The sequence below is a fragment of the Salvelinus alpinus genome, chromosome 3, assembly GCF_045679555.1.
Source record: "Salvelinus alpinus chromosome 3, SLU_Salpinus.1, whole genome shotgun sequence".
Taxonomy (NCBI): domain Eukaryota; kingdom Metazoa; phylum Chordata; class Actinopteri; order Salmoniformes; family Salmonidae; genus Salvelinus; species Salvelinus alpinus.
The window spans coordinates 66,196,332-66,335,472 of NC_092088.1; the positions used below are offsets into that span (position 1 = coordinate 66,196,332).

At 42.7% G+C, this 139,141-nt stretch overlaps 6 protein-coding genes and 1 pseudogene across 8 annotated transcripts; 6 read left to right on the forward strand and 1 right to left on the reverse strand.

Annotated features, from left to right (window-relative positions):
- The first annotated feature begins 206 nt into the window (after positions 1-206).
- On the forward strand, positions 207-21,676 carry LOC139571143 (nucleolar RNA helicase 2-like). The gene is made up of 14 exons (XM_071393740.1): positions 207-590; positions 1,557-1,793; positions 2,143-2,286; positions 2,405-2,493; positions 4,551-4,728; positions 12,692-12,809; positions 13,751-13,936; positions 14,093-14,238; positions 14,827-14,976; positions 19,805-19,966; positions 20,082-20,435; positions 20,571-20,704; positions 20,849-20,894; positions 21,216-21,676. Exons 1-14 carry the CDS (start codon positions 399-401, stop codon positions 21,444-21,446), a joined length of 2,367 nt encoding a protein of 788 aa, XP_071249841.1. The 5' UTR covers positions 207-398; the 3' UTR covers positions 21,447-21,676.
- Positions 21,677-21,871: 195 nt separating this feature from the next.
- Positions 21,872-26,299, reverse strand: irf1a (interferon regulatory factor 1a). Its single transcript, XM_071393741.1, has 8 exons — positions 26,185-26,299; positions 25,704-25,803; positions 23,232-23,411; positions 23,028-23,120; positions 22,724-22,876; positions 22,549-22,601; positions 22,319-22,412; positions 21,872-22,186 (listed from the first exon to the last, which is right to left on the reverse strand). The coding sequence occupies exons 1-8, from the start codon at positions 26,269-26,271 to the stop codon at positions 22,107-22,109; spliced, it is 840 nt and encodes a 279-aa protein (XP_071249842.1). The 5' UTR covers positions 26,272-26,299; the 3' UTR covers positions 21,872-22,106.
- Positions 26,300-40,295: 13,996 nt separating this feature from the next.
- LOC139571178 (KIF-binding protein-like) lies at positions 40,296-48,270 on the forward strand (annotated as a pseudogene).
- Positions 48,271-64,348: 16,078 nt separating this feature from the next.
- On the forward strand, positions 64,349-72,152 carry srgn (serglycin). Its single transcript, XM_071393749.1, has 3 exons — positions 64,349-64,651; positions 69,356-69,494; positions 71,302-72,152. Exons 1-3 carry the CDS (start codon positions 64,579-64,581, stop codon positions 71,510-71,512), a joined length of 423 nt encoding a protein of 140 aa, XP_071249850.1. The 5' UTR covers positions 64,349-64,578; the 3' UTR covers positions 71,513-72,152.
- Positions 72,153-76,444: 4,292 nt separating this feature from the next.
- Positions 76,445-92,450, forward strand: vps26a (VPS26, retromer complex component A). 3 transcript variants are annotated; one of them, XM_071393746.1, is made up of 9 exons: positions 76,445-76,709; positions 80,677-80,826; positions 87,629-87,704; positions 88,227-88,383; positions 88,601-88,765; positions 88,918-89,024; positions 89,225-89,293; positions 89,485-89,627; positions 89,743-90,304. In XM_071393746.1, exons 1-9 carry the CDS (start codon positions 76,707-76,709, stop codon positions 89,860-89,862), a joined length of 990 nt encoding a protein of 329 aa, XP_071249847.1. In that variant the 5' UTR covers positions 76,445-76,706; the 3' UTR covers positions 89,863-90,304. The 3 variants fall into 3 exon arrangements, with proteins under 3 accessions (XP_071249847.1, XP_071249849.1, XP_071249848.1); XM_071393748.1 differs by having other exon boundaries at positions 76,447-76,709; positions 89,748-90,304; XM_071393747.1 differs by lacking the exon at positions 89,743-90,304 and adding an exon at positions 90,311-92,450 and having other exon boundaries at positions 76,494-76,709.
- A 2,187-nt stretch (positions 92,451-94,637) lies between these two features.
- On the forward strand, positions 94,638-108,219 carry supv3l1 (SUV3-like helicase). The gene is made up of 15 exons (XM_071393744.1): positions 94,638-95,104; positions 95,519-95,596; positions 95,726-95,833; positions 95,957-96,071; positions 97,656-97,824; positions 98,389-98,500; positions 104,372-104,449; positions 104,665-104,756; positions 104,952-105,132; positions 105,330-105,423; positions 105,656-105,875; positions 105,993-106,073; positions 106,202-106,378; positions 107,007-107,155; positions 107,333-108,219. Exons 1-15 carry the CDS (start codon positions 94,819-94,821, stop codon positions 107,739-107,741), a joined length of 2,349 nt encoding a protein of 782 aa, XP_071249845.1. The 5' UTR covers positions 94,638-94,818; the 3' UTR covers positions 107,742-108,219.
- Positions 108,220-108,352: 133 nt separating this feature from the next.
- Positions 108,353-132,378, forward strand: hkdc1 (hexokinase domain containing 1). Its single transcript, XM_071393743.1, has 18 exons — positions 108,353-109,644; positions 111,964-112,126; positions 114,854-115,002; positions 121,931-122,050; positions 126,041-126,136; positions 126,270-126,369; positions 126,473-126,656; positions 126,836-126,991; positions 127,128-127,361; positions 127,482-127,786; positions 128,009-128,157; positions 128,248-128,367; positions 128,512-128,607; positions 129,363-129,462; positions 129,553-129,736; positions 130,245-130,400; positions 131,081-131,314; positions 131,578-132,378. Exons 1-18 carry the CDS (start codon positions 109,582-109,584, stop codon positions 131,705-131,707), a joined length of 2,739 nt encoding a protein of 912 aa, XP_071249844.1. The 5' UTR covers positions 108,353-109,581; the 3' UTR covers positions 131,708-132,378.
- The last annotated feature ends 6,763 nt before the right edge of the window (positions 132,379-139,141 follow it).

The window sequence follows — 139,141 nt, forward strand, 5'->3', positions numbered from 1 at the left end:
GCGCTGCATTGCGGCGGACATTGTAGTCTAATCTCGGTCGCAGTTGTAAATGAAAACTTGTTCTCAACTAGCCTACCTGGTTAAATAAAGGTGAAATAAAAAAATAATCTAAAGAGGTGTTGGGATAAAGCTCTGACAAAAAAAAATCCATCAACATAGCAATACCAATGTGTTATAACTCTGGCTTTCCGTCATATGTTGTACATCATTTTTCATAAAACCATCATGTCTGCGCAGTTGAGAAAATAACATGTATGGAGTCCAAGGCGCATAAAGCACCTTCAAAGAATACACTAATCTTTGTAAACTAAAGAACAAATTTAAAGTTCCACATCACGGCGTGCAAGTTGCATTGTACTGGCTTCCAATGGGAGGTCCATTCTATATACTTAATTTCTATGCTTGTAAAAGGTCTACCTCAACACCGCACAGTCGTGTCGTTCCTTTCTGTACGCGTGCCCGTAGGGTTAGCTAGTGTCCACTTGAAGGAAAAACAACCTGGGAAGATGCCATCAAAGATTATTTTTGAAACCGAAGACATCGGGATGGAATGTGAACTGGACATTAGTGCGGGCAGTACGACGCCCAAAGTAAGTAAAATAGAACACAAATAGCTGGTTGTTTACGTTTGCTAAAACTGCGTTAGCACCGCCTGCTAGCAGCTACCGTAGCTTGCTAGTTACATTCTACAGCCGCATGGTAGCTAATTTAACGTAATGTCATATTGCTAATATTATTGCCATTACGCTAGCTAGAGGTAAGGAAAATACAAGTAGTTCGAGATTGAAATAACTGTCAATCGCTGTAGAAAGTAGCTAGCGCCGCACATGACATGTTCATTGCTACCAGTGTACGCAGCCTCGTGCCCATGACACGTGTTTAGCTGATCTTCATAACAGAAAGATCAACATGCCTCGGCGTGCTCTGGTACAGTCACATCCTATCAGTTTGTGCCACGTACGGCACTTGATGACGTTGCTGGACATGTTGCCATTCTAATGCCACGTTCACGACAACTGGGAGCTCCGTAATCTCCAAATTCAGTGCGTTCAAACAACTGGGAACTTGGACAAAAACGGTCTCCCACTGGGAAATATCGATTTGAACGGTCATCCAACTCGGTATTCCAACCTGGGAACTCGGCCCTCTTTTTAAACCTCCGATCTGAAGATCACTGACGTCGTGGTTTGACTTCGTATTTTGAGTACTCAATTGTTTTGAACGTGGCATAATTCCGCGTTCACATGCTAGTCAGAACTAGGAAACTCAGAAATGTCCGACGTTCTAAATGGTTGTAGTTAGACACGTGTCGCGTTCATTCAGGTAGCAAGAGTCCCAGTCCAACTTTTATTTGAACGCAGCATACCTAGCTAGTCAGCATTGAACTTGCAACTATGTATCCAATACAGTACGTCAATAATGATCCATCTGTCATTCTACTAGGTTCAAGTTCACTAGCGCTATTATGTGGTAAGAAATGTAGCTATACATTGATATAGCTTTCTACTATTCTTTCCCCTTAAACTAATGCATGGCGCACTATGTTTGGTTTGTAGAAAGTAAAGGAGAAGAAGACCAAGGAGGGGAAGAAAATCAAGAAACATAAAACAGTTGTTGAAGAGGAACCTGACTGGGAACCTCCTGTTCCCAAGAAGAAGAAGAAAGAAAAAGTGGACAAAGCAAATGGGGATGTGAACAAATCCATTGATGTTAATGGGAATATTGAATCACATTTGAAGAACAACACATCTTATTCCAATGAGGAGTCTGCAGACAATGACAAAGCAACTGAGGTAACTTATAGTATGTAGTGTTTTGTTAAAACATTCCTACACTTAGTATTGCATTACAACGGATGGGTATTGATTTATTTTGATATTTACATTTTAGTCATTTAGCAGACACTCTTATCCAGAGCGACTTACATATTTTCATACTGTCCTCCATGGTAATCGAAACCCACAACCCTGTTATGCAAGCGTCATGCTCTACCAACTGAGCTACACGGGATATCTCTTATCAAATACATAATTTTTGTTTGTCTTAAGATAGGAATGAATATAATCATTTTATAATCAAATGTTAATTAGTAATCACCATGGCAAGGCATCTTTTTACCATGTCCCATTTTGTCATTACCAGCAGAAAAAGAAGACGTCAGAAGAAGAAGTTGTCAGAGTGTTGCATAAGACTCCCAAGCTGATCGCACAAACTAATGGACATTCCACGACGACAACTCCAACACAATCAAGCGAAGACTCCAGCAGTGACAGTGAAAAAGAAATTGTGAGTCTTTCCCAGTGACGTTCTCATTCATCGGTGAAGATGTAGCATGGTGGTTTGTGGAAAAACAATTTAAATGAGTTTAAGAACATTGTGTTTCTTTTCTTTTTCATTCCTTTAGGAGACACCAGAACAAAAAGAGGGAGCCTTTTCAAACTTCAAAATCTCCCCCAACACCATCAAACTACTTCAAGGTATTTTTCCTTGTTTGTCAATTTTCATGCAACTAAAATGCTGTTTGAGTTGTTACCTATTTTTTTTAAAGGTATAATCTATTATTTAATCAAATTTTATTGGTCCCAAACATATGGTTAGCAGATGTTAATGCGAGTGTAGCGAAATGCCTGTGGTTCTAGTTCCAACATGGCAGTAATTTCCAACAACTACCTAATGCACACACATCTAAAGGGGTGAATGGGAATATGTACATATACAGTTGAAGTCAGAAGTTTACATGCACATTAGCCAAATGCATTTAAACACAGTTTTTCACAATAACTGACATTCAATCAGAGTAAAAATTACCTGTCTTAGGTCAGTTAGGATCACCACTTTATTTTAAGAATGTGAAATGTCAGAATAATAGTAAAGATAATTCTTTATTTCAGCTTTTCTTTCTTTCATCACATTCCCAGTGGGTCAGAAGTTTACATACACTCAATTAGTATTTGGTAGCATTCCCTTTAAATTGTTTAACTTTGGGTTAAATGTTTCGTGTAGCCTTCCACAAGCTTCCCACAATAAGTTGGGTGAATTTTGGCCCATTCCTCCTGACAGAGCTGGGGTAACTGAGTCAGGTTTGTAGGCCTCCTTGCTCGCACAAGCTTTTTCACTTCTGCCCACAAATTTTCTATAGGATTGAGGCCAGGGCTTTGTGATGGCCACTCCAATACCTTGACTTTGTTGTCCTTAAGCCATTTTGCCACAACTTTGGAAGTATGCTTGGGGTCATTGTCCATTTGGAAGATCCATTTGCACCCAAGCTTTAACTTCCTGACCGATGTCTTGAGATGTTGCTTCAATATATTCACATAATGTACCTTCCTCATGATGCCACCTATTTTGTGAAGTGCACCTGTCCCTCCTGCAGCAAAGCACCCCCACAACATGATGCTGCCACCCCATCCTTCACGGTTCGGTTGGTGTTCTTTGGCTTGCAAGCCTCCCCCTTTTTCCTCCAAACATAACAATGGTCACTATGGCCAAACCATTCTATTTTTGTTTCATCAGACCAGAGGACTTTTCTCCAAAAAGTACGATCTTTGTCCCCATGTGCAGTTCCAAACCGTAGTCTGGCTTTTTTATGGCGGTTTTGGAGCAGTGGCTTCTTCCTTGCTGAGCGGCCTTTCAGGTTATGTTGATATAGGACTCGTTTTACTGTGGATATAGTTACTTCTGTACCTGTTTCCTCCAGCATCTTCACAAGGTCCTTTGCTGCTGTTCTGGGATTGATTTGCACTTTTCGCACCAGAGTACGTTCATCTCTAGGAGACAGAATGCATATGTCAATTAGCGTATCAGAAGCTTCTAAAGCCATGACATGATTTTCAGGAATTTTCCACACTGTTTAAAGGCACAGTCAAGTTAGTTAATGTATGTAAACTTCTGACCCACTGGAATTGTGATACAGTGAAATAATCTGTCTGTAAACAATTGTTTACGTCCGACTTCAACTGTAAGTATATGGATGAGCGATGGCCGAGCAGCATAGGCAAGGTGCATTAGTTGGTATAAAATACAGTTTAGACATGTGATATGAGTAATGTAAGATATGTAAACATTGTTTAAAGTGACTTGACCCATTTATTAAAGTGTCCAGTGATTGGGTCTCAATACAGTATATGCATGTGATATAAGTAATGTAAGTTATGTACGGTAGGCATTATTTAGAGTGGCATTGTTTAAGGTGACTAGTTATCAATTTACTTAAAGGGATATTTCTGGATTTTTCTAGTGAAGCCCTTTATCTACTTCCACAGAGTCAGAAACTCATGGATACATTTTTTTTTTCTTCATTCAGTACGAAGGAAGTTAAGAGGTAGTTTAGCACAATGACTGGAAGTATATTCTATCTTTAGCGCATTTGTGCTAATGCTAGTTAGCAACTTCCTTCAAACTGCACGCAGAGACATAAAAATCCATACATTCATCTGACTCTGGGGATGTAGATAAAGGGATTAATTGCCAAAATCCTGAAGTATCCCTTTAATTTCTGGTAAAACAACTTTAATCCACTAACCTACACTTTAACTTTATTTTCCCACTAGACGAGGCATATCTTTCCTCTTTGACATCCAAACCCAAACCTTCAATTCAGTGTATGAGGGAAAGGATGTAATTGGTCAGGCAAGAACAGGCACTGGCAAAACATTAGCTTTTGCCATTCCGCTGATCGAGAAAATCCAAAATGACCCGGATGACAAGAGGCGGGGCAGAGCCCCAAAGGTAGGTCTGCTGCAGATTCTGCCATAAAATATTCAGCATTTTCTGTAAGTGCGAAGATGTTGTCAATTGCATGTTATCACTGAGTCGTTTGGGTCCTGGATGCTGATTGGCTGAAACAGCAGCAGTGTGTACAGTGCCTTAAAAGTATTCACTCCCCTTGACTTTTTCCACATTTTGTTGTGTTACAGCCTGAATTTAAAAATTATTAAAATGTGATTTTTTTTCTCACTGGCCTACACATAATACCCCATAATGTCAAAGTGGAATAATGTTTTTTGAATTTTTTACAAAATAATTAAATGAAAGGCCGAAATGTCTTGAGTCAATAAGTATTAAACTGTTTGGTATGGCAAACCCAAAGTTCAGGAGTAAAAATGTGCTCAACAAGTTACATAAATTGTATGGACTCACTCTGTGTGCAATAATGGTGTTTAACATGATTTCATTTCTGTAACCCACACATACAATTATCTGTAAGGTCCCCTAGGCGATCAGTGAATTTCAAACACAGATTCAACCACAATGACCAGGGAGATTTTCCAATGCCTCCTACAAAAAGGCACCAGTTGAAAGATATCTCAGCAAAAAAAAGAAACATCCATCTATCAGGACCCTGTCTTTCAAAGATAATTCGTAAAAATCCAGAACTTGAGATCTTCATTGTAAAGGGTTGAAACACTGTTTCCCATGCTTGTTCAGTGAACCATAAACAATGAATAAACATGCACCTGTGCAATGGTCTATAAGACACTAACAGCTTATAGACGGTAGGCAATTAAGGTCACAGTTATAAAAACTTAGGACACTAAAGAGGCCTTTCTACTGACTCTGAAAAACACCAAAAGAAAGATGCCCAGGGTCCCTGCTCATCTGCGTGAACGTGCCTTAGGAGGCATGAGGACTGCAGATGTGGCCAGGGCAATAAATTGCAATATGCGTACTGTGAGACGCCTAAGACGGCGCTACAGGGAGACAGGACGGACAGCTGATCGTCCTCGCAGTGGCAGACCACGTCTAACAACACCTGCACAGGATCGGTGCATCTGAACATCACACCTGCGGGACAGGTGCAGGATGGCAGCAACAACTGCTCGAGTTACACCAGGAATGCACAATCCCGCCATCAGTGCTCAGAGTGTCCGCAATAGGCTGAGAGGTAGGGCTTGTAGGCCTGTTGTAAGCCAGGTGCCTATGTGTCTATGGGCACAAACCCACCGTCGCTGGACCAGACAGGACTGGCAAAAAGTGCTCTTCACTGACGAGTCGTGGTTTCGTCTCACCAGGGTTGATGGTCGGATTTGTGTTTATTGTCGAAGGAATGAGCGTTATGCCGAGGCCTGTACTCTGGAGCGGGATCGATGTGGAGGTAAGAGGTTACAGGTAAGACATCCTCCTCCCTCGTGGAGCCTTTCTGCAGGCTCATCCTGACATGACCCTCCAGCATGACAATGCCACCAGCCATACTGCTCATTCTGTGAGTGATTTCCTGCAAGACAGGAATGTCAGTGTTCTGCCATGGCCAGCGAAGAGCCCAGATCTCAATCCCATTGTGCACATCTGGGACCTGTTGGATCGGAGGGTGAGGGCTAGGGCCATTTCCCCCCAGAAATGTCCGGGAACTTGCAGGTGCCTTGGTGGAAGAGTGGAGTAACATGTCACAGCAAGAACAGGCAAATCTGATGCAGTCCATGAGGAGGAGATGCACTGCAGTACTTATTGCAACTGGTGCCCACACTAGATACTGACTGTTATTTTTGATTTTGATCCCCCCTTGTTCATGGACACATTATTCAATTTCTGTTAGTCACATGTCTGTGGAACTTGTTCAGTTTATGTCTCAGTTGTTGAATCTTGTTATGTTCATGCAAATATTTACACATGTTAAGTTTGCTGAAAATAAACGCAGTTGATAGTGAGAGGATGTTTCTTTTTTTGCTGAGTTTAAAAAATATATATATACAGTGGGGAGAACAAGTATTTGATACAATGCCGATTTTGCAGGTTTTCCTACTTACAAAGCATGTAGAGGTCTGTAATTTTTTATCATTAGGTACACTTCAACTGTGAGATGGAATCTAAAACAAAAATCCAGAAAATCACATTGTATGATTTTTAAGTAATTCATTTGCATTTTGTTACATGACATAAGTATTTGATCACCTACCAACCAGTAAGACCTGTTCGTTTTTCGGCTCTCACAGACCTGTTCGTTTTTCTTTAAGAAGCCCTTCTGTTCTCCACTCATTACCTGTATTAACTGCACCTGTTTGAACTCGTTACCTGTATAAAAGACACCTGTCCACACACTCAAACAGACTCCAACCTCTCCACAATGGCCAAGACCAGAGGGCTGTTTAAGGACATCAGGGATAAAATTGTAGACCTACACAAGGCTGGGATGGGCTACAGGACAATAGGCAAGCAGCTTGGTGAGAAGGCAACAACTGTTGGCGCAATTATTAGAAAATGGAAGAAGTTCAAGATGAAGGTCAATCACCCTCGGTCTGGGGCTCCATGCAAGATCTCACCTCGTGGGGCATCAATGATCTTGAGGAAGGTGAGGGATCAGCCCAGAACTACACGGCAGGACCTGGTCAATGACCTGAAGAGAGCTGGGACCACAGTCTCAAAGAAAACCATTAGTAACACACTACGCCGTCATGGATTAAAATCCTGCAGCGCACGCAAGGTCCCCCTGCTCAAGCCAGCGCATGTCCAGGCCCGTCTGAAGTTTGCCAATGACCATCTGGATGATCCAGAGGAGGAATGGGAGAAGGTCATGTGGTCTGATGAGACAAAAATAGAGCTTTTTGGTCTAAACTCCACTCGCCGTGTTTGGAGGAAGAAGAAGGATGAGTACAACCCCAAGAACACCATCCCAACCGTTAAGCATGGAGGTGGAAACATCATTCTTTGGGGATGCTTTTCTGCAAAGGGGACAGGACGACTGCACCGTATTGAGGGGAGGATGGATGGGGCCATGTATCGCGAGATCTTGGCCAACAACCTCCTTCCCTCAGTAACAGCATTGAAGATGGGTCGTGGCTGGGTCTTCCAGCATGACAACGACCCGAAACACACAGCCAGGGCAACTAAGGAGTGGCTCCGTAAGAAGCATCCCAAGGTCCTGGAGTGGCCTAGCCAGTCTCCAGACCTGAACCCAATAGAAAATCTTTGGAGGGAGCTGAAAGTCCGTATTGCCCAGCGACAGCCCCGAAACCTGAAGGATCTGGAGAAGGTCTGTATGGAGGAGTGGGCCAAAATCCCTGCTGCAGTGTGTGCAAACCTGGTCAAGAACTACAGGAAACGTATGATCTCTGTAATTGCAAACAAAGGTTTCTGTACCAAATATTAAGTTCTGCTTTTCTGATGTATCAAATACTTATGTCATGCAATAAAATGCAAATTAATTACTTAAAAATCATACAATGTGATTTTCTGTATTTTTGTTTTAGATTCCGTCTCTCACAGTTGAAGTGTACCTATGATAAAAAATTACAGACCTCTACATGCTTTGTAAGTAGGAAACACTGCCGATTTTGCAGGTTATCAAATACTTGTTCTCCCCACTGTATATATATATATATATATATATATACACAGTATATCACAAAAGTGAGTACACCCCTCACATTTTTGTAAATATTTGAGTATATCCTTTCATGTGACAACACTGAAGAAATGACACTTTGCTACAATGTAAAGTAGTGAGTGTACAGCTTGTATAAAAGTGTAAATTTGCTGTCCCCTCAAAATAACTCAACACACAGCCAATAATGTCTAAACCGCTGGCAACAAAAGTGATTGGGCCCAAAGTGTCAATATTTTGTGTGGCCACCATCATTTTCCAGCACTGCCTTAACCCTCTTGGGCATGGAGTTCACCAGAGCGTCACAGGTTGCCACTGGAGTCCTCTTCCACTCCTCCATGACGACATCATGGAGCTGGTGGATGTTAGAGACCTTGCACTCCTCCACCTTCCGCTTGAGGATGCCCCACAGATGCTCAATAGGGTTTAGGTCTGGAGACATGCTTGGCCAGTCCATCACCTTTATCCTCAGCTTCTTTAGCAAGGCAGTGGTCGTCTTGGAGGTGTGTTTGGGGTCGTTATCATGTTGGAATACTGCCCTGCGGCCCAGTCTCCGAAGGGAGGGGATCATGCCTTGCTTCAGTATGTCATAGTACATGTTGGCATTCATGGTTCCCTTAATGAACTGTAGCTCCCCAGTGCCGGCAGCACTCATGCAGCCCCAGACCATGACACTCCCACCACCATGCTTGACTGTAGGCAAGACACTTGTCTTTGTACTCCTCACCTGGTTGCTGCCACACACGCTTGACACCATCTGAACCAAATACGTTTATCTTGGTCTCTTCAGACCACAGGACATGGTTCCAGTAATCCATGTCCTTAGTCTGCTTGTCTTCAGCAAACTGTTTGCGGGCTTTCTTGTGCATCATCTTTAGCTTCCTTCTGGGACGACAGCCATGCAGACCAATTTGATGCAGTGTACGGCGTATGTTCTGAGCACTGACAGGCTGACCCCCCCACCCCTTCGACCTCTGCAGCAATGCTGGCAGCACTCATACGTCTATTTCCCAAAGACATCCTCTGGATATGACGCCGAGCACGTGCACTCAACTTCTTTGGTCGACCATGGCGAGGCCTGTTCTGAGTGGAACCTGTCCAGTTAAACCGCTGTATGGTCTTGGCCACCGTGCTGCAGCTCAGTTTCAGGGTCTTGCCAATCTTCTTATAGCCCAGGCCATCTTTATGTAGAGCAACAATTATTTTTTTCAGATCCTCAGAGAGTTCTTTGCCATGAGGTGCCATGTTGAACTTCCAGTGACCAGTCAGTATGAGGGAGTGTGAGAGCGATGACACCAAATTTAACACACCTGCTCCCCATTCACACCTGAGACCTTGTAACACTAACGAGTCACATGACACCGTGGAGGGAAAATGGCTAATTGGGCCCAATTTGGACATTTTCACTTAGGGGTGTACTCACTTTTGTTGCCAGCGGTTTAGACATTAATGGCTGTGTGTTGAGTTATTTTGAGGGGACAGCAAATTTACACTGTTATACAAGCTGTACACTCACTACTTTACATTGTAGCAAAGTGTCATTTCTTCAGTGTTGTCACATGAAAAGATATACTCAAATATTTACAAAAATGTGAGGGGTGTACTCACTTTTGTGATATACTGTATATATAAATGTGTGTTTTAAAGCAGACATAGAATATCCCTTTGAGCATGGTGAAGTTATTGATTACACTTTTGATGGTGTATCAATACACCCAGTCCCTACAAAGATGCAGGTGTCCTTCCTAATTCAGTTACCAGAGAGGAAGGAAACCGCTCAGGGATTTCACCATGAGGCCAATGGTGACTTTAAAACAGTTAGAGTATAAAGGCCTGTGATCGGAGAAAACTGAGGATGGGTCAATGACATTGTAGTTACTGCACAATATTAACCTAATTGATGGAGTGAAAAGGAAGCCTGTAGAAAATAAAAATATTCAAAACATGCATCCTGTTTGAACAAGACATTAAGGTAATACTGGAAAAAATGTGGCAAAGTAAGCAAAAATGTTTTGTACTAAATATGAAGTGTTATGTTTGGGGCATATCCAATACAACACATTACCGAGTACCACTCCATATTTTCAAGCTTAGTAGTGGCTGCATCATGTTATGGGTATGCTTTTCGTTGATAAGGACTGGGGAGTTTTGCGGGATAAATATAAACGGTATAGAGCTAAGCACAGGAAAAATCCTAGAGAAGAACCTGGTTCCGTCTGCTTTCCACCAGACAATGGGAGAAGAATTCACCTTTCAGCAGGACAATGACCTGAAACACAAGGCCAAATCTACACTGGAGTTGCTTACCAAGACGACATTGAATGTTGCAGAGTTATGCTTTTGACTTAAATCTGCTTGAAAATCTATTGCAAGACTAGCAATGATAAACAACCAATTTGACAGAGCTTGAAGAATTTTGTAAAGAATAATGGGCAAATATTGTACAATCCAGGTATGCAAAGCTCTTATACTTACTCAGAAAGACTCAGCTGTAATTTTTCCAACAATTGTTTACAGACAGATTATTTCACTTATAATTCACTGTATCACAATTCCAGGGGTCAGAAGTTTACATACACTAATTTGACTGCCTTTAAACAGCTTGGAAAATTCCAGAAAATGATGTCATGGCTATAGAAGCTTCTGATAGGCTAATTGACATCATTTGAGTCAATTGGAGGTGTACCTGTTGATGTTTTTCAAGGCCTAACTTCAAACTCGGTGCCTCTTTGCTTGACATCATGGGAAAATCAAAAGAAATCAGCCAAGACCTCAGAAATTATTTTGTAGACCTCCACAAGTCTGGTTCATCCTTTGGAGCAATTTCCAAAAGCCTGAAGGTACCACGTTCATCTGTACAAACAATAGTACTCCAGTATAAATACCGTGGGACCACGCAGCCATCATACCGCTCAGGAAGGAGACGTGTTCTGTCTCCTAGAGATTAACGTACTTTGGTGCGAAAAGTGCAAATCAATCCCAGAACAACAGCAAAGGACCTTGTGAAGATGCTGGAGGAAATGGGTACAAAAGTATCTATATCCACAGTAAAACGAGTCCTATATCGACATAAAAGGCCGCTCAGCAAGGAAGAAGCCACTGCTCCAAAACCGCATAATAAAGCCAAACTACGGTTTGCAACTGCACATGGGGACAAAGATTGTACTTTTTGGAGAAATGTCCCCTGGTCTGATGAATCAAAAATAGAACTGTTTGGCCATAGTGACCATCGTTATGTTTGGAGGAAAAGGGGGGAGGCTTGCAAGCCGAAGAACACCATCCCAAACGTGAAGCACGGGGCTGGCAGCATCATGTTGTGGGGGTGCTTTGCTGCAGGAGGGAGTGGTGGACTTTACAGTATAGATGGCATCATGAGGAAGGTACATTATGTGGATATGTTGAAGCAACATCTCAAGACATCAGTCAGGAAGTTAAAGCTTGGTTGCAAATGGGTCTTCCAAATGGACAATGACCCCAAGCATACTTCCAAAGTTGTGGCAAAATGGCTTAAGGACAACAAAGTCAAGGTATTGGAGTGGCCATCACAAAGCCCTGACCTCAATCCTATAGAATATTTGTGGGCAGAACTGACAAAGCGTGTGCGAGCAAGGAGGCCTACATTCCTGACTCAGTTACACCAGCTCTGACAGGAGGAATGGGCCAAACTTCACCCAACTTATTGTGGGAAGCTTGTGGAAGGCTACACGAAACATTTAACCCAAAGTTAAACAATTTAAAGGGAATGCTACCAAATACTAATTGAGTGTATGTAAACTTCTGACCCACTGGGAATGTGATGAAAGAAAGAAAAGCTGAAATAAATCATTCTCTCTACTATTATTCTGACATTTCACATTCTTAAAATAAAGTGGTGATCCTGTCTGACCTAAGACAGGGAATTTTTACTAGGATTAAATGTCAGTAATTGTGAAAAACTGAGTTTAAATGTATTTGGCTAAGGTCTATGTAAACTTCCGACTTCAACTGTATGTAAATTGTATTTATTTTTCAATAAAGTGAAAAAAATCTATTTAATCTGTTTTGAATTCAGGCTGTAACACAACAAATTGTGGAATAAGTCAAGGAGTATGAATACTTTCTGAAGGCACTGTGTATCAGACAATATCCCACAGGTATGAAGCAAATCTACTTGTTTGCTGTTATATTCATGTTGGTATCCGATTTATAATTGCAGTAAGGCCGGTATCTGTTTAATTTTTTGGGGGGTATATGGCCAATATACCTCACCTCCCCGTGCCTTATTTCTTAAGAATAGTTTTGTGGAGCATCCATAATCTTTTGACCAGAAGGCTTCTGGAACGCTTTATGTTTATCATTAACCGTTTCTCTTTTAATCAATTTAATTTTTTTAAGGTTCTGTGCCTTGCTCCAACGAGAGAATTGGCTATTCAAGTAGCCAAGGATTTCAAGGACATGACAAAGAAACTGTCTGTTACCTGTTTCTATGGTGGGAGCTCCTACAACCCTCAACGTGAGTAGTATTCCTACAATTGATCTAGTACAAAAATTTGGCTTCATTGCAAAGTGCCTATTATTTACGAGTGGCTGCGGATCCGACCTTTCAGAACCTTTCTTCCCAACAGTTAAATGTTCCGAAGTCCGCGCATGTGCCGGACCCTCACTCCACACACACTCGTAGAGATAACGCTACTCTGGCAGATGTTGCTTGTTTTTTAAAGTTAGATCAAAGCTTAATAAAGATCACATAAGTATTCTACATAATAGCACAGGATATAATATCAAATGAGTTTTTGTTTTACTACAATGTAAAAACAATTTAAACTGAGCCATTTTGGTTTAAAAAGCTGACTCTTCCAAATGAAAATGGATCACTTTTTCACTTTAATGTCAGTGTAAGATTTTTTTTTAAACACCACCCATTTCTTGTGAAATTTTAAGATGATTGTGTGAATGGTCGCATTTTTCTCATGTGGCCACAACAGCGAGCGAGGCAAAATATGTGCTTTGGTTGAAACTTAACATTGGTAGGCTATGCTACAGTTTGTTAACACCGTCTGCTCTAGAATTCACTCGCTGCACATAATTCAAAACAACATTGTAGGCTACTTCGAATTTGTAGCTTATAGCTAAAGTAGATCTAAGTGCATATCCCCATGAAACTGATTGAGATCAAATTATTGATATACAGATGTGGCGTGGATGTTTTACCGGTGAAATTTGAAGAATTATCATCCGCGATTGACAGTGAGACACGTGAAGTGAGGTTCTCTACGGGTAGAGCAAAAGTAGAGAATCCCACACATGCGCATAAGCCACACGACCCCAGCCGCCGGGAAGCGGGGTCCAGAAAAGTCAGATCCTCAGCCTTATTTTTGGGGTGGAACGTAATACTGTAAATTGCATATGGTTAAGTTGATCATATTTGTGGGGGGGAAATGTTTTTCCCCACAGTTGATGCAATCCGCAGTGGCATCGATTTCCTAGTGGGAACTCCAGGTCGTATCAAGGACCATCTACAGAATAACAAACTGGACCTGTCTCAATTGAAGCACGTTGTATTAGATGAAGTGGACCAAATGCTTGATATGGGCTTTGCAGAACAGGTGGAGGAGATACTTTCTGCATCTTACCAAAAAGGTAACGAGACGTTTTCATATGGGATTGTTTGATTTAGGCCATATACTGTAGGTTTACCTTAGGTTGGATGGGAGGCCTTGATAGTATACCTCATCAGTAGTACTGAGTCAGACGATAGTAAATGCACACATCTGATCCAATGTTTTCTGTGTGCAGACTCTGAGAGCAATCCCCAGACCCTGCTCTTCTCTGCCACATGCCCACCATGGGTGTATGTTGTGGCAAAGAAGTACATGAGGCCAACCTATGTGCATGTGGACCTCATTGGCAAAAAGACCCAGAAAGCTGCCACCACAGTAGAGGTAACAAAGAAAAAATATGTTATGCTTTCAACAAGTGATCTTTTATTTTGATTGACAATGGTTTCCACTTTGGTTTAAATATTGGTCAGACTTCAGATTAATTCAGATGAAAATGTTGATCTTTGAAATGTACATTTTAGAAAACAAATGTATAATTTATGCCTTTTTCTATTGAGTAACGTGAAGCCACCAGGCTGCTATTAATACTTTTGTTTTTAATTTTGTTAATAGTTGCATGATTCTTAAGAAATGTACAACAAGTTTCTTAAATATCCTACTTGCTGAACCAGTTTCCTCTGGCTAAAGCTATGCGAGCCTTAAAGCTATGTGAGCCACATTTTTGCCACTTCTGACACTCACACGCAAACCAGTTTCCATATAGCAGAGATATTTAACCTGCCTACACGCCATCTACCTTATTCTGTGGTTCATGTCAAACTGGTAAAATACCACACATTACTGACTTGGCAGTCATATAAAAATGTTTTTCATTTGTTTTGTTTGGTTCACTCGGGCCTACTGAACATTGTCATTTTCACACTTATCAGCACTTTATTAAAAGTTCTCGGTCTCTTGCTCCCCACCCAGCACCTTGCCATTGCGTGTCACTGGTCTCAGAGGGCTGCAGTCATTGGGGATGTGGTCCAGGTGTACAGTGGCAGCCACGGCCGTACCATCGTCTTCTGTGAGACCAAGAAGGATGCCAACGAGCTGTCAATGAACACCTCCATAAAACAGGTACCAGAAACCTGCCATAGCGTTTTTTATTTATTTTGTTACACAGTGCATACAGAACATTTGTGAGGTATGACATTGATACCAGGATCAGAGCCAGTCCTGACCTCCCAGGGGCCCTAAGCAAAATTCTGCTAAGGGTCCCTCCTGCCTGACCCGTGAGCCATGTAAACCATTTGCCATTGTCACACCTGACACCCCAGTGCTCCCACTACAATCCTCCCTCCTTTAAAACAGTTTGCTCCATCTGTCGGTCTAAGAATATGTAGACCTATACAGAATGAGGGATAAACAAACAATATTTATTGAATATAATATTTCCTATAGAATCTTAAGATAAGTGAATATTAACATTAACATAAATAAGAAATTGTAGAAAATATAAAATGGAGAAAATAATCAAATATAACACTGAGCTTTGGCTCTGCTGCCTCGTAATTAGTCCAGTCCTCACAATATTATACAATTAGCTTTGTCTATACAATGTAAACATAAGCCTATAGGCCATGGCTGCAGCTATAAGTATCAAAATAGTAAAATAAAACCTATACAGCTGTGTGATTAACTTTGGTTCCCTCTACAGCCTGGGCATTTTCAGCATGGGCACCTGTCTATCTGGACTGTCTGGAAGAAATTAAGAAAGTATGTCACATAGTTAGTTAAGCAGTCGTTTACACAAATGCACTTCTGCCATACAATCTTAAATGTTACTAAGTGTGTAAACATTTGAATGTTTGAATTAAAATCTTACCATAAAAATAATACTCTTTTGCACTTTCTTGAGGCAAAATCATCAATGATGTCATCATCATGATGGCCAGATGACTCAAACGTTCCTGTGACATGGAAGACCTCGGGTAGCTTTTTGATGAGCTTTAATTTTGAAAAGCTCCTCTCTGCCAATGTTACTGGTAGGGTGACTGCAATTCTTTGGGCTATCCAAAGGTTAGGATAGAGTTCCTCCAGGTTTTTCTCACAGAGAAAGGAAAGCAGCTCAAAGGCAGTCATCTTATCTGATGGCAGATCAGGTAAATTCTGAATCTCGTGTGCAAGATCCATTCCACTGATGTCACGATCATCTCTGAAGGTTAGAGTATTTTCAACTTCCATGCAGTGAGCCTTTAAAGATCCACGGGACATCTGAGAGGCAGTGCTGAAGTTCAGCAGCACTCTGTATTTGGTTTTCACCTGGTTGAGTGTTTCAAATCTCTCATCCATAGATGTCACAGCAGAGTCGACCACAATGTTGAAGTAGTAGTAAACTTCAATGTTTTTCAGTGCATCAGTCACTGGTTCATCAGAAGCCTCATAGCTGAAATGCCTCTTGCTGTTTCTCAGTCTACTCTCTTTCAGAATAGCCTCCACATTAATTTCTTCATAAATGCTTTTGGCTGTTGTCTGGGCCTCAGCGAATCCAGTTTCCCGGTATGTAGTGAGGGAGGCCTTTGCTTTTGAGATTAAATTCACTGCGATATCCAACTGCATTGAGGCGGATTGGAGGAGCTTGTTCACCTTGTTTGTCATTCTCATTATCCCACCATACGACACAGTAAATCAAGAAGCGGTAGGACCCAACTTACTCTGCGAGTGCTTCTGCCTCCACTTTGGCCACAGGATTGTTGATCATCTGCCTGGCTTTCAGTAATGCCTCCCGAACCTCAGAAGCCTGATACCTGAATGCATGAAGACTTTGGAGCCTACTCTCTCATCATGTCACTCCGTGACTTCACGGTTATGTTCACATGTTTCTTCAAAACACTCCCATCTTTGTGTGCCAGCTGAAAAGAACATGAAGAGCTTTTGCACATGCCCAAAAAACCCAACTGCATCTTTTGAAGATTTGGCAGCATCTGCAATGACAAGGTTTAGAGTATGTGCTCCACATGGTACGAACACAGCTCTGGGATATTTTTTGAGCAGTCTGGCTTGTACTCCTTGGTGCTTGCCCTTCATGTTGGCCCCATTATGATAAGCTTGCCCTCTGTAATCTTCAAATGGAATCTTCAGCTCGTTCAGCTTATCTAAGATGACAGTGGACAGATTCATGCCTGTTGTAACCTCAACATTCACAAAGCAGAGGAAGTGCTCCTTGATCTCTGGCTTTCCCTTTAAAGCTACACTTCTCAGAATAATGGACATTTGCTCCTGGTGACTGTCAGGTGTACAGTCCAAGATAATGGAGAAGTTCTTTGAGTCTCTTACTTGAGTCACTATTGCTTCCAGAATCTTGTCACTCACAATCTGTACCAGCTCATTCTGTGCGCACTTCCCAAAGTAATGAGCATGTGTCTCTCCATCTTTCATTTTGCTGAGATGATTTTCAAATTTTGCCAGTAATTCAACCTCTTTTAGGAGGTTTCCATTATCTGGTTGGAAGAGTTTGTCTGATGAACCCCTGAATGCTAGGTTTCTTTCAGCCAGAGACTGGGTGATACTTATTAAACGTGTAAGGACATCCTGCCATCTCTTTCTTTCAGCCTCAAATTGTCATTTGTATCTGATCAGGAGTCTATTCCCGACTTAGGCGCAGATCAAGTTCTCTCCACTTAATCATATTGTTTGTGTGTTCAGGACTACCCGCATGGTGTTTCAGAATGCCGTTGATATTTGACCAGACATTCAAGCCTTCCTTTATTTTGTAATCTTTTAGAAAAGAGCTTACAGCAAAAACAATACACAGCGTAGTTTTTGATTATGAAAGCCAGCTCCTGGTAATCTTTTCCCCATTTGACAGCTGTTTCTGTAATAAGCCTGAATGGAAACCTCTTCTGGACTTGTCTTTAGGGTAAGAAAAATTCAGTCCTGGTTTGAATGGACCTCTGCACACTAAGTATGTTAAGACTGGGGGCCAATCTGCTGTGTAATTTGGTGGAGCAGCAACTGTTCTATTAGGGTCTGAGCAGCTTGTATCTGATACTGGCTGCACACCTCTGGTTGTGCTAGTACTGGCTGAGGCTGCCTGTACTTCACCTGGGCCTGTGTTAGTACTTGCTGAAGACGGTTGTATTGGGTCTGTGTTACTATTTGCTGAAGCTGCCAGTACTGGGTCTGTGTTAGTATTTGCTGAAGCTGCCAGTACTGGGTCTGTGTTAGTATTTGCTGAAGCCGGCTGTACTGGGTCTGTGTTAGTATTTGCTGAAGCTGCCAGTACTGGGTCTGTGTTAGTATTTGCTGAAGACGGTTGTACTGGGTCTGTGTTACTATTTGCTGAAGCTGCCAGTACTGGGTCTGTGTTAGTATTTGCTGAAGCTGCCAGTACTGGGTCTGTGTTAGTATTTGCTGAAGCCGGCTGTACTGGGTCTGTGTTACTATTTGCTGAAGCTGCCAGTACTGGGTCTGTGTTAGTATTTGCTGAAGCTGCCAGTACTGGGTCTGTGTTAGTATTTGCTGAAGCTGCCAGTACTGGGTCTGTGTTAATATTTGCTGAAGCCGGCTGTACTGGGTCTGTGTTACTATTTGCTGAAGCTGCCAGTACTGGGTCTGTGTTAGTATTTGCTGAAGCTGCCAGTACTGGGTCTGTGTTAGTATTTGCTGAAGACGGTTGTATTGGGTCTGTGTTACTATTTGCTGAAGCTGCCAGTACTGGGTCTGTGTTAGTATTTGCTGAAGCTGCCAGTACTGGGTCTGTGTTAATATTTGCTGAAGCCGGCTGTACTGGGTCTGTGTTAGTACTGACTGAGTCTGGATGTGGATCAACAGGATGGATGGATCAACTGAGTCTGTGCTTCAACTGGCTGATGATCCAGCATCTCTACTGACAAACTTAAGCATAGTACCTGTAAATTATAGGTAAAATTAATAATAGTATTGTTATCAGCTGCATCAGGCCCATTCAAACTGGCTCCCCCAGATTTCCTTTTATTCAATTTCAAATATAAAATACTATTTATACTATGGTTTGGCTGAATACTTGATGGTTATTATTTACTGAGTGATGTGCATCCATATTGCCCAGTATGCCCAGCTAATCAACATTTTAAATTCAATATATAAATCAATGTCAATCCATTGCTTTCCATCTTGCATTAGTCCAGAGTTGTAACTAAACCTTGACTGAGAGACTAGATAATCATTGTCTTGTTTTAAAATGATGTGCACCTATGAGGAGTGCCATCACGCCCATATATTGTCTGGACTGGTCCCAACAGAGGTTGCTGCTGGAAAGCGCAAGTTTCATTTCGTGCACGTGAACGCACGTTCACGTGGTTATCTTTTCCAAGCTGAAGTTTATAAACACCATTGCCCGTTGGTGTTTATCAAACGTAATAAATATTTGTATTTCACTCTCAGTTTTGTCAGGCACAAAGTCACAGGACACAGCCCTGGAAGTGGCTGGCAAGCAAGCAAGACAAAGACAGACCAAGAGATGCACTGCCCAGCTAGGTTAGCAAGACAGACAGACTAGAGAGAGATGCACTGTAAGCTAGCACATCAACTTAACATTCATGTTATTTGCTGACATCAATCTTGGAGAGGAGAGAACACAAGTTTACCTGATTGCTGTTCCCTCAATTCACTCTCATTGTGTTTTTTTTCTTATTTTTTAGTGACCAGAAGGATAGTTCCGCTTCACCCTCTCAATTAAGTTGTAAACATTGACACCCACTTTGGCATGAGGGGGAGGCGGGGCCCTTGCGTAATTTGCAGGTCCCTACTCAAATTGCGTAGTAAGCGTATAGGGCCGCCCGGCTCTGTCCAGGATAAACATGGAAGGTTAGACCTTGAGATGTAAATTACATTGAAAATGAAGTGAGATAGTTGACTTTATTTGTAATGGGTTCATTGGCTGATTCATTATCTGACTGATTGTGATAAATGTTGAATGTTACAGAGTTCCCAGTCACTTCATGGGGACATTCCTCAGAAGCAGAGGGAGATCACATTGAAAGGCTTCAGAAGTGGCACCTTTGAGCTCTTGGTGGCCACCAACGTTGCTGCTCGTGGGTTGGACATCCCAGAGGTAGACCTGGTCGTGCAGTGCTCACCCCCAAAGGTAGACAAATACGGTGATAACTGTTAGTTTGCTCTTATACCTGTGTAGTAACACTTTAATCGATCTAGTAAGAACAATGTATTAAAATATGAACGTTGCTTTGACCCTCTACCAGGATGTGGAGTCATACATTCACCGGTCAGGTCGCACTGGTAGGGCTGGCAGGACAGGCGTCTGCATCTGTTTCTACCAACGCAAAGAGGAAGACCAGCTCCGATACGTAGAGCAGAAAGCAGGCATCACATTTAAGAGAGTTGGAGTGCCCACTGCCAATGACATCATCAAATCCTCCAGTAAAGACGCAGTGAGGTTTTTAGACTCTGTGCCTCCCCAAGCCATTGAGTACTTCCGTGTGTCTGCTACCAAGCTGATTGAGGAGCGTGGGGCCGTGGATGCCCTGGCTGCCGCCCTGGCACACATATCAGGTGCCACTGCCCTGGAGCAGAGGTCCCTCCTCAACTCTGACGCTGTGAGTGTTCAGGCTCTACTAACTCACACATTCAGTGCCATTTATATGTAGCAATTGAATAATGAATGACATGTAAATGCCCTGAATGGTTTGAACTTATATTTAATGTTCATGTTTGTTGTTCAAACCTTCCAGGGCTACACCACAATGACAATGAACTGCTCCCAGGAGCTGCACAACATTGGCTGTGCTTGGCGTGGTCTAAAGGAGCAGCTGGGAGAGGAGATTGACGATGCGATCCGGGGGATGACCTTCCTCAAGGGCAAAATGACAGTGACGTCTCTGTTTTCACCTTTGAAATAAAACCACCCTCATTCACTGTTAGTACTATAATGACAATACTATTGAGACTGTAATTGACTTGCCTAATGTTAAGTGAAAATATTAATATTATGAGTGAATTTTGTTTTGCAGGGAGTCTGTTTTGATGTTCCAGCTGACAAAGTAAAGGAGTACCAAGTAAGTAGAAAGCAGAGATACCTTTCCTCTTAACTGTGAGCAATTGGACACATGTAAAAGGCTTGGTGTAAGGTGATTCAAAGCTAAGAGGAGCAGTTATCCAAGCCCTTTTTTCAAACTGAATTTTCATTGTGTGCAGTTTGGTGTATTATTTCCCCAGCCGTACTGTCAAGCTTTGTATGAGTGATGCTACTCCTCAAGTTTCACAACAAAAGCAATCCCTCATTCGTAAAAAACAAAACAAAAAACGTAGATAATGTGGTTAGTAACACAGAGACACTATTGTACTTGTGGTGACCACTCCAGTTTTATTTTCCTCAGGATGCATGGCAGGATGGTAGGCGTTGGCAGCTGTCAATCGCCACAGAGCTCCCTGAGCTGGAGGAGAAACAGCGCATGGGTGGTGACCGTGGATACGGACGCTCCTTCGGTGGACGTGGTGGTGGAGGACGAGGGGGTGGCCATGGCTTCAGAAACGGCGGCGGTGGTGGCAACTGGAGAGGAGGTGGAGGCAGTCATAAACGCAGCTTCAGCAGTGCATTTGATTATTAACCACAGACTTCCCATTCTCTGGACTGATGACATGGCTGTCTGTTTCCTGCACAGCAAGCTGGTGGTTTTTACTGGTGTTTGTGAGACTGGCTAACCCTGTGCCCGAAAGTATATCCTCAAAATATGTATGAGCTGATTGCTTTGCAATTATATATTTCACTATCTCTACTTGATAAACTCATTCATTGGAATGAGATGTTTTTTCATTAAAGGTGGTCTGAGGAATGAAATGGTTGTCTGCTCTATTTTGGGGGGGTTTTCTTTCTTTTTTTGTACCTGCTCCTTTTTATCCTAAAGAAATAAATTCCTCCATGGACTTTGCTTCATGTATCTTGAAGGGCATTTCCTGAGATACTGTGCTAATACTCTCCATTTAAGTTTCTAGAAGAGTTTGTAGTTATAATGAAAACAACTTTAAACATATAGGCCTTTTGTCAATTTAAGTTTAATAAAAGGCAAACATTTTAGGGGGGAAAAATCTATTCTACAATGACAGTTCAGCTTAATGTGATTAACTCAGTTTTTAATGTACTGTATGTGCTTACAGTTCATCTGAATACAGCATTATAGAATTGTGCTTGGCTTGGAAGAAAAATGTCTCCACCTTTTTCAGGGATTTTAGCATGGCAGTCTGTTAGATGCATGTTGCTCCCACTCATCTTATAGAAGTGGTCTTTGCTGTGCACTCTGTGTGTAGCAATCGGTCTGTAAGGGATACCCCAAGTAATCCATATCCTCACCTGTAGAGTGGAGGATAAACATATTGAGAAGAATTTCCCACCCCAAAAAGTTAACCATATCTGAGGAAATTATTTGAAAAAGTTGTCTGTTTAGAGAGTAAAGAGAAAGTAGGCAGTAGCCAAGTGCCTTACAGTAACAGTCCACCCAGCCGGTGGCTGCTGCCCTCCAGCTTCTGTTCTCATTAGACTGGCTCCAGTGCTCTATGGTTTTTAGGTGATCAACTATCTGCAGGAGCACATATCACTGGTTTAAAATTGTAGATGCATGGAATGTCATTTTAATTTATGTACATATATTAGCCATATTAACGAACTTACAAATGACAATTCTGAAATCACAGAAACTTCAACTGCTAGTTTACCTTGAATACAGCCTCTGCTTGCTCATTGTCGTCAGTGGTAGTATCAGATCTTTCTGTATACGTAAAAATAAGGCCATGCATAAAGTTATTTCTAGAAAGAAAAAAAGTAATGCGCTTGAACTACTTTTGTATGTACATACATTGGCACTTTAGCTATATACTTAGCAGCTCTTACCATGCACTTCAGGTGTTAAGGATGACTGGTGAGAGTAGGACTGTTCTGGTGACTGTTCATCCTTTATGGTGTTGTAGGCAGGGTAATTGTCATTGACATGAAATATACCAGGGCTGTGACTGGCCTGCCCACCTCTATACTTCAGGAAAACCTCTATGGAAACAGGGGTGACTGATGCTTAATTAAACATTGAATTTGACAGAAGGCTTGATACCAAGAGAACCAAATTCATTGATCAACACACCATAAGAGAATGCAGGACAGTGACTTTCTGCCAATACACTATGTAGTTATTTGTCCCTACCTGCAAATCTATCCAGTGGCGCACAAGAACCTGCGTGAGTTTCTGAGAGGGAGATCAGACTTTGTTTTATGGCAACATCTGACTCCTTTAGTCCTAGACAGCAACAAAATAAATGGCAGCAAATAACACGACTGTCATTATTATCACTGGGCTATATTCCGTCATTGAGATGTTTACGCTTGATAGCTTTCTAAAGCTACTCACCTTTTCTTTGTTTGGTCATTTTAATAAAAGGCAGCATCATGTAAACCCTGAAAGCATTACTGCCCTTCTTGATGCTCTTGTCTTGTAGCTCTTTCACATCGGGTAAAGAGTTCAGGGCACATCGGAAGTTGGCTTTCCATGTCTTCGGATCAGGCTTGTCTATCCCAGGTTTGTATCTGCCTTGAACCAAAGGGATAAAATTAATTAATCAAAGGAAAACTGAACGGTGTCATTTTACATACAAGCAAGGATGAGCAAGTATTGTTTTATCCCAAAGGTTCTCACTACTGACTTAGAAAACATGCACAAATACAGTGAGGGAAAAAAGTATTTGATCCCCTGCTGATTTTGTACGTTTGCCCACTGACAAAGAAATTATCAGTCTATAATTTTAATGGTAGGTTTATTTGAACAGTGAGAGACAGAATAACAACAAAAATATCCAGAAAAATGCATGTCAAAAATGTTATAAATTGATTTGCATTTTAATGAGGGAAATAAGTATTTGACCCCTTCTCAATCAAAAAAGATTTCTGGCTCCCAGGTGTCTTTCATACAGGTAACGAACGGAGATTAGGAGCACACTCTTAAAGGGAGTGCTCCTAATCTCAGTTTCTTACCTGTATAAAAGATACCTGTCCACAGAAGCAATCAATCAATCAGATTCCAAACTCTCCACCATGGCCAAGACCAAAGAGCTCTCCAAGGATGTCAGGGACAAGATTGTAGACCTACACAAGGCTGGAATTGGCTACAAGACCATCGCCAAGCAGCTTGGTGAGAAGGTGACAACAGTTTCTGTGATTATTCGCAAATGGAAGAAACACAAAAGAACTGTCAATCTCCCTCAGCCTGGGGCTCCATGCAAGATCTCACCTCGTGGAGTTGCAATGATCATGAGAACGGTGAGGAATCAGCCCAGAACTACACAGGAGGATCTTGTCAATGATCTCAAGGCAGCTGGGACCATAGTCATCAAGAAAACAATTGGTAACACACTATGCCGTGAAGGACTGAAATCCTGCAGCGCCCGCAAGGTCCCCCTGCTCAAGAAAGCACATATACATGCCCGTCTGAAGTTTGCCAATGAACATCTGAATGATTCAGAGGACAACTGGGTGAACGTGTTGTGGTCAGATGAGACCAAAATGGAGTTCTTTGGCATCAACCCAACTTGCCGTGTTTGGAGGAGGAGGAATGCTGCCTATGACCCCAATAAACCATCCCCACCGTCAAACATGGAGGTGGAAACATTATGCTTTGGGGGTGTTTTTCTGCTAAAGGGACAGGACAACTTCACCGCATCAAAGGGACGATGGACGGGGCCATGTACCGTCAAATCTTGGGTGAAAACCTCCTTCCCTCAGCCAGGGTATTGAAAATGGGTCGTGGATGGGTATTCCAGCATGACAATGACCCAAAACACACGGCCAAGGCAACAAAGGAGTGGCTCAAGAAGAAGCACATTAAGGTCCTGGAGTGGCCTAGCCAGTCTCCAGACCTAAATCCCATAGAAAATCTGTGGAGGGAGCTGAAGGTTCGAGTTGCCAAACGTCAGCCTCGAAACCTTAATGACTTGAAGAAGATCTGCAAAGAGGAGTGGGACAAAATCCCTCCTGAGATGTGTGCAAACCTGGTGGCCAACTACAAGAAACGTCTGACCTCTGTGATTGCCAACAAGGGTTTTGCCACCAAGTACTAAGTCATGTTTTGCAGAGGGGTCAAATACTTATTTCCCTCATTAAAATGCAAATCAATTCATAACATTTTTGACATGCGTTTTTCTGGATTTTTTTGTTGATATTCTGTCTCTCACTGTTCAAATAAACCTACCATTAAAATTATAGACTGATCATTTCTTTGTCAGTGGGCAAACGTACAAAATCAGCAGGGGATCAAATACTTTTTTCCCTCACTGTAGGTCAATTTGTTGCTCTTGTCAGTACAGATAAAAATTCTAGCAATTGATAAAATTATCCATATCTACAACAATGGAAATGGATTTTCCCATCCATAGATCTGAATACATCATAAACATTTAGTTTGACTTGTGTGACGTGTTTACAGGCAGATGGCTTTTCAGTGTTTCAGTTGCTATGGCCATTGTAGATTGAATATGAGAATAAGGCTCAAATCTTTGATAAGGTATAATCCATAAGGGTCATGTAAAAATGCAGAACTCTGTTCTTTAGGTCCATGATCCAAACACTAGACACAATGAAGTGGATATTTAGTGCTGACCTGGATGTATTATAATTTATAATATCAAGTATCAGTGACAAATATTGGAGCAAGCAAACTGATACATTTGCTGCTATTCTAACTTGCTTTAGAGATGTGATAAATGCACTTTACCGGCAACGGACCATGCGAAACTTGGGTATACATAATACCTTCATACCATGGTGGAAGAGAGCTTTTCATGGTGCAATCAGAGAGCTTTGTCCGTTGGTGTCTGAACTTGCTTCTTACCTGTGTGTATCGCCCAGTTTCGGAACAAAGTGGCGTCCTTCTCTATATTCCAACCATGTCGAGCCGCATGCTTCCAAGGAATCTGAAAAACTTGAGCTGTCTAAAGATCAAAGCAGAGTAGTCCAAATGGTAAACCTTTTATCTTTTCATATCTGGACTGTGACAAAAGCAGTATATTCCCAAAAGAAAGAAGTGAGACCTCTATTAGAGAGGGGACTTAAATTATATTGGCTATACCAGAAAGATATTTCACTTGAGATATGAGACCTGTTGGATATGGACCTAAGCATTTTCTGGTGTGAGTGAAGTCTTACAAAATATCTAACTTAAGCAAGATTTTTATGTATCAGACAGTGGACCTAAATGCATTTAAGTGTACAGTATAACCATACTACAAATGTACAAGAACAAAAGCAATGACAATCTGGATTATGACATTTTTATTGTAAAATGATTTAAAACATCTGAAACAATGTTTTACCTCATCACGCCAGGTGACCCCTGGGTATTTCCCAGACTGTATCTGCTCCTCAAGCCAGGGTCGCAGTCTTAGACGACCTTGATGCATCTTCTAATGAACCTAGGGTTGCAGTCTGCCTTACTTCACACCTGACATCCAATAAAACACATTTTGTACCAAAAGGTATTTGTATTATGTTCAACTACATCAACGTCTTGTCCAGGGGATTCAGCATTCAAAACTGTGCTTGATAAGTGAGTATGTGTATGTCCTGGTGATTATAAAATGAGGTGAGGAATGACCCTAAATAGTCAGGTGAATCTCTCAAAGATTATAACAAATAGAAATAAATACTGCATGACAGATTTTTTCTTAAACGATCCCACTCAACTAGTTATACAACTGACTCAATTCTGCAATCACCACACTGTTTAGAACATGCACGATTTTGTCCAACTAGACTGCTTTTAAGACATGAACCAGACCATGCTTAATAATGACTGATGTCTATGTTTTGTGATACTTATCCTTTCATATTTGACTATAATTGATCCCCTATTGATCCCCCCACTGTTTAGAATAATCCTGATAATAGCTACTTCACTAACCTGCGCATGGAATCCTCAAACCTCCTGTGTGCTCGCACTGATGGGGTTCCTTAAACTACCGGTGCCCACACTGACAGGTAGCTAGGTTTCCTGAGAAGTGCATTGTAATTTCAAGGAAACTCTATTACACCCACACAGCACCCTTTAAGGCCCCTCCTCTATGTACAGTGGAAAGAAAAAGTATGTGAACCCTTTGGAATTATCTGAATTTCTGCATAAATTGGTCATAAAATTAGATCTGATCTTCGTCTAAGTCACAACAATAGACAAACACAATGTGCTTAAACTAATAACGCACAAATGATTGTATTTCTTCTTGTCTATATTGAATACATCATTTAAACTTTCACAGTGTAGGTTGGAAAAAGTGTGTGAACCCCTAGGCTAATGACTTCTCCAAAAGCTCAGTCAGGAGTCAGCTAACCTGGAGTCCAATCAATGAGACGAGATTGGAGATGTTGGTTAGAGCTGCCCTGCCCTATAAAAAGCACTCACAAAATGTGAGTTTGCTATTCACAAGAAGCATTGCCTGATGTGAACCATGCCTTGAAGAAAAGAGATCTCAAAATACCTGTCACGACTTCGACCGAGGCAGGCTCTCCTTCCCGTTCGGGTGGCGTTCGGCGGTCGTCGTCACCGGCCTATTAGCTGCCACTGATCCTTTTCTCCCCCTCCCTATGTGTTTATTGGGTTCACCTGTTTTGTATTAGGGTTAATTAGTTGGGGTTATTAGTCAGCCGGCCCGCACGTTTCTTTGTGCGGGATTGTTTGTTTGTAAGTAGTGGTGTTGGTTTGGTGCTACGTGTTTTCTGGACTGTGTTCGTTTCCCCCGTGTCTGGGGTTGGTTAAGAAGTACACCCAGTGTGTTAGTAGGGTGGCCTAGTTTGTCCGTGTTCATTAAAGAACATTTGTATTTGCACCTGCTGTTTCCTGCGCTTTGACTTCACACTCCGACACCCAGGCCTTACAATACCTAAGATTAAGAATTGTTGACTTGCATAAAGCTGGAAATTGTTACAAAAGTATCTATAAAAGCCTTGATGTTGATCAATTCACGGTAAGACAAACTGTCTATAAATGCAAAAAGTTCAGCACTGTTGCTACTCTCCCTAGGAGTGGCCGTCTTACAAAGTTGACTGCAAGAACACAGCGCAGAATGCTCAATGAGGTTAAGCAGAATCCCAGTGTCAGCTAAAGACTTACATAAATCTCTGGGACATGCTAACATCTCTGTTGACGAGTCTACAATACCTAAAACACTAAACAAGAATGGTGTTCAAGGGAGGACGTCACGGAAGAAGCCACTGCTGTCCAAAAAAAACATTGCTGCGCGTCTGAGTTTCGCAAAAGAGCATTTGGATCTTCCAAGCGCTACTGGCAAAATATTCCGTGGACAGATGAAACTACAGTTGAGTTGTTTGGAAGGAACATACAACACTATGTGTGGAGAAAAAAAGGCACAACACTCCAACATCAAAACCTCACCCCCACTGTAAAGTATGGTGGAGGGAGCATCGTGGTTAGGGCTGCTTTGCTGCCTCAGGGCCTGGACAGCTTGCTATCATTGACGGAAAAATGAATTCCCAAGTTTATCAATACATTTAGCAGGAGAATGTAAGGCTATCTGTCCACCCATTGAAGCTCAACAGATGTTGGGTGATGCAACAGGACAACAAGAAAAAACACAGAAGTAAATCAACAACAGAATGGCTTCAAGAGAAGAAAATGCGCCTTCTGGAGTGGCCCAGTTAGAGTCCTGACCTCACTCTGATTGAGATCCTGTGTCATAACCTCAAAAGAGAGGTTCACACCAAACATCCCAAGAATATTGCTGAACTGATATGGTTTTGTAAAGCGGAATGGTCCAAAATTCCTCCTGACCGTTGTGCAGTTCTGAATGGCAACTACAGAAAATGTTTGGTTGAGGTTATTGCTGCAAAAAGGAGGGTCAACCAGTTATTAAATCCAAGGGTTCACATACTTTTTCCACCCTGCACTGTGAATGTTTACACGGTGTGTTCAGTAAAGACATGTAAACGTAACATTTTTTGTTTGTTATTAGTTTAAGCAGACTGCGTTTGTCTATTATTGTGACTTAGATGAAGATCAGATCAAATGACAAATCTATGCAGAAATCCAGGTAATTCCAAAGGGTTCACATATTTTTCTTGCCACTGTACATTATATACAGAAATATGACTCCCACACAAAAAAAACTAGATTGTAACAACTTGTAGCCTTACATACACTGAGTATACAAAACATGAGGAAAACCTTTCTAATATTGAGTTGCTACCCCTTTTGCCCTCAGAACACCCTCAATTTGTCGGGGCATGGGCTCTACAAGGGGTCGAAAACCGTTCCACAGGGATGCTTGCCCATGTTGACTCCATTGCTTCAGACAGTTGTGTCAAGTTGGCTGGATGTCCTTTGGGTAGTGGTCCATTGTTGATACACATGGGAAACTGTTGAGCGTGAAAAACCCAGCAGCGTTGCAGTTCTTGACACACTCAAACTGGTGCGCCTGGCACCTACTACCATACTTAGTTAAATATTTTGTCTTGACCATTCACCCTCAACGGTGCACATACACAATCCATGTCTCAATTGTCTCAAAGCTTAAAAATCCTTCTTTAACCTGTCTCCTCACCTTTATCTACACTGATTGAAGTGGATGCAACAAGTGACATCAATAAGGGATCATGCTTTCACCTGGATTCACCTGGTCAGTCTATGTCATGGAAAGAGCATGTTCTTAATGTTTTGTACACTCAGTGTATAACAGCGCTTTGGTCGGTGAAGCTTTATGCTAGAAAAGCTGTAAAATACCCAGGACATGACTCCAATGCATATGGAGATATCATTGATCCATTTCTTTGACATTCAGATTCTGAGCTAAAACCATAGTGGAGGAGACAAAAAATGCAATCTAATTCTGTCACCTTAAATTGATTAAGTTATTCACTTTCTGATTAAGCTATTCACAGGGTGGTGAAAGTGAAAATACTGCTCAGTGGCCAGGATGTGGACCATCAGACAAGACAAAGCTTTACGTGACCATTTCTTAAATTTATGAAGATAGTTTGATTACTGGCATATGCATTGAGAAGAGAAAAATACCATCTTGAGATATTATTTCAATGAATAGCTTGCATGAATGTTGTGTGATGAGGATGGATGGATACTGTGCCATGATATTGTTTGTTTACCAAATGGAACTTCAGTGTTGTGATAGAGTGTTGAGAGCTTGCAGTTTGGCTCATTGTGGCATACGGCAAAAAAATGTATCTTGTCTCCATGTGTCCACTTTCTGCTCAAGATTAATGGTCAGAATCAGTGGAGGCTGCTGAGGGGAGGACGGGTCATTACACTCGATTCTAACCAGTATTATGAGCCGTCCTCCCCTCAGCAGCCTCAGATTTCACTTGTATGTGTGTAACAGTATTGCTTCCGTCCCTCTGAGTGGAATCCTTTAAGAAACCTTAAAGCCTAAGGCTTTTTTTGCCGTTTTTCATTACCTTCACATTTTGGCTTCTACAGGCATTTATGTAAAAGGCACCATCAACTGTTTTAGGTCTATGGATTCAGCACACTGTCAGTGACAAAAAAATATGTCAAAACTAACTTTTGAGACACTTACACTTACACTTATAAGTGATAATGTGCCATAAAGGCAAAAAAATCTAAAAACTCATATTGAAATTCTTTGTTTTTTACTTGAAAAGCACTGCAAACTATAATGAACAAGATATCCAACACCAGATTGTGGTTCACCCAGGTCTTGAGTACCTCTGTAAGTTTTAGGGGGGGAAAATGTCAAACAAACCAACAACTACTGTCCACTGTCCACAACTGCTGAATACTGTCCACATCTGCTTTTCAACAGAACAAAAATCCCAATCACACAGAATTGTCATGTCTTTCACTCACATGTTATGCCACAGTTGGAAGCCATTCCTAATGTCACATTGGGTCACCTCATTAGTGGGACTAGTTCCCCATCTACTGGCCTTTCATGTGTATTGCGCCTTAGGGAAAGACTTTATAGGCATTGTTGTTGTACATGAAGTTGCAGCTGATTTTTTTTGTTTGTTAAAGGGTCCTGTACCATCTCTTGTGGGGCACAGTGTAGTACCAAAGATTTTTACAACTACACCAAGATGGGGCTTCCGAGTGGCGCAGCAGTCTAAGGCATTGCATCTCAGTGCTAAAGGCGTCACTACAGACCCTGGTTCAACCCTGGGCTGTATCACAACCAGCTGTGATCAGGAGTCCCATAGGGCAGTGCACAATTGTCTCTTTGCTTATTTCCTTTAGGGAACGCCTACTCTGTGAAATGCACATGAGCAATAACGCAATTCGCCTTTGCTCTACTTCTAAACAAAAATTACTTTGGCAAAGTGTAAAGTCTACAAAACGCAGTCCACTCTGTCCGTAACAGATTTTAGTTTTGTGAACAGAAAACTGTGTATTGAGATCAAATGTTTAATTGATGAGAAAATTAGCAGAATGTTGGCCAAAATTGGTAGTGAGTGGAAATGTCAAGCGGATGCTTCAAATTTATACATCCGGTGAAATATCTGTCTCATTGTTCTGTCTGTGGTAGTACTGTAGTGCCCATCCACCTGGTGAAGAGGTGGTTGCCATCTCTGATCCACCTCAGTGGGGTGGTTGTTTGGTCTGGCTCATCTAAAATTGATTTAGAAATTAGTTCTACATTGTAAAAATGTTGCCACATTTCAAAAGCAGAAAATCCTTCATTACCAACATTTTTTTTCCAGTGGTGTTTTTATCCCTCCATTCAGCTCAGTGGTGTGAAGGGGATAATGTTATAACCTGCCCACCGAGGTAAAGACAGTTTCAGGTTGGATATTCAACGGATATTTGCCTGTAGATTTCCTTACATCCACCAACAGTAGTTAGGGACCGTCAACATAGTGACAAATCAAATGTTTCAAATTTCAATAGCTCTTTAACCATTACTCCGAAAACATTAAAAACTGGTTGTAGCTAACCCGATGGCATAGACACACATTGCACACACTTTCTTTTTTTGATTTACATCTCGCACTATTTTAAATTATTTATTTAGATTTTTGAATTTCAATAGCTCATTGGTCATTGGTCACCTACTGACTTCACACAAGGTTCAGAATGTCCACTCAGTGGGCCTACACATTGCACACCCTTTAGTTTATCCATTTTCATTTCACATGATTTTACATGAATTTTTCTAAATGTAAAATTTCAATAGCTCCTTGGTCATGTGACCTAATGACTTCAAACAAGGTTCAGAATGTCCACTCAGTGGGCCTACACATTGCACACCCTTTAGTTTGTCAATTTTCATCTCACAAGATTTTACATACATTTTTCAAAATTTTAAATTTCAATAGCTCCCTGGTCATGTGACCTAATAACTTCAAACAAGGTTCAGAATGTCCACTGACTACCCTTCTATATTGCACACCCTTTAGTTTGTCAATTTTCATCTTTCATTTTCATTCATTTTTAAAAAATACATTTTACCCCCTTTTCTCCCCGATTTTCGTGGTATCCAATTGCTAGTAATTACTATCTTGTCTCATCGCTACAACTCCCATACGGGCTCGGGAGAGACGAAGGTTGAAAGCCATGCGTCCTCCGAAACACAACCCAACCAAGCCGCACTGCTTCTTAACACAGCGCGCCTCCAACCCGGAAGCCAGCCGCACCAATGTGTCGGAGGAAACACCGTGCACCCGGCTCCCTTGGTTAGCGCGCACTGTGCCCGGCCCGCCACAGGAGTTGCTGGTGCGCGATGAGACAAGGATATCCCTACCGGCCAAACCCTCCCTAACCCGGACGACGCTAGGCCAATTGTGCGTCGCCCCACGGACCTCCCGGTCGCGGCCGGCTGCGACAGAGCCTGGGCGCGAACCCAGAGTCTCTGGTGGCGCAGCTAGCGCTGCGATGCAGTGCCCTGGACTACTGCGCCACCCGGGAGGCCATCTCACAAGATTTCACATGAATTTTTCAAAATGTAAAAACATTCAATGCAGTATGACGAATTAGCCATCCATTGTGTTATATCAAATCAGCCAAGATCTCAGAAAAAAAATTGTAGACCTCCACAATTTCTAAACGCCTGAACGTACCACGTTCATCTGTACAAACAATAGTACTCAAGTATAAACACCATGGGTCCACGCAGCCGTCATACCGCTCAGGAAGGAGATGCGTTCTGTCTCCTAAAGATGAACGTACTTTGGTGCGAAAAGTGCAAATCAATCCCAGAACAACAGCAAAGGACCTTGTGAAGATGCTGGAGTACAAAAGTATCTATATCCACAGTAAAACGAGTCCTATATCGACATAACCTGAAAGGCCGCTCAGCAAGGAAGAAGCCACTGCTCCAAAACCGCCATAAAAAAAGCCAGACTATGGTTTGCAACAGCACATGGGGACAAAGATCATACTTTTTGGAGAAATGTCCTCTGGTCTGATGAAACAAAAATAGAACTGTTTGGCCATAATGACCATCGTTATGTTTGGAGGAAAAAGGGGGACGCTTGCAAGCCGAAGAACACCATCCCAAACATGAAGCACGGGGGTGGCAGCCTCATGTTGTGGGGGTGCTTTGCTGCAGGAGGGACTGGTGCACTTCACAAAATAGATGGCATCATGAGGGAAGAAAATGATGTGGATATATTGAAGCAACATCTCAAGACATAAGTCAGGAAGTTAAAGCTTGGTCGCAAATGGGTCTTCCAGATAGACAAGCATACTTCCAAAGTTGTTGCAAAATGGCTTAAGGACAACAAAGGGAATGCTACCAAATACTAATTGAGTGTATGTAAACTTCTGACCCACTGGGAATGTGATGAAAGAAATAAAAGCTGAAATAAATCATTCTCTCTACTATTATTCTGACATTTCACATTCTTAAAATTAAGTGGTGATCCTAACTAACCTAAGACAGGGAATTTTTACTTGGATTAAATGTTAGGAAAAGTGAAAAACTGAGTTTTAATGTATTTGGCTGAGGTGTATGTAAACTTCTGACTTCAACTGTATATATGCCTTGTTAGGGAGATTAAGTATCATACATAAGGTGTTATGTAGTCAAAAAAGTGTGTTATTGTTGACAATACTGTGTTTACATGATGACACACACTATTTACTTTAAAGTGACAGAAGGACCATAAATATTCAAGTGTACGTCATCAGAAACATTCAACTACAATTCCAGTTAACTACATAATGATATTACATGTCCTTAGACTTGGTTAGGTGCACATCTAATGTACTTGTTCATCTTTCATACTGTATGAATTTTTTTACACAATATGTTTTGAATTGTGATTAAACAAATGCGTATTGTCATGTTATGACTAGTATTTATTACCTCACCCATAAGCATTTGTGGGGCTGCAGAGTTTTAAACTCTGAATGATGGAGAAGGAAAGAGGACTTTTTGTCTGTAGACCTCACAACAGCAACCGTCACCTCGCAATTGTTTCTTCGCCGCAGAGCTGTGACCTGCAATATGCAAATGAAACACATTTAGAAGAGTTATTGCCCTCTTAAACATGAACTGAAAACAAAATATCGCAATCCTTTAACATTTGGGGAAAAAAACATTGTCACTTTGTGCTTGCATGTCATCTTTCTAGTCCTCTAGAGTCTCTGCATCACCTTCTGTCCCTGTCTGGAGTAATGATCTAGTTGGTGTTGACTGAATTTCTGGCCATCATCAATATTTCCCTTTCCATTGTCATCTTTATTTGCCAGTTTCATGACACGCTCTGTTTCTAATGTGTTGTTAACTCTGTAATTTTGTTGTTGTATGTTTTCTGTAATGGCAATAACAAGTAAATGAATCACTATGTCGATACCTTTACGTCACTCAGAAATACAAAAAGTTATCAAAATGTAAGTTGATCACTGCACAGGAAAACTGTAGTTTCAACGTGTAGTTGTGGTTGGAATGTTATACATTTTGGTGTTACACAAAAGACATAGGAATTTATTTTCCCAGTTAGAAATAGTAGGTCATGCATCAAATAACTATTTTCATCAGAAAAACAAACCCTCAAATGCACTATAGCATTTTGTACGTTGTCTGCAGGTGGCTTGTTGTGAATGCACTCAAATATCAAGTCATTATCAAGTTATGTAAACTGCATGCTAATACTCACAGTAGAAGGATTTGTGTTAATGTGCAGTATATGAAAGTGATGCTATGAAAATGATTATTTCACGTTATCAAGCTCACTCTGACTGACAAATCCCTGCCTATTACTGTGATTAAAAAGAGCATATGAAACATTGTTTTTCATGAGGCCTACCTGAGCGCCTTCCTTTAAGCACCTCTGTTTGAACACCTCTCCTGTCCTTGATCCATTCCACATACAGCCATTTGCGGATCTTTTCAGTGTCCATGTGAAAGATAGTTATTGCGAGAATGGAACATTTGTTAAATAAAAAAATAAAAAAGTTTAACACCCATGTAAATGAAGGCCTGCAAAGCTTACAGATTTAAGTCTAATAGCATTAGATGAAAGTAGACAAACATCAGAGTGTGCGATATGAAGGCATAGTCAGTGGACATTCTGAACCTTGTTTGAAGTCATTAGGTCACATGACCAAGGAGCTATTGAAATTATACATTTTAAAACATTCATGTAAAATCATGTTAGATGAAAATGGACAAACTAAAGGCTGTACAATATGTAGGCCCACTGAGTGGACATTCTGAACCTTGTTTGAAGTTAGTAGGTCACATGACCAAGGAGCTATTGAAATTCGAATGTAAAAAAGTTTGCACTTTGTTTATGCTCCCTAACTAATTCAACTAGGAATACAAAATGCTGCTCACAGTTCCACATTTTTATTCGCTTTGGAAAGCGAATTAATGTCCAAATCGTGAAAATAAGACCCGTGCAATGTTTGAAAGCGCGAATATCCGTTGAATATCCAACTTCAAACTGTCTTTACCTCGGTAACCTGCCCTATGCTATTGTTTTCTTGTAGTGGTAGCGGTTTAGAGGAAGTTCTGTGCTGTGAAAATGTAGTATATTTGGCATTCAATGTACATTTTCTTTGCTGTAGCCTATGGGCCTATTCTAATATAAAATAAACCCTGTATCACCAAGTGTGTATATTGTCAATATCAATATAGTGAAATAATAAAATGCCTTGGGGTTGAGGAAAGTCCTGTGCTGTGAAAATATAGCATAGTATGCTACATTGTAGATTTTTTTTTGCTGTAGCCTCTAATGATATAGGCCTTTTTCAATATAAAATCAACACTGTATCACCAAATGTGTATATTTGAATTTACAATTGAATTTATCAGTTAAATATATATAGTAACGGAACAAAGTTATTGTAGACTAGGCTAATAAAATGCATTGGACGTTACGTTATCGACACAGTAAATAGTAAATGTTTTAAAATAAACCAAATAGCCAATGCGTTACGACACAGTAAATATTTCCAAATAATATTACAAGTATAACAAGAAAACTGTCTGGATCAGATTATCTCTTTCCTTCTTACATTTCTTCAAAGTTGCATCTAACGCTTGTTTCGTGGTGAATGATTTACTTTCCATATTTCTTCGTGCACAAAACAAACAAAAACATAATATCTGCCTCACCGCGACTAAGAGTTCCATCACTCACTTGCAGCGTTCAAAACATCTGGGAACTCGGATAATATAGAATGCCATTAGCTAACTGAAAAATCCTGTTTAGTTTTTTTCCCTTAGCACTACACAGCTGATTGAAATAATCAAAGCTTGATGATGTGTTTGTTATTTAAATAAGCTGTAAAGGACCAAGTTTGGGAAACCCTGGTATAGAAAAAGGCCCGAGTTCCCGAGTTGGAATTCCGAGTTGAATGACCGTTCAAATCGATCTTTCCCAGTCGGGGGTCGTTTTTTTCCGAGTTCCATTGGTTTTCAACGCACTGAAGTCGGAAATGTCCGAAATGTCCGAGTTCCCAGAAAGCCGATTCCAGATTATATTTTGGATTGGAGATGTTTGATATGAGTCTGGAAGGAGAGTTTACAGTCTAACCAGACACCTAGGTATTTGTAGTTGTCCACGTATTCTAGGTCAGAACCGTCCAGAGTAGTGATACTAGTCGGGCGGGCGGGTGCGGGCAGCGAACGTTTGAAAAGCATGCATTTGGTTTTGCTAGCGTTTAAGAGCAGTTGGAGGCCACAGAAGGAGTGTTGTATGGCATTGAAGCTCGTTTGGAGGTTAGTTAACACAGTGTCCAAAGAAGGGCCAGATGTATACAGAATGGTGTCGTCTGCGTAGAGGTAGATCAGGGAATCGCCCGCAGCAAGAGCGACATCGTTGATATACAGAGAAAAGAGTCGGCCCGAGAATTGAACCCTGTGGCACCCCCATAGAGACTGCCAGAGGTCCGGACAACAGGCCCCCCGATTTTACACACTGAACTCTGTCTGTGAAGTAGTTGGTGAACCAGGCGAGGCAGTCATTTGAGAAACCAAGACTATTGAGTCTGCCGATAAGAATACGGTGATTGACAGTCGAAAGCCTTGGCCAGTCAATGAGGACGGCTGCACAGTACTGTCTTTTATCGATGGCGGTTATGATATCGCTTAGTACCTTGAGCGTGGCTGAGGTGCACCTGTGACCAGCTCGGAAACCGGATTGCACAGCGGAGAAGGTACGGTGGGATTCGAAATGGTCAGTGATCTGTTTATTAACTTGCCTTTCAAAGACTTTAGAAAGGCAGGGCAGGATGGATATAGGTCTGTAACAGTTTGGGGTCTAGAGTGTCACCCCCTTTGAAGAGGGTTTCCAATCTTTAGGGATCTCAGACGAAACGAAAGAGAGGTTGAACAGACTGGTAATAGGGGTTGCAACAATGGCGGCGGATAATTTTAGAAAGAGAGGGTCCAGATTGTCTAGCCCAGCTGATTTGTTCGGGTCCAGGTTTTGCAGCTCTTTCAGAACATCCACAATCTGGATTTGGTTGAAGGAGAAGCTGGGAGGCTTGGGCAAGTAGCTGCGAGGGGTGCAGAGCTGTTGGCCGGGGTTGGGGTAGCCAGGAGGAAAGCATGGCCAGCCGTAGAGAAATGCTTATTAACATTTTCGATTATCATGGATTTATCGGCGGTGACCGTGTCGCCTAGCCTCAGTGCAGTGGGCAGCAGGGAGGAGGTACTCTTGTTCTCCATGGACTTTACTGTGTCCCAAAACTTTTTGGAGTAAGAGCTACAGGATGCAAATTTCTGTTTGAAAAAGCTAGCCTTTGCTTTCCTGACTGGCTGTGTGTATTGGTTCCTGACTTCCCTGAACAGTTGCATATCGCGGGGACTATTCGATGCTATTGCAGTCCGCCACAGGATGTTTTTGTGCTGGTCAAGGGCAGTCAGGTCTGGAGTGAACGAAGGGCTATATCTGTTCTTAGTTCTACATTTTTGGAAAGGGGCATGCTTTTTTAAGATGGTGAGGAAATTACTTTTAAAGAACGACCAGGCATCCTCGACTGACGGGATGAGGTCAATATCCTTCCAGGATATCTGGGCCAGGTCGATTAGAAAGGCCTGCTTGCAGAAGTGTTTTAGGGAGCGTTTAACAGTGATGAGGGGTGGTCGTTTGACCACGGACCCATAGCGGATGCAGGCAATGAGGCAGTGATCGCTGAGATCCTGATTGAAAACCGCAGAGGTGTATTTGGAGGGCAAGTTGGTCAGGATAATATCTATGAAGGTGCCCATGTTTACGGATTTAGGGTTGTACCTGTGGTTTCCTTGATAATTTGTGTGAGATTGAGGGCATCTAGCTTAGATTGTAGGACTGCCAGGGTGTTAAGCATATCCCAGTTTAGGTCACCTAACAGAACGAACTCTGAAGATAGATGGGGGGCAATCAATTCACATATGGTGCCCAGGGCACAGCTAGGAGCTGAGGGGGGTCTATAACAGGCGACAACAGTGAGAGACTTATTTCTGGAGAGATTCATTTTTAAAATTAGAAGCTCGAACTGTTTGGGCATAGACCTGGAAAGTATGACAGAACTTTGCAAGCTATTTCTGCAGTAGATTGCAACTCCTCCCCCTTTGGCAGTTATATATTGACGGAAAATGTTGTAGTAGGGTATGTAAATCTCAGAATTTTTGGTGGCCTTCCTAAGCCAGGATTCGGACACTGCAAGGACATCAGGGTTGGCGGAGTGTGCTAAAGCAGTGAGTAAAACAAACTTAGGGAGGAGGCTTCTGATGTTAACATGCATGAAACCAAGGCTTTTTCGATTACAGAAGTCAACAAATGAGAATGCCTGGGGACACGCAGGGCCTGGGTTAGCCTCCACATCACCCGAAGAGCAGAGGAGGAGTAGGATGAGGGTACGGGTAAAGGCTAGCTAAACTGGTCGTCTAGTGCGTTGGGGACAGAAAATAAAAGGAGCAGATTTCTGGGCGTGGTAGAATAGATTCAGGGCATATGCAGACAGGGGTATGGTGGGGTGCGGGTACAGTGGAGGGTTTTTCTTTATTTTTACTATTTTCTACATTTAATCAGAACAACAGTTTTCATCTGTGCTAACATAGTTGCAAAAGGGTTTTCTAATGATCAATTAGCCTTTTAAAATGATAAACTTGGATTAGCTAACACAGCGTGCCATTGGAACACAGGAGTGATGGTTGCTGATAATGGGCCTCTGTACGCCTATGTAGATATTCCATTAAAAATCAGCCGTTTCCAGCTACAATAGTTATTTACAACATTAACAATGTCTACACCGTATTTCTGATCAATTTGATGTTATTTTAACAGACCAAAAAAATCTAATGCTTTTCTTTCAAAAACAAGGACATTTCTAAGTGACCAAACTTTTGAACAGTAGTGTATGTCTGCATCATTTCCAATCCCCCATATATTTTGGGGGTAAATATACAGTACCAGTCAAAAGTATGGACACACCTACTAATTACAGGGTTTTTCTTTATTTTACTATTTTCTACATTGTAAAATAATAGCGAAGACACCAAAACTATGGAAAAACACATATGGAATCATGTAGTAACCAAAAAAGTGTTTAACAAATCAAAATATATTTTAGATTTGACATTCTTCAAAGTAGCCACCATTTTCCTTGATGAAAGCCTTGCACACTCTTGGCATTCTTTGCACACTCCATTGCTTTTCCAACAGTCTTGAAGGTATGGTGGTAGGGTATTTGTATATTTATTTTTCAAGCAAACTATAAGAGAGTTGTACTCCAGTCTAGTAGGTGGCGGTAATGCAACATATTGGATGCCAACCGCCGTTAAACCTCATCGAAGAAGAAGACCGCTCTCGTTGACTTCTCAAACCCCAGCCTGATCTGTTTGGTCTGTTTCGCAAGCATTCCCGGAAGTGTTGCGATGTTGCGCCTCTGGGTTTAGAAACTCTGTGACTTAACGCTCATGCATGTTTTCTGTTGCAAAACGCATCGCTACCGTGTGCCCTAATCAAATTAATATGACCCTACCCAACTACGGGATCCCGCTTGGGTTTTACAGAAATAAAAAACATGGCTTCCACATACAGTGATGAATGGAGAGCAGTGTGTGACATGTTTTGTAATGCTCAAGATCTCTTTGAAGTAGAATCAAGAAAAGACCCAGAAAACTACCCTTTTCGATCAAAGTATAAGGCAAGGGAGCTTTTAGAAGATATATACTGCTCCTTGAAGAATTTCGATGTCGGTGAACACGAGAGCGTCAATGATGAAGCAGACCAGCGCCCGACAGATCAGCCCATTGACCGAGGAAATGAGGAGAGCTTTGGGAGAGGCCACTGTGGAGACTCCCCAGACGGATCAAGAGTAGCTAAACTCGGGACGGTGGAGTATTATCTTGGTGTAAACCACGTTGAAACAGAAGAGCTGTCTGCTGGAGAGGAACATTTTATGAATTGCATGACATTGCAGGAAAAGTGCAGCATATCACCAGAGAACATGTCTTTGTTCATCCAAGTCAGGGTAATGACAGCTAAAACCTATGTTGGCCTTCATTAAGCATGCAACTAGCAGTCCAGTGCATAAAATGTGCCTAATCTATGCACACACATTGGCATTGGCTAAAGATAATGAAAATAATGAAGTAGTCAAATGTTGTGGACTGACATATATATATCTTTTTTTTTTTGAATCAACTGGGCATTCTGTGGGCAGGTAGGGATGAAATTGAGAGAACCCAATGATTTTTGGAAACTGCAGAAGCATTGTATATTTGTTACATACTGCTAGCTACCTAGAGCTACCCGGAACCCTACTAATTCCACGACTGGGCTATCGACGTCACGAAGAGGCAAAAACAGACTTACCTCCATCGCGACATCCCCCAAAGGCTAACTTGCTAGCCCCGGTCTGCTAACTGCTAGCTTGTCGGCCCCGGTCTGCTAACTGCTAGCTTGCCTGCCACGGTTTGCTAACTGCTAGCTTGCCTTCCCGGTCTGCTAACTGCTAGCCCCTGCTAACTGCTTGCTTGCTAACCCGGTCTGCTAACTGCTAGCTTGCCAGCCCCGGTCTGCTAACTGCTAGCTTGTTTAGCCCCGGCCTACTAACTGTTAGCTTGTTAGCATCGGCCTGCTAACTCTCTGAATCGCCGTGTCCCCAGTAAGCCCAACCACTCACTGGACCCATATGTTCACTTGGCTACGCATGCCTCTCTCTAATATCAATATGCCTCGTCCATTACTGTCCTGGTTAGTGATTACTGTCTTATTTCACTGTAGAGCCTCTAACCTTGCTCAATATGCCTTAACCAACCATGTTGTTCCACCTCCTACATATGCGATGACATCACCTGGTTTAAACGTCTCTAGAGACTATATCTCTCTCATCATTACTCAATGCCTAGGTTTACCGCTAATGTACTCACATCCTTCCTTACCTTTGTCTGTACACTATGCCTTGAATCTATGCTATCGAGCCCAGAAACCTGCTCCTTTTACTCTCTCTTCCGAACGTGCTAGATGGCCAGTTCGTATAGCATTTAGTCGTACCCTTATCCTACTTCTCCTCTGTTCCTCTGGTGATGTAGAGGTTAATCCAGGTCCTGCAGTACCTAGACCCACTCCCACTCCCCAGGTGCTCTCATTTGTTGACTTCTGTAACCGTAAAAGCCTTGGTTTCACGCATGTTAACATTAGAAGCCTACTCCCTAAGTTTGTTTTACTCACTGATTTAGCACACTCTGCCAACCCGGATGTCTTAGCCGTGTCTGAATCCTGGCTTAGGAAAACCACCAAAAACCCTGAAATCTCCATCGCAAACTATAACATTTTCCGCCAAGATAGAACTGCCAAAGGGGGCGGTGTTGCAATCTACTGCAAAGATAGCCTGCAGAGTTCTGTATTACTATCCAAGTCTATACCCAAACAATTCGAGCTTCTACTTCTAAAAATTCCCCTTTCCAGAAACAAGTCTCTTACTGTTGCCACTTGCTATAGACCTCCCTCTGCCCCCAGCTGTACCCTCGATACCATATGTGAATTGATTGCCCCCATCTATCTTCTGAGCTCGTGCTACTAGGTGACCTAAACTGGGACATGCTTAACTTCTTTGGGCTGCAAGCCCGAAGCCGGGCACAATATGACAACAGCCACTTCAAGTGCAGGGCGCGAAATTCAAAAGATATTTTTTTGAAATATTTAACTTTCACACATTAACAAGTCCAATACAGCATATGAAAGATAAACATCTTGTGAATCCAGCCAACATGTCCGATTTTTTAAATGTTTTACAGCGAAAACACCACGTATATTTATGTTAGCTCACCACCAAATACAAAAAAGGACAGACATTTTTCACAGCACAGGTAGCATGCACAAAACCAACCTAACTAACCAAGAACCAACCAAACTAACCAAGAAACAACTTCATCAGATGACAGTTTTATAACATGTTATTCAATAAATCTATGTTTTGTTCGAAAAATGTGCATATTTGAGCTATAAATCAGTTTTACATTGCAGCTACCATCACAGCTACCGTCAGAAATAGCACCGAAGCAGCCAGAGTAATTACAGACACCAACGTCAAATACCTAAATACTCATCATAAAACATTTCTGAAAAATACATGGTGTACAGCAAATGAAAGACAGGCATCTTGTGATTCCAGCCAATATTTCCGATTTCTTAAGTGTTTTACAGCGAAAACACAATATAGCATTATATTAGCTTACCACAATAGCCAGAAACACAAGCCATTTACCAGAAGCAAATGTTAGCGATCGTAACAAACCAGCAAAAGATATATAATTTTTGACTAACCTTGATAAGCTTCATCAGATGACAGTCCTATAACATCAGGTTATACATACACTTATGTTTTGTTCGAAAATGTGCATATTTAGAGCTGAAATCAGTGGTTATACATTGTGCTAACGTAGCATCTTTTTCCCAGAATGTGCGGATATTTTTATGACACTCAACTATTCTGACCAAATAACTATACATAAACGTTACTAAAAAATACATGTTGTATAGGAAATGTTAGATACACTAGTTCTTAATGCAATCGTCGTGTTAGAATTCTAAAAATAACTTCATTACGACATCCAGCTTAGTTATAGCGAGAGAGTGCCCAAAATCTGGGCGCAAACTACTAGTACAACATGTTCGACAGATATATGAAATAGCATCATAAAATGGGTCCTACTTTTGACGATCTTCCATCAGAATGTTGTACAAGGGGTCCTTTGTCCAGAACAATCGTTGTTTGGATTTAGAATGTCCTCTTCTCCAGTCAATTAGCACGGAAAGCTAGCAAAGTGGCGCGAAGCTCTCCTTCCTGAACATACGCAGACAAAGCAACACGCCTAACGTCCCGAAAAAAATTCAATAATCTAATAAAACTATATTGAAAAAACATACTTTACGATGATATTGTCACGTATCAAATAAAATCAAAGCCGGAGATATTAGTCGTCTATAACGACAGCTTATCAGAAGGCAATACCAGGTCCCTTCTCGCGCTCTCCAGAAAACAGGAAACTGGTGACACGTCATACAAAGAGCTTTTATTCCACCCCAGATCAAGTTATAGAAAGAGAAGAGAAGAGAATTTCAATAAGCATTTCTCTACGGCTGTCCATGCTATCCACCTGGCTACCCCTACCCCGGTCAACAGCCCGGCACCCTCCACAGCAACCCGCCAAAGCCCCCACCATTTCTCCTTCACCCAAATCCAGATAGCTGATGTTCTGAAAGAGCTGCAAAATCTGGACCCCTACAAATCAGCCGGGCTAGACAATCTGGACCCTCTCTTTCTAAAATTATCTGCTGAAATTGTTGCAACCCCTATTACTAGCCTGTTTAACCTCTCTTTCGTATCGTCTGAGATTCCCAAAGATTGTAAAGCTGCCGCGGTCATCCCCCTCTTCAAAGGGGGTGACACTCTAGACCCAAACTGCTACAGACCTATATCTATCCTACCCTGTCTTTCTAAGGTCTTCGAAAGCCAAGTTAACAAACAGATTACCGACCATTTTGAATCCCACCGTACCTTCTCCGCTATGCAATCTGGTTTCAGAGCTGGTCATGGGTGCACCTCAGCCAAGCTCAAGGTCCTAAACGACATCATAACTGCCATCGATAAGAGACAGTACTGCGCAGCCGTATTCATCGACCTGGCCAAGGCTTTCGACTCTGTCAATCACCACATTCTTATTGGCAGACTCAACAGCCTTGGTTTCTCAAATGATTGCCTCGCCTGGTTCACCAACTACTTCTCTGATAGAGTTCAGTGTGTCAAATCGGAGGGCCTGTTGTCCGGGCCTCTGGCAGTCTCTATGGGGGTGCCACAGGGTTCAATCCTCGGGCCGACTCTTTTCTCTGTATACATCAATGATGTTGCTCTTGCTGCTGGTGATTCTCTGATCCACCTCTACGCAGACGACACCATTCTGTATACTTCTGGCCCCTCTTTGGACACTGTGTTAACTAACCTCCAAACGAGCGTCAATGCCATACAACTCTCCTTCCGTGGCCTCCAACTGCTCTTAAACGCAAGTAAAACTAAATGCATGCTATTCAACCAATCACTGCCCGCACCTGCTAGCCCGTCCAGCATCACTACTCTAGACGGCTCTGACTTAGAATACGTGGACAACTACAAATACCTAGGTGTCTGGTTAGACTGTAAACTCTCCTTCCAGACTCACATTAAGCATCTCCAATCCAAAATTAAATCTAGAATCGGCTTCCTATATCGCAACAAAGCATCCTTCACTCATGCTGCCAAACATACCCTCGTAAAACTGACCATCCTACCGATCCTCGACTTCGGGGATGTCATCTATCAAATAGCCTCCAACACTCTACTCAACAAACTGGATGCAGTCTATCACAGTGCCATCCGTTTTGTCACCAAAGCCCCATACACTACCCACCATTGCGACCTGTACGCTCTCGTTGGTTGGCCTTCGCTTCATACTCGTGGCCAAACCCACTGGCTACAGGTTATCTACAAGTCTCTGCTAGGTAAAGCCCCGCCTTATCTCAGCTCGCTGGTCACCATAGCAGCACCCACTCGTAGCACGCGCTCCAGCAGGTATATCTCACTGGTCACCCCCAAAGCCAATTCCTCCTTTGGTCGTCTTTCCTTCCAGTTCTCTGCTGCCAATGACTGGAACGAACTGCAAAAATCTCTGAAGCTGGAAACACTTATCTCCCTCACTAGCTTTAAGCACCAGCTGTCAGAGCAGCTCACAGATTACTGCACCTGTACATAGCCCATCTATAATTTAGGCCAAAAAACTACCACTTCCCCTACTGTATTTATTTATTTATTTTGCTCCTTTGCACCCCATTATTTCTATTTCTACTTTGCACATTCTTCCACTGCAAATCTACCATTCCAGTGTTTTACTTGCTATATTGTATTTACCTCGCCACCATGGCCTTTTTTTGCCTTTACCTCCCTTATCTCACCTCATTTGCTCACATTGTATATAGACTTATTTTTCTACCGTATTATTGACTGAATGTTTTGTTTATTCCATGTGTAACTCTGTGTTGTTGTATGTGTCAAATTGCTATGCTTTATCTTGGCCAGGTCGCAGTTGCAAATGAGAACTTGTTCTCAACTAGCCTACCTGGTTAAATAAAGGTGAAATAAATTATTTATTTTTTAAACATGAAAGAGGTAAGCATGAGACTGTCTATGTGCAATTTCCCTGCCTATGCATAATTTTCCTACATTATCATTTTCTTTCTGGGGTAAGAGCAAGCAGCAGCATCATCATCATCAGGCCTCATCATCTGTCATCTGGAAGGCCAGCTGTGGTGCATTCTATGTGGTTTACTGTCCCGGCATACTGAATCCTATGGCATCTGTTTAAATGTGACCTTGACAATTCAGAGTGGATAATCTATAGTTTTTTTCCCCCTCCCCTTTTTTTCGCAACTCCCAATGGACCTCACTGAGTTCTTTGTGGCAGAGGAAGATGCATTACCACAACAGGAGAGGATAAAGAGGTAGAGAAGTCATTCTAGTGTGGAGTCTTTCATAAATGACAGAAAGAAGTGACGTTGCTCTTTTAACTTTAACTTTTCACTCTCTTCAAACAGATTTGAAATGGCCTACACCCACACACTGTACTATCTTGCACAAATGTACAAGAACTTGGAGCTGTATGAGAAGCTGGGGGCAACTGACACAGCACTCTTCAGAGACAGCTGGAATTCAACCAGTTCATTCCTCTGGAATGGGCCATCAACGCTGCCACGTTACCGCAATATTACATCACCAAGGTAAATTATAAACTGTATGTAATCTCTTCATCAAGATGAATTACTTATCATTTCTTTACAGTGCGTAAATGACTTGATTTCTTTATAATGACATTTCTATAGATTAAACATATTTCTCTTCCCACCACTTTGTCTGCCAGACCCTCTACATGGAGGGCAGGCACTGTCTATCTGCTGCCATTGTCATAGCAGAGGTCCCCTCAGAAGCCGCTGCCCAGGAGAGTAAGTTCTCACTCTAAAGTTATATACTCAGCCTTGACTGTATATGTTCATTCTGAAATGTTTGTATGTTGTCGATCATTCTGTACTCATTAACACACATCTCAAACCTTTGTGTTTAGGTGAAGATGAGGCTGAGAAACGAGACCAACTTAGACAGAAGAGAGCCGAAATTGCAAGGTGTTGGATAAAATACTGTCTTCATTTGTTGCAAGATGCCAAGAAACTTCTCGAGGTAATTTAGACATCTTTAAACAATATGTAATTTCGTAGATGAGTAGCCTATATTGTGAGACAATATCTAATTTGTATGCCTGCTGCTCTGTGCAGGACAACATTGGAGAGCTAGAGGTGGATCGACAGGCGGAGCTGAGAGCGACACAGCTACAAGAGGAGGAGGAGGAGAAGGAGAGAGGAAGGAAGAGTGCTGTTCTGTTTGGTTCCATTGACACCTTTGACTCCATCTGTGGCCTGGAAGAGAAGGTGAGTTGTGTGTTCCTCGTCAACTTTGAGGAGGCCCGCGCAATCTTTCTGGTTGGCCAGGCCTACGTAAACCAAGCTAAGGAGTACTTTGAGATGGATGGCCAGGTCACAGATCACATTGAGATTCTGCAGGACCACAGCGCTCTCTTCAAGGCCCTGGCATTCTTTGAGGAGGACCTGAAGCGGCGCTGCAAGATGCACAAGTGGCGGGTGGACATGATGGAGCCCTTCTGCAAAGATCTGAACGCCCAGTACTACCTCCTCATCTGCCGCCAGCTGCAGTTTGAGCTGGCCGAGGACCTACTACGAGATGATGGATCTGAAGCTGGCCATGGCCAACAAGCAGGACGACCTGGACGCTCACACGGTCAAGACGTTTAACCACCTCTGCTCCTCCTCCACCAGGTTCTACCAGATGTTCCTCGACTGAGTCAGCTCGCCAGAGGGCAAGTGGCCGGATAAATTGGAGGACGAGGTACTGAGGCCGGTCCTTGTGGCTAAGTTACGGGTGGCTCGTCTCCACAGCAGGCTTATCTCGACCAGCACAACCGTTCAGCTGGAGAACCTGAACTGCTCCCTGGAGTGCTACAATTTTGTGGTCCAGTACTGCAAGGACAACCCAGAGGCCAAAATCGCCATCGAGACAGAGCTGGAGCTGAGCGAAGAGATGACCAGCCTTCTGCCGCTCAAGATCAACCGACTCAAGGCAAAGATGGCCTCCTCTAACTGACTCTGAATGTGCCCTAAACTCCACACTACAACGCCTGGTTAAACACCCCTATCATATATTAAATATGTCATTCTCCTCAATCCCCATTTGATGTTCTGCATTTCCTGATGACTAATTAACCACACCTTTTAATAACTGAAAATAATTAGTTATATGCATGATGCCACATTCATTGCCTAATTTATTTGTTCTCCTGGCTGGTGAAAATAACTATAATGTTGTATGGTTTGTAGATATGTAGCTAAAAACAATATAATGGAAACATGAATTAACTGATGTGATATTTGTTTTGAAAAGGATCTGTCTATTTCCAACTGACTACCGAATCCCTAAATAAACATAACTTGCAAATAACCTTTTCTTGCCTCTCAAAAGCTTTCATTGTTGGAAGTTATTTTGAACAAATCAAGTATGATTTATCACATGCCCCGAATACAACAGGTGTAGACTTTACCATGAAATGGTATGAAAGTTAATATAGATTAGCAAAAAAAGGGAAATAGTAACACAATAAAATAATAACGATGCTATATACAAAGAGTACCGATACCAAGTCAATGTGCAGGGGTATAAGGTAATTGAGGTAATATGTACATGTAGGTAGGGGTAAAAGTGACTAGGCAATCAGGATAAATAATAAACAGTAGCAGCAGCGTGTGTGAAAGTGTGTGTTGTGTGTGTGAGTGTGTTGGAGTGTCAGTGTAGTGTGTGTGGGTAGAGTCCAGTGAGTGTACATAGAGCCAGTGCAAGAATGTCAGTGCAAATAGTCCCCAATTAGGTTGGTTATGACGATCTGTTTCTGTTCTTGACAGCAAGTGACAATTGTGTTTTTAATACAGTATCAAATCGTATCTATGTATTAAAGTTCCAAGCAGATTTGTTGCTGCAACAGAACGGTCAGTGTGGCCCACGAAACTGAAGAGGGTGCTGTTACTCATCAAATGGCTTCTAGGTCATAAAATCCACAGGCAGATAATACAGTGGAAGTTATTTACTTACTTATTTTAGTAGTTGTACAAGAACTTTACTTCATTGTCAGTACTATACTAATGAGAAACATAAATATATCCAATGCTCCCAGGAAAGTATAGCCATAGATGTCTTACCCTATCATAACCCCAAATCTAAGACTATTCCAGTGTTTATGTTTTTGTAACAATTTGAGTGTTTGACAACAAACAACATATATATTTAAAATGGTTTCAAAAGGTATTATGGATCTCCTTGCGTCCATAGCTGTCCTTGCGTCCATGAATTTGAGTGTGGTTGTCACGCCCTGACCTTAGTGATCCTTTTTATGTCTCTATTTGGTTTGGTCAGGGTGTGATTTGGGGTGGGCATTCTATGTTTTTGTTTTCTATGATTTTGTATTTCTATGTTTTGGCTGGGTATGGTTCTCAATCAGGGACAGCTGTCTATCGTTGCCTCTGATTGGGAACCATACTTAGGTAGCCCTTTTCCCTCCTTTCAGTGTGGGAAGTTGTCTTTGTTTGTGGCACTATAGTCTTAAGCTTCACAGTTGTTTTTGTATTGTTTATTGTTTTTTGTCGGCGTCATCCTAATAAAAAGGAATATGTACGCTCACCACGCTGTGCTTTGGTCTACTTCATTCGACGGCCGTGACAGTGGTTACATTTCCTAAACCCCATCCCTCAGTTTATCAAACAAAGTGGTATGGTCAGGCTGTTAAAATAACAGATTGTGCCTTTCGTTGGAAATTACCCTTATGATATGTGTATTAGCAGATGTGACTATGACTAGTATGTATCACTTCATCTTTTCCTCCAATAACCCCCCCCCCTCTTGTCACGATCGTCTTGATGAGGAAGAGTGGACCAAGGCGCAGCGTGATACGAATACATCTTTTTATTAGTGAAGATGAAACACGAAACGAAACACTTTGACAAACTAACAAAAACAACAAACGACCGTGAAGCTACAAACGTTAGTGCATACACAAGCTACAAACGTTAAACATAGACAATTACCCACAAACACCTAAAGCCTATGGCTGCCTTAAATATGGCTCCCAATCAGAGACAACAATAAACAGCTGTCTCTGATTGAGAACCAAACCAGGCAACCATAGACTTTCCTAAACACCTACACTGAACACAACCCCATACATACTACAAAACCCCCTAAACAATACACACACCCTAAACTAGACAAAAACCCAAACATCCCCCCATGTCACACCCTGACCTAACTAAACGAATAAAGAAAATCAATATAACAAAGGCCAGGGTGTGACAGTACCCCCCCCCCCCCAAAGGTGCGGACTCCGGCCGCAAAACCTGACACAGAAGGGGAGGGTCCGGGTGGGCCTTCCTATGGTGGCGGCTCGGGTGCGGGACGTGGACCCCCCTCCACTATAGTCACTACCCGCTTTGGTGGCGCCTCTGGAACGGCGAGTCCCGGACTGAATACCATCCCATAGGGCGCCACTGGACGGAGGGGCAGCTCCGGACTGAGGGGCAGCTCCGGACTGAGGGGCAGCTCCGGACTGAGGGGCAGCTCATGACTGGCAGATGGCTCTGGCGGATCCTGGCTGACTGATGGCTCTGGCGGATCCTGGCTGACTGATGGCTCTGGCGGATCCTGGCTGACTGACGGCTCTGGCGGATCCTGGCTGACTGACGGCTCTGGCGGATCCTGGCTGACTGACGGCTCTGGCGGATCCTGGCTGACTGACGGCTCTGGCGGATCCTGGCTGACTGACGGCTCTGGCGGATCCTGGCTGGCTGGCTCTGGCGGATCCTGGCTGGCTGGCTCTGGCTGGTCATGGCTGGCTGACGGCTCTGGCTGGTCATGGCTGGCTGACGGCTCTGGCTGGTCATGGCTGGCTGACGGCTCTGGCTGGTCATGGCTGGCTGACGGCTCTGGCTGGTTATGGCTGGCTGACGGCTCTGGCTGGTCATGGCTGGCTGACGGCTCTCGCTGGTCATGGCTGGCTGACGGCTCTGGCTGGTCATGGCTGGCTGACGGCTCTGGCTGGTCATGGCTGGCGGACGGCTCTGGCTGGTCATGGCTGGCGGACGGCTCTGGCTGGTCATGGCTGGCGGACGGCTCTGGCTGATTCTGTCTGGCGGACGGCTCTGGCTGATCCTGTCTGGCGGACGGCTCTGGCTGATCCTGTCTGGCGGACGGCTCTGGCTGATCCTGTCTGGCGGACGGCTCTGGCTGATCCTGTCTGGCGGACGGCTCTAGCGGCTCGGGACAGACGGGCGGCTCTGACGGCTCGGGACAGACGGGCAGCTCTGACGGCTCGGGACAGACGGGCAGCTCTGACGGCTCGGGACAGACGGGCAGCTCTGACGGCTCGGGACAGACGGGCAGCTCTGACGGCTCGGGACAGACGGGCAGCTCTGACGGCTCGGGACAGACGGGCAGCTCTGACGGCTCGGGACAGACGGGCAGCTCTGACGGCTCTGGGCAGACGGGCAGCTCTGACGGCTCTGGGCAGACGGACAGTGCAGGCGGCACTGGGCAGACGGCAGACTCTGGCCGGCTGAGGCGCACAGTAGGCCTGGTGCGTGGTACCGGAACTGGAGGTACCGTGCTGAGGACACGCACCTCAAGGCTAGTGCGGGGAGAAGGAACAGGGCATACTGGACCCTGGAGACGCACATTAGGCCTAGTGCGTGGTGCCGGAACTGGTGGTACCGGGCTGGGGACACGCACCTCAAGGCTAGTGCGGGGAGCAGCAACAGGACGCACAGGACTCTGGAGACGCACAGGAGGCTTGGTGCGTGGTGCCGGAACTGGTGGTACCGGGCTGGAGACACGCACCATAGGGCGAGTGCGTGGAGGAGGAACCGGGCTCTGGAGACACACTGGAAGCCTGGTGCGTGGTGTTGGCACTGGTGGTACTGGGCTGGGGCGGGGAGGTGGCGCCGGATATACCGGACCATGCAGGCGTACTGGCTCCCTTGAGCACTGAGCCTGCCCAACCTTACCTGGTTGTATGCTCCCCGTCGTCCGACCAATGCGGGGAGGTGGAATAACCCGCACTGGGCTGTGTAGGCGAACCGGGGACACCATGCGTAAGGCTGGTGCCATGTATGCCGGCCCGAGGAGACGCACTGGAGACCAGACGCGTTGAGCCGGCTTCATGGCACCTGGCTCAATGCCCAATCTAGCCCTGCCAGTGCGGGGAGGTGGAATAACCCGCACCGGGCTATGCACACGTACAGGAGACACCATGCGCTCTACCGCATAACACGGTGTCTGCCCGTACTCTCGCACTCCATGGTAAGTACAGGGAGTAGGCGCAGGTCTCCTACCTGACTTCGCCACACTCCCTTTTAGCCTCCCCCCCAATAATTTTTTGGGGCTGACTCACAGGCTTCCTACCGCGTCGTCTTGCTGCCTCCATTCGCCGGTATCCCTCCTCGCACTGCGCCAGAGAATCCCAGGCGGGCTCCGGCATTCGCCCTGGGTCGATCTTCCACCTGTCGATCTCCTCCCACGTAGTGTAGCCCAGATCCTGCTCCCATTTCCATAAATCCTGTGTAGGTGGGTCCTGTTGCTGTTTCACACGCTGCTTGGTCCTGGGTTGGTGGGAAATTCTGTCACGGTCGTCTTGATGAGGAAGAGCGGACCAAGGCGCAGCGTGATACGAATACATATTTTTATTAGTGAAGATGAAACACGAAACGAAACACTTTGACAAACTAACAAAAACAAAAAACGACCGTGAAGCTACAAACGTTAGTGCATACACAAGCTACAAACGTTAAACATAGACAATTACCCACAAACACCTAAAGCCTATGGCTGCCTTAAATATGGCTCCCAATCAGAGACAACAATAAACAGCTGTCTCTGATTGAGAACCAAACCAGGCAACCATAGACTTTCCTAAACACCTACACTGAACACAACCCCATACATACTACAAAAACCCCTAAACAATACACACACCATAAACTAGACAAAAACCCAAACATCCCCCCATGTCACACCCTGACCTAACTAAACTAATAAAGAAAATCAATATAACAAAGGCCAGGGTGTGACACCCCTCCTCCCCTTGTCATACACACACATCCTTAGCTCTCAATTACAAAGTAGTAGATTATATGTTTAGATGAACAAGCCTTCACTGTGTTGATAGTTGAAAATAAAAACATCTGATAAGCTTTATCTATTGATCTATCTACTAGTTCCTCACAGACAAGTTACCAGGACGACATTTTGTTAGGCAGGTCATTACGCAATGTCAATCTATTGGTAATCAGTTTTTTTAATCCTAATCACTGGTCCGCTACAGGATACTGCAGGAACGTACCTTTATCTTAGTTCCCCTTTGAAAGGCTCACAAATGCTTGATGTGTATGAATATTTTATTTTATAAAGGAAACATTTTATTGTAACATTCACACAAACATGTAATACATTTCTTAAATAAGAAAAGATTGCCATTGATAAATGGACCCTAAAACAGCTTAGACAGACTTAGATGTACATAATTGTAACTTTCAGGTCCTGTGAGTAGTTAATTACAGACCTTTATTGTTTCAGTTTTAAGAGGCATATATGTGTATCTGTGCCAAGATGTATTACCACTTCAGCTCTAAATATACTTTGAATGCAAAACCATCCGAATGTGAATTCTCTAGAGTGACACGTAAACAGAGCTATGGATAGCATTTAGCTTGTCTTGGTATGACTTGGCTGTAAGATGAAACCTCGGCCTGACAATGACAGTGCAGTCTTCAAAACCCCAATGAAGAGGTATTTTCCTTTCTCTGTGTGTGCTAAAGAGAGATTACAGACCGCAATGACAGCTGACGAGCATGCTTGTTATTTTATAAACATTCCAAAATAGTAGCTAATACTTGCTTTTATTAAAGCAAAAGCTGGTTTCGGTGGCAAGGTGGAGAATCATTATTTTTGTGGGTCAAAAATGTGAATTTCATATATTTTACTAAACAAAAATGGTGTCCATAATAACAAAATAAAAGAAACAACAATATTATAATTGAAACATGCTTTCTCACTGCCCTAGAAAAATGACTGGTTTAAGACATTTAATTTACTAGGTCATCAAACTGCACATCAAACACTTCCGTTTTTGCTCAGCTAGGATATTTTACTCCCACTGATATTTGAGACAGACAGGCAGCAAATAATTTAGATGACCTCATTCACTGCAGTTTTAATGGTAGTATCGTTAGGAACTTGTCTAAGCAGAAAATAAAATGTCTCAAATATCTACCTACCGGGGTACATGGCACCAGCCCTACGCATGGTGTCTCCAGTACGTGTGCATAGCCTAGTGCGGCCTATTCCACCTCGCCGCACTGGCATGGCTACGGTGAGCATTCAGCCAGGTAGGGTTGGGCAGGCTCGGTGCTCGAGACCTGTAGTGCGCCTCCACGGTCCGCTCTATCCGGTGCCTTCTCCACGCACCAGCCCTCCTGTGGCAGCCCCACGCATCAGCTCTCCTGTGGCAGCCCCACGCACCAGCTCTCCTGTGGCAGCCCCACGCACCAGCCCTCCGGTGGCAGCACCACGTACCAGGCCTCCAGTTCCTGCTCCCCGCACTCGCCCAGAGGTGCGTGTCCCCAGCCCGGTACCACCAGTTCCAGCACCACGCACCAGGCCTACAGTGCGCCTCCAGGGTCCAGTATGCCCTGTTCCTGCTCCCCGCACTCGCCTAGAGGTGCGGGTCCCCAGCCCGGTACCACCAGTTCCGGCACCACGCACTAGGCCTACAATGCGCCCCGGCAGGCCTGTGCCGCCTGTCTGTCCTGAGCCACCTGAGCCGCCTGTCTGTCCTGAGCCGCCTGAGCCGTCCGTCTGTCCTGAGCCACCTGAGCCGCCCGTCTGTCCTGAGCTGCCCGTCTGTCCTGAGTCGCCCTTCAGTCAGGAGCCGCCTGAGTCGCCCTTCAGTCAGGAGCCGCCTGAGCCGCCCTTCAGTCCAGAGGCGCCTGAGCCGCCCTTCAATCCAGAGGCGCCTGAGCTGCCCTTCAGTCTGGAGCTGCCCTTCAGTCCGGAGCTGCCCTTCAGTCCGGAGCTGCCCCTCAGTCCGGAGCTGCCCCTCAGTCCGGAGCTGCCCCTCAGTCCGGAGCTGGCCCTCAGTCCGGAGCTGCCCCTCAGTCCAGAGCTGCCCCTCAGTCCAGAGGCGCTCCTCAGTCCAGTGGGGCCTTTTATTAGGGTCCTCGGTCCAAGGTCGGAGGCGAGGGTCGCCGCTCTAAAGAAGCCAATGAAGAGGGCTAAGACTAAGGTGGAGTGGGGTCCACGTCCCGCGCCAGAGCCGCCACCGCGGACAGATGCCCACCCAGACCCTCCCCTATAGGTTTAGGTTTTGCGGCCGGGGGGGGGGCTGTCACGCCCTGACCATAGTTTGCTTTGTATGTTTCTATGTTTTGTTTGGTCAGGGTGTGATCTGAGTGGGCATTCTATGTTGTATGTCTAGTTTGTCTATTTCTATGTGTTTGGCCTGATATGGTTCTCAATCAGAGGCAGGTGTTAGTCGTTGTCTCTGATTGGGAACCATATTTAGGTAGCCTGTTTTGTATTGTGGGTTGTGGGTGATTGTTCCTGTTCCTGTGTGTGTGTTCACGTTACGGGACTGTTTCGTCATCGTTTGGTTGTTGGTTTGTTGTTTTGGTTCTTGTTTCAAGTATTCTAATTAAAATGAATACTCACCACGCTGCATCTTGGTCCTCCGATCCTTCTTACTACTCCTCCTCAGATGAGGAGGACGACGAACGTTACAGTTTGAGGTGTTCAGATCACAAAGAAGAACATTCGTGAGATGCATAAAAAATGAAAAGATGCTGGAGGAGTTCTTGACGCCATCTGTCAAGCATGGTGGAGGCAATGTGATGGTCTGGGTGTGCTTTGGTGGTGGTAAAGTGGGAGATTTTACAGGGTAAAAGGGATATTGAAGAAGGAAGGCAATCACTCCATTTTGCAACACCATACCCTGTGGACGTCGCTTATTTGGAGCCAATTTCCTCCTACAACAGGACAATGACCCAAAGCACAGCTCCAAATTATGAAATAATTATTTTGGAAAGAAGCAGTCAGCTGGTATTCTGTCTATAATGGAGTGTCCAGCACAGTTACCGGATCTCAACCCTATTGAGCTGTTGTGGGAGCAGCTTGACCGTATGGTATGTAAGAAGTGCCTATCAAGCCAATCCAATTTGTGGGAGGTGTTTCAGGAAGCATGGGGTGAAATCTCTTCAGATTTCCTCAACAAATTGACAACTAGAATGCCAAAGGTCTGCAAGGCTGTAATTGCTGCAAATGGAGGATTCTTTGACGAAAGCAAAGTTTGAAGGACACAATTATTATCTCAATTCAAAATCATTATTTATGACCTTGTCAACGTCTTGACTATATATCCTATTCATTTTGCACCTAATTTCATGTATGTTTTCATGGAAAACAAGGACATTTCTGAGTGACTACTATGAATTAATCTTTTGGATAATCTATTGGGTCAAAGAGAGAATTTTTATGATTCAAATTATGCTGTGTCAACAGATTATGGTCTACTGCAGTTTTACAATGGGACAACCAATTTTTATAGCCGTTGAATGTTCAGATATACGTACTGTATGAATAATCTTTATTTAGGCTATATCAAATCAAATCAAATCAAGTTTATTTTATATAGCCCTTCGTACATCAGCTAATATCTCGAAGTGCTGTACAGAAACCCAGCCTAAAACCCCAAACAGCAAGCAATGCAGGTGTAGAAGCACGGTGGCTAGGAAAAACTCCCTAGAAAGGCCAAAACCTAGGAAGAAACCTAGAGAGGAACCAGGCTATGAGGGGTGGCCAGTCCTCTTCTGGCTGTGCCGGGTGAAGAATTATAACAGAACATGGCCAAGATGTTCAAAATGTTCATAAATGACAAGCATAGTCAAATAATAATCAGGAATAAATGTCAGTTGGCTTTTCATAGCCGATCATTAAGAGTTGAAAACAGCAGGTCTGGGACAGGTAGCACATCCGGTGGACAGGTCAGGGTTCCATAACCGCAGGCAGAACAGTTGAAACTGGAACAGCAGCAAGGCCAGGTGGACTGGGGACAGCAAGGAGTCATCATGCCCGGTAGTCCTGACGCATGGTCCTAGGGCTCAGGTCCTCCGAGAGAGAGAAAGAAAGAGAGAAGGAGAGAATTAAAGAGAGCATACTTAAATTCACACAGGACACTGGATAAAACAGGAGAAGTACTCCAGATATAACCAACTGACCCTAGCCCCCCGACACATAAACTACTGCAGCATAAATACTGGAGGCTGAGACAGGAGGGGTCAGGAGACACTGTGGCCCCATCCGATGATACCCCCGGACATGGCCAAACAGGAAGGATATAACCCCACCCACTTTGCCAAAGCACAGCCCCCGCACCACTAGAGGGATATCTTCAACCACCAACTTACAATCCTGAGACAAGGCCGAGTATAGCCCACAAAGATCTCCACCACAGCACAAACCAAGGGGGGGGCGCCAACCCACACAGGAAGATCACGTCAGTAACTCAACCCACTCAAGTGACGCACCCCTCCTAGGGACGGCATGAAAGAGCACCAGTAAGCCAGTGACTCAGCCCCTGTAATAGGGTTAGAGGCAGAGAATCTCAGTGGAGAGAGGGGAACCGGCCAGGCAGAGACAGCAAGGGCGGTTCGTTGCTCCAGAGCCTTTCCGTTCACCTTCACACCCCTGGGCCAGACTACACTCAATCATATGACCTACTGAAGAGATAAGTCTTCAGTAAAGACTTAAAGGTTGAGACCGAGTCTGCGTCTCTCACATGGGTAGGCAGACCATTCCATAAAAATGGAGATCTATAGGAGAAAGCCCTGCCTCCAGCTGTTTGCTTAGAAATTCTAGGGACAATTAGGAGGCCTGCGTCTTGTGACCGTAGCGTAAGTGTAGGTATGTACGGCAGGACCAACTCGGAAAGATAGGTAGGAGCAAGCCCATGTAACGCTTTATAGGTTAACAGTAAAACCTTGAAATCAGCCCTTGCCTTAACAGGAAGCCAGTGTAGGGAAGCTAGCACTGGAGTAATATGATCAATTTTCTTGGTGCTAGTCAGGATTCTAGCAGCCGTATTTAGCACTAACTGAAGTTTATTTAGTGCTTTATCCGGGTAGCCGGAAAGTAGAGCATTGCAGTAGTCTAACCTAGAAGTAACAAATGCATGGATTAATTTTTCTGCATCATTTTTGGACAGAAAATTTCTGATTTTTGCAATGTTACGTAGATGGAAAAAAGCTGTCCTTGAAACAGTCTTGATATGTTCGTCAAAAGAGAGATCAGGGTCCAGAGTAATGCCGAGGTCCTTCACAGTTTTATTTGAGACGACTTTACAACCATCAAGATTAATTGTCAGATTTAACAGAAGATCTCTTTGTTTCTTGGGACCTAGAACAAGCATCTCTGTTTTGTCCGAGTTTAAAAGTAGAAAGTTTTCAGCCATCCACTTCCTTATGTCTGAAACACAGGCTTCTAGCGAGGGCAATTTTGGGGCTTCACCATGTTTCATTGAAATGTACAGCTGTGTGTCATCCGCATAGCAGTGAAAGTTAACATTATGTTTTCGAATGACATCCCCAAGAGGTAAAATATATAGTGAAAACAATAGTGGTCCTAAAATGGAACCTTGAGGAACACCAAAATGTACAGTTGATTTGTCAGAGGACAAACCATTCACAGAGACAAACTGATATCTTTCCGACAGATAAGATCTAAACCAGGCCAGAACTTGTCCGTGTAGACCAATTTGGGTTTCCAGTCTCTCCAAAAGAATGTGGTGATCGATGGTGTCAAAGGCAGCACTAAGGTCTAGTAGCACGAGGACAGATGCAGAGCCTCGGTCTGACGCCATTAAAAGGTCATTTACCACCTTCACAAGTGCAGTCTCAGTGCTATGATGGGGTCTAAAACCAGACTGAAGCATTTCGTATACATTGTTTGTCTTCAGGAAGGCAGTGAGTTGCTGCGCAACAGCTTTTTCAAAATTTTTTGAGAGGAATGGAAGATTCGATATAGGCCGATAGTTTTTTATATTTTCTGGGTCAAGGTTTGGCTTTTTCAAGAGAGGCTTTATTACTGCCACTTTTAGTGAGTTTGGTACACATCCGGTGGATAGAGAGCCGTTTATTATGTTCAACATAGGAGGGCCAAGCACATGAAGCAGCTCTTTCAGTAGTTTAGTTGGAATAGGATTCAGTATGCAGCTTGAAGGTTTCGAGACCATGATTATTTTCATCATTGTGTCAAGAGATATAGTACTAAAACACTTACATTTACATTTAAGTCATTTAGCAGACGCTCTTATCCAGAGCGACTTACAAGTTGGTGCATTCACCTTATGATATCCAGTGGAACAACCACTTTACAATAGTGCATCTAACTCTTTTAAGGGGGGGGGGGGTTAGAAGGATTACTTTATCCTATCCTAGGTATTCCTTAAAGAGGTGGTGTTTCAGGTGTTTCCGGAAGGTGGTGATTGACTCCGCTGACCTGGCGTCGTGGGGGAGTTTGTTCCACCATTGGGGTGCCAGAGCAGCGAACAGTTTTGACTGGGCTGAGCGGGAGCTGTACTTCCTCAGAGGTAGGGAGGCGAGCAGGCCAGAGGTGGATGAACGCAGTGCCCTTGTTTGGGTGTAGGGCCTGATCAGAGCCTGAAGGTACGGAGGTGCCGTTCCCCTCACAGCTCCGTAGGCAAGCACCATGGTCTTGTAGCGGATGCGAGCTTCAACTGGAAGCCAGTGGAGAGAGCGGAGGAGCGGGGTGACGTGAGAGAACTTGGGAAGGTTGAACACCAGACGGGCTGCGGCGTTCTGGATGAGTTGTAGGGGTTTAATGGCACAGGCAGGGAGCCCAGCCAACAGCGAGTTGCAGTAGTCCAGACGGGAGATGACAAGTGCCTGGATTAGGACCTGCGCCGCTTCCTGTGTGAGGCAGGGTCGTACTCTGCGAATGTTGTAGAGCATGAACCTACAGGAACGGGTCACCGCCTTGATGTTAGTTGAGAACGACAGGGTGTTGTCCAGGATCACGCCAAGGTTCTTAGCACTCTGGGAGGAGGACACAATGGAGTTGTCAACCGTGATGGCGAGATCATGGAACGGGCAGTCCTTCCCCGGGAGGAAGAGCAGCTCCGTCTTGCCGAGGTTCAGCTTGAGGTGGTGATCCGTCATCCACACTGATATGTCTGCCAGACATGCAGAGATGCGATTCGCCACCTGGTTATCAGAAGGGGGAAAGGAGAAGATTAATTGTGTGTCGTCTGCATAGCAATGATAGGAGAGACCATGTGAGGATATGACAGAGCCAAGTGACTTGGTGTATAGCGAGAATAGGAGAGGGCCTAGAACAGAGCCCTGGGGGACACCAGTGGTGAGAGCACGTGGTGCGGAGACAGATTCTCGCCACGCCACCTGGTAGGAGCGACCTGTCAGGTAGGACGCAATCCAAGCGTGGGCCGCGCCGGAGATGCCCAACTCGGAGAGGGTGGAGAGGAGGATCTGATGGTTCACTGTATCAAAGGCAGCCGATAGGTCTAGAAGGATGAGAGCAGAGGAGAGAGAGTTAGCTTTAGCAGTGCGGAGCGCCTCCGTGACACAGAGAAGAGCAGTCTCAGTTGAATGACTAGTCTTGAAACCTGACTGATTTGGATCAAGAAGGTCATTCTGAGAGAGATAGCAGGAGAGCTGGCCAAGGACGGCACGTTCAAGAGTTTTGGAGAGAAAAGAAAGAAGGGATACTGGTCTGTAGTTGTTGACATCGGAGGGATCGAGACACTTAAGTGTCTCTCCCAATCCCAGGCCCTGGCAGAGCTGTGCAGATCCAGGACAGCTAAGCCCTGGAGGAATACGCAGATTTAAAGAGGAGTCCGTAATTTGCTTTCTAATGATTATGATCTTTTCCTCAAAGAAGTTCATGAATTTATTACTGCTGAAGGGAAAGCCATCCTCTCTTGGGGAATGCTGCTTTTTAGTTAGCTTTGCAACAGTATCAAAAAGAAATTTTGGATTGTTCTTCTTTTCCTCAATTAAGTTGGAAAAGTAGGATGATCGAGCAGCAGTGAGGGCTCTTCGATACTGCACGGTACTGTCTTTCCAAGCTAGTCGGAAGACTTCCAGTTTGGTGTGGCACTATTTCCGTTCCAATTTTCTGGAAGCTTGCTTCAGAGCTCGGGTATTTTCTGTATACCAGGGAGCTAGTTTCTTATGACAAATGTTTTTCGTTTTTAGGGGTGCAACTGCGTCTAGGGTATTGCGCAATGTTAAATTGAGTCTCTCAGTTAGGTGGTTAACTGATTTTTGTCCTCTGACGTCCTTGGGTAGGCAGAAGGAGTCTGGAAGGGCATCAAGGAATTTTTGTGTTGTCTGAGAATTTATAGCACGACTTTTGATGCTCCTTGGTTGGGGTCTGAGCAGATTATTTGTTGCGATTGCAAACGTAATAAAATGGTGGTCCGATAGTCCAGGATTATGAGGAAAAACATTAAGATCTACAACATTTATTCCATGGGACAAAACTAGGTCCAGAGTATGACTGTGGCAGTGAGTAGGTCCAGAGACATGTTGGACAAAACCCACTGAGTCGATGATGGCTCCGAAAGCCTTTTGGAGTGGGTCTGTGGACTTTTCCATATGAATATTAAAATCACCAAAAATTAGAATATTATCTCCTATGACTACAAGGTCCGATAGGAATTCAGGGAACTCAGTGAGGAACGCTGTATATGGCCCAGGAGGCCTGTAAACAGTCGCTATAAAAAGTGATTGAGTAGGCTGCATAGATTTCATGACTAGAAGCTCAAAAGACGAAAACGTCATTTTTTTTTTGTAAATTGAAATTTGCTATCGTAAATGTTAGCAACACCTCCGCCTTTGCGGGATGCACGGGGGATATGGTCACTAGTGTAACCAGGTGAGGCCTCATTTAACATAGTAAATTCATCAGGCTTAAGCCATGTTTCAGTCAGGCCAATCACATCAAGATTATGATCAGTGATTAGTTCATTGACTATAACTGCCTTTGAAGTGAGGGATCTAACATTAAGTAACCCTATTTTGAGATGTGAGGTATCACGATCTCTTTCAATAATGGGAGGAATGGAGGAGGTCTTTATCCTAATGAGATTGCTAAGGCGAACACCGCCATGTTTAGTTTTGCCCAACCTAGGTCGAGGCACAGACACAGTCAATCAATCAAGTTTCAATCAAGTTTATTTTATATAGCCCTTCGTACATCAGCTAATATCTCGAAGTGCTGTACAGAAACCCAGCCTAAAACCCCAAACAGCAAGCAATGCAGGTGTAGAAGCACGGTGGCTAGGAAAAACTCCCTAGAAAGGCCAAAACCTAGGAAGAAACCTAGAGAGGAACCAGGCTATGAAGGGGTGCCAGTCCTCTTCTGGCTGTGCCGGGTGGAGATTATAACAGAACATGGCCAAGATGTTCAAAATGTTCATAAATGACAAGCATGGTCAAATAATAATCAGGAATAAATGTCAGTTGGCTTTTCATAGCCGATCATTAAGAGTTGAAAACAGCAGGTCTGGGACAGGTAGGGGTTCCATAACTGCAGGCAGAACAGTTGAAACTGGAACAGCAGCAAGGCCAGGTGGACTGGGGACAGCAAGGAGTCATCATGCCCAGTAGTCCTGACGTATGGTCCTAGGGCTCAGGTCCTCCGAGAGAGAGAGAGAAAGAAAGAGAGAAGGAGAGAATTAGAGAGAGCATACTTAAATTCACACAGGACACTGGATAAGACAGGAGAAGTACTCCAGATATAACCAACTGGCCCTAGCCCCCCGACACAAACTACTGCAGCATAAATACTGGAGGCTGAGACAGGAGGGGTCAGGAGACACTGTGGCCCCATCCGATGATACCCCCGGACATGGCCAAACAGGAAGGATATAACCCCACCCACTTTGCCAAAGCACAGCCCCCGCACCACTAGAGGGAAATCTTCAGCCACCAACTTACAATCCTGAGACAAGGCCGAGTATAGCCCACAAAGATCTCCACCACAGCACAAACCAAGGGGGGGCGCCAACCCAGTCTCAATGGGGATGGCTGAGCTGACTACACTGACTATGCTAGTGGCAGACTCCACTAAGCTGGCAGGTTGGCTAACAGCCTGCTGCCTGGCCTGCACCCTATTTCATTGTGGAGCTAGAGGAGTTAGAGCCCTGTCTATGTTGGTAGATAAGATGAGAGCACCCCTCCAGCTAGGATGGAGTCCGTCACTCCTCAGCAGGTCAGGCTTGGTCCTGTTTGTGGGTGAGTCCCAGAAAGAGGGCCAATTATCTACAAATTCTATCTTTTGGGAGGGGCAGAAAACAGTTTTCAACCAGCGATTGAGTTGTGAGACTCTGCTGTAGAGCTCATCACTCCCCCTAACTGGGAGGGGGCCAGAGACAATTACTCGATGCCGACACATCTTTCTAGCTGATTTACACGCTGAAGCTATGTTGCGCTTGGTGACCTCTGACTGTTTCATCCTAACATCGTTGGTGCCGACGTGGATAACAATATCTCTATACTCTCTACACTCGCCAGTTTTAGCTTTAGCCAGCACCATCTTCAGATTAGCCTTAACGTCGGTAGCCCTGCCCCCTGGTAAACAGTGTATGATCGCTGGGTGATTCGTTTTAAGTCTAATACTGCGGGTAATGGAGTCGCCAATGACTAGGGTTTTCAATTTGTCAGAGCTAATGGTGGGAGCCTTCGGCGTCTCAGACCCCGTAACGGGAGGAGTAGAGACAAGAGAAGACTCGGCCTCAGACTCCGACTCGCTACTTAATGGGGAAAACCGGTTGAAAGTTTCTGTCGGCTGAATGAGCGACACCAGTTGAGCATTCCTACAGCATTTCCCTCCAGAAGCCATGAGAAAGTTGTCCGGCTGCGGGGACTGTGCGGGGGGTTTATACTACTATCTGTACTTACTGGTGGCACAGACGCTGTTTCATCCTTTCATACACTGAAATTACCCTTGCCTAACGATTGCGTCTGAAGCTGGGCTTGCAGCACAGCTATCCTCGCCATAAGGCGATCGTTCTCCTGTATATTATGAGTACAGCGACTGCAATTAGAAGACATAATGTTAATGTTACTACTTAGCTTCGACTGTTGAAAGTGCTGACGAACCATGTCCAGATAAAGCGTCTGGAGTGAAAAAGTTGAATGAGGGAAAAAAGTTGTGATGGAAAAACTAAAAATATAAACGGTAATTAAAAAGTAAAAAGAAAAAAAACGTAAAGTTGTCAGCTAGCAAAGTAAGGTTGGCAACAAAACGCACAGCAACAAAACGCACAGCAACACATCTGCAAGTTCAAGAGGAAGTGACGCGTGACTCACACACACATTGACACATATATCTACGTTATTAACTCAATGCGGCGAACGTCGGCATGCCAGATATGGAAGACAATAACTTTCCACTGCAGATGTTAAACTTCTTACGAAGACGTCTGGTTTCAGGAAATAATGACGCATAAATGGGCAGGGTTTGGAGACATTCAACAGCACGATTAAGTGTATTTAAGAATATTCACACAGAGGTTATTCTTTAAAGGATATATTGACGTCTCCTCATTACAAAGGAAATAATGAAGGGACTACTGAATTTGAAGATCTGTCTGACACTGGCTGTCATTTTCTTTCTCGCAGATAACGGATTTGGTAAGTAGCCCATTCAAATAAATAATGGGCTATATCAAATGTTTGGATTAGCCACATGTTCGGTACTACAGTATTTAACTGTTGAGAAAAGTAAGTAGGTGTAGTTACGGATTTGTAACAATAACATTTATGTTGATTAATTCATGTTGAAAACGTATCTGCGCTTCTGCTATTAATTTGATGTCTGCTTTTGGCACGCTTGACAAAATACCCTAGGTTGCTGACAAGATGTCACGAAACCGCGTCTGTATATTTTGTCTAAATTTGTCTGTATTTTCTGACTGAAGGACATCTTTTTCACTACCAGAATAAAGTATGAGTAAGAGTATTAAAACATTTGAAGAACCACAAATTAGAACAATGCACATGTTGCTCATAACTTTAATCTGCCATTTATAAAAGGGGTGGTTGCATAAGTGAAAGTGTAATTTGATCGGTAACGCTATATTTTAAGGGGTCCTTATTACAGTGTAATTACATATGTAATTAAACTAACAATTATTGTAATTACTTGTAATAGTTCATAGCAACACGGTAATAACAACATGTAACTGTTGGTAATTGCAGTCTGTAATTACAGAGGTATAACAATGAATGCATGTTACCATGCTTGTTACACATGTTAAAGTTTTGTGATAGCATCCCACCGCACCATATTGCTCAGTGCTATCCGGAATCCGTGGGACATCCTTACCCTAACCCCTACCCCAAACCGAACCATAACCCTTACGTAACCCTAACCCGTACCTTAACCTTTTTAAATATCAACTTCAGTGGGGTAGGGACATCCCAAGGATCATGGATAGCACGGACCGCATCATAATTCAGCTCATTGACATAATTGCAATAAAGGGCTCTGGGGTCTGATTTCCAGGCCCAATGTGAAAATCAGGTTCACATACAAAAAAAATAATTAGAATTGGTCATTCATTTAACGGTGCATTTGACAACGGATCAATTACTTTAACTATAATTTAAACATATTTAGACACATTAATAAACCGTTATGGTCAGAGGTTAAAGTAGATATAATTTCTTACCGGTACAGGACACCCAAGCGCATACACACACTTTTTTATAGAATAGATGCAATCAGACAAGTACATATATAATCCCTTTTAATTTCATATGATCTCTTTGGGCCTAGGCCTTGTAAATATTTGTCCTATCACTTTTAATATGTATTACCTTTTAATGTGGCATAAACACAACCAGTCATAGTTATTTTCATCTGATTGTCAAACAATCACTTCAAAAAGACGCTCCTGCAGGGTACCCGCGCACGTTTGTCCACGCATTGTGCTCCTGCAATTTGATGAATGGAAAGAGACATCCGTTACAAAACACCTAAACGTGTATTGTAATGACATTCTGCAATTGTCATTAGGCTTACACAGCCTGCATTGATGCAACCACAGCTGTCCAAGCGCGTCTCGGTCGTTGCCACTCATCTCCGCTTGTCAAAATGTACAACTTTTAATGTGGCTGACATGCGTTAGTGTTAAATAATGGTGTAAAATAGCCTATATTTTTCATGTCATTTTGTGTTAATTATTGTGATAGGCTCACGTTTTACCGGTACAGGATACCCCAATATTTATTTTTGCCGGGATGCTGTGCTGTACCAGACCATACCGGCTTACTTTCACCCCTGGTTATGGTTAAACTTGTGAAATAGTCAATCGTGAGAGAAAGTATTGTTTCCATGGAATTTATTTTGCTTTTTTGGACACATTAATTCTGCTGGATGATTTACCATAGGTAGTTAGCTTGCTAGCCTAATGTTAGCTAGCTAACTGTAACTAGCTAGCAAACGTCAGCTCATGTTTTTGTTTGACCTACCTACTAGGCTAGCTAGCTAGTTACCATCTAATATAGTTTTTTTGGGATTAGCTAGCATGCTAACCTTGACTAACTAGCTAAAGCTGGCAATTATACTATGGTCTCTACTTGCTAGATAACTAGCTAGCTAACGTTAGATTGGCTCGATGGTCTTCCCTGAACCTTGGGTAAAACGTGAGACACACCCAGAATGTTAGCTAGCTAGCTACTTGTGTCAACACACTATGAGTAACGTTAGTGCATTTTCAATGTAGCTAATAATTTAACACTAGATTATTTATCAGCACAGATAGAACAGTGAGACAGATATTTCACCGGATGTATAAATGTGAAGCATCCGGTTAACGTATCCACTCACTACCAGTAGCCAGCAGTGGGAGAAGATTGATTTTGGCCGACATTCTGATAATTTTCTCATCGATGAAACATTTGATCTCCATACCGTTTTCTGTTTCCAAAACTAGAATCTGTAACAAACAGATTGGACTGCGTTTTGTAGACTTTACTCTTGCCAATGAGTAAAAAACTGCGTTGTTTAGAATGAGTGCAAGGGTGAATTGAGTTATTGCACACGCGCACTTCAAAGTAAGCGTTCCCTAACGGGAATATGCAAATAAATGCTAGAATGCGCCAATAGGATCTCACTAGCTTGTGCTTGTTCTGCCCTCTATGATTAATTTGCTCCAATTGGAAACGACAGGCTCTGATCTTTCTTGGGTTAGTTAAACAAATCTTTGTTATTAGTGTTAGCAAGCACTAATATGGCTAGTGGGATATCACAACTAGGTAGTTAGGTAGGCCAAGCTATGCCTAAATCATAGAAATCATGATGAAGATAACCAGAGGTAATAGTGTCTATGCTAAATTGTCATATATATTCTTCTTCTCTACCACAGATACCTACAATTTATTTTGTATTTTTTTTATTTCACCTTTATTTAACCAGGTAGGCTAGTTGAGAACAAGTTCTCATTTACAACTGCGACCTGGCCAAGATAAAGCAAAGCAGTTCGACACATACTACAACACAGTTACACATGGAATTAACAAGCATACATAAGGCCCCAGAAGAGTTTAGATAGTGGAATGAGTTTGACACGTGCTCTAAGGGCCGAGTGTCTGCGGGTTTTCGCTCCACGCTTGTACTTGATTGATGAATTAAGGTCACTAATTAGTAAGGAACTCCCCTCACCTGGTTGTCTATAGGTCTTAATTGAAAGGAAAAAACTAAAACCTGCAGACACTCGGCCCGCCGTGGAATGAGTTTGACACCCCTGCCCTAAACCTTTTCAGGCCTATTGATTATGCACAGGCTGCAGGCATTATAATCAGCATCCAGATGTATAGAAATGAATAACCTTAATGTATGTAGATGACAATACCCTTTCAAGCACAACTACAACTTGAGAGCTTCAAGTTCCTTGGTATCCACATCATCAACAAACTAACATGGTCCAAGCACACCAAGACAGTCGTGAAGAGGGCACGACAAAATCTATTCCCCCACAGGAATATAAAAAGATTTGGCATGGGTCCTCGGATCCTCAAAAGGTTCTACAGCTGCACCATTGAAAGCATCCTGACGTGTTGCATCACTGCCTGGTATGGCAACTGCTCGGCCTCTGACCACAAGGCACTACAGAGGGTAGGGCGTACGGCCCAGTACATGACTTGGGCCAAGCTTCCTGCCATCCAGGACCTCTATACCAGGCGGTGACAGAGGAAGGCCCTAAAAATTGTCAAAGACTCCAGTCACCCTAGTCATAGACTGTTCTCTCTGTTATCGCACGGCAAGTGGTACTGGAGCGCCAAGTCTAGGTCCAAAAGCTTCTAAACAGCTTCTACCCCCAAGCCATAAGACTCCTGAACATCTAATCAAATGGCTACCCAGTCTATTTGCATCCCCCCTCTTTTACACTGCTGCTACTCTCTGTTATTATCTATGCATAGTCACTTTAATAACTCTACCTACATGTACATATTACCTCAATTACCTCGACTAACCGGTGCCCCCGCACACTAACTCTTTACCGGTTCCCCCTGTATATAGCCTCGCTATTGTTATTTTACTGCTGCTCTTAAATTATTTGTTACTTTTATTTATTTTTTGTAGGTATTTTTCTTATAACTGCATTGTTGGTTAAGAGCTTGTAAGTAAGCATTTCACTGTAACTGTAACGTTCGTCCAAGTCGTTCTCCTCAGACGAGGAGGAGCATGGATCGGACCAAAACGCAGCGATGTGTGTAGACATAATGAATGAATTTATTTAGACAAACACGAAGCACACTTGATAAATTACAAAATAACGTAGACCGACCTGAACATGAGAACTTAACAAACAACGCACGAACAGGAACAGACTACACAAACGAAACAGTCCCGTGTGGCACAAACACTGACACGGAAGACAATCACCCACAAACAAACAGTGAGAACAGCCTACCTTCATATGGTTCTCAATCAGAGGAAACGTCAAACACCTGCCCCTGATTGAGAACCATATAAGGCTAATTAACCATGAACCTAAACAAGAAACAAATAACATAGACTGCCCACCCCAACTCACGCCCTGACCATACTAAACAAATACAAAAACAACAGAAAACAGGTCAGGAACGTGACAGTAACTACACCTGTTGTGACAAATGCATCAAATAACATCAAATTTAATTTCATTTGATGTTACTCAGGAACCACACCTGGAAGCACCTGCTTTCAATACAATTTATATCCCTCATTTACTCAGTTTCCTTTATTTTGGCAGTAACCTGTATTTCATATTCAATAGGAATATTGTCCATGAAGAGTCTCTGTCACAAATTAGTTATGTTTATATATTGTTATTCCCTTATGAAACACAGGTGCTCCAGCAAAAGGTAGATATATGTGGGTTAAGTGCAGTCCAGACGCCAAGAATCCCAACTGTGAGACACAGAGGGGTCCCTGGATGGACTTGCCTGGGCCTCCTGACAGACTCCCTCCATTTGCAGTAAAGGATATGTAAGTATACATCATCGCAAATTAATTTATCCGGAGACCAAAGCTTGATGGGCTATTGAATTTCAGAATTTAGCATAATGTGACAGAATTGTCCTGATTAACTTCTTTGCTCCATTGTTTTTGATGAGATATGTCCCCATAAAGGATTGCAATAATAGACTTGATCAATAACATTTCTGAATTTTCAAGAATCACTATACAATTTCCTGTAGTAGGGAATGTTTTTTAATGACAGAATCAGTCTGGTAGTTGCGTACTGTGACTTGAATGGCCTCTGATATTCTTTCTCCTTCCGAGAGTGATGGTAGCATACAAGAAGTAAGCACTTTATTGACTTACTACTATGAGTTTAAACTACACTCTATGGTTCTAGATTATCCTGCTGAAAGTTGAGTGTTTAAACTACAAGCCATATGAATTAGGTGATCTAATTATACATGAGTGAAGGAGCACCCAAGCATTAATATCTGCATTCATTATATTACAGCAGACAGAAGAGAACAATATGTACTCAGCTCTGTTAAACATTTTCACTATTGAGGAAGCTAAACATTTGCTATCATATGGACATTTGCTATCATATGGCCTAAGACACCACTTCCCCTTTAGTGTTTTAAGTCCTCAGCAAGACATTGTATCAGTTAGAAAACATCAGGACCCAAAAGGGTTGGATCTCACGAAACCCTCTTCCCTATACTGTAGGTCGCACAGAAAGGGCTTATCATTATAAATTCCCTCTAAGCATGTTAAAAAAAACATTGGCAAAAAGTCAGGAAATACTGTTTAATTATAAATGTTGTGTACTACGGTTGTTAAAAGTACCATGCAAACAGAAGCATCGGTAAGTTTACTAATACCTAATATCTGTACTTTACTTTACTATTTATATTTTTGACAACTTTTACTTTTACTTCACTACATTCATAAAGAAAATAATGTATTTTTTACTCCATACATCCCTGACAACCAAAAGTACTCGTTACATTTGGAATGCTTAGCAGGACAGGAAAATTGTAAAATTCACACACTTATCAAGAGAACAACCCTGGTCATCCCTACTGCCTCTGATCTGAAAGACTCACTAAACACATGCTTCGTTTGTAAATGAGGTCTGAGTGTTGGAACGTGCCCCGGGCTATCTGTAAATTAAAATAAACAAGAAAATGTTGTCATCTGGTTTGCTTAAAATAAGGAATTTGAAATGATTTATACTTTAACTTTTCATACTTAAGTATATTTTAGCGATTACATTTACTTTTGATACCTACGTATATTTCAAACCAAATACTTTTAGACTTTTACTCAAGTAGTATTTTACTAGGTGACATTCACTTTTACTTGAGTCATTTTCTATTATGGTATCTTTACTTTTACTCAAGTATGATAATTGGGTACTTTTCCCACCACTGTTACTATGTAACAAATCCAATGTAGTGACTGGAGTAATAAGTGTTTCTTCACAGGTATTAGAGCAACTTTTTAATGTTTTACAACAGATTAATCTAAATGTGTTTATTTTCTAATTTACTTAGTTGATAATGTAAGCAAAGGAACACTATTTCAACAATATATTCTCTTCATAGAACGTTTTAGAGTTATCACTCAGCCTTTCTTGTTAATCACTTTATGAAATATTGTTGATTCAATGCACAATTCAACTGAATACGACAGGCTCCCAGACAAACGAAGCAGGGATGATGGGAGTGTAGAGACGCCCCAGCCTGTGCTGTAGTGAAAAATCATAGGAAGAGCTTAGAGGATGTAGACTGTAATGGCTAATGGTCTTGTGCTTCTGTTTTTCTTCCAGAGTGCTGGAAGAGGATGGCTCAGAGCTAGAGCAGTCAGGCGAGGGTTCTGAAACTGGAATCCTCTTCACTGAGCAGGGCTCTGGCGACCAGTTGGCCAGCGCAGATGTGGACGGGATTGACTACTCTGACTTTGTTTACCCACAGAAAATGACCATGGATCAGGCTCTGCCTCCTGCTTGGGAATTGAAAAAGGATCACCTGATTCTGTAGCCTGCCAGAATGCAAAATATTGAAATGTTGATGTTAATCTGTTTGTGTAAAATGAATTGGCTCTTGCAACCTCTCAAGATTACAGTAGCACATGCTTTTTGATCCAGTTATTGATGCTTGGCTTTGTAAAATTGTATTTAATCTGATTTAGGTAACTGAAGTTTAGTTATTTTCCCATGGAACCAAAGAGATTAAATTAGTCTTCCGTGTGTTTTTTTTTGTATTTTTATTATTATTTGTAATACCAGCCAAGAATGTTAATAATTTTATTTTTAAACAGGATTTTCAGGGGTATATCGTGCTTTAATTGTTTTACATTTTAGTCATTTAGCAGACGCTCTTATCCAGAGTGACTTCCAGTAGTAGTGAGTGCATATATTTGTTTACATTTTAGTACTGGTCTCCTGTGGGAATCAAACCCACAACCCTGGCATTGCAAGCACCAGGGTCTACCAACTGAGCCACAATGAAAACTATAAGATATATATTGTGAAACACTCCGTTTTCAAATATACTTTATTCAGAATTTCCACGATGGTCACAATCTAACATGATATCATTCCGCACTTGTATTTTCTCATCCGAGCAAAATGTTTTGACAATTTGAAGGATTAAATAAACATATGTTTTAATCATCCAATGATTTATAACTCAAATACTGTTTTAGAGAGGATATGAGCTCCCTATGCTTCTGTAGCGGACATGAGTCGGGCTCATGGTCTCGTGATGAGGTAGCCCTGCCTGTGACTTCAGAATCAGTCATGCTCAACACCACCTGGTATTCCCTGTTAGTCTAATGGTCAATACATTGGGTTCTCCTGTGGGAGACCATGGTTCAGATCCAGTGGCAATGGGTGCCATTTAAGATGAGGGAGGACGATTATTTTTCTTATGAGCATGGCCTTATTTTAATTACAGCATATTGGATGACTGTCATTCATATTCCATTCACCCAGCTCAAAGTAACATCGATAGGTTTAGGCTATTACATGAAACTCAAATTTTCTCTACACCCATCAGGAGGATGCTACAACATAGCCTATGAATTAATGTTTATAATGTAGGTGCACACAGGTCGAGAGACAAATTGACAGTGACACACTGCCTTGCATACACTTGCCTGCATCTTGCTGATCTAATCATTAGTCCAACATTTGCAAACAAAAATTTATATTTGCAAAATTAAGGTATGTTTATGCCCGTTTCGTTCTGTTTGCTCCTGTCTAAGAAAAGTTTTTCAACAGAATCGACGTAATGAATAGACCCGATCACACTTAAACACAGTTCACTGTCATAGCAGCCACGTTGTATTCCTTCTCGCATCTACACACTCTCTTGCTCTCACCTTTTCCCTTTGCTTGTGGACTTCAATGCACAATACATCAGCTGTCTGTGACCACGTGAAAAAACCTTTCCAAGCCAAACCATATCATAACCGCTGACTGCTACACACAGTCTACATCGTTGTCACCATATTAGCTAAAGTAACATCATAGTCACCATAGCTAATAGAACTAACGCGTTCGTAACCCTGCTAATCATGGGGCGGCAGGTAGCCTAGTGGTTAGAGCGTTGGGCCAGTAACCGAAAGATTGGTAGATTAAATCCCCGAGCTGACAAGGTAAAAATCTGTCGTTCTGCCCCTGAACAAGGCAGTTAACCCACTGTTTCTAGGCCATCATTGTAAATAAGAACTTGTTCTTAACTGACATGCCTAGTTAAATAAAGGTTAACAAATTTAAATCATGCAGTACAGTGTATAGTCAGTAAACAGTTTAGCAATTACACTGGCGGGCCTAGTGGCAATAAATTAGGTAAACCTTAACTTGACTTAGAATAGTTCCAGTGTTGTGTTGGATAGCTAACATAGCTTCCCTCTGTTTGAGTAGACTAAACTAGCTAGCTGCATTTGCTAGCGTTGAAACTAAGGACAAAATATAGCTCTTGCTTTCCTTCATTTTTGAAGAAATTAATTTGTTCAAAACATTTAAACTATTGTCTTTCGCTCTCTTTGAGTCAACTACTCACCACATTTTATGCACTGCAGTGCTAGCTAGCTGTAGTTTATGCCTTGATTAATTGTCTGATCCTTTGATTGGGTGGACAAAATGTCAGTTCATGCTGCAAGAGCTTTGATAGGTTGGAGGACGTCCTCGGGAAGTTGTCATAATTACTGTGTAAGTCTATGGAAGGGGGTGAGAACCATGAGCCTCCTAAGTTTTGTATTGAAGTCAATGTACCCAGAGGAGCTGTCCTCTGGCTACACCATGGTGCTACCCTACAGAGTGCTGTTAAAGATACTGTAGACCTTCATTGCATAACAGTGTGTTTTGATCAATTACTTGGTGACGTGAATATATTTAGTATAGTTTTATCTGAAAAGGATAGCTTTTAAATGTTTCACTATTTAAATTTTTATGAAATTCACTGAATATGGTCCCCCCCCCCCACTGTTCAGATCCCCACATGACACTTCCACCACACTGTGTCATTTCCTGAACTGCCCATAGTCTGTTATCACACCCTTGTGTTGAATATTTCCCTGAGCTTCGTCTGTAGAGTTTCTCATGACTTAGAAAACCTCCTGTTACAAAATATATTAGCCTGTCATGAGTTAGTAAGCGGCAAACGCACTTGCCTCTCTTTAACAAAACTTTCCAGATGAGAATGCAAGATAAAAACACTACTGTATTGTTCCTTTAAGTACACAAAGTAGTGCACAGGTTTCACTAGTGTTTTTGTATCTTTAACTTCAAGCTATATGTCAAACTATAATTTTGATCTTACACACTGTCAGTCTTTGCATTCATAGATCCATCTTTGAATTTGAGAGTGGTTACATTTCTCCAGGCTGAATAACGAATTAAGGATTGTGCATTTAAAGGGGCAAGTCTGCTCCACCTATTCATATGACTTTAGGTCACATGATAGCTCATGGATTTTAAAGTGTGATGTTTGCAGCAAGAGGATTTACATTACACATTTCTCTGTCAAAATAAAAGTTTACTGAGTAACGCTGGATGGTCACACATATGTATCAAAGTCAAGAGATATGAATAGGGATAATCTAAACCTCTTCTAAAGAAAGTTACTGTAAACAATAGAGATATTGCCAAAACCTTCAGAAATGTATTGTCATCTGCAAACAGTGCGTGTTAATTTACTTATTAATGTTCTTGAATGCTCCTTTCCAGGTGAAAGGGATTTTTTGCCTATGCAAGCTGCTTTGTTATCATTATTTTCATACTCAAGTGACACTTCGAAAAGAGATCTCATTCTCAATGTGATAACCTGTCTAAATAAAGAATATATACATTGTTTTATACATCTGCTACCTTCACTTTTTCAAATCAAATCAAATGTTATTTGTCACATGCAGCGAATACAACAGGTGTAGACTTTACCGTGAAGTGCTTACTTACAAACCTGTTCCCAACAATGCAAAGTTAAAAAGTGGGAAACATTTGCTAAAAATAAATAGTAACACAATAAAATAATGAGAATATACACAAGGAGTACCGGTACCGAGTCAATGTACAGGAGTACGAGGTAGAGGTAATTGAGGTAATGTGTACATTTAGGTATGTGTAAAAGTGACTAGGCAATCAGGATAGATAACAAACAGAGTAGCAGCAGCGTATGAAAGAGTGTGAAAGTGTGTGTGTGTGTGTGTGTGTGTGTGTGAGCGTATGTGTGTGTTGGAGTGTCAGTGTAGTATCTGTGAATGTGTGGGTGGAGTCCAGTGAGTGTTCATAAAGCCGGTGAAAGATAGTCAGTGTAAATTAAAAGGGGTCAAAGCAAATAGTCAGGGTAGCCATTTGATTAACTGTTCGGCAGTCTTATGGCTTGGGGGTAGAAACTGTTTGGGAGCCTTTTGGACCCAGCCTTGCGTTCCAGTACCGCTTACCGTGCGGTAGCAGAGAGAACAGTCTATCACTTGGGTGGCTGGAGTCTTTGACAATTTTTAGGGCCTTCCTCTGACACAGCCTGGTATAGAGGTCCTGGATGGCAGGGAGCTCAGCCCCAGTGATGTACTGGGCCATACGTACTACCATCTGTAGCGTCTTACGGTCGGATGCCAAGCAGTTGCCATACTAAACGGTGATACAGCCAGTTAAAAACTTCTTAGGGATTGGTGTCCCTTCCACGGGACGATTGAGCTAACGTAGGCTAATGCGATTAGCATGAGGTTGTGAGTAAAAATAACATTTCCCAGGACATAGACATATCTGATATTGGCAGAAAGCTTAAATTCTTGTTAATCAATCTGCACTGTCCAATTTACAGTAGCTATTACAGTGAAATAATACCATGCTATTGTTTGAGGAGAGGGCATAATTTTGAACATAGAGTTATTAATAAACAATTTAGGCACATTTGGGCAGCCTTGATACAACATTTTGAACATAAATGCAATGATTCATTGGATCAGTCTAAAACGTAGCACACGCTGCACTCTAGTGGCCAAAATCTATATTGCACCTGGGCTGGAATAATACATTTTTGCCTTTCTCTTGCATTTCAATAGAAAATAACGTTTTTTTCCCATTGTATTATCTTTTACCAGATCTATTGTGTTATATTCTCCTACATTCCTTTCACAGTTCCACAAACTTCAAAGTGTTTCCTTTCAAATGGTACCAAGAATATGCATATCCTTGATTCAGGGCCTGAGCTACAGGCAGTTAGATTTAGGTATGTCATTTTAGGTGCAAATTTAAAAAAAAGGGGCGGATCCTTAAGAGATATTAAGATGCTGTCAATGTTGCAGCTGTATAACATTTTGAGGACCTGAGGGCCCATGCCAAATCTTTTCTGCCTCCTGAGGGGGAAGAGGCGTTGTCGTGGCCTCTTCATGACTGTGTTGGTGTGTTTGGACCATGATAGATCCTTAGTGTTGTGGACACCGAGGAACTTGAAGCTCTTGACCCGCTCCACTACAGCCCCATCGATGTGAATGGGGGCGTGCTCGGCCCTCAGTTTCCTGTAGTCCACGATCAGCTGCTTTGTTTTGCTGACATTGAGGGAGAGGTTGTTGTCCTGGTCCTGAGCAAAAAAAATGACATGAATAGACATGGGACTTTTATTTTGAATTTTCTGTGTTGCCACTATTACTGCTCCTCTCGTTTGTATCATCACAGGAATTAGCAACACGGAGGCTAGCTAGCTGTCTACAACTGTTTAAACAGCTGATATGGTGAGTTCAAAATGAAAGAAGAAGTAGCACGTAACTATTTAACTTATACATAAATAGAGATGTACTAAAGCCAAGGTATTGTCATCCTCTGGCCCTTTAGTTATTTTTTCTTCTATTTCTTGGCTAACGGCTAGCTAGCATAGTATAACCTTATCAGCACAGGTCGGAGGCCCTGGCTGGAACCCCACTGTTCTTCCTAGCTTGGTAGATAGTTTTGATTCGTGGCAATTGGCTAGAGTAGCGGTTATCTCGTTTCCCACTGTGATTATTATCCCCGCAAGCTGAAAATTTTGTTACACATAAAGCATTAGCTAGATGGCTATTGTTACACATAAAGCATTAGCTAGATGGCTAATGTTAACTAGGTTTACTGGCTCATCGTCTTGTCTGGACGTCACGAGAAATGTTGACTGCTAAACGTTAGCTGTCAAGCGTGCGATTTGCCTTTAGGCCATGGCACTTTAACGGAATTAGTCTTCACTGTAGCATGTTTCATGACATTATGTAATTTAGCTAACTAGCCAAAACACCCATCTGTTAGCTAACTAGGTAATTATCAAAGTCCCATAAATTAACGTAGCCCCATGGGAAATATATCTGACTCGGTACCTACTGGGGTAGTTGTTGCAGAAACTATTAAAAAATAGCTCCGCCATTTCATGGTTGCAAAAACATTCTAATAGTTCGCCTAATTTCAGTTTGTGACAAAACAAGCCAAGTATAATGTAGAGTCATTGTACCATATAAAACGCTGTGAAATATATTTTCCATATCCAAAAATATTGTATTTTCAGCTGTTTGAAGCTGGTGTACCAACCTTGAAAGTAAAATACGCAAAAACAAAACTTAAAGGGACGCATAGAAATAGCACACACAGAACAGATGTACAGCCTCTTAAACTTGCTTTCAATGCGAATGATAGATCTATTACAGACGTTTGCTATGTGAATTTGGTTGGGTCGCCCCAAAAGTTACATAGTGCAGTTAACACATAACTTGTGGTATGGTTTTACAAGCATAAGGACCTTATCTTGCGGTACCTGAGCACCAATTCTGGGACCAAAAGGCTCCTTAACAGCTTCAACCCCCCAAGCTATAAGACTGCTGACCAGTAAATCAAATGGCTACCCAGACTCTCTTGCACAGGCTCAATGTACACACTGGACTCTAACCGCACACTCACACATACTACACTGACACTCCAACACACACACACAAAATGCACACATATGCATGCATATTTACGCCACATACCTATACATTCATATTCCTTCACACTCTTCACATACGCTGATGCTACTCTCAAATAAAATTTGATTGGTCACATACACGTGTTTAGAAGATGTTATTGCGCATGTAGTGACATGCTTGTGTTTCTAGCTCCAACAGTGCAGTAATATCTAACAATTTCTCAACAATACACACACTACACTAATCTAAAGTAAGGAATGGAATTAAGAATATATAAATATTTGGATGAGAAATGTCAGAGCGGCATAGACTAAGATACAGTAGAATAGAATACAGTTGAAGTCGGAAGTCTACATACACTTCGGTTGGAGTCATTAAAACTCATTTTTCAACCACTCCACAAATTTCTTGTTAACAAACTATAGTTTTGGCAAGTCGGTTAGGACATCTACTTTGTGCATGACACAAGTAATATTTCTAACAATTGTTTACAGACAGATTATTTCACTTATAATTCACTGTATCACATTTCCAGTGGGTCAGAAGTTTACATACACTAAGTTGACTGTGGCTTTAAACAGCTTGGAAAATTCCAGAAAATTATGTCATGGCATTAGAAGCTTCTGATATGCTAATTGACATCATTTGAGTCAATTGGAGGTGTACCTGTGAATGTATTTCAAGGCCTACCTTCAAACTCAGTGCCTCTTTGCTTGACATCATTGGAAAATCAAAAGAAGTCAGCCAAGACCTCAGAAAAAAAATTGTAGACCTCCACAAGTCTGGTTCATCCTTGGGAGCAATTTCCAAACGCCTGAAGGTACCACCACGTTCATTTGTACAAACAATAGTACGCAAGTATAAACACCATGGGACCACGCAGCCGTCATACTGCTCAGGAAAGAGACGCGTTCTGTCTCCCAGAGATGAACGTACTTTGGTGCGAAAAGTGCAAATCAATCCCAGAACAACAGCAAAGGACTTTGAAGATGCTGGAGGAAACAAGTACAAAAGTATCTATATCCACAGTAAAACGAGTCCTATGTCGACAACCTGAAAGGCCGCTCAGCAAGGAAGAAGCCACTGCTTTAAAACCGCCATAAAAGAAGCCAGACTACGGTTTGCAACTGCACATGGGGACAAATATACTTTTTGGAGAAATGTCCTCTGGTCTGATGAAAGAAAAATAGAACTGTTTAGCCATAATGACCATCGTTATGTTTGGAGGAAAAAGGGGGAGGCTTGCAAGCCGAAGAACACCATCCCAACCGTGAAGCACAGGGGTGGCAGCATCATGTTGTGGGGGTGCTTTGCTGCAGGAGGGACTGGTGCACTTCACAAAATAGATGGCATCATGAAGAAGGAAAATTATGTGGATATATTGAAGCAACATCTCAAGACATCAGTCAGGAAGTTAAAGCTTGGTCGCAAATGAGTCTTCCAAATGGACAATGACCCCAAGCATACTTCCAAAGTTGTGGCAAAATGGCTTAAGGACAACAAAGTCAAGGTATTGGAGTGGCCATCACAAAGCCCTGACCTCAATCCTATAGCAAATTTGTGGGCGGAACTGACAAAGCGTGTGCGAGCAAGGAGGCCTACATTCCTGACTCAGTTACACCAGCTCTGTCAGGAGGAATTGGCCAAAATTCACCCAACTTATTGTGGGAAGCTTGTGGAAGGCTACATGAAACGTTTGACCCAAGTTAAACAGTTTAAAGGGAATGCTACCAAATACTAATTGAGTGTATGTAAACTTCTGACCCACCATGGAAATGTGATGAAATAATTCATTCTCTCTACTATTATTCTGACCTTTCACATTCTTAAAATAAAGTGGTGATCCTAACTGACCTAAGACAGGGAATTTTTACTAGAATTAAATGTCAGGAAAAGTGAACAACTGAGTTGACATGTATTTGGCTAAGGTGTATGTAAACTTCCGACTTCAACTCTACATATGAGATGAGTAATGCAAAATATGTCAACATTATTGAAGTGGCCAGTGATTGCAAGTCTATGTATATAGGGCAGCAGCTTCTAATATGCTAGTGATGGCTATTTGGCCTTGAGATGGAAGCTGTTCTTCAGTCTCGGTCCCAAGCTTTGATGCACCTGTACTGAACTCGCCTTCTGGATGATAGCGGAGTGAACAGGCAGTGGCTCAGGTGGTTGTTGTCCTTGATGGTCTTTTTGGCCTTCCTGTGACAATCGGGTGCTGTAGGTGTCCTGGAGGGCAGGTAGTTTGCCCCCGGTGATGCGTTTGGCAGACCGCACCATCCACTGGAGAGCCCTGTGGTTGCGGGCGTTGCAGTTGCCATACCAGGTGGTGATACACAATTGAGAGCAACCTGTTTGGCTGTATCTGTAAAAGTTTGAGGGTTTTAGGTGCCAAGCTGTTTCTTATCTATGTATAGCCACTTTACCCCTACCTTCATGTACATATTACCTTGACTAACCGGTATCCCTGCACATGGACTCTACCAGGACTGTGTTAAAACGGTTTTGTACAGTTAGTGTGTATTTTGCATTTGTGAAATAATTTTCATGTCGCATGAAAGTAGAGGGATTTATATTTCTAGAACCGTACTGATTCTCATTTAGTTGGAGTATTTGGCTGTTTTGGCTTCCAGAGTCAATTCAACCTTTAATTAAGCAGAACATGTAAGTCCTTGGACTAAGGAGTAACGTTAAGCTCCTTTAGTCCATTATTGAGAGAGTTATTTCTGATTGTATGTGCCTTTTGAGTTGATTGTAAATTCTTCGTGTTTTTCAGAGTTTCCTGGGTGGTTTATTTGGTCCTGTGTGTGAAATTGATGTCCTACTCAGTGATGCAGAGACTAGGAAGACAGCAGAACTCAAGACAGAGGATGGGAAAGTGGAGAATAACTATTTGTTTTATGACGGAGAATCGGTCTCTGGGAAGGTGAGCATTGCACACAGACACACATTAGGGTTTCCGTTAGGACATTTTCAAACATTTGCCAAAATACGGAAATCTAGGAAATATATAGTCGGCTACGAATAATATGGATGAGAACTCTCTTGGTAGATAGTGTGGTCAACAGCTTATCATAAGGTACTCTACCTCAGGTAAGCAATACCTCAAGACTTCTTTAATATTATACATCGCGCACCAGCTATTATTGACATAGACACACACCCCCACCCCTCATCTTACCAGACATAGCTTCTCTGTCCTGCCGATGCATGGAAAATACCGCCAGCTCTATATTAACCGTGTCGTCGTTCAGCCACAACTCGGTGAAACATAAGATATTACAGTTTTTAATGTCCCTTTGGTAGGATAATCTTGATCGTAGGTCATCCATTTTGTTTTCCAATGATTGCACGTTGGCCAATAGAACGAATGGCAGTGGAGGTTTACTCACTCGCCTACAAATTCTCAGAAGGCAGCCTGACCTCCGTCCCCTTTTTCTCCATCTTTTCTTAACGCAAATGACGGGGATTTGGGCCTGTTCCCGAGAAAGTAGTATATCCTTCGCGTTGGATTCGTTAAAGAAAAAATCTTTGTCCAGTTCGAGGTGAGTAATTGCTGTTCTGATATTCAGAAGTTATTTTCGGTCATAAGAGACGGTAGCAACAACATTATGTACAAAATAAGTTACAAACAACACGAATTACAAACAACACGAAACTAACAAAATAGCAAAGTTGGTTAGGAGCACATAAAGCGGCAGCCATCCCCTCCGGCGCCAGTTCGTAGCCGTCTATTTACCACCACAAACCGATGCTGGCACTAAGACTGCACTCAACAAGCTGTATAAGGCCATAAGCAAACAAGAAAAAATGCTTATCAAGAAGCGGCGCTCCTAGTGGCCAGGGACTTTAATGCCGGCAAACTTAAATCGATTTACCTAACTTCTACCAGCATGTCACGTGCAACCAGAGGGAAAAAATACTCTAGACCATCTTTTCTCCACACACAGAGATGCATACAAAGCTCTCCCTCACCCTCCATTTGTCAAATCTGACCATAATTATATCCTCCTGATGCCTGCTTACAAGCAAAAACTAAATCCAGGAAGTACCAGTGACACGATCAATACGGAAGTGGTCAGATGACGCGGATGCTAAACTACAGGACTGTTTTGGTAGCACAGACTGGAATATGTTCCGGGATTCCTCCAATGGCATTGAGTATAATACCACCTCAGTCATCGGCTTCAACAGTAAGTGCATCGACGACGTCGTCCCCACAGTGACCGTACGCACATATCCCAACCAGAAGCCATGGATTACAGGCAACATGCGCATCGAGCTAAAGGCTAGAGGTGCCGCTTTCAAGGAGCAGAACACTAATCCGAAGGCTTATACGAAATCCCGCTATGCCCTCAGACGAACCATTAAATAGGCAAAGCATCAATACAGGACTGAATCCTTCTACACTGGCTCTGAGGCTCGTCGGATGTGGCAGGGCTTGAAAACTGTTACAGACTACAAAGGGAAACCCAGCCGCGAGCTGCCCAGTGCCTCACTTCGAGGCAAGCAACACTGAAGCATGCATTAAAGCACCAGCTGTTCTGGATGACTGTGATCATGCTCTCGGTTGCCGATGTGAGCAAGACCTTTTAAACAGGTTAACATTCACAAAGTCGTGGGGCCAGACGGATTACCAGGACGTGTACTCAAAGCATGCGCGGACCAACTGGCAAGTGTCTTCACTGACATTTTCAACCTCTCCCTGAGTCTGTAATACCTACATGTTTCAAGCAGACCACCATAGTCCCTGTGCCCAAGGAAGCGACAGTAACCTTACTAAATGATTAACGCCTCATAGCACTCACGTCGGTAGCCATGAAGTGCTTTGAATGGCTGGCCATGGCTCACATCAACAGCATCATCCCGGATACCCTAGACCAGGTATTCCCAAACTGGGGTACGTTCGCGCAATGCCGTCGGGGGTACGCCAAATAAAATAAAAAAATCTTCACATTTTCAAGCAGTCCATTTATATTTTCCAACAGGGCTATACATTTGGGTGAGTTTTTCTCTCTCGCCTGAGTAGCCTCGTTTCACTGCCAAAAATACAATTAAACCATCTAGTGTTCAGCGAAGTAACAACACAATGGCAAATAAAGGTATCCTAGTCAAATAATTAACATCCAATCACATTAACCGTTACTCTATCCCGGGAATTCCACTAATGGTCCGTATGTAGCCAAACGTAGCTGCTTCGCATTCCGTTTGCTCGAAAATGTATAAATGGTTAAGAAAAGTAAGGCCCGCGTCCATAGACAAACATACCAGCTACACCTGCACCTACATACACATGCACCTGTCGACGACACAAGTTGTTCTGCTTCCACGAGCACATCCAATGCTAGCATCAGTAATTCTACATTTTGTTGTTAGCCCAGCTAGCATGGACACTGACAGTTGTGAATCTGATGCAGTCTAAGAGCTACTGCCCCCTTACCCGGGAAAGCACTGAAAAACAGACAGGGACGTTGGACCATTGAAGAGGCGCAAATATGATGAGAACTACATTGATTTGGGGTTCACTTATATAGGGAGTAGTGCCTTTCTTTAGCCACATTGTGTTATATGTGCAAAAGTACTATCTCACAACTCGATGAAACCTTCACTCTTGCACAGACATTTAGAAACAAAACATGCCAATTTGAAAAAATGATTCACAGGAGTTTTTTGAGCAAGAAAAATACTTTTGAGTAGTAAGACATGTATAAAAGAAACAGATACCATTTAATAAGAAGGGGCTAGAAGCGTCTTACATGGTGAGCTACCGAGTGGCTTAGACAGGCAAGCCCCATACTATTGTGGAGGACTTAATTCTTCCTGCTGCTGCGGATATGACTGGGATAATGCTGGGGAAAAAGGCCCAAAAAACTATACAGACAATGCCTACATCAAACAACACTGTTTCACGACGCATCTGTGACATGGCAGGAGATGTTTTGAAACAATTACTGCTTCGCATACAAGCCAGTGAATTCTATACGTTACAGCTCGATGAGTCAACAGGCGTGGTGGGCTTGGCACAGCTCCTGCTATATGTCCATTACGTTAATGGGGGGTCAATTAAGGAAGACATCCTCTTCTGCAAGCCACTGTAAACCAGGACAACAGGAGAGGATATGTTTTAAGTACTGGACAGCTTTGTGACATCAAATGGACTTTGGTGGTCAAGATGTGTTGGTATCTGTCCTGATGGCGCAAAAGCCATGACAAGGAGACAGTGGAGTGGTAATGCGCGTGCAAGCAGTTGCTCCTGACGCCATTTGGGTACACTGCAGCATCCACCGAGAGGCTCTAGCTGCCAAAGGAATGCCTGACAGCTTCAAAGATGTTTTGGACACTACAGTGAAAATGCTTCACTTTGTTAAAGCAAGGCCTTTGAACTCTCGTGTATTTTCTGCACTATGCAATGATATGGGCAGCAACCATGTAGCGCTTTTACAACATACAGAAGTGCGCTGGTTATCAAGGGGCAAAGTATTAACACGTTTTTTTATTGAGAGACAAGCTTAAAGTTTTCTTTACTGACCATTATTTTCACTTGTCTGACCGCTTGCATGATGACGAGTTTCTCACACGACTGGCCTATCTGGGTGATGTTTTTTCTCACCTGAATGATCTGAATCTAGGATTACAGGGACTCTGCGCAACTATATTCAATGTGCGGGACAAAATTGAGGCTATGATTAAGAAGTTGTAGCTCTTTTCTGTCTGCGTTAATAAGGACAACACACAGGTCTTTCCATCATTGTATGATTTTTTTTGTGTGCAAACGAACTCGAGCTTAGGGACAATGTCAAATGTGATATAGCGAAGCACCTGAGTGAGTTGGGTGCGCAATTACGCAGGTACTTTCCTGAAACGGATGACACAAACAACTGGATTCGTTATCCCTTTCATGCCCTGCCTGATGTTCACGAATGATTCGTTATTTTTCAACAACTCTTTTTACTGACTTGAGTCATGATACGTTTTTCTGAGTGACTCGTTTAATCTGCTGGCCGCAATGAGTCCTACACCAGGATTAATAAACTCAGCAAAAAAAGAAACTTCCTCTCACTGTCAAATGCAATTATTTTCAGCAAACTTAACATGTGTAAATATTTGTATGAACATAACAAGATTCATCAACTGAGACATAAACTGAACAAGTTCCACAGATATGTGACCAACATAAATTGAATAATGTGTCCCTGAACAAAGGGGGGGGTTCAAAATCAAAAGTAACAGTCAGAATCTGGTGTGGCCACCAGCTGCATTAAGTACTGCAGTGCATCTCCTCCTCATGGACTGCACCAGATTTGCCAGTTCTTGCTCTGAGATGTTACCCCACTCTTCCACCAAGGCACCTGCAAGTTCCCGGATATTTCTGGGGGGAATGGCCCTAGCCCTCACCCTCCGATCCAACAGGTCCCAGACAAGCTCAATTGGATTGAGATCCGGGCTCTTCGCTGGCCATGGCAGAACACTGACATTCCTGTCTTGCAGGAAATCACGCACAGAACGAGCAGTATGGCTGGTGGCATTGTCATGCTGGAGGGTCATGTCAAGATGAGCCTGCAGGAGAGTACCACATGAGGGAGGAGGATGTCTTCCCTGTAACGCACAGCTTTGAGATTGCCTGCAATGACAACAAGCTCAGTCCGATGATGCTGTGACACACCGCCCCAGACCATGACGAACCCTCCACCTCCAAATCGATCAAGCTCCAGAGTACAAGCTTCGGTGTAACGCTCATTCCTTCGACGATAAACTCGAATCCAACCATCACCTCTGATGAGACAAAACCGCAACTCGTCAGTGAAGAGCACTTTTTGCCAGTCCTGTCTGGTCCAGCGACGGTGGGTTTGTGCCCATAGGCGATGTTGTTGCTGGTGATGTCTGGTGAGGACCTGCCTTACAACAGGTCTACAAGTCCTCAGTCCAGCTTCTCTCAGCCTATTTGCGGACAGTCTGAGCACTGATGGAGAGATTGTGAGTTCCTGGTGTAACTTGGATGTTGTTGTTGCCATCCTGTCCTGCAGGTGTTGTGTTTGGATGTATCGATCCTGTGCAGGTGTTGTTAGACTGTCCTCGCAGTGGCAGACCACAATCAGCTGTCCGCGCTGTCTTAGGCGTCTCACAGTACGCACATTGCAATTTATTGCCCTGGCCACATCTGCAGTCCTCATGCCTACTTGCAGCATGCCTAAAGCACGTTCACGTAGATGAGCAGGGACCCTGGGCATCTTTCTTTTGGTGTTTTTCAGAGTCAGTAGAAAGGCCTCCTAAGTTTTCATAACTGTGACCTTAATTGCCTACTGTCTGTAAGCTGTTAGTGTCTTAACGACCGTTCCACAGGTGCATGTTCATTAATTGTTTATGGTTCATTGAACAAGCATGGGAAACTAAAGTTATTTGGATTTTTACTAATTATCTTTGAAAGACAGGGTCCTGAAAAAGGGACGTTTCTTTTTTTGCTGTGTTTACATGCTTTTACATGTTTAGAACTGATAATTTATCGCATGGTGCAAGAATTAATTCAATTAATTGATTTTTGAATACTATGATGGACACAGCTTTATAGAACCAAAACATACACAGCCTCTGCTCAACAAACTCGAACTCCAGAACAAATCGTTTTTGGGGCTGCAGTTTGCTAACGATATTGTGCTTATCACCCTCACAGCAGTCAAGCAATGCATTCCGCCAAGAGTCGTTCACAATCTTGCCTGGTTGCGGCCACAACTAGACCTTGTTTCAAATGTGTCAAGAAATAGTCTTATTTGTGTGCCTAGCAATCAACAAATGTATGCTGAATAAATATGTAAATGCAACATGTAAAGTGTTGGTCCCATGTTTCATGAGCTGAAATAAAAATCCCAGAGATTTTCCATACACACAAAAGCTTATTTCTCCCTGTTAGTGAGCATTTCTCTTTTGTCAAGTTAATCCATCCACCTGACAGGTGTGGCATATCAAGAAGCTGATTAAACGACATGATCATTACACAGGTGCACCTTGTGCCGGGTAAAATAAAAGGCCACTGATGCAAGAGAATTTGTTAATTTCTCTACCATATGCCACCTCCAACGTCGTTTTAGAGAATTTGCCAGTATCTCCAATTGGCCTCAAAACCGCAGAACACGTGTAACCACGCCAGCCCAGGACCTCCGCATTTGTATGCATCACCTGCGGGATCGTCTGAGACCAGCCACCCAGACAGCTGATGAAAATGAGGAATATTTCTGTCTGTAATAAAGCCCTTTTGTGGGTAAAAAGTAATTCTGATTGGCTGGGCCTGGCTCCCAAGTTGGTGGGCCTGTGCCCACCCATTCCTGCCAGTCATGTGAAATCCATAGATCATTAGGGCCTAATACATTTATTTAAATTGACTGATTTACTTTTATGAACTGTAAAATTGTTAAATGTTGCATGTTGCGTTTTATATTTTTGTTCAGTATACATTGTTTAAAGCACGCTTTTACAAGCCTCAGTCACAAATTATATCTCCAATAAACCCCCTATGTTGAACGACATGTGAAGAAGAGGCTTGTAGAAGCATGACTCAAGTTTTCAGTTCATTGTTAGCCGGTGTAGGGTCCTGCATGCTCTGACTCAAATGAACGTAAATGAGTCGAAAGATTTGTTCTTTTGACTGAACGAGTCGAAAAGATCAGAGACAGTAAAAAGAGCCAAACTTCCCATCACTTATGCCAATACCGACAACTTGTTTGTTTTCTTTTAAGGTGAATCTCAATGTGAGGCAGACAGGCAAGAGACTAGAACACCAAGGGATTCGAATTGAGTTTGTTGGGCAGATTGGTGAGTTTATGTTAATTTATATTTTGATATTATAACCTTGCAGCAGCGCACCACCTCAAACACCAGCCATGCATTGTTTATTGGTTCACAAACCAAGTGCACTGTCGGTCTCATTTAGGCTAAACGGCTTAGCAAACCATGTGCTTGTCATGTGAAAACTACAGTGGACTACACTCCACCCTGGCCTGGTGGCAAAGTGTTTCTGTGACCATTACTTACCATTACCATTACCATTACTCCTTGACCATTACTGAGGGTTCAATGTTGTCAAACCAACTGAGGAAGTTTTAGGGAAGCCTTCAAATAACACACTATTTTCTCTGAACGTCTGATCATAGGCCAAAAGTTTAAATCTGAATACAGGACAATCTAGGTTATTAGATTCAGGTCTACTTCCTTATTTATACATTTGTTCAAATTAATGCGTCCCTCAGTACAACGGATTTGCCTATTGGAAATATTAGGTTCCTGTGTGTGATGAACCTAACATAAGTGTTTAAACTTGTGCTCTATGTCGTTCAGAGCTTTTCAGTGATAAAAGCAACACGCATGAATTTGTGAACCTGGTAAAGGAGCTTGCCCTGCCAGGGGAGTTGACTCAGAATCGAAGCTACGACTTTGAGTTCATGCAGGTGGAGAAGCCATATGAGTCTTACGTTGGCGCCAACGTCCGACTGAGGTTAGCTCACAATATTCTCTCATACATACCCAGATATTCTCTGCATTGTCCCTGAAACCAACCATTCTATTCTACGCATCTTGAGATGATCAGTGAAACTGCATTAGATGGCTTCTTGTCATTGCTACAGCCGCCTTGTTATGAATATATGCACTGTGTCATTTGAAGTTAATTTGCATTGTAAGCCAGCCATAACTCCTATTGTTATTTCCTACAGATATTTCCTCAAAGTGACAATAGTGAGGAGACTGTCTGATCTGGTGAAAGAGTATGACCTCATTGTCCATCAGCTGGCCACTTACCCTGATGTGAACAATTCCATCAAGATGGAAGTTGGCATTGAAGACTGTCTACATATAGAGTTTGAATACAACAAGTCCAAGTAAGATGTATACCATGATGAGACATTAATGCATTCAAACACCTTTTAAAAAGCATAGCATAGTAGCACATTCGTGTGTCAAAATCTCTAATCAGATTCAGAATTATAAAAATGTAACTTAATTTCGACCTGACCCTAATCTGTCTTCTCAGATACCACTTGAAAGATGTCATTGTGGGTAAAATCTACTTCCTTCTTGTGAGAATCAAAATCCAGCACATGGAACTTCAGTTGATCAAGAAGGAGATGACTGGAATAGGTGAGATGAGGCTTACTTGGGGGGAGAGTTCACTTAAACGACATAAGGTGTTGCTTCTTTTTCTATACTTTTTTATTTTAAATGATTGAATTCCATATTTTTCAAATTTTGTGAACCTAAAACTGTCCCTGTAATCTTGGCTTTTGTTTTAAGAACAGTGTGAAGTAGATGTATTCAGTCATGTGAAATTCCTTTCCCAGGTCCTAGCACAACTACTGAGACGGAGACTGTTGCCAAGTATGAGATTATGGACGGAGCCCCTGTGAAAGGTAGGCACAATATGGTGTTGGTGTGAATGTCCCAATATTATGATTTTATCTATTTTATTTTATGTTATTCGGCCCCACCAAAGCAGCATAATGTTTTCAGGACTTGTAGTGTACATGGAAATCTATCTCTTCTGCCATTTAACATTTCACTTGTTTCAAAATCCTCTTTATGCCTGTTCTTTCCCTCTTAGGAGAGTCTATTCCCATCCGTCTGTTTTTGGCTGGCTACGACCTCACAGCCACCATGAGGGACGTCAACAAGAAGTTCTCTGTGCGGTACTTCCTCAACCTGGTGCTGGTGGATGAGGAGGATAGGAGATACTTCAAACAACAGGTACAGAACCTGGAAGCCAACCTCCATTTACCTACCTGTCTGTCGTACACGGATTGTACAGAACATTAAGAACACCTTTTGAATATTGAGTTACACCCCTCCCTTTTCCCCTTAGAGCAGCCTCAATTCGTCAGGGCATGGATTCTACAAGATGTCAAAAGCGTTCCACAGTTGTCAAGTTGGCTGGATGTCTTTTGGGTGGTGGACCATTTTTGATACACATGGAAACTGTTGAGTGTGAAAAACCCAGCAGCGTTGCAGTTCTTGACACAAACTGGTGCGCCTGGCACCTACTACCATACCCCGCACTTAAATCTTTTGTCTTTCTCATTCACCCTCTGAATGGCACACATACACAATCCATGTCTCAATTGTCTCTAGGTTAAAGAAGGATTTTTAACCCTGTCTCCTCCCCTTCATCTAGGCTGATTGAAGTGGATTTAACAAGTAACATCAATAAGGGATCATAGCTTTCACCTGGTCAGTTTGTCATGGAAAGAGCAGGTGTTCTTAATGTTTTGTACACTCAGTGTGTCTGTGGCAGAAACATTACAGTAGTTAATTATTACAGTAGTTTGAATTAGGCCATTATTATTATTGAAAGCAATCATCTTCTCTCAATATGAACATTTTATAATAACTTGAGGATCAATCTGACTCTTGTTGACTGACTCTATTACCAGGAGATTGTTCTGTGGAGGAAAGCTCCTGAGAAAATAAGGAAACGGAACTTCCACCAACGCTATGAGTCTCCTGAGCCACGGCCGACCCTTACTGCTGAGCAACCCGAAATGTGAAGACCACTGGAAACAGAAAATGCTGAGAATGATTCTGATTATGCTTAAAGCAAACAAGGAGAGGGGGGCGCAACTCGACACATGCAAGGTGAAAATAAAGCGTCAGACAGCCATTTAATACAACTACCTTCTGCAAGGTTACAGTCTCTTACTGCTACACCTGAATGGGCTGGGTCTACTCTGCTGGCCGCAGCAAGCACTCTTGTTAGCTTACTGTATGGACTCGTCTGTTTGACACACAATAGAAAGCACTGGAATGGGAGCTACCATTTCTTTTATATTGCGAAATATGCATTTGGTTAGGCTCAACACTGGGGACATGACGTACAATCATACACTACTAGATATTTCAAAGGACGTTCCAGTGCATGTAGGCAGGTCAAATTGAATATGATGGGTTAATGTTGAGTTCAGCGATGGCTGTAAGGTCAAGCTGTAAGACAATAGGCATGCTTTGAGCTCAAAGGGTGCCATATTCATAATTCACTGAAATACAGTGAGCTTCAAAAGTATTGGGACAGTGACATTTTTGTTGTTGTTTTGGCTCTGTATTCCAGCACTTTGGAATTGAAATGATACAGTGACTGTGAAGTTAGTGCAGGCTGTCAGTTTTAATTTGAGGGTATTTTCATCCATAGCAGGGGAACCGTTTAGAAATTACAACACTTTTTGTACTTATGTGTATTAAAGTAGTCAAGTTTAGTATTTTGTCCCTTATTCTTAGCAGATTATTTTGTGCCCAATAGAAATTAATGGTAAATAATGTGTTGTATTATTTTGGAGTCACTTTTATTGTAAATAAGAACATAGTGTTTCTAAACACTTCTACATAAATGTGGATGCTACCATGATTACGGATAGTCCTGAATGAATCGTGAATAATGATGAATGAGACACAGAGACACATCTTACCCCCCACAAAAAAATGCAAAGAGGTTAGCATGTCTTGGAGGTATGATTTGTGCGTCTAACTCTCATTCATAATTTTTTTTATTTTTCGATTCATTCAGGACTATCCGTAAACATGGTAGCATCCACATTCATGTAGTGTTCAGAAACATTCTATTCTTATTTACAATAAGAGTGACTCCAAAATGGCACAATACATGATTTGCCATTCATTTCTATTGGGTACAAAATCTGAAACGCAATGTAATCATTGCGTGCTAGGAATATGGGACCAAATACTAAACTTTTGACTACTTTAATACATAAGTGAATTTGGCCCAATAATTTGTCCCCCCATTTTATGGCCCCATGTACAAAAAGTGCTGTACTTTTTAAACGGTTCACCCGATATGGATAAAAATACCCTCAAATTAAAACACTAACCTCATAGTCATTGTATAATTTCAGATCCAAAGTGATGGAGTACAGAGCCAAAACAACAGTGTGTCACTGTCCCAATACTTTTGGAGCTCACTGTATGTAAAATATTTCTATCTCCTAAGTTATTTAGTGTAGAACCTGTAGTTTTGTTCTTTAAAAAAAAAAATCAGTTCACTTTTTCTCGTATTTTGTGCTTTTCTTTTTCGAAATACAAATATACTGTATATTAATAAATGCTTTTGCTAGTGGCATTGGATTGAGGCACTACAAAATGCTGTTTAAATAAAATGATTTTGATCAACGGTTAGGTCCTACATGTATATCTGTATGTCATGTTCGATGATGGTTGAATGGGTACTTACATTTATTTTGGTTTTGTTTATATTTAGAGAAGTGCCACTTTACATAATTTCCATAAGGATACATATTTAAGCTCAGATGGGGCTGTGCTACAATCACGTAACAATGTTGTTATGTCTTCATTTCTGAATACTATACAGGCAATATTTATTTATTTTTTAGTTAAGTGCCTGTAAGGTCATGAAGAAACTTATGCCAAATACTGGCCTGACTCTCACCATTGCATGTTCACCACATTTTATACTGTGTTCAATATGTATCTGACTTGTGTGGACGTTGAACATTTGTATATGTCTAGCCTCAGTCTATATCATCAATTAAAAGAAATGCAAATTTATACTTATGTATTGGAGTGACGTCTTTAATACTTTCTCTGATTACTTATTTCAAAGACGATATCATGCCGTTTACCATTGAAAGAAATGGTCACAGTTCCAGTCTAGTTAAGGAGTGGCTCTCCCATAGACACCAATGCAATAGCAGCTGGGTCTGGTCTACTTACATTGACTGTATATCACGTGTCAAACTTCATTCCATGGAGGGCTGAGTGTCTGCGGGTTTTCACTCGGACCTTGTAATTGATTGATGAATTAAGGTCTAATTAGTAAGGAACTCCCCTCAACTGGTTGTCTAGGTCTTAATTGAAAGGAAAAACAAAAAGCCTGCAGATTTTCGGCCCTCCGTGATATGAGTTTGACGCCCCTGCTTGTATATGAACTCGGGGGGGAAGAGGAAGTGGGATGTCTCGCTTCATGTTCTGTCTCTACTTTTATTAGTGTTTCCAATTGGTCTGTGCTATCCAGGATCATTAGGACATCCTTACTCCATTGATGTTTGAATGTAAAATGGTTGAGTTTAGGTAAGGGTTATGGTTAGGGTAATCTCACGTTGCCATACCTCCAAAATCAAGTCAGGTGAACCAGTATATGTGAGTTTATAGTGATGGGCAGAGTCTTTTGGGTGAGACGTCTCATTTGGCTCTGTTCATGTTAAAGAGCCGGCTCATTTGTCCCGTAACGGCTCTTCGTTCAAAATCGATATACACTATGAAAAAATGGCAAATCTCCAATGTAAAGCCCAAAAGGTAGGCTACCATTGTCAGATGGTAAAATGCCAGTTCAAATAAATGTTTACCTGACCAAGTCATTCGATTTTTTTTCTTACACACTGAAAAAAATTAGCATGGATCAGATTGACACACTCCCCACTATTGTTTCTGCAGTGAGGATTCACACTTTAGATAATTATTTATGCATACAGCTACTACTATAGCCGTGGGAAGTAGGCGTGCGGAGAGTGCTGGAAAGTATTTTTCTCCCTCATACAGGAGCACTAAAGGCCTAGTTTCATATTTTGTTTATCAGTGGGTGTTGCAGCACCCCTACTTCCCGCGGCTATGGTAGCAGCAGTATGCAAATCAGGGAGCCAAATGAAGGCTCTTTCACCGATGTGATTCAGTTCGCGATGTTCACCAAAAATATCTGTTCAAAAAGAGACTTTAGATCGCGAACGACGCATCATTATGCGCTAGGTTTTAATGTATATGGTTAGAGATCTCTAACGCCCAGAAAGCTCCGATTACAAATCATATTCAACAGCTACGCAAGAGTTATAATATCAAAATACTGTAACGACCCTGGGTTTATAAGCGCGGAAATCGACTCTGCCGTTTGAGAATGCTTTTGCGGCACAATCGGTAGCGCGCCGGACCTCGGGCTAGAAGGTCGAGGGTTCGAGACTTGGTCCCTGCTGTTTCATTACAATACATTCGTTCATCACCAAATAGGGGTTCGCTGAGCAGCAATCTTAATTTACTCAATTTTACAACCGGTATGTACTTCCAAAAAAGGTCACAATAACAATGTACAAGCAACCTAAAAAATGCCTATTCGGCACCTCCAAGATATAATGTTGGTAAATGGGAGTTTGAACTGGACCTTTATGGGCGTTAGAGGTCTCTAATGCACGGGTTAAAAGGGTATGGATCCCAAGGATTCTGGATAGCACTTACATTTTCAATCCTGATCTTACCTACAAACTGGTTTTATGCATTCCAGTAAAAAATGTTTTACAATAATGTGTGCCACTGATCGCACTCAAGTGCTGAGTCATAGTAGGCATTCTATTTTCGTCATTGAAATGTCAACTTGCAGCTAACATTTGTTCAGAGAGTTTCTAAACCCAGAGGCAGAACATCGCCTACAAGTGTTATGGGGGATTTTTTGGGGAGAAGCAGTTTCTGCCTATCTTTATACTTTACTGTCTTTCATTTGTTTTCTTTTTTTTTTTTTTTGCACTTTGACGTTTTTGGGGTCCGTTTGGTTTGTGGAATGTATGCACTACAGACTTACCAGAAGTATTATCGGTAAACGTGTGCTGCTATAATACATGTATTATTTGAATGTATCATCAAGTCATTTCTATAGAAACAGTTTGTATATTTTCTAACTAAAGCACTGCATTTTGTGAATTAATATAATAAACAAATCTAATAAATCGCTGCAGGCATATTTCTGGACTGCAATCCAAACAAGGGTCCTCCTGCACGTTGTATCACAGAATGAAGCCGATGTTGACCGTCCTCTGCTGCAATACTGTGCAAAGTGTTACCAGGGAAAATATTGATAAAATGCGACATTGAAAAGTGTTTATTGACACAAACCAGACAAGGCAACATAATCGCGGACTATATCTAGCAGCTAAGAATGTCAATAAACCGCTGTATGCTTCTGTTCTCACGAGTACAACACAGAATATGCGCCATATCTGTACGAAACACAAATGCTCTGGTGGACAGTCGTTGTGTACACTTTGGATCTATAACGTTATTGAAAGGGTCTTTGTCTGGTTCTGTGTCCACCAGACAAGGTGTTTCTTCAAATAGTTCGTCACGACCACCAGACACCTCACTATTTGTGCCTCTCAGCATCAAGGGTGATGTCGGCAGTGATGGGGCTGTGGGAGCTGAGCTCACGCAACCTTTGGACAAAAGTACTGTACATCCATATTGTAGTGCTAACTGTTCATGTTGATTGCCATCTACACAGATTAGCTGTCAATAGAAAACTGCCAGTATATCTGTAGCTGACTGCTACTAAACTGTTGATGATATCCTCCACTTAGCTGTCATCAACAGGCTAACGTTAGCCGTTGGCCCTGAGACGTGGCTGCATTCTAACTGTATACTATGGAGTCTACAGCCATGTCTCAGTCGTAGCTAGATAAAAGCTAGCTATGAATCTGAGACTTTTCAAGATCTTAAGAACTGTTGGACAAATTCCCTGTCAATAGATATTTTGTAAACGTGTTCGCTGTGACTTGCTTTCTATAATGTTTAGCCTATAGCTTTAAGAATAGGTCTACTGTATGGCAATTTTACCAGACCCATGTGATTTCTCCTAACAGATGAACTTCTCCAAATGTTGAACAAGTTCTACAAAAGGAAAGAGATGCAAAAAATTGCAGCGGATCAAGGTCTCGATGGTGAGAACAACATAATCGTTTCAACTGGCTGGCATAACGGTCTGGTACTCTTATCAAATATATTTTTTGTAATGATACTTCTCCAACTTGCCTTATGGTCATACTAAAACATTGATCTCTCCATGTCAGCTCGCCTCTTTCACCAAGCCTTCATCAGTTTTCGGAAGTATGTGCTAGAAATCTCTATGCTCAGTGCAGACCTTCATATCATCTTCAATGACATATGCTGTGGAGCAGGTGAGTTCAACACTGTGCTTATCATTTAAGGAATCAAGTGATTTAAAGCAACTGCAAGTTGGAACTTAATTCCAACCCCTCACACCCTGTCAACTGATGAGTGTTTTTGCTTGTGCTCGTCAGGCCACATAGATGACCTTTATCCTTACTTCATGAGACATGCCAAGCAGATTTTCCCCATGCTGGACTGCATGGAGGATCTACGCAAAATCAGTGATCTGCGTGTACCAGCTAATTGGTAAGTATCACACGTCATCTTTAGGTGACCTCAACTATATACACATTTTTCATTTTGAAAATGCTCTTCCATTCATTGTATCCATTTGTGTGTATATACACTGCTCAAAAAAATAAAGGGAACACTTAAATAACACAATGTAACTCCAAGTCAATCACACTTCTGTGAAAATGACCTCCAGCAGGCCACAAATGTGCATGTGTCTGCTCAAACGGTCACAAACAGACTCCATGAGGGCGGTATGAGGGCCCGACATCCACAGGTGGGGGTTGTGCTTACAGCCCAACACCGTGCAGGACGTTTGGCATTTGCCAGAGAACACCAAGATTGGCAAATTCGCCACTGGCGCCCTGTGCTCTTCACAGATGAAAGCAGGTTCACACTGAGCACATGAGCACATGTGACAGAGTCTGGAGACGCCGTGGAGAACGTTCTGCTGCCTGCAACATCCTCCAGCATGACCGGTGTGGCGGTGGGTCAGTCATGGTGTGGAGTGGCATTTCTTTGTGGGGCCGCACAGCCCTCCATGTGCTCGCCAGAGGTAGCCTGACTGCCATTATGTACCGAGATGAGATCCTCAGACCCCTTGTGAGACCATATGCTGACACATGCACATTTGTGGCCTGCTGGAGGTCATTTTGCAGGGCTCTGGCAGTGCTCCTCCTTGCACAAAGGCGGAGTTAGCGGTCCTGCTGCTGGGTTGTTGCCCTCCTACGGCCTCCTCCACGTCTCCTGATGTACTGGCCTGTCTCCTGGTAGCGCCTCCATGCTCTGGACACTACGCTGACAGACACAGCAAACCTTCTTGCCACAGCTCGCATTGATGTGCCATCCTGGATGAGCTACACTACCTGAGCCACTTGTGTGGGTTGTAGACTCCGTCTCATGCTACCACTAGAGTGAAAGCACCGCCAGCATTCAAAAGTGACCAAAACATCAGCCAGGAAGCATAGGAACTGAGAAGTGGTCTGTGGTCAGCACCTGCAGAACCACTCCTTTATTGGGGGTGTCTTGCTAATTGCCTATAATTTCCACCTTTTGTCTATTTTATTTGCACAACAGCATGTGAAATTTATTGTCAATCAGTGTTGCTTCCTAAGTGGACAGTTTGATTTCACAGAAGTGTGATTGACTTGAAGTTACATTGTGTTGTTTAAGTGTTCCCTTTATTTTTTTGAGCAGTGTATATCCACTTGAATATATATATACACACAAATGGATACAATGAATGGAAGAGCATTTTCAAAATAAAAAGTGTGTATATAGTTGTTTAAATATATATATATATATATATATACATACACACAAATGGATACAATGAATGGAAGAGCATTTTCAAAATGAAAAAGGTGTATATAGTTGTGTGTGTATATATATATATATATATATATATATATATATATATATATATATATATATATATATATATATATATATACACACAAATGGATACAATGAATGGAAGAGCATTTTCAAAATAAAAATGTGTATATAGTTGAGGTCACCTAAAGAGGTCACCTAGCGCCGTGTACACACAATACTCCACACAACTGTCTTTCAGCCATCCACTTGAATGTTTCCCAGGTACCCTGAGGCTAGAGCCATCCAGAGGAAGGTGATATTCCATGCTGGCCCCACCAACAGTGGAAAGACTCATCATGCAATTCAGAGATACCTGGCTGCCAAGTCTGGAGTCTACTGTGGACCGCTGAAGCTGTTAGCCCACGAGATCTTTGAAAAGAGCAATAATGCTGTTAGTATAACCTCTCTTTCACTAGTATACCCTTCCATAGAGAGAATACATCATTTAGAAGGCTTTTTGCATACTGTGGCAAATGGGCAATTCCATGCTAATGGAATTATGCTGAGACTCAGATTTTTTACTTTAAAATGCCAAACAGAAACCATTGATTTCAAGGTTTACCAAACTATACAACTCAATGCACAATGACTACTTTAAACAATTTACACAATACATTTTAAAAAATGCAGATGCAAAGTTTTATGGTAAAATTTATTTTATTCTCCTGTAAATGTGTTTTTGTAACATTTTCAGTGGAAATTGGGACTTGTGAATAGAGTTCCATGGTTTGTTCAACTTTTAAATCAATGTTTTTTGTTTTGTATACATTTTAAAGTGAAAAATATGAGTCTCAGCGTAATTCCATTACCATGGAATTGCCCTTTTACCTTGAAAAAATTGAAGTAAAATTTGTTTATCTAAGTGTTTCTTACCAATAATTTCCAAAATGTTTAAGTTCATTCTCAGAGCACTATGTCAAAGGAAGACGTTAAATTTACTTTTTGTTTCTCCCAGGGCGTGCCATGTGATTTGGTGACAGGAGAGGAGAGAACATTTATGGATGAGGAGGGGAGACAAGCTGAGCATGTGGCCTGTACTATCGAGATGTGCAGTGTCACAACACCATGTCAGTATCTTACCTTATCGCTCAACTTGTTAAACATATTTAAATGTACATTAGGGTATTTTATCACTACCATTCAAGTTAGGGGTGTCAAACGAATTTTGCCCTAGGGGCTGCATTCAGTCTTCAACGAGGTCCAGAGGGCCGCACTGAAAATCGGTTATATTTCCTCGCTGTCAAAATTTGCCAAAAATGGTCCTCTATCTATTGTTTTGGTGATTTCCGATGCTCCCTGACTGTCCAGCTTTCATTCAGGTGATTATTATCGAGCTGGACACAGTCAAGAATAGAGGTCGACCGATTATGATTTCTCAACGCCGATACCGATACCGATTATTGGAGGACCAAAAAAGCCGATACCGATTAATTGGCCGATTTAAAAAATATTTTTATTGACAATTACAACCATACTGAATTAACACTTATTTTAACTTAATATAATACATCAATAAAATCAATTTATTCTCAAATAAATAAGGAAACATGTTCAATTTGGTTTAAATAATGCAAAAACAAAGTGTTGGAGAAGAAAATAAAAGTGCAATATGTGCCATGTAAAAAAAGCTAATTCCTTGCTCAGAACATGAGAACATATGAAAGCCGGTGGTTCCTTTTAACATGAGTCTTCAATATTCCCAGGTAAGAAGTTTTAGGTTGTAGTTATTATAGAACTATTTCTCTCTATACAATTTGTATTTCATACACCTTTGACTATTGGAGGTTCTTATAGGCACTTTAGTATTGCCAGTGTAACAGTATAGCTTCCGTCCCTCTCCTCGCCCCTACCTGGGCTCGAACCAGGAACACATAGACAACAGCCACCCTCGAAGCAGCGTTACCCATGCAGAGCAAGGGGAACAACTACTCCAAGTCTCAGAGCGAGTGACGTTTGAAACGCTATTAGCGCGCACCCCGCTAACTAGCTAGCCATTTCACATCGGTTACACCAGCCTAATCTCGAGAGTTGATAGGCTTGAAGTCATTAACAGCTCAATGCTTGAAGCATTGCGAAGAGCTGCTAGCAAAACGCACAAAAGTGCTGTTTGAATGAATGCTTACGAGCCTGCTGGTGCCTACCATCGCTCAGTCAGACTGCTCTATCAAATCATAGACTTAATTATAACATAATAACACACAGAAATACGAGCCTTTGGTCATTAAAATTGTCGAATCCGGAAACTATCATTTAGAAAACAAAATGTTTATTCTTTCAGTGAAATATGGAACCGTTCCGTATTTTATCTAATGGATGGCATCCCTAAGTCTAAATATTGCTGTTACATTGCACAACCTTTAATGTTATGTCATAATTATGTACAATTCTGGCAAATTAATTACGGCCTTTGTTAGGAATAAATGGACTTCACACTGTTCGCAATGAGTCAGGCGGCCCAAACTGCTGCATATACCCTGACTGCTTGCACAGAACGCAAGAGAAATGACACAATTTCCCTAGTTATAAGAAATTCATCTTAGCAGGCAATATTAACTAAATATGCAGGTTTAAAAATATATACTTGTGTATTAATTTTAAAGAAAGGCATTGATGTTTATGGTTAGGTACATTGGTGCAACGACAGTGCTTGTTTTCGCAAATGCGCTTGTTAAATCATCACCCGTTTGTCGAAGTTGGCTGTGATTCAATGAGAAATTAACAGGCGCCGCATCGATTATATGCAACGCAGGACACGCTAGATGAACTAGTAATATCATCAACCATGTGTAGTTAACAAGTAATTATGTTAAGATTGATTGTTTTTTATAAGATAAGTTTAATGCTAGCTAGCAACTTACCTTGGCTTCTTGCTGCCCTCGCGTAACAGGTAGTCAGCCTGCCACGCAGGCTCCTCGTGGAGTGCAATGTAAGGCAGGTGGTTAGAGCGTTGGACTAGTAACCGGAAGGTTGCAAAAACGAATCCCCGAGCTGACAAGGTAATAATCTGTCGTTCTGCCCCTGAACAAGGCAGTTAACCCGCCGTCATTGAAAATAAGAATGTGTTCTTAACTGACTTGCCTAGTTAAATAAAGGTGTAAAAAATTTAAAAAATATATTTTTTAAACATTTCTTCATTTTTTTTAATCGGCAAATCGGTGTCCAAAAATACCCATTACCGATTGTTATGAAAACTTGAAATCGTCCCTAATTAATCGGCCATTCCGATTAATCGGCCGACCTCTACTTCCGGCGCCGACAGAGATGGCCGCCTCGCTTCGCGTTCCTAGGAAACTAGGCAGTATTTTGTTTTTTTACGTGTTATTTCTTACATTGGTACCCCAGGTAATCTTAGGTTTCATTACATACAGTTGGGAGGAACTACTGAATATAAGAGCAACGTCAACTCACCATCATTACGACCAGGAATATGACTCTCCCGAAGCGGATTCTGTGTTTTGCCTTTCACCCAGTACAATGGATCGGATCCCAGCCGGTGACCCTAAACAACGACGCCGTAAAAGGGGCAAACGAAGCGGTCTTCTGGTCAGGCTCCGGAGACGGGCACATCGCGCTCCACTCCCTAGCATACTACTCGCCAATGTCCAGTCTCTTGACAACAAGGTTGATGAAATCTGAGCAAGGGTAGCATTCCAGAGAGACATCAGAGACTGTAACATTCTTTGCTTCACGGAAACATGGCTCACTCGAGAGACGCTAACGGAGTCGGTGCAGCCAGCTGGTTTCTTCACGCATCGCGCCGACAGAAACAAGCATCTTTCTGGTAAGAAGAGGGGCGGGGGGGTATGCCTTATGATTAACGAGACGTGGTGTGATCATAACAACATACAGGAACTCAAGTCCTTCTGTTCACCTGACTTAGAATTCCTCACAATCAAATGTCGACCGCATTATCTACCAAGGGAATTCTCTTCGATTATAATCACAGCCGTATATATTCCCCCCCAAGCAGACACATCGATGGCCCTGAACGAACTTTATTTGACTCTATGTAAACTGGAAACCACACATCCTGAGGCTGCATTCATTGTAGCTGGGGATTTTAACAAGGCTAATCTGAAACTCCCTAAATTCTATCAGCATATCGATTGTGCTACCAGGGCTGGTAAAACCCTGGATCATTGTTATTCTAACTTCCGCGACGCATATAAGGCCCTCCCCCGCCCTCCTTTCGGAAAAGCTGACAACGACTCCATTTTGTTGCTTCCAGCCTACAGACAGAAACTAAAACAAGAAGCTCCCGTGCTCAGGTCTGTTCAACGCTGGTCCGACCAATCTGATTCCACGCTTCAAGACTGCTTCGATCACGTGGATTGGGATATGTTCCGCATTGCGTCCAACAACAACATTGACGAATACGCTGATTAGGTGAGCGAGTTCATTAAAAAGTGCATCTGAGACGTTATACCCACACCAACGATTAAAACATTCCCAAACCAGAAACCGTGGATTAATGGCAACATTCGCGCGAAACTGAAAGCGCGAACCACTGCTTTTAACCTGGGCAAGGTGACCGGAAACATGACCGAATACAAACAGTGTAGCTATTCCCTCCGCAAGGCAATCAAACAAGCTAAGTGCCAGTATAGAGACAAAGTAGAGTTGCAATTCAACGGCTCAGACACAAGAGGTATGTGGCAGGGTCTACAGTCAATCACGGATTACAAAAAGAAAACCAGCCCCATCGCGGACCAGGATGTCTTGCTCCCAGACAGACTAAATACATTTTTTGCTCGCTTTGAGGACAATACAGTGCCACTGACACGGCCCGCTACCAAAACCTGCGGGCTCTCCTTCACTGCAGCCGAGGTGAGTAAAACATTTAAACGTGTTAACCCTCGCAAGGCTGCAGGCCCAGACGGCATTCCCAGCCGGGTCCTCAGAGCATGCGCAGACCAGCTGGTTGGTGTGTTTACGGACATATTCAATCAATCCTTATCCCAGTCTGCTGTTCCCACATGCTTCAAGAGGGCCACCATTGTTCCTGTTCCCAAGAAAGCTAAGGTAACTGAGCTAAACGACTACCGCCCCGTAGCACTCACTTCCGTCATCATGAAGTGCTTTGAGAGACTAGTCAAGGACCATATCACCTCCACCCTACCTGACACCCTAGACCCACTCCAATTTGCTTACGGACCCAATAGGTCCACAAACGACGCAATCGCAACCACACTGCACACTGCCCTAACCCATCTGGACAAGAGGAATACCTATGTGAGAATGCTGTTCATCGACTACAGCTCAGCATTTAACACCATAGTACCCTCCAAACTCGTCATCAAGCTCGAGACCCTGGGTCTCGACCCCGCCCTGTGCAACTGGGTACTGGACTTCCCGACGGGCCGCCCCCAGGTGGTGAGGGTAGGTAACAACATCTCCACCCCGCTGATCCTCAACACTGGGGCCCCACAAGGGTGCGTTCTGAGCCCTCTCCTGTACTCCCTGTTCACCCACGACTGCGTGGCCATGCACGCCTCCAACTCAATCATCAAGTTTGCGGACGACACTACAGTGGTAGGCTTGATTACCAACAACGACGAGACTGCCTACAGGGAGGAGGTGAGGGCACTCGGAGTGTGGTGTCAGGAAAATAACCTCACACTCAACGTCAACAATACAAAGGAGATGATTGTGGACTTCAGGAAACAGCAGAGGGAGCACCCCCCTATCCACATCGACGGGACAGTAGTGGAGAGGGTAGTAAGTTTTAAGTTCCTCGGCGTACACATCACGGACAAACTGAATTGGTCCACCCATACAGACAGCGTTGTGAAGAAGGCGCAGCAGCGCCTCTTCAACCTCAGGAGGCTGAAGAAATTCGGCTTGTCACCAAAAGCACTCACAAACTTCTGCAGATGCACAATCGAGAGCATCCTGTCGGGCTATATCACCGCCTGGTACAGCAACTGCTCCGCCCACAACCGTAAGGCTCTCCAGAGGGTAGTGAGGTCTGCACAATGCATCACCGGGGGCAAACTACCTGCCCTCCAGGACACCTACACCACCCGATGTCACAGGAAGGCCATAAAGATCATCAAGGACAACAACCACCCGAGCCACTGCCTGTTCACCCCGCTATCATCCAGAAGGCGAGGTCAGTACAGGTGCATCAAAGCAGGGACCGAGAGACTGAAAAACAGCTTCTATCTCAAGGCCATCAGACTGTTAAACAGCCACCACTAACATTTAGTGGGTGCTGCCAACATACTGACTCAACTCCAGCCACTTTAATAATGGGAATTGATGGAAATTTATGTAAAAATGTATCACTAGACACTTTAAACAATGCCACTTAATATAAAGTTTACATACCCTACATTACTCATCTCATATGTATATGTATATACTGTACTCTATATCATCTACTGCATCTTGCCATCTTTATGTAATACATGTATCACTAGCCACTTTAAACTATGCCACTTTATGTTTATATACCCTACATTACTCATCTCATATGTATATACTGTACTCTATACCATCTACTGCATCTTGCCTATGCCGTTCTGTACCATCACTCATTCATATATCTTTATGTACATATTCTTTATCCCTTTACACTTGTGTGTATAAGGTAGTAGTTGTTGAATTGTTAGGTTAGATTACTCGTTGGTTATTACTGCATTGTCGGAACTAGAAGCACAAGCATTTCGCTACACTCGCATTAACATCTGCTAACCATGTGTATGTGACAAATAAAATTTGATTTTGATTTTTGAAGAAACTGTAGGAGTGTAGGTCCATTATAATTTCAAAACAATTTCAATTTGGTTTTAGTCATTTTAAAGTATACCGTTTGTTTGACACCCTTGATTTAAGTATTTGATTCATTTCTGATAGAGCTCGATTGCATTTGACGTTTCTTATCACCATTTGAGTGTTGACTAACATGTGAAACGTGTCTTGTGTGTTTTGTCCAGATGAAGTTGCGGTCATTGATGAGATCCAGATGATCAGAGACATATCGAGGGGATGGGCCTGGACTAGGGCTTTGCTCGGTCAGTAACTTCACTGTGACAGTTAGGACAAACTACAGGCCATTGTAAGATCACAAAATCGGGATATTTGGTTGCACTTTGTTATGGTACATAAATTACAAGCTATTTATTAAGTCAATAATGATAAGGTAAAATTATGATTTCACAGTAATAAATAATGGATTGTTCTTTTTCCGCTTTCCCTCTTATGTCTTTACTTTGTGTCCCGGGAATAGGTTTGTGTGCTGAGGAGATCCATGTGTGCGGAGAGCCTGCAGCTATTAACTTTGTCACAGAGCTCATGTACACGACAGGGGAGGAGGTGGAGGTGAGTCTAGCCAATCTAGTGAACATTAGTGTGTTTGGCTTCTAATGAGACTGTTCCAGTCATCATGTCATTAACATGATTATACTGAATATCAACGGTCTCATCCTATGAGAATAAAAACTTGGGATTCTAGACCGGCTCCCAAAAAATACTTGCGACGTCAAGTGTCTTACAGTTGACCCAATCTACTGGCAGGTTCGTAACTACAAGAGGCTCACTCCTTTCTCAATCCTGGACCATGCTGTGGAGTCTCTGGATAACCTGCGACCAGGCGACTGCATCGTATGCTTCAGCAAAAACGATATTTACTCCATCAGTAGGCAGATCGAGATCAGAGGCCTGGAGTGTGCGGTCATCTATGGCAGCCTTCCACCTGGTAAGGTTGTTTTTAGATGTCAGGTGATGGAGAGTTAGAATGGTGTGAAAAATGTAAAATGTAAAATACGGACATTCAACTTGTTCAGGTGCTGGACGGAAAAACAAATAACTGATATACTCCCGCTGTGACATTACTCATCCTTAAATGTATAATAGTGTGTATCATTAAAGCACTGTAAATTATATGGTCAACAGGCACCAAACTATCTCAAGCAAAGAAGTTCAATGACCCAGAGGACCCATGTAAGATCCTGGTTGCAACAGATGCCATAGGGATGGGACTAAACCTGTGAGTTGACCATTGAAACTGATTTTGATAGCATATTGTTGAAGCTTTTTTTCATTTTAATTTATTGCTGACAATATATATTACGTTTGAAGTACATTGTTCTACAGATTGTCATAAAAATACTTAACAGAAAAAATATACACATTTCTTGCATGATTAGTTGATTTTTGGTTTGCTGTAATTTAGTAGTTGTTGCCTCTATAAGCGTGCTACTATGTCCCTCCCACACTAGGAGTATCAAGAGAATCATCTTTAACTCACTGGTGAAACCCAATATCAATGAGAAGGGTGAGAAGGAGCTGGACACCATCTCCACATCTCAGGCTCTCCAGATCGCCGGGCGGGCCGGACGCTTCAGCTCCATCTTCAAAGAGGGCGAGGTCACCACCATGTACCGCGACGACCTGCCAATTCTCAAGGAGATACTCAGCAGAACCGTCGACGCCATAGAGGTGAGGAACAGCACATGGGCCATTTCTGAATTTTGTCCTTCTGTTCGGACTATTCAATATCCTTTATTTTATTTAATGACAATCAAGTATGACATGGTGTTAATTTCCTAATCCTAGACAGCTGGGCTGCACCCCACAGCAGAGCAGATTGAAATGTTTGCCTACCACTTACCTGATGCCACCTTGTCCAATCTGATAGTACGTTTCTTTACTTCATTGCAATTTACTCTGTAGCGAGAATCAAGATTTACAGTTGGTCAATTCACAGATTAATATTGAATTATTTGTGTTCATTTAAAAGTAACCCATTTTCTTTCTACCCCCAGGATATATTCGTGAGCCTCTCCCAAGTTGATGGTATGTACTTTGTGTGCAACATTGACGACTTCAAGTTCCTGGCTGACATGATCCAGCACATTCCCCTCAACCTGCGGTCTCGATATGTGTTCTGCACTGCGCCCATCAACAAGAAGCAGCCCTTTGTGTGCACCTCCTTCCTGAAGGTAGGAGCAGAGACATGTTTACAGCAGAATCCCTTTTCCATTAGCAACACTTGTTTAAACATCTGGGCCCGCATTCAGAAAGTATGAGTAGGAGTGCTGATATAGGATCAGCATTGCCTTTAAGATCATTATGAATAAGATTGTATGGACAGGGGGAACCTGATCCTAGATCAGCACTACTAGTCTGAGACACTTTGTGAATACAGACTTTGACCTCTGACTGAATTTGAATGGTTAACACCCTAATTTCATGTTATTCAGTGATAGGTCCACCATTTGGAATATAGAATTTGTCATAGGAAGCACATGTCCTTGCGTGAGTCACGCCATTGATTAATATTCTGGCATGACGTTGCCAGTTTGCTTCTGATATGAACCGTCTTACTGGAACTATAACAGCATTGATAAGGTTTTATTGTTGGTTGTTGGGCTTTAAGGGACGTGACATGAGTGGTTTTCAGGCAACAGTATTGATAAGATCTGTTGTGAATTGGATGAATGACATATTACTGTGACTATGGTCTAAGTGTAATCCTATTGATAAGGTTTATAGCACTATAGTGTTTGGGGCTGGATGATGAGACTGATTGGGAGAGCGTCACATCACACACAATCTCTCCGTGTCCAGTTTGCCAGACAGTTCAGCAGAGATGAGCCCCTGACTTTTGACTGGGTGTGTCGGCACGTCAGCTGGCCGCTGGTCCCACCCAAGAACATCAAGGACCTGGTGCACCTGGAGGCTGTCCATGACGTGCTAGACCTCTACCTCTGGCTCAGGTGATTCCATCTCTACCTTACCAATACCAAACCATTCACCAAGCCAAATTACCAATTGCTCTTGTGCTAATAGTCATCACAGAATTTAGTAACACAATGTGTATAATGAGATCATTGGTTGTCTTTATTGCAAATAATCTCAATTAGATAGTAATAATCCTCTCCACATGTCGCCAGCTACCGCTTCATGGACATGTTTCCGGACGCCAATCATGTCCGAGAGATCCAGCAGGAGCTGGACAGCATCATCCAGGTGGGTGTGCGCAACATCACACGACTCATCCGAGCCACGGAGACCAACGCCCCCCCGGGGACAAACCCGCTGTCCAACCAGAGGAGGCTGGGGCCCAGCCCAGTATCCCCAAGGAGGGTCCGAGGAGCCCCCAAGGCCCAGGACAGTGGAGTAGAGGGTTGGCAGCTGGACAAGTCCCTAGGCTCCCGCCTGGTACAGGAGGGCTTACTGACTCCTGACCTCCTAAGGCAACTGCAGAAGGAGTGGTCCAAAGTGCACCGCCAAGAGGAAGAAGGAGTCAAACTGGTTGCGGGGAATAATAAAACAAAAGGGAATAAGAAGAAGAAGAAGTGACCGTCCCAGTTTCTGCCTTAGGTCCTAACTAAAACATAGCAGGTTTTGTCTCATTTTGACTGGACTTCATACCAGGCGGTGTCATGCATTTTCAGTGGCTAAAGATGTGATTAATTGTATGTGTAGGTCCCAGCTCCTTTGTATACCTGCTCAAAAACAGATAGTCATTTTATGGGCCAAAAGGTGACGTAAAAATCCAAAGTAATATCTTATCTTATTACACAGTCATTTTGCGGTAATATTTTTATCACTTGAAAAGTAACGTGGTTGACTGCATCTTCATATAGACGGATAGTCTGTCTCGCACAGCAAGTAATGACAATTTTACACTATGTGCCCATCACATGCTTGGGCTAGCCTAGTGTAACTGCCGGAAACTCAAATGTTACCACCACTGATTTATATGCCCCTATGTATGATTTAAGGAATTGAAATAGCATAAATGATAAGGTCATTGATTAAAAAAAGTGTATTAATATTTTGGTTTTGATGAGGCCTTTGTATTCATTTGATGTGAGACATAAGGTGGCGAATGTCTGTAATAATTTGACACCTTACTCTGTAACAACAATGTTGTAGACCTGTCATACAGCTTCTTAACGTATCAACAAATGTTAAATGGTTTTAAGATATGTCATGACAATGATTTTCTTGCCTTTTGACACTGCTTATAACACCTTAATTGTGTCATGAACATTTCATAGCCCATGTAACAAAGGTCATGAGACACTTTCAGGCCATGTGCTGCTTTCAAAGCATTCTCTGCACTGGGATCAGTTTTAGCCACTTTCAAAACACAACAGCCACTGGGAGTTAGCCTGGTTGACACGACCCACCTGATTCAGTGCATGGAGAGTTGTGGCCACACTGGTCTGGAAGGGAGGCAGTTTGTTCATGCAATAATCTCTCAGAAATTGTACGACAGGTTTGATTGATTCACTCATGTATTTTGTGCCTTGGGGGTTGAGACCTCTTGTTGTTAGGATTTGAAAATCCAACTGTTGTAATGGAAGGGGGTGGCACTTAGGGGATGTGTGGCTTTGGGTGTTTGAGTGAAAAATACGGAGAGACAATTAGTCCCCTTCATTATCAACACATTGTGCAGAGTCCGACAACATCAAAAAGACATTCCAGACTTTGAGGACTTTGAGAGTTAGGTGTTTGCCAGACTAACTGGGAGTGGGAACGGGGCCAGAATTTAATTATTTACTAATTTGTTACAAAAGAATCCCAATATTTGTGAACTTATTGAAGCTGCTGTTTAGAAGTTTGGATATGATGATGACGTTTCAACCTTCTGAATTGTTAGAAATGGAACCAGTGAGCACCCTTATACTGGGTCTAAAATAACCCTGGATCTTCCAACCAAGGTACCCATTAGAAAAACATGGCCTTGATATATTGATCTAGGTTTCCATTTCTATTGTTGAACCCATCCTTGTCTTTTGAATTAGAAATGGTAAAAGACCCCATGGTTCCAAAGGAAAGTGATCTTTGGAACTGAGCCAAGGCATTGCTAGGAGAGATCCAAGAAGTAGACCAGTAAGAGAGAGAGCTAGGGGCTAGGCTATTAAGTATTGAGCCAATGGAAGGGCTGGTTATGGCTTAACTCGCAAAGTCAGGGAGAGGTGGAAAACAATCCACTGAGGGAGAAAAAAACACTCATACCACACTCATATTGGAGCTGAGGGGACAGAGAGCAACAAGCTCAAGGACTGAAACTGGACAGCTTCAAGAGAGGAAAACTGTTAATATCTATGAGATTGTTCTGATTCAGGTTGTATTGTTTTGAGCAGAGACATTAGTTGCAGGATATAACTTACAGGTAACAGAAGTGAATATGTTTGCGGTGCACTTGCTCTCTTTCTATTTCTCCAAGCTGCAGGAGGACCAAATCAAGAAGGTGAGACATTTCTGAGACGTCAAGTGTTGTTTTTGATCAGAAGCTTGTTTGTTATGGTTATGTATACATACTGTAAGTAGCCTAGTTACTATAGAAATACAGAATTTGGTGATACTGTAATTATGTCAGTTGTGTGTAATGCATGGGCAGGATTACTTTTTTTCTATTTTCTCCAACAACTTGTTTGTGTATTACAGCGCAAAGGATGGTTTACAGTTTCTAGAGAGAAACATTTGGCTAAAATGTTAGTTTATAGAAATTAAATCATATTTGCTGGAGTTTCCAAATAGTTCATAGCAGTATTTACTGCAGTCTACAGGATTACTGTAAATGTATTTAATTTATGCCTGAATGTGAAATGTCTGTTTGAGTTAGTTGAAGCCTTTTGATGAGGAGGCCCTTCATTCAGGTATGAAATCCTGACTGGTGTGGTGGCTTAATGGGGCTACATTTATTTCACAATGTTGCTTAAGGAATGATTAACCTTCTTGTTGCATTACTCATTTCCATGGATAGATAGTAGGGATTGCAAGACAAAAGGGGACCTTGTCCTCTGAAACCATGTTCATTGGAAAGGGATTTGTCATCAGTTTGACAGCTTTAGATATGCAGTGCATAGGTAGAGTATTCAGACCCCTTCACTTGTTCCACATTTTGTTACGTTACAGCCTTATTCTAAAATTGTTTAAATGCATTTTTTTCATCATAAATCCACACACAATACCCCATAATTACAAAGCGAAAACAGGTTTTTAGAAATGTTTGCAAATGTATAAAGAATTATGTAAATACCTTATTCACACAAGTATTCAGACCCTTTGCTATGAGACTTGAAATTGAGCTCAGGTGCATCCTGTTTACATTGATCATCCTTGAGATGTTTCTACAACTTGATTGGAGTACACCTGTGGAAAATTCAATTGATTGAACATGATTTGGAAAGGCGCACACCTGTCTATATAAGGTTCCACAGTTGACAGTGCCTGTCAGAGCAAAAACCAAGCCATTAGGTCAAAGGAATTGTCCATAGAACTCTGAGAAAGGATTGTGTCAAGGCACAGATCTGGAGGAAACCAGGCACCGCTCATCACCTGGCCAATACCATCCCTACGGTAAACCATGGTGGTGGCAGCATCATGCTGTGGGGATGTTTTTCAGCAGCAGGGACTGGGAGACTAGTCAGTATTGAGGGAAAGATGAACGGAGCAAAGTATAGAGAGATCCTTGATGAAAACCTGCTCCAAAGCGCTTAGGACCTCAGACTGGGGTGACGGTTCACCTTCCAACAGGACAGCGACCCTAAGCACACAGCCCAGACAACGCAGGAGTGGCTTCGGGACAAGTCTTAATGTCATTGAGTGGCCCGGACTTGAACCCGATCGAACATCTCTGGAGAGACCTTAAAATAGCTGTGCAGCGATATTCCCCATCCAACCTGACAGCTTGAGACGATCTGCAGAAAATAATGGGAGAAACTCCACAAAAACAAGTGTGCCAAGCTTGTAGCGTCATACCCAAGAAGACTCAAGGCAGTAATCGCTGCCCAAGGTGCTTCAAGAAAGTACAGAGTAAAGGGTCCGAATACTTATGTAAATGTCATATTTTATACATTTGCAAAAATTTCTAAACCTGTTTTTGCTTTGTCATTATGGGGTATTGTGGGTAGATTGGGTAAAAAACTATTTAATCCATTTTAGAATAAGGCTGTAACATAACAAAATGTGTAAAAAATGAGGGGATCTGAATACTTTCCAAATGCACTGTATGTAAAGAGTTTAATGTATTATATTCCATGTTTTACTTTCAAGTAGTCAGCTGTGTGGTTGTCAGCTGTGTGGTTGTCATCAGGGGTTGAATCTGTATTCGGGATGAAAACTATCCCCATAATTGATGACTTTGGCATGATCATTTAAAACCAAAATACTGCATTCAATTCCTTTCCCACCGCATTAGTAACAGTTAAATCCCATGTGTTTTAGCCTCTTTTTTAAAACTCTTTCTTCTCATGCTCTGTATTCAACTGTTTGTTTGGTTTTGTTTGAAGTGTGGATACAGGAAACTAGAAGACAACTTTTTATTTTTTTTACACAGATGGGCCTCTGAGAAAGCATGGAACAGATTTGATTTTGGATTATAGGAGTTGTTTCAGTCATCATTCTGAATCATTCAGACTTGCAAGGCTAACCTTACACTATTTATGTTTGGTCCTTTACTTGGAGATAGTCAAGTCATTCTATAGCTCTGTAGGTTCTTTGTCAGTTATTTGGCTAAAGATCAGTTGCACAGTGACTCTCCTACTCTTTGCCCCCCCTCCACCAGGTGGACAGGTTCCTGTATGCCATGCGTCTCTCCGATGACCAGTTAGTGGACATTTCAGCTCGCTTTCGTGCAGGGATGGAAAAAGGACTGTCCAGTGAAAGCAACGCTACAGCCGCGGTCAAGATGCTGCCCACACATGTCCTCTCAACCCCTGATGGATCAGGTGCTGACATGTCACTGATGACATTAATTAGTGAAACTACTGCTTTTGTTTGTCTGACACCATATACAGTGTATTCGGAAAGTATTCAGACCCTTTTACTTTTTCCACATTTACAGCCTTATTCTAAAATTGAATAAATAGTTTTTTCCCGCCTCAATCTACCCACAATACCCCATAATGACAAAGCACAACAGGTTTTTAGACATTTTTGCAAATGTATTAACAAATTAGTATTCACACCCTTTACTCAGTACATTTTTGAATCACCTTTGACAGCGATTACAGCCTCAAGTTTTCTTGGGTATGATGCTACAAGCTTGGCACACCTGTATTTGGGGAGTTTCTCCCTTCTCTGCAGATCCTCTCAAGCTCTGTCAGGTTGGATGGGGAGCGTGTCTGGACAGCTATTTTCAGGTCTCTCCAGAGATGTTTGATCGGGTTCAAGTCTGGGCTCTGGCTGGGCCACTCAAGGACATTCAGAGACTTGTCCCGAAGCCACTCCTGCGTTGTCTTGGCTGTGTGCTGAGGGTTGTTGTCCTGTTGGAAGGTGAACCTTTGTCCCAGTTTGAGGTCCTGAGCACTCTGGACAAAGTTTTCATCAATGATCTCGCTGTACTCTGCTCCGTTCATCTTTCCCTCGATCCTGACTAGTCTCCCAGTTCCTGCCGCTGACAAACATCCCCACAGCATGACGCTGCCACCACCATGTTTCACCGTAGGGATGGTGCCAGATTTCCTCCAGACGTGACGCTTGGCATTCAGGCCAAAGAGTTCAATCTTGGTTTCATAAGACCAGAGAATCTTGTTTCTCATGGTCTGAGAGTCCTTTAGATGCCTGTTGGCAACCTCCTGCCATGTGCCTTTTACTGAGGACTAGCTTCCGTCTGTCCACTCTACCATAAAGGCCTGATTTGGTGGAATGCTGCAGAGATGGTTGTCCTTCTGGAAGATTCACCGATCTCCACAGAGGAACTCTTGAGCTCTATCAGAGTGACCATCGGGTTCTTGGTCACCTCTCTGACCAAGGCTCTTCTCCACCGATTGCTCAGTTTAGCCTCAACACAATCCTGTCTCGTGTGCCCTTCCAAATCATGTCCAATCAATTGAATTTACCACAGGCGGACTCCAATCAAATTGTAGAACCATCTCAAGGATGATCAATGGAAACAGGATGCACCTGAGCACTATTTTGAGTCTCATAGCAGAGTCTGTATATATGTAAATAAGGTATTTCAGTTTTTATGTTTAAGTAATTTGCACAAAAAAAATGTCAGCATGGGGTATTGTGTGTAGATTGATGAGAATTTTTATTTTTTATTTAATCCAATAAGGCTGTAACGTAACAAAATGTGGGAAAAGTCAAGGGGCCTGAATACTTTCCAAATGCACTGTATACAAAAGTATGTACTCTAGACACCCCTTCAAATTAGTAGATTCGGCTATTTCAGTCACACCCGTTGTTGACAGGTATAACAAATCAAGCACACAGCCATGCAATCTCCATAGACAAACATTGGCAGTAGAATGGCCTTACTGAAGAGCTCAGTGACTTTCAACGTGGCACCGTCATAGGATGCCACCTCCAACTCGGTTTGTCAAATTTCTACCCTGCTAAAGCTGCCCCGGTCAACTGTAAGTGTTGTTATTGTGAAGTGGAAAAGTCTAGGAGCAACAACGGCTCAGCCGCGATGTGGTAGGCCACACAAGCTCACGGAACGGGACCGCCGAGTGCTGAAGCGCGTACGCGTAAAAATCATCTGTCCTGGGTTTCAAAACCTACTCACTACCATGTTCCAAACTGCCTCTGGAAACAACGTCAGCACAATAACTGTTTGTCGGGAGCTTCATGAAATGGGTTTCCATGGCTGAGCAGCTGCACACAAGCCTAAGATCACCATGCGCAATGCCAAGCGTCGACTGGAGTGGTGTAATGCTCCCCGCCATTGGAATCTGGCGCAGTGGAAATGCGTTCTCTGGAGTGATGAATGACCCTTCACCATCTGGCAGTCCGACAGATGAATCTGGGTTTGGCGGATGCCCGGAGAACGCTACCTCCACGGATGCATAGTGCCAACTGTAAAGCTTTGTGGAGGACGAATAATGGTCTGGGTATTGTTTTTCATGGTTTGGGCTAGGCCCCTTCGTTCCAGTGAAGGGACATTTTTAACGCTACAGCATACAATGACATTCTAGATTATTCTGTGCTTCCAACTTTGTGGAAACAGTTTGGGGAAGGCCCTTTCCTGTTTCAGCATGACAATTCCCCGTGCACAAATTGAAGTCCATACAGAAATGTTTTGTCGAGATCGGTGTGGATGAACTTGATTGGCCTGCACAGAGCCCTGACCTGAACCCCATCAAACACCTTTGGGATGAATTGGAACGCTGACAGCAAGCCAGATCTAATCGCCCAACATTAGTGCCCGACCTCTCTAATACTCTTGTGGCTGAATGGAAGCAAGTCCCTGCAGAAATGTTCCAACATCTAGTGGAAAGCCTTTGCAGAAGAGTGGAGCAGCAAAGGGAGACCAACTCCAAGCCCATGATTTCTTTGAATGAGATGCGGTGTCCACATACTTTTTGGTCATGTTGTGTATGTAACAACATGCTAATCATGTCTTTTTATTTTATATTTTCATCTTAATACATTCAGTTATGTGACAGGAGGTGTAGTGGTGTTTTATGAACAGGTGGTCAGTCAAAGTTAAAATTGTGTTGTTTCCACAGAGAAGGGAGAGTTCCTGGCGTTAGATCTGGGCGGCTCCAAGTTTAAAGTGCTCCAGGTGAAGGTGTCTGAGAATGGGAAGAGAAGGGTGGAGATGGAGAGTGAGACATACCCTATCCCAGAGGAACTCCTGAACGGTAGAGGGACTGAGGTGAGTAGAATGCAGGGTTGGGGAGTAACAGATTACATGTAATCCGTTAGATGTAATGGATTTCAGAATGGTTTGCGAAATAACCTTTGACACTTTTCTGTTTTCTCAATGACATTCAAATCAGCATTGAAAAGAGGTTTAAGTTTACCAGCAGCATAGCACCCTGCATCCCACTGCTGGCTTGCTGCTCTGAAGCTCAACAGGGTTGGTCCTGGATGGGAGACCAGATGCTGCTGGAAGTGGTGTTGGAGGGCCAGTAGGAGGCACCCTTTCCTCTGGTCTAAAAAAAATCCCAATGCCAGAGGGGAGTGATTGGGGACATTGCCCTGTGTAGGGTGCCATCTTTCGGATGGGACGTTAAATGGGTGTCCTGACTCTGTGGTCACTAAAAATCCCATGGCACTTATCGTAAGAGTAGAGGTGTTAATCCCGGTGTCCTGGCTAAATTCCCAATTTGGCCCTCATACCATCACGGTCACCTAATCATCCCCAGCTTACAATTGGCTCATTCATCCCCCCCTCCCCTGTAACTATTCCCCAGGTTGTTGCTATAAATGAGAATGTGTTCTCAGTCAACTTATCTGGAAAAATAAGGGTTAAATAAAATAAAAAAGTTTGTTCCACCTGAGAGAGTCTGACCACAAGTCAGAGACCACTATTATGACATACCAAATGTGTTTGATGGATCGTGGGAAAAGAGAAGGAATAGGCTTTTATAGGCTACAGTCCAAGCTATTTCTTCCAATGGTGTGACTGCTGTTGGCATCCAAAGATGATCCAACTTGAATAAACGCTTGGAGGTAAGGATGACCGCAGTGGTGTAGTCTACGGCGATACGGATATCACTTATTGATATCTACATAGCGCATTGATGTGAATCACACTGCTGCTCTCTCATTTAGCTGTTTGCTCTCTCATTTAGCTGTTTGTTTTTTGAACCCAATAATGGTTGAATTCAAGAAGTTTAAGTTGCCTATCAACCATTGTTTTTGAAACCACTGGCCAGCCAGTGAAAAATGCGCTCTTGCAACAGCTGCACAGTGTGAATCCCAGCCTATGGAATAAAAATGCGGCTTTTATTGCTCAATCTAATTCATGCTGATAAAAACATTCATCCATAGGCCTAATGGACACATGTTCAAACTCACACACTTTTGATCAACTTAAAGGGGCAGTCTGTAGTTGCTACATCCATTTTTGGACTTATACATTTTATATATAAAATGGGCTCCTAACCAATTGTGCTATTATGTGTATTTAAAAAAATGTTTTTTACTTATTTTGTACATAATGTTTCTGCCACTGTCTCTTATGACCGAAAATAGCTTCTGGATATCAGGACAGCGATTACTCACCTCGTACTGGACAAACACGTCGGATGCTAAGGATGTACTTCAGACACCTGACAAGGCCCAAATCCCCGCCATCCGCATGAAGAAGAGACGGAGATATCGGGGACGTAGGTCAGGGTGCCTTGTAAGGATCCAACTGCGAGTGAATAATCCGCCTTTACCATCAGTCCTATTTGCCAACATGCAATCATTGGATAACAAAATGGATGAGCTACGATCAAGACTATCCTACCAACGGGACATAAAAAACTGTAATATCTTATGTTTCACTGAGTCGTGGCTGAAAGACGACATGGATAACTTACAGCTAGCTGGGTTTTCGGTCCATTGGCAAGATATAACAGCTTTGTAGGCCTATGTAGACAAATTTTATCTATGATCGTATGCTATCGTTCATGTTGTATGTTATTTTTATATCTAAAAATTAACCATCAAGCCATGATTACAGACACCTATGTGTGTCCTTTGACACTATATAAACTAGTGACCCGTGTTTGTCATTATACCCTGATGAAGACAGCTTGTCTGTTGAAACGTTAAATATTAGGTTATTAAATTGCATTAGAGGTCCAAGAGTGTGTGGCTCCCCTTTTCTTTTTTAAGATAGAACAGCTGCCTCTAGTAAGACAAGGGGTGCAGTCTATGTATATTTGTAAACAACAGCTGGTGCACAAAATCAAAGGAAATCTGAAGGTTTTGCTCGCCTGAGGTAGAGTATCTCATGATAAGCTGTAGACCACACTATTTACCAAGAGAGTTTTCATCTATATTCTTCGTAGCTGTTTATTTGCCACCACAAACTGATGCTGGCACTAAGACCACACTAAATGAGCTGTATACGGCCATAAGCAAACAGGAAAATACTCATCCAGAGGCGGCGCTACTAGTGGCCGGATACTTTAATGCAGGGAACTTAAATCCGTTTTAATTCATTTCTACCAGCATGTTACATGTGCAACAAGAGGGAAAAAAACTCTAGACCATCTTTACTCCACACACAGAGACGCGTACAAAGCTCTCCCTCACCCTCCATTTGGCAAATCTGACCACAATTATATCCTCCTGAATCCCGCTTTCCAGCAAAAACTAAAGCAGGAAGCACCAGTGACTCGGTCAATAAGAAAGTGGTCAGATGAAGCAGATGCTAAGCTAAAGGACTGTTTTGCTAGCACAGACTGGAATATGTTCCGGGATTCTTCGATGGCATTGAGGAGTACACCACATCAGTCACTGGCTTCATCAGTAAGTGCATCGATGACATCGTCCCCACAGTGACCGTACGTACATACCCCAACCAGAAGCCATGGATTACAGGCAACATCCGCACTGAGCTAATGGGTAGAGCTGCCGCTTTCAAGGAGCGGGACTAACCCGGAAGCTTATAAGAAATCCCGCTATGCACTAAGACGAACCATCAAACAGGCAAAGCGTCAATACAGGACTAAGATTGAATCGTACGACACCGGAGCGATGCTCGTCGAATGTGGCAGGGCTTGCAAACTATTACAGACTACAAATGGAAGCACAGCCGCGAGCTGCCCATTGACACAAGCCTACCAGACGAGCTAAATTACTTCTATGCTCGCTTCGAGGCAAGTAACACTGAAACATGCATGAGAGCATCAGCTGTTCCGGACGACTGTGTGTTCACACTCTCCGTAGCCGATGTGAACAGATCAACATTCACAAGGCCGCAGGGCCAGACGGATTACCAGGACATGTACTGCGAGCATACGCTGACCAACTGGCAAGTGACTTCACTGACATTTTCAACCCGTTCCTGACTGAGTCTGTAATATCAACATGCTTCACCATAGTCCTTGTGCCCAAGAACACTAAGGTAACCTGCCTAAATGACTACCGACCCGTAGCACTCACATCTGTAGCCATGAAGTTCTTTGAAAGGCTGGTCATGGCTCACATCAACACCATTATCCCAAAAACCCTAGACCCACTCCAATTTGCATACCACACCAACAGATCCACAGATGATGCAATCTCTATTGCGCTCAACACTGCTCTTTCCTACCTGGACAATAGGAACACCTGTGTGAGAATGCTATTCATTGACTACAGCTCAGCGTTCAACACCATAGTGCCCTCAAAGCTCATCAATAAGCTAAGGGCCCTGGGACTAAACACCTCCCTCTACAACTGGATTCTGGACTTTCCGACGGGCTGCCCCCAGGTGGTAAGGGTAGGTAACAACACATTCGCCATGCTGATCTTCAACACAGGGGCCCCTCAGTCCCCTCCTGTACTCCCTGTTCACTCATGACTGCATGGCCATGCATGACTCCAACACCACCATCAAGTTTGCCGATGACACAACAGTGGTAGGCCTGATCAACGATGAGACAGAATATAGGGAGGAGGTCAGAGACCTGGCCGTGTGGTGCCAGGTTAACAACCTCCCCCTCAATGTGACCAAACAAAGGAGATGATTGTGGGCTACAGGAAAATGAGGACAGAGCACGCCGCCATTCTCATCGATGGGGCTGTAGTGGAGCAGGTTGAGGGCTTCAAGTTCCTTGGTGTCCACATCACCAACAAACTATCATGGTCCAAACACACCAAGGCAGTTGAAAAGAGGGGCACGACAAAGCCTATTCCCCCTCAGGAGACTGAAAAGATTTGGCATGGGTCCTCAGATCCTCAAAGTTCTACAGCTGCACCATCGAGGGCATCCTGACTGGTTGTGTCACCGCCTGGTATGGCAACTGCTCGTTCTCCAACAGCAAGGCACTACAGAGGGTAGTGCTTACGGCCCAGTACTCACTTGGGCCAAGCTTCCTGCCATCCAGGACCTCTATACCAGGCAGTGCCAGAGGAAGGCCCTAAAAATTGTCAAAGACTCCAGCCACCCTAGTCATAGACTGTTCTATCTGCTACCGGATGACAAACGGTACCGGAGCGCCAAATCTAGGTCCAAAATGCTTCTTAACAGCTTCTACCCCCAAGCCATAAGACTCCTGAACAGCTAATCAAATGGCTACCCAGACTATTTGCACCCCCCCCCCCACCCCCCCAACCCGCTACAGTTATTTTATTGTTGCTCCTTAATTATTCGTTATTCTTCTATTTTTTTCTTTCTTTTTTTCTTTCTTTTCTTAACAATTATTTCTCTTAACTGCATTGTTGGTTAAGGGCTTGTAAGTAAGCATTTCACTGTAAGGTCTACCCATGTTTTATTCGGCGCATGTGACAAATAAAATTTCATTTGATTTGCTGACATTTCAATATGACCCCACCTGGGATTTGAACTCACAACCTCTGGATTTGGGGTACGCTGATCTTTCTACTGTACCACAAAGTCTGTAGCATTTTACAGATTCATTACCTATAATAAATCTCTGCACTTTGCACTTTTTGCTATCTGCGCTGCTATTTTAGTTATCAGTTAATCTGACTATTCTCTCATAATTTATTTAATTTACTTATTTCAGAAATGTTAAGGTTTGCTGTATAGTTGCCTCATGTTGGTGGGGTATATTATTCGGTATTAATTTTACTCCTGAATCACTATGATACATATAATAGTTTTTCTTGAGTGTATTTTATTTAAAAGCTGACATTTACTTTGAAGTCCGAAGTGTAGCAATACAGGTTAAATCAATTATTGACACAGACATGGTGGTGTGGCAGGAAGATCGTAATACCGTGAACCAGGAGGTTCTGAGTTCAAATCTCAGGTGAGGTCCTGAGGACATTCTGAATAATAATTACTTTATAAATTAATGTACATGATTAAGTGTATGTCAAACTGTGTCAAATATGTAAGTTGAAAAGACTGTGACTTTGTAGGGCATCACCTGTGAAATCTCATGAAAAATATCCACGTGAGTCAGTGCATTCAGATGGTATTCAGACCCCTTGACTTTTTCCACAGTTTGTTACGTTACAACCTTATTCTAAAATTGATAAAATACTTTTTCCCCCTCATCAATGTACACACAATGCCCCATAACGACAAAGCGAAAACAGGTTTTCAGAACATTTTGCAAATGTATTAATAAAAAAATATATATATCTTATTTACACAAGTATTCAGACCCTTTGCTATGAGACTCGAAATTGAGCTCAGGTACATCCTGTTTCCATTGATCATCCTTGAGATGTTTTTACAACTTGATTGGAGTCCACCTGTGGTAAATTCTATTGATTCAACATGATTTGGAAAGGCACACACCTGTCTATGTAAGGTCCCACAGTTGAAAGTGCATGTCAGAGCAAAAACTCAGAAACAGGATTGTGTCAAGGCACAGATCTGGTCGAAGGGTACCAAAACATTTCTGCAGCATTGAAGGTCCCCAAGAACAAAGTGGCCTCCATCATTCTTAAATTAAGTTTGGAACCACCAAGACTTCCTAGAGCTGGCCACCCGTTCAAAGTGAGCAATCAGTGGAGAAGGGTTTTGGTTAGGGAGATGACCAAGAACCCTGAAAATATTTGTGCAGCGACACTCCCCATCCAACCTGACCGAGCTTGAGATCATCTGCAGTAAAGAATGGGAGAAACCCCCCAAATACAGGTGTGCCAAGTTTGTAGCGTCATACCCAAGAAGACTCGAGGTTGTAATCACTGTCAAAGGTGCTTCAACATAGTACTGAGTAAAGGGTGTGAATACTTATGTAAATGTCATATTTCAGTTTTTTGTTTTTCAAACATTTCTAAAAACCTGTTTTTGCTTTGTCATTATGGGGTATTGTGTGTAGATTGAGGGCAAAAAAAAAATGATTGAATCCATTTTCAAATAAGGCTGTATCGTAACAAAATAAAGAAAAAGTCAAGGGGTCTGAATACTTTCCCGAATGCACTGTATGTGGTCATGGGAACATTTCACATGTGAAATCATTGTGTTTCCATAAGGGATGGCAGATTTTTTTTAAATGTCTTTGAAATCTGAGCCATACAGCTCGGAAGTCACCTTTCACTGAGAATGGAAGCTTTTCCCTTCTGTTCTAATCTATTTGAAATTTCCAAATTGCCAAATTTTCTGTCATTGGTAGGCTTTCCACAGATACTTTTTTAACCAGAAAAGTCAGACCCCCACTTACTGAGAACTGAATCATCACACATTTCATCAGGATCTTTGTGTCAGGACATTTTTGGTTAGAAAATTCATCTCCTTTCTGTTCATTTCCCAAGCACTGTGATGATGCACATGACAAATCAGCTGTTTTCTTAGCTGAATCTCTAGTTTCAGTGGAAACAAGTACACTAACATCTACCTGTCTCTTTGCACACAGATCTACGCCTATAAATATACAATCAAATAATGATTATGGAGCTTGACAGGGAAGCTGACCTTTTAGCAGGGATGCAATTTCATCAAGAAGATGCAGCAGGCATCTGAGCTAGCATTTTCCCAGTGGTGCTGGGCAGTTCTGTGGGCAGAGTTCGAGAGAACTAATAGGTCTACAGCATAAAGGAGGCCGATACTGCATGGCAAATCTAGGAAGTAATTCAGAAAGAATCAGAGTACTTTACTCATTTTGAGTAATCAGATTACATTACTGTAATTAGTCACAGATTGTATGTTGTAAGTAATCTGTCCAACCCTGTCTCTTTTACAGATGTTTGACCATGTTGCAGAGTCTCTGAAAGACTTCCTGCAAAAGAAGCACATCAACCAGAAGAGGAAAGCTTTGGGCTTCACCTTCTCTTTCCCTTGTGGACAGTCCAAAATAGATGAGGTATTTAAGCAATATGGCACGAGAGGGTGTGGTATATGGTCAATATACCACGGCAAGGGCTGTTCTTAAGCACGACGCAACGGGGAGTGCCTGGATACAGCCCTTAGCCCTGGTATATTGGCCATATACCACAAACCCCAGAGGTGCCTTATTGCTATTATATATATTTAAAAAAATATATACAGTATATATATACAGTGGGGAGAACAAGTATTTGATACACTGCCGATTTTGCAGGTTTTCCTACTTACAAAGCATGTAGAGGTCTGTAATTTTTATCATAGGTACACTTCAACTGTGAGAGACGGAATCTAAAACAAAAATCCAGAAAATCACATTGTATGATTTTTAAGTAATTAATTTGCATTTTATTGCATGACATAAGTATTTGATCACCTACCAACCAGTAAGAATTCCGGCTCTCACAGACCTGTTAGTTTTTCTTTAAGAAGCCCTCCTGTTCTCCACTCATTACCTGTATTAACTGCACCTGTTTGAACTCGTTACCTGTATAAAAGACACCTGTCCACAACCTCAATCAAACAGACTCCAACCTCTCCACAATGGCCAAGACCAGAGAGCTGTGTAAGGACATCAGGGATAAAATTGTAAACCTGCACAAGGCTGGGATGGGCTACAGGACAATAGGCAAGCAGCTTGGTGAGAAGGCAACAACTGTTGGCGCAATTATTAGAAAATGGAAGAAGTTCAAGATGATGGTCAATCACCCTCGGTCTGGGGCTCCATGCAAGATCTCACCTCGTGGGGCATCAATGATCATGAGGAAGGTGAGGGATCAGCCAGAACTACACGGCAGGACCTGGTCAATGACCTGAAGAGAGCTGGGACCACAGTCTCAAAGAAAACCATTAGTAACACACTACGCCGTCATGGATTAAAATCCTGCAGCGCACGCAAGGTCCCCCTGCTCAAGCCAGCGCATGTCCAGGCCCGTCTGAAGTTTGCCAATGACCATCTGGATGATCCAGAGGAGGAATGGGAGAAGGTCATGTGGTCTGTTGAGACAAAAATAGAGCTTTTTGGTCTAAACTTCACTCGCCATGTTTGGAGGAAGAAGAAGGATGAGTACAACCCCAAGATCACCATCCCAACCGTGAAGCATGGAGGTGGAAACATCATTCTTTTGGGATGGTTTTCTGCAAAGGGGACAGGACGACTGCACCGTATTGAGGGGAGGATGGATGGGGCCATGTATCGCGAGATCTTGGCCAACAACCTCCTTCCCTCAGTAAGAGCATTGAAGATGGGTCGTGGCTGGGTCTTCCAGCATGACAACGACCCGAAACACACAGCCAGGGCAACTAAGGAGTGGCTCCGTAAGAAGCATCTCAAGGTCCTGGAGTGGCCTAGCCAGTCTCCAGACCTGAACCCAATAGAAAATCTTTGGAGGGAGCTGAAAGTCCATATTGCCCAGCGACAGCCCCGAAACCTGAAGGATCTGGAGAAGGTCTGTATGGAGGAGTGGGCCAAAATCCCTGCTGCAGTGTGTGCAAACCTGGTCAAGAACTACAGGAAACGTATGATCTCTGTAATTGCAAACAAAGGTTTCTGTACCAAATATTAAGTTCTGCTTTTCTGATGTATCAAATACTTATGTCATGCAATAAAATGCAAATTAATTACTTAAAAATCATACAATGTGATTTTCTGGATTTTTGTTTTAGATTCCGTCTCTCACAGTTGAAGTGTACCTATGATAAAAATTACAGACCTCTACATGCTTTGTAAGTAGGAAAACCTGCAAAATCGGCAGTGTATCAAATACTTGTTCTCCCCACTGTATATATACACTGCTCAAAAAAATAAAGGGAACACTTAAACAACACAATGTAACTCCAAGTCAATCACACTTCTGTGAAATCAAGCTGTCCACTTAGGAAGCAACACTGATTGACAATAAATTGCACATGCTGTTGTGCAAATGGAATAGACAAAAGGTGGAAATTATAGGCAATTAGCAAGACACCCCCAATAAAGGAATGGTTCTGCAGGTGGTGACCACAGACCACTTCTCAGTTCCTATGCTTCCTGGCTGATGTTTTGGTCACTTTTGAATGCTGGCGGTGCTTTCACTCTAGTGGTAGCATGAGACGGAGTCTACAACCCACACAAGTGGCTCAGGTAGTGCAGTTCATCCAGGATGGCACATCAATGTGAGCTGTGGCAAAAAGGTTTGCTGTGTCTGTCAGCGTAGTGTCCAGAGCATGGAGGCGCTACCAGGAGACAGGCCAGTACATCAGGAGACGTGGAGGAGGCCGTAGGATGGCAACAACCCAGCAGCAGGACCGCTACCTCCGCCTTTGTGCAAGGAGTAGCACTGCCAGAGCCCTGCAAAATGACCTCCAGCAGGCCACAAATGTGCATGTGTCAGCATATGGTCTCACAAGGGGTCTGAGGATCTCATCTCGGTACCTAATGGCAGTCAGGCTACCTCTGGCGAGCACATGGAGGGCTGTGTGGCCCCACAAAGAAATGCCACCCCACACCATGACTGACCCACCGCCAAACCGGTCATGCTGGAGGATGTTGCAGGCAGCAGAACGTTCTCCACAGCGTCTCCAGACTCTGTCACGTCTGTCACATGTGCTCAGTGTGAACCTGCTTTCATCTGTGAAGAGCACAGGGCGCCAGTGGCGAATTTGCCAATCTTGGTGTTCTCTGGCAAATGCCAAACGTCCTGCACGGTGTTGGGCTGTAAGCACAACCCCCACCTGTGGACGTCGGGCCCTCATACCACCCTCATGGAGTCTGTTTCTGACCGTTTGAGCAGACACATGCACATTTGTGGCCTGCTGGAGGTCATTTTGCAGGGCTCTGGCAGTGCTACTCCTTGCACAAAGGCGGAGGTAGCGGCCCTGCTGCTGGGTTGTTGCCCTCCTACGGCCTCCTCCACGTCTCCTGATGTACTGGCCTGTCTCCTGGTAGCGCCTCCATGCTCTGGACACTACGCTGACAGACACAGCAAACCTTTTTGCCACAGCTCGCATTGATGTGCCATCCTGGATGAACTGCACTACCTGAGCCACTTGTGTGGGTTGTAGACTCCGTCTCATGCTACCACTAGAGTGAAAGCACCGCCAGCAGTCGCTCTGGATAAGAGCGTCTGCTAAATGACTTAAATGTAAATGTAAAAGTGACCAAAACATCAGCCAGGAAGCATAGGAACTGAGAAGTGGTCTGTGGTCACCACCTGCAGAACCATTCCTTTATTGGGGGTGTCTTGCTAATTGCCTATAATTTCCACCTTTTGTCTATTCCATTTGCACAACAGCATGTGAAATTTATTGTCAATCAGTGTTGCTTCCTAAGTGGACAGTTTGATTTCACAGAAGTGTGATTGACTTGGAGTTACTTTGTGTTGTTTAAGTGTTCCCTTTATTTTTTTGAGCAGTGTATTTTTTTTAATATATTTACATATTTAACTAGGCAAGTCAGTTAAGAACAAATTCTTATTTACAATGACGGCCTAGGGACAGTGGGTTAACTGCCTTGTTCGGGGGCAGAACGACAGATTTTTACCTTGTCAGCTCGGGGATTCGATCTTGCAACCTTTCAGTTACTGGCCCAACACTCTAACCACTAGGTTATAAACTGTTTACCAACGTAATTGGAGCAGTAAAAATAAATGTTTTGTCATACCCGTGGTATATGGTCTGATATACCACGGCTGTCAACCAATCAGCATTCAGGCCTCGAACCACCCAGTTTATAATTAACACTACAGCCTAGGTTATTGATTAGATGTCTATTTACTCTAGATACTCACATTAAGATATGATTCCCATTGTTTTATCACTCCAAAAATATCAGATGGGCTCCAATTGATTATCAGTAAAAACCAGCTACCTGCAAGCCACTTTTATATGATGTAACAGTAGGTGTGAACTGCATTGACAAACTTGTTCATTGTGTGACTATCTATTCAGAGTGTAATCCTTGCTTTCTTTCAACAATCAAAACCTGTTTTAGGGAGTGCTGTTGTCATGGTCAAAGAACTACAAGGCCAGAGGAGTCCTGGGGACCAATGTGGTGCAATCCTTGAGACAGGCCATTGATAGAGTCGGGGTATTAAGGGAGATCTTATTCACTACTTATTATTACTCAGTTAATTTTTTTCTTGCATTTCTGTATATACTACAGTATATATATAAAAAAAAATAACTTTGTCAATTAAAACACCAGCCAACACTGTTTATAGGGAATCAATGTGGATGTCCTGGCCCTTGTTAATGACACAGTGGGAACCATGATGACCTGTGGCTATGACGACCAGCGTTGTGAAGTGGGGGTCATCATAGGTCAGCCTGATATTAATTTGCACCCTTCATTCAGAATGGTTGTTTCATTGTCAGTATTATTAGCCTACAAATAGTCTTTCTCACCATCGCTATGTAATCTCAGGCACAGGTACTAATGCTTGTTACATGGAGGAGCTGAGACACATTGACCTGGTGGAGGGAGACGAGGGCAGGATGTGCATCAACACAGAGTGGGGAGCCTTCGGGGACGATGGGGCACTCAATGACTTCATTACACACTTTGACCGAGAGATTGATGCTGCCTCCACCAACCCAGGGAAGCAACTGTAAGCACCAAAATCCATAACCAACCATATTGGAAATACATTAAATATTAGATATGATTGTAAAAATTCGGCGTAAACCAACGATATGGTTTCCCTTTATTTACAATTGACGGAATAGGGGCCTTACGCTAGTAGGAATGTAAATAAAGACTGTTAACACTAGTGTGTTGCTCTGGCAGGTTTGAGAAGATGGTGAGTGGGATGTACATGGGGGAGTTGGTGAGACTCATTCTGTTAAAGATGGCCAAGAAGGGACTACTGTTTGATGGCAGAGTTTCCGATGCTCTACGCACCAAAGGGAAATTTCAGACCAAACACATCACTTTAATTGAACAGTAAGAGCATTTTCCATGAGTCTTAATGCTCACACTATAAATATATTGTATTTCATTTATTTGTACTAATTTTCACGACATTATTCAGGGAAATGTATGTTACACTGTGATAACTATGTCAGAACTATACTTCCAGGTACAAAGACGGGCTGAAGAACACCAGGGAAATCCTTACGGAGCTCGGCCTGTCTCCCTCAGCAGATGATTGCCTTGCCGTCCAACACGTCTCCACCATCGTGTCCTTCAGGTCAGCTAACCTCTGCGCTGCCGCGCTGGCTGCCATCCTCACCCGCATCCGCGAGAACAGGAAGCTGAAGAGCTTGCGGATCACTGTTGGGGTTGACGGAACTGTCTACAGAACACATCCACAGTATGTAGCCATAAGTCACGGAAGGTTTATGCTCAGAGTGGCAGTTTTCCTCTTTGCCTGTGAACGCAAACAATACACTCTCTCCCTCTCTGTCTCGCTCTCTCTTTCTCTCCCTCCCAGGTACCCCAAGAGGCTCCACAAGGTGGTGCGCCGGTTGGTGCCAGAGTGCCATGTGCGCTTTGTGCTGTCTGAGAGTGGTAGCAGTAAGGGGGCTGCTATGGTAACAGCGGTGGCTCAGAGGCTGGCGGCCCAGAGGAGGGAGATCAACGACACTCTTGCTCTACTCAGCCTGAGTCCAGAGAACCTCCAGAAGGTCAGGGAAAATATGAGAGTGGAGCTAGAGAGAGGCCTTAGGAGGGATTCTCACAGAACTGCCTCTGTTAAAATGCTGCCCTCCTTTGTGTACAGGACACCTGATGGGACAGGTGAGAGGACTGGCTACAGATTGCTATGCACTGGATCTAAAGGTTTACCTTGTTGTTCATAATGCGGAACTTTATCATGTTATTACCATGCTATAACCCGTTATTACACTTTATTCTGTACTATCACCTAAACAGTTTATGAAATGTTGCTGTCTAAAATTACATCATTAGGTGCAAGTTGTTTCATTTAAAGTCAAGTGATTACAAAGTTTATTATTGCAGAGCGAGGAAAGTACTTGGCTTTGGACCTGGGAGGAACTAACTTCCGGGTGTTGGTGGTGAAGATCCGGAGTGGAATACGCAAGTCTGTCCGCATGTACAACAAGATCTACGCCATCCCTCTGGAGATCATGCAGGGCACAGGAGAGGAGGTGAGCCCTCCCCCACACACACCCCACCACCCCCCGCTGACTGCAAACTAGGTCCCTAACCCCTTAGCCTGACAAACTCTTTGTTTCTAGCTGTTCGACCACATTGTCCAGTGCATCTCAGATTTTCTGGACTACATGGGGATGAAGAATACTCGTCTCCCGCTTGGTTTCACCTTTTCTTTCCCCTGCAGACAGACAGGAATCGATAAGGTAAAAGTACAATTGTCATGATGAAGAAATCATCCTCAATGCCAAAGAATGGCAGTTATTTCAATGCCCGGTGTGCTTAATCAGAGTAAGTCATTCCATTATTAAGTATGTTACCACTCTCCATTGTAATACTTCCTTCCTCAGGGAAGTTTGGTTAGCTGGACCAAAGGGTTCAAAGCCACAGACTGTGAAGGAAATGATGTTGTGGAAATGCTCCGAGAGGCTATCAAAAGACGGAATGTGAGTGAAATGGAACAAGACCCACTGTTCTCTGTAATAGGTAGTCTGGAAAACATATACTATTACCCATTATAAAAGTGTATATGTACACTACCGTTCAAAAGTTTGGGGTCACTTAGAAATGTCCTTGTTTTTGAAAGAAAAGCAAGTTTTTTGTCCATTAAAATAACATCAAATTGATCAGAAATACAGTGTAGACATTGTTCATGCTGTAAATGACTATTGTAGCTGGAAACGGCCAATTTTCTTTTAATGGAATATCTACATAGGCGTACAGAGGCCAATTATCAGCAACCATCACTCCTGTGTTCCAATGGCACGTTGAGTTTGCTAATCTAAGTTTATCATTTTAAAAGGCTAATTGATTATTAGAAAACCCTTTCGCAATTACAGTGGGGCAAAAAAGTATTTAGTCAGCCACCAATTGTGCAAGTTCTCCCACTTAAAAAGATGAGAGAGGCCTGTAATTTTCATCATAGGTACACTTCAACTATGACAGACAAAATTAGAAAAAAAAATCCAGAAAATCACATTGTAGGATTTTTTATGAATTTATTTGCAAATAATGGTGGAAAATAAGTATTTGGTCAATAACAAAAGTTTATCTCAATACTTTGTTATATACCCTTTGTTGGCAATGAACAATGGACAATGGACAAAAAATTTGCTTTTCTTTCAAAAACAAGGACATTTCTAAGTGACCCCAAACTTTTGAACGGTAGTGTAGGTCAAAAGTAATATTTTGTTTCCTGTAGGAATTTGATCTTGACATTGTTGCTGTGGTGAATGACACAGTGGGCACAATGATGACATGTGCATATGAAGACCCCAAGTGTGAGATAGGACTCATTGCTGGTATGTAGGGCCTATTCTCAGCCCTGGTGGTTTTACATTGTACTATAGAGTGACGTATGTATGATCTTAGTGTGAAATGCTGCCCCCTAGGGACGGGGAGTAATGTGTGCTACATGGAGGAGATGAGGAACATTGAGATGGTGGAGGGGGACGAGGGACAGATGTGTGTGAACACAGAGTGGGGCGGTTTTGGCGAGAATGACTGCATAGAGGACATCCGGACCAGATTTGACAGAGAAGTAGATGAGGGGTCATTGAACAACGGCAAACAAAGGCAAGTTGTTACCATCCAAACCTGACTGACCACTTCCTGTACCACTACAGGACACATCTAGACCTGACTGACTACTTCCTGTACCTCTAGAGGACACATCCAGACCTGACTGACCACTTCCTGTACCACTAGAGGACACCCTGTTGCCAGGGATTGTCATTCAATTATTTTCTTTTCCATAGCTCAGTCTAAATCTAATGTGAATTAGTTATTCAACCATAATAAAGGGAGATGCTTAATTAATTAATCAGGTTTGGTCAAGGTTTTACAAGTATCTACATGATAAATGCTAAATATTAGTTCTTCAACTGTGCAAAGAGATATGCATTATACTTGATTATGCTTATGGGAATTTTCCTTAACACATCATTTTTAAAAAGGATTTATTAAAATTATGCTTGACCATATTTTGGTTAATAGGAGGTCTAGACTATTGGCGCAGTGAAATAATGAATAATTTAAGCTGTTTTGCATCTTGACTATTTCATGTCATATCCTGTTGCCCCAGGTTTGAGAAGATGACCAGTGGTATGTACTTGGGGGAGATAGTGAGGCAGATTCTCATCGACCTAACCAGGAGAGGTCTTCTGTTCCGAGGCCACATCACAGAGCCTCTGAAGACCAGGGGCATCTTCGAGACCAAGTTCCTGTCCCAAATAGAGAGGTACAGAGTTGTATAAATGATCACGTAGTACAGCAACTCAGGCCTGTAATAGTAGACAGATCGAATGTAAATCCACATGGGATATAGGTTTACTAATATGAATATTTGAACATGTGCTTTTAAAGCTGGTTAGGAATACTTAAGTATTTACAGTTGCATGAATAGGCTTTTATACTATGGTTTCCCGAAACGTAACAAAATGTTTTGCAATGGGAACCGTTTACTCCAAATGGAAAACATTTTGCAACGGAAACTAGAGTTTCTATTGGGCAAATTCAGGTGGGTCCTTCCCTGTTTTGTTCTGTTTGCTTCTGTTTGCGCTTCTGTTGGCTTATGAATGCCTCTGTTTGGTTCCTTCGGTTCAGAGTCCCTGCCCATCTTCCGAAAACATTTTAAAAACCTACCTATTCACAAAGTATCTTGATTAATCCCACAGGACCCCTCACCCCTACCCTTGTGTTTCTCGCGCTTGTCTTTTCTTAATAGCACTGACTTTGCTGATAGCTACTTTGAGGAAAATATTACTTACTATGACTGTGATTTGTGGTTGTCTCTCCTAGCTAGCTACCTTAAGATGAATGCACTAAATGTAAGTCGCTCTGGACTAAAATGTAAAATGTAGTGAATACACCCCAGGTGTACAAGAATATCAAGTGTGTGACTCCTCTATCTCCACCCAGTGACCGGTTGGCGCTACTGCAGGTGAGGTCCATCCTGCAGCAGCTGGGTCTGGACAGCACATGTAATGACAGTATCATCGTCAAGGAGGTGTGTGGTACAGTGTCCCGCCGGGCGGCTCAGCTCTGTGGAGCCGGAATGGCTGCCATTGTCGACAAAATCAGAGAGAACCGTGGGCGGAACCAAATGAACATCACCGTGGGGGTGGACGGAACACTCTACAAGCTGCATCCACAGTGAGTAGCCACCAGGGGCAAGGGATATTTAGATTTAACAGGGTTATAATTATTCTTGAACAGACTGCAGAGTTTTGTTTATGTCGAAGAGGAGATAGTATTTCTGGTCAGATGAGAGTGCAACACAGCAAGGAAATCAACCCTCCGCCTCTAGGGGCAACATGTAGCCAGGAGTCAAATTAAGCCCTAGTTCAGACTTTGGCACAGTTTTAAAGAGTTTTAAAGCACAACACATCTAACACAGTACCTCTTGAACTGTGCAGCTTTTCCAGAATCCTCAAGGACACGGTCAAGGCTCTGGCGCCACAGTGTGATGTGGAGTTTGTCCTATCAGAAGATGGCAGTGGCAAAGGGGCCGCCCTCATCACAGCTGTGGCGCGTGGAGAGACTTAACACAAGATTAGACCTCATGTAGGCACAGTTTTTTGTGCCAAACACACAAAGGAATTGGGGACCTTGTGGTTCTTCCTCATCGTCAGGAAGGTGTGTAAGGAAGGTGTGATGCTGTGCAATATTCTCTGGCCATAGTACCTGCAATATAATCAAATAGCTACTGTTAAAATTCTGTCTGTATTTGGATTCTCCACCTCTGCACTGCTAAAACCTATCCAGACCCTCTTGCAAAACATTGAATGGGTTAGGACGAAGGGGAAGAGGTAGGGAGCAGATTGAGACTCGTTGCTACTATCTAGATGTGTTATTGCGTTGTTTTGAAATGGTCCTCATGCTCTCAGCAGACAGGGACAGCAATGGGAGTGTGCCAGAGCAGAGGGTGTTGGAAAATGGAATGGATCAGACTGTAATGTCATAACAACACTATTCAGCATTGTGATGATCTGGTGGGTGAAGTCTGAGGAAGTTAAACGTGCAACTTTGTTCAAGCTCTCCATATGCAACAGAGTATGTGTCAACTTGTGTGATGCTTTTTTATTTTAGATATCAACAGGATTAATTCCACTTATATGCATATATTAGTACTGAAGGAAATCCCTATCTCCATGTATAGAATGTACCCACTAAAGGTATCTGTATTCAATAAACTACTCCAAATAATACAATTGAAATGCCAAGTTTGTGGAATGTATTCCTTCTCTGTAGAGATTCTAGCATGTGTTGAGTAAGACATATTGGCATGATCAGTGGCTTAAAGCTGTTTCCAAATCTATATTCAATTGTCACATCGTGTAGAATTCAGTTACACAACCACGTTAATAATTTTGAGATATATCCTGGGTTACAACATTGGAATGCCCCCTCTTATATTGGCTAAATTAAGCCCCTAGTGGGATTAAATGGAAGGGTTAAACCAGGGCAGCTGCATGCTACGTCAACAGACCATGCGCAGTAGTAGAGGGAACCTCACTCACACTAATCCCTCTCTGTCCTTGCAGTGATCTAGCCTCCTGGGTTAATTATTCAGCTCACTTAGGTAGAGGGGCTGCTGCATGCTGTAGGGGGCACCTCGCAAAACCAGAATCTAAACCGCACCCCTGTGGATAGGCATGTAAATAATATAAATACTATGCACTGCCATACATGCCCCCTGTAAATACTGTATACAGCATAGGATGATTATTATGATTGTGTCTGGCAGATTAAGTGTAGCCTTTGTTGCTCCTTTGGCTGAAAATATTTGGGTGCATTCATTCAGTATTCTTGTTTGTTATGTTGTAAGAGCTTTCAGTCAGAAATATCACAAGGGGAATCAGCATGGATGTGTGGTTCTGATGGACTACAGACACACTGGGCCCAGCAAAGTAGCGTAGTCACCGTTTGATTATATAATGAATCACCTTCTCTTAAATCCCGGCCAATCCTATCTGGAGGAACAAGTAGGTAGCACAGATTTACATTGAGATTATCTCATCTTATTGAGGAGAAGACTTTCCCTTTTCTTTCAACCATGGAGAACATGAAGAGAGGATGAGAGAGATGGCACTATGCACCCTTTTTGGGTGAGGATCATACCCCCCCCTCTCTCTCACCACAGGTTTATGACAGTCGTAAATACCGAAAGTCCCTTCCCCACTCTGCCAAAATGAAAGCTGTGAATCCCTTTGTTACCACAGAGAAAGACTTTGCAGTACGGTAACCTCAAAAGGTTGAATAATGTAACAATATTTCTGTATTCCAACCAGTTGGAGTGGTCCGTGGACACTTTAGGAGCAGTCATGTCGAGTTTGTTTCATTTGGGGACAGGAGACACACATTACTGTTTATTTGTTTGTATACACTTCTCAATTATGGGGTTTGCACCTGAATGTTGTATAAAATGAATGATTAAGTTTGACTATTTTTGAAAAGATTAAATGTGATGTTTGCCAGCTAAATGAGAGTATGGTTTTTCATATAAAGTTTTAACTAGTCAGTGGCCACGCCCCCGTGAGCACAGACATTATACCCAAATGTCATGGAAACGCCCTCCAAGGCGAGTGCTTATAAAGGACTCCCGACAAAATTTACATTAGATCAGAAAACATGGAGCTGGCGCTACATGTTAAAATGGTTGGCGATTTAAATATAGTCAAGATAACGCCGGGACAGGGTCCTCATGTTGAAATGGCTATACTTCTAGACCAAAACATGCCGGGTGAGGCTGGTGTGTGAAGTTGTTCAAACTACTCTAGAGACCAGAAAACATGAAAGCTATTGCTACATGTTGAAATGGTTGGCAACTCTACCAAAGGACAAGACCAGAGAACGTGATCATTCCCATGTTGAAATGGCTAAGAAATCTAAAAACTAGAGAACAATTATTCAGGCTGCAGCTGTATAAGTACTTTAGTCTGGTAAACGCAACCGGTCGAACGAACGAATGGTACTCTGACTTATCCATTATAACAACCTACAACTACGGAAGACTTTGATCTCTGGTGGACAAACCAGAGACTTTCTGTCGACAATCTATCCAGCAGATGGACCGGCGATCACAGAGGGACAACAAAGGCATACACGTAAATATGGCCATTGCTTTTCTTAAATCCCAATGAGCAGTTGTTAGGGTGCTAAATATCCATATTTACGATGAACGTTATGAACTGTATTACAGTGGGTCCACTCTGAGTTTCCCGCTCTTTCCCGCTCTTTGTGTACCAAGCTGTCATATCGGTATCGTCCACTAGGGACTTCTTATTTGTATCATGTTAGTAACCAATGTATGACCTATTGTGTGTGTGTGTTTATGTAATTCTGTGATTGATTAGTTAGTTAGTAAATAAATAATTAAGCCAATTTGTATATCGCTGATTCATGATTTGATGCTAGGGTTCGTGCAGATATCGAAGGGTTGCGACATTCAGAAATAATTTGTTGAATTACAGAATAATTACACATAGAGAATTGATTTGAACTTCACATTTAATGACAGCAAACGCTACGACAGAGATGATAAAGATATTTTACTACATCCTACTGTACGTATCACTATCTCGTTAAGGGGAGGGAGATGCTTATAATGAAAATGCATTATGGTTAGTTGAATAAAACAAATTCAACTGAAGTCATTGACTAATACATTCGCGAGTGCTTATTAATTGGATTCTTGGACAGGAACACAAGACAAGCTGTGTAATAGATGGAAATATTGCCAGCTGGATAATCTGTATGAAACTAATGTACAGGCTTATTCACAACATTGCTTGAAGATTGCTTTGGGCTCCCTTTTGCCATACGGTGGAAAGAAATCTTTGCAGTTTTAACCCTTGTGTGGTGTTTTTGTTATTCACCCAATGTCCACGGGTCTGATGGACCCACAACATTATTGGGTTTTTAAAACAATACAGCCATAACAATTTACGTAAAAATACTTAATACTTAGATGTTGATTTATATCAGTTACAAGCAATAAAGACAGCATACATGGTTAATGTTTGCTATTTACTTCTGCTAGATAACATTTATCAATAAAATCGCTAATCGTTTTTTTTAAATGACATGTGATTTTTGTAAACAAAATGAGGGACAGAGTTTAACTGTGTGTTTGTTACAAATGTATTTCTTGCACTTGATGCATGTGTACTGTGTCTTCCTGTTCTTCTTGGGTCCACACACATTGCTGCGCTTCTTCTTGTTACTACCGGCAGCAATCTAGAATGATGAATACACTTAGTTCAGGAATTTTACTAACATCTCACTCACATAAACTCAGCAGAAAAAGAAACGTCCCTTTTTCAGGACCATGTCTTTCGAATATAATTCGTAAAAATCCAAATAACTTCACAGAACTTCATTGTAAAGGGTTTAAACACTGTTTCCCATGCTTGTTCAATGAACCATAAACAGTTAATGAACATGCAGCTGTGGAACGGTCGTTAAGACACTAACAGCTTACAGATGGTAGGCAATTAAGGTCACAGTTCTGAAAACGTAGGACACTAAAGAGGCCTTTCTACTGACTCTGAAACACACCAAAAGAAAGATGCCCAGGGTCCCTGCTCATCTGTGTGAACGTGCCTTAAGCATGCTGCAAGGAGGCATGAGGACTGCAGATGTGGCCAGGGCAATAAATTGCAATGTGCGTACTGTGAGACGCCTAAGACAGCGCTACAGGGAGACAAGATGAACAGCTGGTCGTCCTCGCAGTGGCAGACCACGTGTAACAACACCTGCACAGGATCGGTGCATCCGAACATCACACCTGCGGGACAGGTACAGGATGGCAACAACAACTGCCCGAGTTACACCAGGAACGCACAATCCCTCCATCAGTGCTGACTGTCCGCAATAGGCTGGAAGAAGCTGGACTGAGGGCTTGTAGGCCTGTTGTAAGGCAGGTCTTCACCAGACATCACCAGCAACAACATCGCCTATGGGCACAAACCCACCGTCGCTGGACCAGACAGGACTGGCAAAATGTGCTCTTCACTGACAAGTGGCGGTTTTGTCTCACCAGGGGTGATGATTGGATTCTGGTTTATCGTCGAAGGAATGAGCGTTACACCGTGGCCTGTACTCTGGAGAGAGATTGATTTGGAGGTGGAGGGTTCGTCATGGTCTGGGGTAGTGTGTCACAGCATCATCGAACTGAGCTTGTTGTCATTGCAGGCAATCTCAACGCTGTGCGTTACAGGGAAGCCATCCTCCTCTCTCATGTGGTACCCTTCCTGCAGGCTCATCCTGACATGACCCTCCAGCATGACAATGCCACCAGCCATACTGCTCGTTCTGTGCGTAATTTCCTGCAAGACAGGAATGTCAGTGTTCTGCCATGGCCAGAGAAGAGCCCAGATCTCAATCCCATTGAGCACGTCTGGGACCTGTTGGATCGGAGGGTGAGGGCTAGGGCCATTCCCCCCAGAAATGTCTGGGAACTTGCAGGTGCCTTGGTGGAAGAGTGGGGTAACATCTCACAGCAATAACTGGCAAATCTGGTGCCGTCCATGAGGAGGAGATTCCGTACTTAATGCAGCTGCTGGCCACACTGACTGTTACTTTTGATTTTGACCCCCCCTTTGTTCAGGAACACATGATTCCATTTCTGTTAGTCACATGTCTGTGGAACTTGTTTAGTTTATGTCTCAGTTATTGAATCTTGTTATGTTCATACAAATATTTACACATGTTAAGTTTGCTGAAAATAAATGCAGTTGACATTGAGAGGACATTTCTTTTTTTGCTGAGTTTGCGATGAAGCAGCATCACAGGCAGCCCAGATCTGATTCCATATTTTGTGGGTTTAGATGGTATGTTCTGCCTGAAGGGGCAGCGGTCCCTAAATGGTATAAACTGCTCATCAACAGTAACGTTGGGCCCAGGGTTGTAAAACAGGGGACGGTGGTCCACCCACTTGTCCCACACTGACCTGATTGCTGCCAGCTTGTCTCTCTGCCGCCGAACTGGTCTGGTGTCTCGGTTGTCGAAGTGGGTAATCCTGGAAATAATGTGGAAGTTTTCCAGAGACATTGTTTCACTGAAAAGTTCTCTGCCAGTTTCTGCATCCCACAGTGATTCTGTGGATTCCCCATTGGATCTGAAAACACCAGCAAGGATAAGAACCCCAAAGTATGCATGTAAATGAGTTTGGTCCATCTCATTCCAAAACCACACCTTCCCTCCAAATTAGTGCAGTCCAGAATGATTTTCTGGATGGTGTCTGGGATTAACAGTTCAAAAGAAGACAATGTCCTGCACATGAGTAACCGCCATCCGTGTTGGCCCTGGTTGCATCCTTATCACATTGGCAGCCATGCGGAGTGGCTCATTCCTTGGGCAAGAAGACCATTACATTTCAATTTTTTTTGACATCCCTATTTCTCCTCAGGCAGGCTGTTGATGAGCTGGTTGCTGACGGTTCCTGGGGCTGGCTGAGGGTCAATCTCATTCTCTTCTTCCAACTCACTGTCAGACTCCGAATTAATAGAGACACGATCCTCATATTTGGAAAATTCTTAATCTTCCAAAGTGGAAAACATTAGCTTTTCTGTCTGCAAAAATTATTTCTAAGGCCCTCTGAGCAGAGATTATTTTTGCCATACTGATTGATTGATGTAAGGAGCTATTTATTTCTTGTGTCCCTCCAATTTGCACCTGGCTGGGGTAGAGTGTGGGAAAATACATTTTTTTTTCAATGTATCGAAATAATGTATTGTAATAACATTGTGCAGGTTCCCCCAAGACATTTGTAGTTTTTCACACTACAAAGGGTAAAGTGTGCAAGAAAAGACAGGAAGACAGGTGCTTGGTGCTATGTTGAAACAGCAGGCCAAGGGAGGAGGAAGACAGAGTGAAGACATTTTTACTTGTTTTCACCTACACACACACACTTTTCCACAGTTACCCTCGGGTCCAGTGGACCCGAACACCACATATGTAATATAAATGTGTAGGGGGGTGCACAGTGTGCACTCAAAGAAAATGTGTTCTTTTACATGTTCTTCACAGAAAATGAGCCACGGCCAATGAGGTTCAGGTTGACAAAATAATTAATTGTATCATTTTTCTTTTAGTAATCATTGAAAATGGGTCCCACAGACATGAACACCACACAAGAGTTAAAGCTAATTTCCTTTAAATTCTACACATTTTACCATGATTTATGCCATTATGATATCTGAATGAGAGTAACAAAAAAAATCTGTAGGGGCCCCCTGGATTGTCAGGGGGGCCCCTGGTATGTCACCTTCATGCCCGGTTGGTAATTCAGCCATGATTACTACAAGTTTAGATAGCTAGCTAGAATAACTTACCAGTCTAAAAAATGTGAGCTGACATGGGCTAATTGAGTGACTGTCAGTGACTGACATAACAAAAGGAAAATCGCTGATGAACAACCAAATTTAGAAATTGCGCCTTGTGTATTCTACTATTCTAAGGACTAGATTCAATCAAATCAAACGTTGACCAGCGATAGCCAACACCCGCATAGCTGATGTTTTGGTGGTGTCGTAGGTGTAACTGCGTTGGAGCTGACAAAATTGGTTAGCAGCTGCTCTTGATCATTGTCACGAAGCCACACCGTCCAGGGGCCAGGGGTCCTAAGTAACCGCTTATGTCACTTATGCCCAGAGCTGAAGATGTTTTGTTGATGGTTTGTGATATATGGCTAATATAGCCATGGAATATTGGCCATATATCACAAACACCTGAGGTGCCTTATTGCTATTATAAACTGGTTACGAATGTAATCAGAACCGTAAAATAAATGTTTTGTCATACCCATGGTATACGGTCTGATATACCATGGCTTTCAGCCAATCAGCATTCAGGGCTCGAACCACCCAGTTTATAATCAAAAATATTCTACATCATAGCGCATACAGAATAGGGCATACACTCAAACACATATTATTGTAATCTTCTCCCCACCAATGCCAAAACTGTTAAATTTAT

Coding starts and splice junctions, on each gene's coding strand:
- hkdc1 (XM_071393743.1), top strand. CDS start 109,582: ATGTTTGCGGTGCACTTGCTCTCTTTCTATTTCTCCAAGCTGCAGGAG. Junction 128,608..129,362: donor AGGCTATCAAAAGACGGAAT/GTGAGTGAAATG, acceptor TGTTTCCTGTAG/GAATTTGATCTTGACATTGT. Junction 129,737..130,244: donor TTGAACAACGGCAAACAAAG/GCAAGTTGTTAC, acceptor CTGTTGCCCCAG/GTTTGAGAAGATGACCAGTG.
- srgn (XM_071393749.1), top strand. CDS start 64,579: ATGAAGGGACTACTGAATTTGAAGATCTGTCTGACACTGGCTGTCATT. Junction 64,652..69,355: donor TCTCGCAGATAACGGATTTG/GTAAGTAGCCCA, acceptor TATGAAACACAG/GTGCTCCAGCAAAAGGTAGA. Junction 69,495..71,301: donor CCATTTGCAGTAAAGGATAT/GTAAGTATACAT, acceptor TTTTTCTTCCAG/AGTGCTGGAAGAGGATGGCT.
- irf1a (XM_071393741.1), bottom strand. CDS start 26,271: ATGCATCAAGGTCGTCTAAGACTGCGACCCTGGCTTGAGGAGCAGATA. Junction 25,804..26,184: donor GGGTCACCTGGCGTGATGAG/GTAAAACATTGT, acceptor TTTGATCTTTAG/ACAGCTCAAGTTTTTCAGAT. Junction 23,121..23,231: donor AATGACCAAACAAAGAAAAG/GTGAGTAGCTTT, acceptor GTTGCTGTCTAG/GACTAAAGGAGTCAGATGTT.
- vps26a (XM_071393746.1), top strand. Junction 88,384..88,600: donor GGCGCCAACGTCCGACTGAG/GTTAGCTCACAA, acceptor TATTTCCTACAG/ATATTTCCTCAAAGTGACAA. Junction 89,294..89,484: donor GGACGGAGCCCCTGTGAAAG/GTAGGCACAATA, acceptor TTTCCCTCTTAG/GAGAGTCTATTCCCATCCGT.
- supv3l1 (XM_071393744.1), top strand. CDS start 94,819: ATGTCAATAAACCGCTGTATGCTTCTGTTCTCACGAGTACAACACAGA. Junction 104,757..104,951: donor CGACAGGGGAGGAGGTGGAG/GTGAGTCTAGCC, acceptor ATCTACTGGCAG/GTTCGTAACTACAAGAGGCT. Junction 105,876..105,992: donor GAACCGTCGACGCCATAGAG/GTGAGGAACAGC, acceptor TCCTAATCCTAG/ACAGCTGGGCTGCACCCCAC.
- LOC139571143 (XM_071393740.1), top strand. CDS start 399: ATGCTTGTAAAAGGTCTACCTCAACACCGCACAGTCGTGTCGTTCCTT. Junction 12,810..13,750: donor GAGCTCCTACAACCCTCAAC/GTGAGTAGTATT, acceptor TTTTCCCCACAG/TTGATGCAATCCGCAGTGGC. Junction 20,436..20,570: donor CCCTCCTCAACTCTGACGCT/GTGAGTGTTCAG, acceptor CAAACCTTCCAG/GGCTACACCACAATGACAAT.